At 50.6% G+C, this 139,951-nt stretch overlaps 9 protein-coding genes and 1 pseudogene across 12 annotated transcripts; 5 read left to right on the top strand and 5 right to left on the bottom strand.

The window, feature by feature from the left end:
• Positions 1 to 59,081: 59,081 nt before the first annotated feature.
• Positions 59,082 to 61,291, bottom strand: LOC309976408 (tigger transposable element-derived protein 1-like; the record flags this gene model as incomplete). The annotated part of the gene is made up of 2 exons (XM_082861972.1): positions 59,082 to 60,818; positions 61,283 to 61,291. The coding sequence occupies 2 exons, from the start codon at positions 61,289 to 61,291 to the stop codon at positions 59,082 to 59,084; spliced, it is 1,746 nt and encodes a 581-aa protein (XP_082718098.1).
• A 1,493-nt stretch (positions 61,292 to 62,784) lies between these two features.
• LOC309976407 (tigger transposable element-derived protein 1-like) lies at positions 62,785 to 70,534 on the bottom strand. The gene is made up of 4 exons (XM_082861971.1): positions 70,449 to 70,534; positions 68,157 to 68,614; positions 65,138 to 65,217; positions 62,785 to 64,708 (listed from the first exon to the last, which is right to left on the bottom strand). The coding sequence occupies exons 2-4, from the start codon at positions 68,554 to 68,556 to the stop codon at positions 62,891 to 62,893; spliced, it is 2,298 nt and encodes a 765-aa protein (XP_082718097.1). The 5' UTR covers positions 68,557 to 68,614; positions 70,449 to 70,534; the 3' UTR covers positions 62,785 to 62,890.
• Positions 70,535 to 72,777: 2,243 nt separating this feature from the next.
• LOC309976406 (tigger transposable element-derived protein 1-like) lies at positions 72,778 to 77,870 on the bottom strand (the record flags this gene model as incomplete). The annotated part of the gene is made up of 2 exons (XM_082861970.1): positions 77,275 to 77,870; positions 72,778 to 74,633 (listed from the first exon to the last, which is right to left on the bottom strand). The coding sequence occupies exon 2, from the start codon at positions 74,587 to 74,589 to the stop codon at positions 72,778 to 72,780; it is 1,812 nt and encodes a 603-aa protein (XP_082718096.1). The 5' UTR covers positions 74,590 to 74,633; positions 77,275 to 77,870.
• A 1,642-nt stretch (positions 77,871 to 79,512) lies between these two features.
• Positions 79,513 to 80,269, bottom strand: LOC309976405 (WW domain-binding protein 4-like; annotated as a pseudogene). Its single transcript has one exon. The product of its transcript is annotated as a WW domain-binding protein 4-like (transcript).
• A 1,771-nt stretch (positions 80,270 to 82,040) lies between these two features.
• MZF1 (myeloid zinc finger 1) lies at positions 82,041 to 85,256 on the top strand (the record flags this gene model as incomplete). Its single annotated transcript, XM_082861969.1, has 6 exons — positions 82,041 to 82,066; positions 83,226 to 83,757; positions 84,151 to 84,334; positions 84,835 to 84,905; positions 85,004 to 85,124; positions 85,240 to 85,256. The coding sequence occupies exons 2-6, from the start codon at positions 83,362 to 83,364 to the stop codon at positions 85,254 to 85,256; spliced, it is 789 nt and encodes a 262-aa protein (XP_082718095.1). The 5' UTR covers positions 82,041 to 82,066; positions 83,226 to 83,361.
• Positions 85,257 to 96,177: 10,921 nt separating this feature from the next.
• Positions 96,178 to 99,104, top strand: UBE2M (ubiquitin conjugating enzyme E2 M). The gene is made up of 6 exons (XM_082863094.1): positions 96,178 to 96,477; positions 97,665 to 97,759; positions 97,882 to 97,920; positions 98,033 to 98,136; positions 98,446 to 98,509; positions 98,595 to 99,104. Exons 1-6 carry the CDS (start codon positions 96,369 to 96,371, stop codon positions 98,733 to 98,735), a joined length of 552 nt encoding a protein of 183 aa, XP_082719220.1. The 5' UTR covers positions 96,178 to 96,368; the 3' UTR covers positions 98,736 to 99,104.
• A 654-nt stretch (positions 99,105 to 99,758) lies between these two features.
• Positions 99,759 to 102,613, top strand: CHMP2A (charged multivesicular body protein 2A). Of its 2 annotated transcripts, none has more exons than XM_082863093.1 (6): positions 99,759 to 99,905; positions 100,666 to 100,857; positions 101,743 to 101,922; positions 101,996 to 102,126; positions 102,215 to 102,276; positions 102,395 to 102,613. In XM_082863093.1, exons 2-6 carry the CDS (start codon positions 100,690 to 100,692, stop codon positions 102,520 to 102,522), a joined length of 669 nt encoding a protein of 222 aa, XP_082719219.1. In that variant the 5' UTR covers positions 99,759 to 99,905; positions 100,666 to 100,689; the 3' UTR covers positions 102,523 to 102,613. The 2 variants fall into 2 exon arrangements, with proteins under 2 accessions (XP_082719219.1, XP_082719218.1); XM_082863092.1 differs by having other exon boundaries at positions 100,644 to 100,857.
• Positions 102,614 to 103,286: 673 nt separating this feature from the next.
• TRIM28 (tripartite motif containing 28) lies at positions 103,287 to 109,659 on the bottom strand. Its single transcript, XM_082863086.1, has 17 exons — positions 109,046 to 109,659; positions 108,599 to 108,711; positions 108,240 to 108,372; positions 106,431 to 106,566; positions 106,237 to 106,353; positions 106,023 to 106,137; positions 105,718 to 105,864; positions 105,500 to 105,614; positions 105,308 to 105,414; positions 105,181 to 105,217; positions 105,051 to 105,096; positions 104,718 to 104,970; positions 104,311 to 104,630; positions 104,109 to 104,232; positions 103,939 to 104,025; positions 103,723 to 103,860; positions 103,287 to 103,628 (listed from the first exon to the last, which is right to left on the bottom strand). The coding sequence occupies exons 1-17, from the start codon at positions 109,392 to 109,394 to the stop codon at positions 103,452 to 103,454; spliced, it is 2,514 nt and encodes an 837-aa protein (XP_082719212.1). The 5' UTR covers positions 109,395 to 109,659; the 3' UTR covers positions 103,287 to 103,451.
• Positions 109,660 to 124,422: 14,763 nt separating this feature from the next.
• Positions 124,423 to 128,707, top strand: ZBTB45 (zinc finger and BTB domain containing 45; the record flags this gene model as incomplete). Of its 2 annotated transcripts, none has more annotated exons than XM_082863090.1 (3): positions 124,423 to 124,488; positions 126,542 to 127,826; positions 128,451 to 128,707. In XM_082863090.1, the coding sequence occupies exons 2-3, from the start codon at positions 126,542 to 126,544 to the stop codon at positions 128,705 to 128,707; spliced, it is 1,542 nt and encodes a 513-aa protein (XP_082719216.1). In that variant the 5' UTR covers positions 124,423 to 124,488. The 2 variants fall into 2 exon arrangements, with proteins under 2 accessions (XP_082719216.1, XP_082719217.1); XM_082863091.1 differs by lacking the exon at positions 124,423 to 124,488 and adding an exon at positions 125,187 to 125,210.
• A 1,828-nt stretch (positions 128,708 to 130,535) lies between these two features.
• SLC27A5 (solute carrier family 27 member 5) lies at positions 130,536 to 138,012 on the top strand. The gene is made up of 10 exons (XM_082863088.1): positions 130,536 to 131,316; positions 131,708 to 131,917; positions 132,318 to 132,476; positions 134,357 to 134,481; positions 135,391 to 135,585; positions 135,669 to 135,759; positions 136,783 to 136,981; positions 137,185 to 137,282; positions 137,433 to 137,563; positions 137,647 to 138,012. The coding sequence occupies exons 1-10, from the start codon at positions 130,629 to 130,631 to the stop codon at positions 137,821 to 137,823; spliced, it is 2,073 nt and encodes a 690-aa protein (XP_082719214.1). The 5' UTR covers positions 130,536 to 130,628; the 3' UTR covers positions 137,824 to 138,012.
• The last annotated feature ends 1,939 nt before the right edge of the window (positions 138,013 to 139,951 follow it).

The raw sequence follows: 139,951 nt of genomic DNA, 5'->3' as shown, positions 1-139,951 counted from the left end.
AAGGATGTCCCTTGCTCATGCAATAAGGCAAGAAAAGAAATAAAATACAGATTGGGTAGGAAAAAAACAAGAAAAGCAGCTCAGTTAAAAAGTGGACCAAAAAAAAAAGTGGACCAACACAATTTACAGCCACCTCGCCAGAGAATACAGACACTTTGCATGTAAGTATATGGAAGAATAATCCAGATTACATGCTGTCATTAAAATGCAAATAAAAAATACAATGATACACCACTGTGTAACTCTTAGACTGGCCAAAATGTGGAACAATGACAGCAACCAATGCTGTAGAGAATGTGGAGCAATAGGAACTCTCGTTCGTTGCTGGTGGAAATGAAAAATAATAGAGCTACTTTGGAAGACAGATTGACACTTTCTACAACATTGAACATACTCTTACTGTACAATCCAGAAAGTGTTCTCGTGGATGTATACTGAAAGGAGTTAAAAACATTTGTCCACAAGAATCTGCATATGGATATTTTTAGCACCTTGATTCAATATTGCCAAAATGTGAATGAAACCAAGGTGCCCTTTAGTAGATGAATGGAAAAATATATTCTAGTATATTCTGGGAATGCAATAATATTCAGCACTAAAGCAGTAAGCTATCAAGCCATAAAAATATATGGGAAATTGTTTTCTCTCTTTTGAAGTAGAAATGGTTTAAAATAATTTTAGTTTCTCTTGTACAGCATGCTGATTTTTTTTGCAGATTATATTCCATTATAGGTTATTATAAGATATTGAATAAAATTCCCTGTGCTATATAGTAAATCCTTATTGCTTATCTATGTTATGTATAATAGTTTGTATATGTTAATTCCATACGCTAATTTGTTCCTTTTCCCCTCCCTTTCCCCTTTGGTAACCATAAGTTTGTTTTCTCTGTTTGTGAGTGTCTTTCTGTTTTGTATAAAAATTTCTGTATTATTTTTTTAGATTCCACCTATAAGTGATCATACAGTATTTGTAATCCTCTGTCTTATTTCATTAAGCATAATGTTCTCTAGGTCCGTCCATGTTGCTTTAAATAGCATTATTTTATTCTTTTTATGGCTGAGTAATATTCCATTATACAGGTACACACACATCTTTTTTTTTTTTTTAACGTCTTTATTGGAGTATAATTGCTTTACAATGGTGTGTTACTTTCTGCTTTATAACAAAGTGAATCAGTTATACATATACATATATCCCCATGTCTCTTCCCTCTTGTGTCTCCCTCCCTCCCACCCTCCCTATCCCACCCCTCTAGGTGGTCACAAAGCACCGAGCTGATTTCCCTGTGCTATGCGGCTGCTTCCCACTAGCTATCTATTTTACGTTTGGTAGTGTATATATGTCCATGCCACTCTCTCACTTTGTCCCAGCTTATCCTTCCCCCTCCCCATATCCTCAAGTCCATTCTCTAGTAGGTCTGTGTCTTTATTCCCGTCTTGCCCTTAGGTTCTTCATGACCATTTTTTTAGATTCCATATATATGTGTTAGCATACAGTATTTGTTTTTCTCTTTTTGACTTACTTCACTCTGTATGACAGACTCTAGGTCCATCCACCTCACTACAAATAACTCAATTTCGTTTCGTTTTATGGCTGAGTAATATTCCATTGTATATATGTGCCACACCTTCTTTATCCATTCAACTGTTGATGGACACATAGGTTGCTTGCATGTCCTGGCTATTGTAAATAGAGCTCCAATGAATATTTTGGTACATGACTCTCTTTGAATTATGGTTTTCTCAGGGTATATGCCCAGTAGTGGGATTGCTGGGTCATATGGTAGTTCTATTTTTAGTTTTTTTAAGGAACCTCCATACTGTTCTCCATAGTGGCTGTGTCAATTTACATTCCCACCAACAGTGCAAGAGGGTTCCATTTTCTCCACACCCGCTCCAGCATTTATTGTTTGTAGATTTTTTGATGATTGCCATTCTGACCAGTGTGAGATGATATTTCATTGTAGCTTTGATTTGCATTTCTCTAATGATTAATGATGTTGAGCGTTCTTTCATGTATTGGCAATCTGTATATCTTCTTTGGAGAAATGTCTATTTAGGTCTTCTGCCCATTTTTGGATCGGGTTGTTTTTTTTTTTTGATATTGAGCTGCATTAGCTGCTTGTAAATTTTGGAGATTAATCCTTTGTCAATTGCCTCATTTGCAAATACTTTCTCCCATTCTGAGGGTTGTCTTTTCGTCTTGTTTATGGTTTCCTTTGCTGTGCAAAAGCTTTTAAGTTTCATTAGGTCCCATTTGTTTATTTTTGGTTTTATTTCCATTTCTCTAAGAGGTGGGTCCAAAAGGATCTTGCTGTGATTGATGTCATACAGTGTTCTGCCTATGTTTTCCTCTAAGAGTTTGATAGTGTCTGGCCTTACATTTAGGTCTTTAATCCATTTTGAGTTTATTTTGTGTATGGTGTTAGGGAGTTCCAATTTCATTCTTTTACATGTAGCTGTCCAGTTTTCCCAGCACCACTTATTGCAGAGGCTGTCTTTTCTGCACTGTATATTATTGCCTTGTTCATGAAAGATAAGGTGACCATATGTGTGTGGGCTTATCTCTGGGCTTTCTATCTTGTTCCATTGATCTATATTTCTGTTTTTGTGCCAGTACCATGCTGTCTTGATTACTGTAGCTTTGTAGTATAGTCTGAGGTCAGGGAGCCTGATTCCTCCAGCTTCGTTGTTTTTTGGGGTTTTTTTCTCAAGATTGCTTTGGCTATTCGGGGTCTTTTGTGTTCCCATACAAATTGTGAGATTTTTTGTTCTAGTTCTGTGAAAAGTTCCACTGGTAGATTGATAGGGATTGCATTGAATGTGTAGATTGCTTTGGGTAGTATAGTCATATTCACAGTGTTGATTCTTCCAATCCAAGAACATGTTATATCTCTCCATCTATTTGTATCATCTTTAATTTCTTTCATCAGTGTCTTATAATTTTCTGCATACAGGTCTTTTGTCCCCTTAGGTTTATTCCTAGATATTTTATTCTTTTTTTGCAATGGTAAATGGGAGTGTTTTCTTAATTTTACTTTCAGATTTTTCATCATTAGTGTATAGGAATGCCAGATATTTCTGTGCATTAATTTTGTATCCTGCTACTTTACCAAATTCATTGATTAGCTCTAGTAGTTTTCTGGTAGCATCTTTAGGATTCCCTGTATAGTATCATGTCATCTGCAAACAGTTACAGCTTTACTTCTTCTTTTCCAATTTGAATTCCTTTTATTTCTTTTTCTTCTCTGATTGCTGTGGCTAAAACTTTCAAAACTATGTAGAATAAGAGTGGTGAGAGTGGGCAACCTTGTCTTGTTTCTGATCTTAGTGGAAATGCTTTCAGTTTTTCACCATTGAGGATGATGCTGGCTGTGGGTTTGTCATTTATGGCCTTTATTATGTTGAGGAAAGTTCCCTCTATGCCTACTTTCTGGAGGGTTTTTATCATAAATGGGTGTTGAATTTTGCCAAAAGCTTTCTCAGCATCTATTGAGATGACCATATGGTTTTTCTCCTTCAATTTGTTAATATGGTATATCATGTTGATTGATTTGTGTATATTGAAGAATCCTTGCATTCCTGGAATAAACCTCACTTGATCATGGTGTATGATCCTTTTAATGTGCTGTTGCATTCTGTTTGCTAGTATTTTGTTGAGGATTTTTGCATCTGTGTTCATCAGTGATATTTTCTTTGTGACATCCTTGTCTGGTTTTGGTATCAGGGTGGTGGTGGCCTCGTAGAATGATTATGGGAGTGTTCCTCCGTTATATTTTTGAAGAGTTTGAGAAGGATAGGTGTTAGCTCTTCTCTAAATGTTTGATAGAATTCTCCTGTGAAGCCATCTGGTCCTGGGCTTTTGTTTGTTGGAAGATTTTTAATCACAGTTTCAATTTCAGTGCTTGTGATTGGTCTGTTCATATTTTCTATTTCTTCCTGATTCAGTCTTGGCAGGTTGTGCACTTCTACGAATTTGTCCATTTCTTCCAGGTTGTCCATTTTATTGGCATAGAGTTGCTTGTAGTAATCTCTCATGATCTTTTGTATTTCTGCAGTGTCAGTTGTTACTTCTCCTTTTTCATTTCTAATTCTATTGATTTGAGTCTTCTCCCTTTTTTTCTTGATGAGTGTGGCTAATGGTTTATCAATTTTGTTTATCTTCTCAAAGAACCAGTTTTTAGTTTTATTGATCTTTTCTATCATTTCCTTCAGTTCTTTTTCATTTATTTCTGATCTGATCTTTATGATTTCTTTCCTTCTGCTAACTTTGGGGTTTTTTCGTTCTTCTTTCTCTATTTGCTTTAGGTGCAAGGTTGGGTTGTTTATTCGAGATGTTTCCTGTTTCTTAAGGTAGGATTGTATTGCTATAAACTTCCCTCTTAGAATTGCCTTTTCTGCATCCCATAGGTTTTGGGTCGTCGTGTCTCCATTGTCATTTGTTTCTATGTATTTTTTGATTTCCTCTTTGATTTCTTCAGTGATCACTTCGTTATTGTAGTGTATTGTTTAGCCTCCATGTGTTTGTATTTTTTACAGATCTTTTCCTGTAATTGATATCTAGTCTCATAGCTTTGTGGTCGGAAAAGATACTTGATACAATTTCAATTTTCTTAAATTTACCAAGGCTTGATTTGTGACCCAAGATATGATCTATCCTGGAGAATGTTCCATGAGCACTTGAGAAAAGTGTGTATTCTGTTGTTTTTGGATGGAATGTCCTATAAATATCAATTAAGTCCATCTTGTTTAATGTATCATTTAAAGCTTGTGTTTCCTTATTTATTTTCATTTTGGATGATCTGTCCATTGGTGAAAGTGGGATGTTAAAGTCACCTACTATGAATGTGTTACTGTCGATTTCCCCTTTTATGGCTGTCAGTATTTGCCTTATGTATTGAGGTGCATAAATATTTAAAATTGTTATATCTTCTTCTTGGATCGATCCCTTGATCATTATGTAGTGTTCTTCTTTGTTTCTTGTAATAGTCTTTATTTTAAAGTCTATTTTGTGTGATATGAGAATTGCTACTCCAGCTTTCTTTTGGTTTCGATTTGCATGGAATATCATTTTCCATCCCCTTACTTTCAGTCTGTATGTGTCCCTAGGTCTGAAGTGGGTCTCTTGTAGACAGCATATATATGGGTCTTGTTTTTGTATCCATTCAGCCAGTCTCTGTCTTTTGGTGGGATCATTTAATCCATTTACATTTAAGGTAATTATCGATACGTATGTTCCTATTCCCATTTTCTTAATTGTTTTGGGTTCGTTATTGTAGGTCTTTTCCTTCTCTTGTGTTTCTTGCCTAGAGAAGTTCCTTTAGCATTTGTTGTAAAGCTGGTTTTGTGGTGCTGAACTCTCTCAGCTTTTCCTTGTCTGTAAAGGTTTTAATTTCTCCATCAAATCTGAATGAGATCCTTGCTGGGTAGAGTAATCTTGCTTGTAGGTTTTTCTCCTTCAGCGCTTTAAATATGTCCTGCCACTCCCTTCTGACTTACAGAGTTTCTGCTGAAAGATCAGCTGTTAACCTTATGGGGATTCCCTTGTGTGTTATTTGTTGTTTTTCCCTTGCTGCTTTTAATATGTTTTCTTTGTATTTAATTTTTAACAGTTTGATTAATATGTGTCTTGGTGTGTTTCTCCTTGGATTTATCCTGTATGGGACTCTCTGTGCTTCCTGGACTTGATTAACTATTTCCTTTCCCATATTAGGGAAGTTTTCAACTATAATCTCTTCAAATATTTTCTTGGTCCCCTTCTTTTTCTCTTCTTCTTCTGGAACCCCTATAATTTGAATGTTGGTGCATTTAATGTTGTCCCAGAGGTCTCTGAGACTGTCCTCAGTTCTTTTCATCCTTTTGTCTTTATTCTGCTCTGCAGTAGTTACTTCCACTACTTTATCTTCCAGGCCACTTATCCGTTCTCTTGCCTCAGTTATTCTGCTATTGGTCTCTTCTAGAGTATTATTAATTTCATTTATTGTGTTGTTCATCATTGCTTGTTTCCTCTTTAGTTCTTCTAGGTCCTTGTTAAACGTTTCTTGCACTTTCTCTATTCTATTTCCAAGATTTTGGATCATCTTTACTATCATTATTCTGAATCCTTTTTCAGGTAGACTGTCTATTTCCTCTTCATTTGTTAGGTCTGGTGGGGTTTTTTCTTGCTCCTTCATCTGCTGTCTGTTTTTCTGTCTTCTCATTTTGCTTATCTTACTGTGTTTGGGGTCTCCTTTTTGCAGGCTGCCAGTTCGTATTTCCCATTGTTTTTGGTGTCTGTCCCCAGTGGTTAAAGTTAGTTCAGTGGGTTGTGTAGGCTTCCTGGTGGAGGGGACTAGTGCCTGTGTTCTGGTGGATGAGGCTGGATCTTGTCTTTCTGGTGAGCAGGTCCACGTCTGGTGGTGTGTTTTGGGGTGTTTGTGGCCTTATTATGATTTTAGGCAGCCTCTCTGCTAATGGGTGGGGTTGTGTTCCTGTGTTGCTAGTTGTTTGGTATAGGGTGTCCAGCACTGTAGCTTGCTGGTCGTTGAGTGAAGCTGGGTGTTGGTGTTGAGATGGAGATCTCTGGGAGATTTTCACCATTTGATATTACATGGAGCTGGGAGGTCTCTTGTGGACCAGTGTCCTGAAGTTGGCTCTCCCACCTCAGAGGCATAGCACTGACTCCTGTCTGCAGCACCAAGAGCCTTTCATCCACACAGCTCAGAATAAAAGGGAGAGAGAGAGAGAGAGAGAGAGAGAGAGACAGAGAGAGAGAGAGAGAGAGAGAGAGAGAGAGAGAGAGAGAAAGAGAAAGAAAGAAGAGGGATAAAAGGAAATAAAATAAAGTAAGGTAAAATTTTTAAAAGTTATTAAAATAAAAACATAATTATTAAGAAAAATATTTTTAAGTTAAAAAAAAATAGGACAGATAGAACCCTAGGACAAATAGTGAAAGGAAAGCTATACAGACAAAATCGCACACAGAAGCATACACATACAGACTTACAAAAAGTGGTAAAGGGAAAAAAATAATAAATCTTGCTCTCAAAGTCCACCTCCTCAATTTGGGATGATTCGTTGTCTATTCAGGTATTCCACAGATGCAGGGTACAACAAGTTGATTGTGGAGATTTAATCCACTACTCCTGAGGCTTCTGGGAGAGATTTCCCTTTCTCTTCTTTGTTCACACAGCTCCCAGGGTTCAGCTTTGGATTTGGCCCTGCCTTTGCATATAGGTCACCGGAGGGCGTCTGTTCTTCGCTCAGACAGGACGGGGTTAAAGGAGCCGCTTATTCGGGGGCTCCAGCTCACTCAAGTTGGGGGGAGGGAGGGGTACAGAGTGTGGGGCAGGCCTGCAGTGGCAGAGACCGGCGTGACATTGCACCAGCCTGAGGCACACCCTGCGTTCTCCCAGGGAAGTTGTCCCTGGATCCCGGGACCCTGGCAGTGGCGGGCTGCACAGGCTCCCCGGAAGGGGGGTGTGGATAGTGACCTGTGCTCGCACACAGGCTTCTTGGGGGTGGCAGCAGCAGCCTTAGCGTCTCATGCCCGTCTCTGGGGTCTGCGCTGATAGCCGCGGCTCGGGCCCGTCTCTGGATCTCCTTTAAGCAGCGCTCTTAATCCCCTCTCCTCACGCACCAGGAAACAAAGAGGGAAGAAAAAGTCTCTTGTCTCTTCGGCAGGTCCAGACTTTTCCCCGGACTCCCTCCCGGCCAGCCGTGGCGCACTAACCCCCTGCAGGCTGTGTTCACGCCGCCAACCCCAATCCTCTCCCTGCGCTCCGACCGAAGCCCGAGCCTCAGCTCCCAGCCCCGCCCGCCCCGACGGGGGAGCATACAAGCCTCTCGGGCTGGTGAGTGCCGGTCAGCACCAATCCTCTGTGCGGGAATCTCCCCGCTTTGCCCTCTGCACCCCTGTGGCTGAGCTCTCCTCCACAGCTCCGAAGCTTTCCCCCTCCACCACCAGCAATCTCCGCCCGCGAAGGGGTTTCCTAATGTGTGGAAACCTTTCCTCCTTCACGGCTCCTTCCCACTGGTGCAGGTCCCATCCCTATTCTTTTGTCTCTGTTTATTCTTTTTTCTTTTGCCCTACCCAGGTACGTGGGGAGTTTCTTGTCTTTTGGGAGGTCTGAGGTCTTCTGCCAGCGTTCAGTAGGTGTTGTGTAGGAGTTGTTCCACGTGTAGATGTATTTCTGATGTATCTGTGGGGAGGAAGGTGATCTCCGCGTCTTACTCTTCCGCCATCTTCCCCCTATGTATGATCCCTCTTTACCTTAAATTTTTGGAGCTTTATAATATGTCTTCGTGTGAACCTGTTTGTCTTCATCTTGTTTGGGTCTCTGTGTTTCCTGGACCTGGATGTGTGTTTCCTTCCCCAAGTTAGGAAAGTTATCAGTTACTATATCCTCTAATAAGTTCTCTGCCCGTTTCTCTCTTCTCCTCGTTCTGGGACCCCTGTAATGCTCATGTTAATATTCTTGATGTTGTCTCAGAGGTCCCTGTACCTATAGTCTTAATTGTTTTTTCTTCATGCTATTCAGTTTGGGTGATTTTCACTACTCTGTTTTCCATTTCACTGTTCTGTTCTTCTGTATCATATAATATAATGTTGCTTCCCTCGTGTGTGTGTGTGTGTGTTTTAACCTCATTTACTGTATTGTTCACTGTTTGGTTCTTTTTGACATTGGGTAGAATGCTTAACCCTATTTTATTCAGTTCTTTTGCTGATGTCGTGTCTTGTTACTTCGTTTGTAACTTATTCCTCTATTTCCTTACGTATCCTAATTCTCTGCACATTTCTATTCATTAGGTTCATGTTGTTACATTCCTGGGTCTCAGAGAAGTGGCCTTATATAGGAGACGACTGATAGGTCCCAGCAGCACACTGTCCTCTGGCCAGCAGAGCCACATGCTCCAGGGGTGTCCCCTGTGTGGGCTGCATACACCTTTCTCTTATGGCAGAGCCAACTACCATGGACAAGCTGGCAGGCGGTATTGAACCCTGGCCTAAATGGCTGTAAGGCCCTGCAGTATGTGATTGCCATGGGTGTGCTGGTAGCCAAGGCAGCCCTCCATTATGGGTGGCTGTTTTGTGCTCCAGGTGCACAGGCGGACAAGGTAGGTCCCCAATGTGTCTGGTTGTGAGGCCTTGTGGTGCAGGAGTGCTATGGACATGGTGGTAAATGGGGCAGGCCCCTGATTCTAATCAGTTCCAGAGAAGACTCTAAAATGTTGCTTGCCAATGTCTCAGTTCCTAGCGGGAGTCCCAGCTGCGTCTTGCCTTTCCAAGAAGCTCTCCGAGAATAGCAAGTGGGTCTGACCCAGGTGTCTTTCACACTACTGGCTCTGCACAGGGACTGAGAACGTGTGAGATTTGTGTGTGTCCTATGAGAGCAAAGTCTCAGTTTTCTTTAGCCTCCAGCTTTCCTGAAAGTAAGCCCTGCATATTTCCAAATCCAGACCTGCTGTGTTTTTTTCTTCCCAGTGCAGGAACCCTGGGCTGAGCAGCCTGTTGCAGGGCTCAGACCCTTCCCTCCATGTGGAAGACCCATGCAATTGTGATATCTTCCAGCTGTGGGTCACTGTGCTCTAGGTGTGGGTTCCAAGTAGATTGTGTTTCCAGTCCTCCTACCTGCCTTGTGATTTCTCCTTCCTTATATCTTTAGTTGTGGAAAACGTTCCCTGCTAGTCTTCAGAGATAATTTCCATGTAAGTTGTTGTAATTTTGGTGTGTCCATGGCAGGAGGGGAGCTCAGTATCTTCCTACTCTATCATCTTGATACCCTCTCAAGAATTCTTTGAAAATATATGCATTTATTACTGTAAACATAACTCTTTGAATTGCAGTCTTGTTCCTGTATTCCATAAATTTAGGTACTTTGTGTTTCCAATTTTGTTTACTTTAAGATTTCTTTTAAATTTCCCTTTTGATTTATTCCTGTATGCATTGGCTATTCAGGAGCTTATTGTGCAATTTCTAAGTGTTCTTGAATTTTCAATTCTTTTTAATATTGAATTTCAATTTCATATCATTGTGGTTGGAAATGATCCTTGATATGATTTCAATATTATTGGAATTTTGAAGACTTGTTTTGTGGCTTAACATAGGATCTACCCTAGGAAATGTTCTATGTGTACTTAAGAAGAATGGAAATTTTGCTGCTGTTGAGTGGAATGTACTGTATATGTCTGTTAGGTTCATTTGATATCAAGTGTGTGTTCAAGTTCAGTGTTTCCTGATTGATATTCTGTCTGAATGATCTATACAGTGTTGAAAGTTGGGTATCGATGTTTCTTACCATTATTTTATTTCTGCACATTTTCCCCTTCATGTGGGTTAATATTTTCTGTATATATCGAGAGGCTCAAATGCTGGATACATACATATTTATAATTGTCATAATTCCTTAATGAATTAATCCCTTTATCATTATATGATAACATTCTTTCCTTTGAGAGGTTTGATTCAAGTCTTTTTGCCTGATAATAGACTAGTCAGGCAAGTATCATTTTCATGGAGTATCTTTTTTCCAGTCATTCAATTTTATGCTATATATGGATTTAAAGTTAACATGAATCTCTTGTACACAGTATATAATTGAACTTTCTTTAATCCATTCAGCCACCCTATGGATTAAATTGAAGCATCGTTGATTTACGGTATTACATTAGTCTCAGTGGTACAACATATGGATTTAATATTTTTATAGATCATGCTCCACTAAAGTGATTACAAAATAATGGCTATATTTCCCTGTGTTGTGCTATATATCCTTGTTTGTTTATTTCATACATAGGGGTATTGGATTTAGAGAAACAAACTACTGTCTTTCCCTGCCCCCTTCACTCGCCCCACTAGTAACCACTAATTTGTTCTCTGTGAGTCTATTTCTATTTTGTTATATACATTCCTTTCTTGCATTTAGATTCCACAGAGAAGTGAGAACATAGATTATTTGTCTTTCTCTAACTTATTTAAGTAGGTATAAATATTCTAGACCTATCCACGTTGTTGCAAGTGGCAGAACTTGATCCTTTTTAATGACTGAGTAATAGTCTATTGTGTATAGATACCACATCTTCTTTATCCACTCATCTGTTGATGAACATTTAGTTTGCTTCCATATGTTGGCAATTGTAAATAATGCTGCTATGAACATTGGGATGTATGTATCTTGTCAAATTGGTGTCTTCATTTTTTTTGGACATATACGAAGCAGTGGAATTGTTGGCTAATATGATAGTTCTATTTTTACCTTTTTTCAAGACCTCCATATTGTTTTCATAGTGGGTTTACCAGTTTACAATCCCACTAACAGTGTACTAGGATTCCCTTCTCTCCATTTCATGAACAACATTTCGTATTTGTAGACTTTGGAATAATAGCCATGTTGAGAGGTGTGATGTGACGTCTCATTGTGAGGTTTTTTTGTGGGTCATTCATTAAATTTAATTTACAAAAGAAGGTGATAAGCTGGATGTGATCTCCAGGTTGAGTTTGCTAATGCCTGGTATAGGTTAATTTGAAGAGAATTAATACCTTTACAATGTTATTTATTGCTTAATTTTTTCAGGTTGACATTTAATGATTGGTAACAGATTTTAAATTTTTTCTCTCTAAAAGATATCTGAAGTCTGTTGGTTTGTTTCTGTTTTATAAATTAGTTCATTTCTATCATTTTTTAGACTCCACTATAAGTGATATCATATGATATTTGTCTTTTTCTATCTGACTTACTTCACTTAGAATGAAATAACGCCATTTGCAGCAACAGGAATGGACCTAGAGATGGTCATGCTTTTTCATTTCTGAGTAACATTTGATTGTGTACATGGACCCCTTATTCATCATCCATTCATCTGTTGATGGACATTTTGGTTGCCTCCATGTCTTGGCTACTGTAAATAGTGCTGCAGTGCATGTTGGGGTTTGGGTGCATTTGTCTTTTCGGATTCTGCTTTTCTGCAGATGTACGCCCAGAAGCAGGACTTCTGGATGATAGGGTAGCTCTATTTTTAATTTTAAAGGCATCTCCATACTGTGCTTTATAGTGGCTGTTACCAGATTACATCCCACCAACAGCATAGGAGGGTTCCCTTTTCTCCATGTCCTCTCCAGCATTTATGTTTTGTAGACTTTTTGATGATGGCCATTCTAACTGTACGAGGTGATACCTTGTTGTAGTTTTGATTTGCATATGTCTCATAATTCGGGATGTTGAGCATCTTTGCATGTGTTTTTCTTAAATACTGTGAGAAAAAGTTACAGTTGACATTGGCTTTTTGAAAGTCTGACTCTTTTGAGTTTCTGTTCGATAACTACCACAGGACATTTGTAAAGGGCAGGTGTCATTTACACCCCGGCAGACCTTGTGACTATTAAGTGCCCGTAAGCATATGTTTTAAAGTTGCTGTTGTGGGAATGGGCACAAGCGGCAGGATTTCCTTCATGCCCCTCTCTGGTTACGGGGGTAACCAGAGCCACTGTGGAAGATGGGCTCCTGGATTGTAAGTTAGTGTGGACTTTGCCAGAACAGACACCCAAAATCTTGTGTTTTGTTACTTCTTGTTTTTTTAAAATTTAATTTTTCTTTTTTATTGGAGTAAAGTTGATTTAAAATATTTTGTGTTTGTGGTAGGCGTACAGAATCTTGTTCAGTTATGTATATTCGTATGCCTATTGATCTTCAGATTCTTTTCCCATATAGGTTATTAGAGTGTGTTGAGTAGACGTCCCTTTGTTATACAGTAGGTCCTTGTTGATTATCTATTTTACATGTATTAGTGTGTAAATGTTTTTCCCAACCTCTTGATTTACCCTTCCCCTCACCTTTCTCATTGGGTAATCATAAGTTTGTTTTCTAAGTCTGTGAGTCTGTTTCTCTCTCTTTTATTTTATTTTTTTGGCTGCACTGAAAGGCATGCGTGATATTAATTCTCCCAACACCAGGGATCAAACCCACGCCCCCTGCAGTTGAAGCTCGGATTCTTAACCATTGGACAACCAGGAAGGTTCTTGTTTCTCTCTTGTAAATTAGTTCATTGGTACCAAATTTTATTTTCGCCTATAAGTGGTATCATATAATATTTGACTTTCCCTTTCTGACTTACTTCACTTAGAATGTATCTCTAGGTCCATCTATGATGCTGCAAATGGCATTCTTTCATTCTTTTTCATTTGAGTAATATTTCACTGGGAACATGTACCACTTTTTTATCCATCCATCTGCCAATGGATATTTTGGTTGCTTCCATGTCTTAGACATTGTAAATTGTGCTGTGGTGCATATATGGGCGCATGTGTGTTTTCCAATTCTGTTTTCCTCTTGTTATACACCTGGGAGTGGGACTGCTGGATCATATGGTACCTCTAATTTTACCTTGTAAAGCCACCTCCATACTGTTATTCATAGTGGCTGTTACCACCTTAGATCCCAACAGCAGCATAGGAGGGGGGTTCCCTTTTTTCTACAACCTCTCAAGCATTTATTGTCTGTAGACTTTTCGATGATGGCTATTCTGACTCACGTGAAGTGATCCCTCCTTGTACTTTTGATTTCCATGCCACTAATAATACAGGAATTAGAGCATCTTTTCAAGTGCTTTCCTTTTAAACAGTGTAAAATTTACCTATGGAAATAGGATCTTAAAAGTCTGTTTATTTTGAATTTTTTTTTTGCTTACCTACCCCTGGACATTTCCTGATTGTGGGTGTCATTTACAGCCCTACAGTCCTTATGAATATTATCTACCCATAAGCATTGGTTTTGAAGTTGCCGTTGCAGGGAATGGCAACAAGGCAGTGGAGTTTCTTCATACTCAACCTGATTGATAGGGCAAAGAGAGCCTTAGTGGAACTCCTGTTCCTAGGTTGTAAATTAGAGTGTAAAGTGCCAGGACAAATACCCAAAAGCTTGTGTCGCATAACTTCTTGTTTAATTTAATTTTTATTTCTTATCAGAGTAAATTTGATTACAATGTTGTGTTTGTTCTAGGAGTACAGAATCTGGTTCATTCACACATATACATATATCTAATCAGGTTTACATTCTTTCCTATGTCGGTCATTACAGAGTAGACCTCCCTTGGCATGCAGTAGGTCCTTCTTCATCGTATATTTTTTATGGATTATTAAATGTATATTAACCCCAACATCCTAATTTTTCCATTCCTTTCACCTTTTTCTAAGTCTGTATGGGTCTTTCTCTGTGGAAATATGTTCATGGGTATCAGCTTTTAGAGAACACCGGTAAATGATACCATCGGATATTTGTCTTTCTCTTTCTGACTTACTTTACATAGTATGATTATCTCTAGGCTCATCTGTGGTGCTGCAAAAGACATTATTTCCTCTTTTCCATGGCTAATATTCCATTGTGTATGTGTACCACTTCTTTGTCCATTCATCCGTACATGGACATTTTGGTTGCATCCATGTCTGGCTATAGTAAATATCACTGCAGTGCACATTTGGGTGCCTGTGTCTTGCTGAATTCTGGTGTTCTCGGGTTATAGGCCCATTAGTGGTTTGGCAGAATCATATGGTAGCTCAATTTTTAACTTTTAAAGGCACCTTCATTCTGTTCTGATTAGTGGCTGTTACCAGTTTACATCCCAGCAGCAGCATAGGAGGGTACCCATTCTCGGAAGCGCATTCAGCATTTATTGTCCGCAGACATTTTTTTCTGATGGCCATTCAGACTAGTGTGAGGTGATACCTTTTTGTAAGTTAAATTTGCATGTCTCTAATAATTCTTGATGTTGAACATTTTTTCATGTCCTTCTGAAAAAATAACCAGTGTGAGCAAATTTACCTCTTGAAATGGTCTTCTCGAGAGTTTGCCGTGTTTTGCATATTAATGTCCATTCCTGACCGCAGGACATTTTTTGAGGGCAGGTGTCATTTAAAGCCCTGCAGTCCTTGTGAATATTAAGTGACCATTAGCACTGAGATTAAAGCTGCCTTTGCGGGAATTGGCCACAAGGTGGCAGCATTTCTCCATTCCCAAATCTTGTTACTAGGGCAGCACAGCCTTCCTGTAAGTCGTGTTCATAGGTTGCAAATTAGAGTGGAATGTTCCAGGACAAATCCCCAAAAGCTTATGTCTCCTTACTTATGTTTGCTTTTTAAATTTAATTTATATTTTTTATCAGAGTAAATTTGATGAGAGTGTTGTGATTGTCTGGGTGTACAGAATCTGGTCAATTATTCATACATATATCTGTTCATCTTCGGATCCTGTTACCATGTAGGTTATTGCAGTGTTGAGTACACCTCCCCTGGTATTTGGTAGGTGTTTGGTGATTATATATTTCATGTGTATTAGTGATTATATAGTTTATATATTTTATATGTTATATGTTTATATACAAATAAGATACATTAGTATGCTAACCCCATAATCCTAATTCATCCATCCTCCCACCTTTCATTTTGGTTAACCATTAGTTTGTTTTATAAGTCTGTGAGTGTCTTTTTCTGTGGAAATATGTTCATTGGTAGCAATCTTAGGATAACATTGATAAATGGTATCATAGTATATTTGTCATACCCTTTTGACTTACTTAACGTAATATGATCATTTCTGGGCTCACCTGTAGTCATGAAAACAGCATTGTTCATTTTTTTCCAAGGCTAATATTCCAGTAGGTACACTTCTTTGTCCATTTATCTGTTGACAGACATTTTGTTTCCTTCCATGTCTTGGCTATTGTAAATACGGCTACAGTGCATGTTTGCCTGGCTGTGTTTTTCCGATTCTGGCCTTCTTAGGTTATAGGCCCATTAGTGGATCAGCCAGATCATGAGGGCTCAATTTTTACCTTTTAAACGCAGCTTCATTCTGTTCTCATTATTAGCTGTTACCAGTTTATATCCAACCAACAGCATATAGTGGGTATGCATTTCTCCACAAATCCTTCAGCATTTATTGCTTGTAGACATTTGCTGATGGCATTTTGAATGCTGGGTGATGATGCCTTTCGGTAGTTTGGATTTGCATGCGACCAGTAATTCCTGATATTGAGCTTTTATCCATGTACTTTTATTTTAAAAAAGGAGAGTGAGTAAAACTTACGTCTTCAAATTATTTTCTTAAAAAATTTTTGCTGTTTTGAATTTTTCTGGCCATTACATACGCCAGGACATTTTTTGAGGGTAGGTGTCATTTACAAGCCATGCAACAATTATGAATATTAAGTGACCATCAGCACTGGGTTTAAAGCTGCTGTTGTGGGAAACGGCCACAAGGCAGCAGCATTTCTCCATTCCCAAATCTGGTTACTAGGGCAGCACAGCCTTTCTGGAAGTCATGTTCCTAGGTGGTAAATTAGAAATGAATGTGCCAGGAGAAACCTCCATAGGTTTATGTCTCATTACTTGTTGTCTGTTCTAATTTAATTTTTGTTGTTTTTTTGCGGTACGCGAGCCTCTCACTATTGTGGCCTCTCCCGTTGCGGAGCACAGGCCCTGGATGCGCAGGCTCAGTGGCCATGGCTCATGGGCCCAGCCACTCTGCGGCATGTGGGATCTTCCCGGACCAGGGCACGAACCTGCGTCCCCTGCATCGGCAGGCGGACTCTCAACCACTGCGCCACCAGGGAAGCCCTAATTTAATTTTTTTAAATCAGGGTAATGATTACAATATTGTCTGTTCTAGGTGTACACAATCTGGTTCATTTGTACATTATATATATCTATTCATGTACAGATCCTCTTCCCATATACATTGTTACAGAGTGTTCCACAAACCTCCCTTGGTATATGGTCGGTCTTTTTAATATATGTATTTAATATGTATTTGTATACGTATGGTAAACCTAATCTTAATTTATCCATTCCTCCCACCTTTACTTTTAGATAACCATAGTTTGTTTTCTAAGTCTGTCAGTGTCTTTCTCTGTGGAAATATGTTCATTTGTGTCGGCTGTTGGGTAACACCTATAAGTGATATCATAGGATATGTGTCTTTTCCTTTCTGACTTACCTCATGTTCTGTGATTATCTCTAGACTCATCTATGGTGCCTCAAAGAGCAGTGTTTCATTGTTTTCCATGGCTAATATTTCATTGTGTACATGAACCACTTCTTCTTTATCCATTCATCTGTTGATGGACATTTTAGTTGCTTCCATGTCTTGGCTATTGACAATATGGCTGCAGTGCAGCTGTTGCAGCCTGTGTCTTCTTGATTCTGGTCTTCTCAGGTGAGGGGCCCAGCGGTGGGCCTGCTGGATCGAATGGCAGCTCAATTTTTACTTTTAAACGCAGCTCCTTTCTGTTCTCATTATTGGCTCTTACCACTTTACATCTCACCAGCAGCGAGAGGGTACACAGTTCTCTAAAACCCCTTCAGCATTTATTGTTTGTAGAATTTTTGCTGATGGTAGTTGACTTGTGTGATTTGAAACCTTTTTGTAGGTTAGATTTGCATGAGTTTAATAATTCCTGGTGTTGAGCTTTTATGCATTTTCCTTTTCTTTTTTTTTTTTTAAGAGTGAGTAAAACTTACCCCTTCTTAGGATCTTCTTGAAAAATTTGCTGTGTGTTGAGATTTTTGGCTATTTCCTACCTCAGGACATTTTTTGAGGGCAGGTGTCCTTTACAGCCCTGAGTCCTTGTGAATGTTAAGTGACCGTCAGCTGTGGGTTTAAAGCCGCTCTTGCGGGAAACGGCCACAAGGCGGCAGCACTTCTACATTTCCAACGCTGGGTTTTTGGCCAACAGAGCTTTCCTGGAAATCGTGTTAGTAAGCTGCAAATTAGAGTGGAATGTGCCAGGGCAAACCCCCAAGAGCTTATATCTCCTTACTTCTTGTTTGTTTTTTAAATTTAATTTTTATTTATTATCAGGGCAAATTTGATTAAAATGTTGTGTGTGTTCTAGGTGTACAGAATGTGGTTCATTATATCTATGTATCGATCTAGTCTCTGTAGGTTATTACAGAGTGTTGAGTAGACCTCTCCTGGTATTCCATAGGTATTTTGTGATTATATATTTCATATGTATTAGTACATGTCTGTTAACCCCCATATCCTACTTCATACATTTCTTACACCTTTCCATTTTGTTAAACATAATTTGGTTTTCTGAATCCATGCGTGTCCTTCTCTTGGAAATAATTTCATAGGCATCTGTTTTTAGGTAACACCTATAAGTGATATCACAGGATATCTGTCTTTTGGTTTCTTACTTCAAGTTGGGTGATTATCTCTAGAACCTTCTATGGTGTTGCCAACAGCATGGTTTCATTCTTTTCCATGGCTAATATTCCATTGTGTACATGGACCACTTCTTGGTGCATTTTTCTGTTGATGGACATTTTGGCTTCTTCCAATTCTTGGCTATGGTACATGTGGCTGAAGTGCAGGATTGCCAACCTGTGTCTTTTTGATTCTGGTCTACTCAGGTGAGCGGTCCATCAGTGGGCCTACCAGATCACATGGTAGCTCAATTTTTACCTTTAAACGCACCTCCATTCTGTTCTCACTACTGGCTCTTACCAGGTTACATCCCTCCAGCAGCTAGAGGTACGCAGTTCTCTAAAACCCCTTCAGCATTTACACTTTGTAGACTATTTGCTGATGATCATTCTGACGGCTGTGAGGTGAACGTTTTTGTAGATTGGATTTGCATGTCTTTATTAATTCCTGATGCTGAGCATTTTTCCACGCCCTTTTTTTTAAACAACAAGGAAAAGGAGATGAAATGTGCTTAAACTATGCCTCGTGAAAATGTCTTCTTGAAATGTGACGTCTTTTGAATTTTCTGGTCGATTTACGACCCCAGAAGATTTTTCAGGGCAGGTGTCATTTACAGGCTGGCGATTATTTTGAATATTAAGTGACTATTAGCGCTAGGTTTAAAGCTGCTGTTGTGTGAAACGGCCACAAGGCGGCAGCAGTTCTCCTCTACCAAAACTGGTTACTAGGGCAACAGAGCCTTAGTGGAACTCGTGTTCTAGGTTGTAAATTAGAATGGAATGTGCCAGGAAAAAGACTCTTAATTTTTATTTATTTTATTTTTTTGCAGTACGTGGGCCTCTCACTGTTGTGGCCTCTCCCGTTGCGGAGCACAGGCGCCGGACGCGCAGGCTCAGCAGCTCCGCAGCATGTGGGATCCTCCCGTACCGGGGCACAAACCCGTGTCCCCTGCATCGGCAGGCGAACTCTCAACCACTGCGCCACCAGGGAAGCCTAATTTTATTTTTTATGACAGCAAATTTGATTACAGTGTTTTGTTTGTTCTAGGTGTGCAAGATGTGGTTCTTTTACAACATATACATATATCAATTCTTCTTCGGATCCTTTTCCCATGTAGGTTATGACAGGATGTTGAGTAGTCTTCTCTTGGTATTCCGTACGTGTTTGGTGATTATATATTTCACATGTGTTTGTATATCTCTGTTAACCCCAATATCCTAATGTATCCAATCCTCACACCTTTCCATTGGTGAACCATAACTTTGTTTAATGAATCTGTGATTGCCTTTCTCTGTGGAAATATCTTCACTGGTATCAATTTTTAGGTAACACCTATAAGTGATTTTATAGGATATGTGTCTTTCACTCTCTGACTTACTACCAGTTGCGTGATTACCTCTAGACTCATCTACGGTGCTGCAAGTGGCATTGTGTCATATTTTTCCTTGGCTAATATTCCATCTCTACATGTACCAGTTCTTCTTTGTCCACTCATGTGTTGATGGACTTTTTGGTTGCTTCCATGTCTTGGCTATTGTAATACTGCTGCCATGCAGATTTGCCTGCCTGTGTCTTTCCAACTCTGTCTTCTTAGGTTATAGGCCCAGGAGTGGGCCTGCTGGATCACATCGTAGCTCAATGTTTACCTTTTAAAGGCACCTCCATTCTGTTCTCATTAGTGTCTCTTACCAGATTACGTCTCACTTAAAATTGAGGGTATGCTCTTCTCCACAAGCGCTTCAGCATTTATTGTTAGTAGGTTTTTTGCTGATGTTTATTCTGACTGGTTTGAGCTGATACCTTTTTGTGGTTGGATTTGTATGAGTCTAATAAGTCTTTGAAATTGAGCTTTAAGGCATGTCCTTTTTTTTTTAAACTGTGAGTACATCTTACCTCTTCAAATTGTTTTCTTGAAGTATGTGCCACATTTTGAAATATTTTGGCCATTACCTCCCTCAAGACATTTTGGGGTCAGGTTTCATTTACAGCCCTCCAGTAGCTGTGACCATTAGCACAGGTTTTAAAGCTGCTGTTGCAGGTAACGGCCAGAGGGCATTAGCATTTTTACATTCCCCACTCTGGTAACTAGGGAAACAGACCTTCCTGCCAGTGGTGTTCCTTGGTTATAAATTAGAGTGGAATGTGTTCGGATAAACCCCCAAAAGCTGATGTCTCCTTACTTATGTTTGTTTTTTAAATTGAATTTATATTTTTATTGAAGTAATATTCCAGAGTACATGGACCACTTCTTCTTTGTGAATTCATCTGTTTATCGATATTTTCGTTGCTTCTAAGTGTTGCTATGGTAAATACTGCTGGAGTGCAGGACTGCCAGCCTGTGTCTGTTTGATTCTCATCTTCTCAGGTGACAGGCCCAGCAGTGGGTATGCTTGATTGAATGGTAGCTCAATGTTTATCTTTTCAAGGTACCTCCATCGTGTTTTCATTAGTGGCTCTTACCACGTCCCACTTTGAACCGAGGGTACGCATTTCTCCACAACCCCTTCAGCATTTATTGTTTTCAGAAATTTTGCTGATGGCCATTCTGACTGGTGTGAGCCGATAGGTTTTTGTAATTTAGATTTGCATGTCTTTAATAATTCCTAATGTTCAGCCTTTTCCCACGTCTTTTTCTTTTTTGTTAAAAAAACTGAGTAAAATATACCTCTTGAAATTGTCTTCTTGAGAGGTTGCTCTCTTTTAATTTTTTGGTCAATTTTCGACCCCAGGATTTTTTTTAGACGGCAGGTGTCTCTTATAGGCCTGCAATGAGTGTGAATATTTAGTGACCATTGCCACTGGGTTTTAAAGCTGCTGTTGTGGGAAATGGCCACAAGGCGGCAGCATTTATCCATTCCCAAATCCGATTACTAGGGCAGCAGGGCCTTTCTGGAAGTTGTGTTCGTAGGTTGTATATTAGAATGGAATGTGCCAGGAAAAACCCCCATAAGTTTATTCTCTTGAGTTCTTGTGCGTTGTTGTAATTTTTTAAAATGGGGTAATGATTACAGTATTGTTTGTTCTAGGTGTACACAATCTGGTTTTTTTTGTACATTATATATATTCATGTACAGATCCTCTTCCCATTTAAATTATTAGAGTGTTTAGTAGACCACACTTGCTAAATGGTCGATCTTTTTGATATATGTATTTGTATACGTATGGTAAACGTAATCTTTTTTTTTTTTTTTTTTTTTTTTTTGCAGTACTTGGGCCTCTCACTGCTGTGGCCTCCCTCGCTGCGGAGCACAGGCTCTAGACACGCAGACCCAGCGGCCATGGCCCACGGGCCCAAACGCTCCGCGGGACCCTCCCGACCGGGGCACGAACTCGTGTCCCCCGCATCGGCAGGCGGACCACCAAACACTGCGCCAACAGGGAAGCCCGGTAAACGTAATCTTAATTTAACCATTCCTTCCACCTTTCCTTTTAGATAACCATAGTATGTTTTCTAAGTCTATGAGTATCTTTCTCTTTGGAAATATGTTCACTGCAGCCGTATTACACTAGCTAAGACATGGAAGCAACCAAAATGTCCACCAACAGATGAACGGATAAAAAAGAAGTGGTCCATGTACACAATAGAATATTAGCCATGGAAAACAATGAAACGCTGCTCTTTGAGGAACCATAATGAGCCTAGAGATAATCACAGAACATGAGGTAAGTCGGAAAGCAAAACACATATACTATGATGTCCCTTATAGGCGTTATCTAACAACTGACACAAGTGAACATATTTCCACAGAGAAAGACACTCACAAACTTAGAAAACAAACTATGGTTATCTAAAAGGAAAGTTGGGGGGAATGGATAAATTAAGATTAGGGTTACCATACGTGTACAAATACATATATCAAAAACACCAACCATATAACAAGGGAGGTCTACAGAACACTCTGCAATAATTTACATGGGAAGAGGATATGTACATCAATATATAATGAACCAGATTGTGTACACCTAGGACAAACAATATTCTAATCATTACCCTGATTAATAAAATTAAAACAACGTACAAGAAGTAATGAGACGTAAACTTCAGGGGCTTTTTCCATTCTAATTTACAACCTGGGAACAGGACTTCCAGAAAGGCTGTGCTGCCCTAGTAACCAGATTTGGAAATGGAGAAATGCTGCCGCCTTGTGGCCGTTTCCCACAACAGCAGCTTTAAACCCAGTGCTAATGGTCACTAAATATTCACACTCATTGCAGGCCTGTAAATGACACCTGCCCTCAAAAAAAATCCTGGCTTCGAAAATCGACCAAAAAATTCAATAGAGGGCACCCTTCCAAGAAGACAATTTCAAGAGGTTTATTGTACTCACAGTTTCTTTCTGTTTTTGCTTAACAGAAATAAAAAAAAGGCGTGGAAAAATGCTGAACATTAGGAATTATTAAAGCCATGCAAGTCCAAATTACAAAAACCTATCAGCTCACAACAGTCAGAATGGCCATCAGCAAAAATTCTGCAAACAATAAATGCTGAAGGGGTTGTGGAGAAATGCGTACCCTCGGTTCTAAGTGGGACGTGGCAAGAGCCACTAATGAAAACACAGCAGAAGTGCCTTGAAAAGGTAAACATTGAGCTACCATTCAATCAAGCATACCCACTGCTGGGCCCTATCACCTGAGAGGATGAGAATCAAAAAAACACAGGCTGGCAATCCTGCACTCCAGCAATATTTTCCATAGCCAACACTTGCAAGCCATGAAAATGTCCATCAACAGGGGAATGCACAAAGAAGATGTGGTTCATGTACAGAATGGAATATTACTCCAATAAAAAATATAAATTCAATTTAAAAAACAAACATAAGTAAGGAGACATCAGCTTTTGGGGGTTTATCCGGACACATTCCACTCTAATTTAGAACCGAGGAACACCACTGGCAGGAAGATCTGTTTCCCTAGTTACCACAGTGGGGAACGCAGAAATGCTGCCACCCTCTGGCCGTTACCTGCAACAGCAGCTTTAAAACCTGTGCTAATGATCACTTCATATGCACAGCTACTGGAGGGCTGCAAATCAAACCTGCCCTCAAAATGTCTTGAGGGAGGTAATGGCCAAAATATTTCAAAATGTGCCACAGACTTCAAGAAAACAATGAGGAGGTAAGCTGTACTCACAGTTTGAAGAAGAAAAGGACATGCCTGAAAGCTCAATTTCAAGGGATTATGAGACGCATGTAAATCCAACCACAAAGAGGTATCAGCTCACACCACTCAGAATAACCATCAGCCACAAAACTACAGACAATAAATGCTGAAGCACTTGTGGAGAAGTGCATACCGTCAACTTTAAGTGGGACGTAACCTGGTAAGAGCCACTAATGGGAACAAAATGGAGGTGCCTTTACCAGGTAAACATTGAGCTACCATATGATCCAGCAGGCCCACTCCATGGCCTATAACCTAAGAAGACAGAATTGGAAAGACACAGGCAGGCAAATCTGCATGGCAGCAGTATTACAATAGCCAAGGCATGGAAGCAACCAAAAGTCCATCAACACATGAGTGGACAAAGAAGAACTGGTACATGTACAGATGGAATATTAGCCAAGGAAAAAAATGACACAATGCCACTTGCAGCACCATAGATGGGTCTAGAGGTAATCACGAAACTGGTAGTAAGTCAGAAAGCGAAAGACACGTATCCTATGATCTCACTTATAGGTGTTACCTAAAAATTGATACCAGTGAAGATATTTCCACAGAGAAAGACAATCACAGATTCATTAAACAAACTAATGGTTCACCAATGGAAAGGTGTGAGGATTGGATACATTAGGATATTGGGGTTAACAGAGATATACAAACACAGGTGAAATATATAATCACCAAAAACCTACAGAATACCAAGAGAAGACTACTCAACATCCTGTCATAACCTACATGGGAGAAGGATCTGAAGAATTGATATACGTATATGTTGTAAAAGAACCACATCTTGCACATGCAGAACAAGCAAAACACTGTAATCAAACTTCCTGTGATAAAAAATAAAAATTGAATTAAAAAAAGAACAAGAAGTAGTGAGACATAAACTTAAGGGGCTTTTTCCTGGCACATTCCATTCTAATTTACAACCTAGAACACGACTTCCTTTGAGGCTCTGTTGCCCTAGTAACCAGATTTGGTGAAGGAGAACTGCTGCTGCCTTGTGGCCGTCTCACACAACAGCAGCTTTAAACCCAGCGCTAGTGGTCAGTTGATATTCAAAACAATTATTGGCCTGTAAATGACACGTGTCCTGGAAACAAATCCTGGTGTCGTAAATCGACCAAAAAATTCAAAAGACGTCCACATTTCAAAACGACAATTTCAAGAGGCATATTTTGTCTTCTCTTTCTTTTTTGTTAAAAAAAAGGGCATGGAAAAATGGTCAACATCAGGAATTAATAAAGTCATGCAAATCCAATCTACAAAAACGTTCACCTCACAGCCGTCAGAATGATCATCAGCAAAAAAGTCTACAAAGAATAAGTGCTGAAGGGGTTTTAGAGAACTGCGTACCCTCTAGCTGCTGGTGGGATGTAACCTGGTAAGAGCCAGTAGTGAGAACAGAATGGAGGTGCGTTTAAAGGTAAAAATTGAGCTACCATGTGATCTGGTAGGCCCACTGATGGGCCTATCACCTGAGTAGACCAGAATCAAAAACACACAGGCTGGCAATCCTGCACTGCAGCCACATGTACCATAGCCAAGAATTGGAAGAAGCCAAAATGTCCATCAACAGAAAAATGCACCAAGAAGTGGTCCATGTACACAATGGAATATTAGCCATGGAAAAGAATGAAACCATGCTGTTGGCAACACCATAGAAGGATCTAGAGATAATCACCCAAATTGAAGTAAGAAAGAAACCGAAAGACAGATATCCTATGACATCACTTATAGGTGTTACCTAAACATGGATACCCATGAAATTATTTCCAAGAGAAGGACATGCGTGGATTCAGAAAACCAAATTATGTTTAACCAAATGGAAAGGTGTAAGGAATGTATGAATTAGGATATGGGGGTTAACAGACATGTACTAATACATATGAAATATATAATTACAAAATACCTATGAAATACCGATAGAGGTCTACTCAACACTCTGTACTAACCTACACGGGAAAGGGTCCAAAGTTGAATAGATCGATACATAGATATAATGAACCACATTCTGTACACCTAGAACACACACATTTTTATCAAATTTGCTCTGATAATAAATAAAAATTAAATTTAAAAAACAAACAAGAAGTAAGGAGATATAAGCTCTTGGGGGTTTGCCCTGGCACATTCCACTCTAATTTGCAGCCTACTAACACGATTTCCAGGAAAGCTCTGTTGGCCAAAAACCCAGAGTTGGAAATGTAGAAATGCTGCCGCCTTGTGGCCATTTCCCGCAAGAGCGGCTTTAAACCCACAGCTGACGGTCACTTAACATTCACAAGGACTCAGGGCTGTAAAGGACACCTGCCCTCAAAAAATCTCGTGAGCTGGTGAATGGCCAAAAAATTCAAAATAGGCAAATGTTTCAAGGAGATAGTATGAAGAGGTAAGTTTTACTCACTCTCTTTCAAAAAGATAGAAAATGGATAAAAGCTCAACATCAGGAATTATTAGACTCATGCAAATCTAGCTACAAAAAGGTTTCAACTCACGCAAGTCAACTACCATCAGCAAAAAGTGAACAAAGGATAAATGCCGAAGGGGTTTTAGAGAACTGTGTACCCTCTAGCTGCTGGTGAGATGTAAAGTGGTAACAGCCAATAATGAGAACAGAAAGGAGCTGCGTTGAAAAGTAAAAACTCAGACACCATTCCATTCAGCAGGCCCACCGCTGAGCCTCTCACCTGAGAAGACCAGAGTCGAGAAGACACAGGCTGCAACAGCTGCACTGCATCCATTTTCACAATAGCCAAGACACGGAAGGAACCAAAATGTCCATAACAGATGAATGGATAAAGAAGTGGTCCATGTACACAATGGAATATTAGCCATGGAAAACAATGAAACACTGCTCTTTGAGGCACCATAGATGAGCCTAGAGATAATCACAGAACATGAGGTAAGTCGGAAAGCAAAACACATATACTATAATATCACTTATAGGCATTATCTACAACTGACACAAATGAACGTATTTCCACAGAGAAAGACACTCACAGACTTAGAAAACAAACTGCTTATCTAAAGGTAAAGGTGGTGGCAATGGATAAATTAAGATTAGTGTTACCATACGTATACAAATACATATTAAATACATATATCAAAAAGACCAACCATATAGCAAGGGAGGTCTACGAAACACTCAGTAATAATGTACATGGGAAGAAGATATATACATGAATATATATATATAATGTACAAATCAACCAGATTGTGTACACCTAAGGCAAACAATATTCTAATCATTACCCCGATTAAAAAAATTAAAACAACGAACAAGAGGTAATGTGATATAAACTTATGGGGGGTTTTCCTGGCACATTCCATTCTAATTTACAATCTGGGAACAGGACTTCCAGAAAGGCTATGCTGCCCTAGTAACCAAATTTGGGAATGGAGAAATGCTGCCACCTTGTGGCCGTTTCCCACAACAGCAGCTTTAAACCCAGTGCTAATGGTCACTAAATATTCACACTCATTGCAGGCCTGTAAATGACACCTGCCCTCAAAAAAAATCCTGGGGTCCAAAATCGACCAAAAAATTCAAAAGAGGGCACCCTTCCAAGAGGACAATTTCAAGAGGTTTATTGTACTCACAGTTTTTTTTTCTTTATTTAACAGAAATTTTAAAAAGCATGGAAAAATACTGAACATTAAGAATTATTAAAGACATGCAAATTACAAAAACCTATCAACTCACACCAATCAGAATGGCCATCAGCAAAAATTCTGCAAACAACTAAATGCTGAAGGGGTTGTGGAGAAATGCATACCTTGGGACGTGGTAAGAGCCACTAATGAAAACAGAATGGAAGTATCTTGAAAAGGTAAACATTGAACTACCATTCATTCAAGCATACCCACTGCTGGGCCTGTCGCCTGAAAGGATGAGAATCAAAAAGACACAGGCTGGGGCTTCCCTGGTGGCGCAGTGATTGAGAGTCCGCCTGCCGATGCAGGGGACACGGGTTCGTGCCCCGTTCTGGGAGGATCCCACGTGCCCCGGAGCGGCTGGGCCCGTGAGCCATGGCCGCTGAGCCTGCGCGTCCGGAGCCTGTGCTCCGTGACGGGAGAGGCCACAGCAGTGAGAGGCCCGCATACAGCAAAAAAAAAAAAAAAAAAAAGACACAGGCTGGCAATCCTGCACTCCAGCAATATTTACCATAGCCAACACTTGCAAGCCATGAAAATGTCCATCAACAGAGGAATGCACAAAGAAGAAGTGGTCCATGTACACAATGGAATATTACTCCAATAAAAAATATAAATTCAATTTAAAAAACATAAGTAAGGAGACATCAGCTTTTGGGGGTTATCCGGACACATTCCACTCTAATTTATAACCGAGGAACACCACTGGCAGGAAGGTCTGTTTCCCTAGTTACCAGAGTGGGGAACGCAGAAATGCTGCCACCCTCTGGCCGTTACCTGCAACAGCAACTTTAAAACCTGTGCTAATGATCACTTCATATGCACAACTACTGGAGGGCTGTAAATGAAACCTGCCGTCAAAATGTCCTGAAGGAGATAATGGCCAAAATACTTCAAAATGTGGCACAGACTTCAAGAAAACAATTTGGAGACGTAAGCTGTACTCACTGTTTGGAAAAAAAAAAAATGCTTGAAAGCTCAATTTGAAGGGATTATGAGACGCATGCAAATCCAACCACAAAGAGGTATCAGCTCACACCAGTCAGAATAACCATCAGCAAAAAATTACAAACAATAAATGCTGAAGGGGTTGTGGAGAAGTGCATACCCTCAACTTTAAGTGGGACGCAACCTGGTAAGAGCCACTAATGGGAACAAAATGGAGGTGCCTTTACCAGGTAAACATTGAGCTACCATATGATCCAGCAGGCCCACTCCTGGGCCTATAACCTAAGAAGACAGAGTTGGAAAGACACAGGCAGGCAAATCTGCATGGCAGCAGTATTACAATAGCCAAGACATGGAAGCAACCAAAAAGTCCATCAACACATGAGTGGACAAAGAAGAACTGGCACATGTACAGATGGAATATTAGCCAAGGAAAAAAATGACACAATGTCATTTGCAGCACCATAGATGAGTCTAGAGGTAATCACGAAACTTACAGTAAGTCAGAAAGCGAAAGACCCGTATCCTATGATCTCACTTATAGGTGTTACCTAAAAATTGATACCAGTGAAGATATTTCCACAGAGAAAGGCAATCACAAGATTCATTAAACAAACTAATGGTTCACCAATGGAAAGGTGTGAGGATTGGATACATTAGGATATTGGGGTTAACAGAGATATACAAACACAGATGAAATATATAATCACCAAACACGTACGGAATACCAAGAGAAGACTACTCAACATTGTGTCATAACCTACATGGGAAAAGGATCCGAAGAAAAATAGATATATGTATATGTGTAAAAGAACCACATCGTACACACAAGGAACAAAGAAACCATTGTAATCAAACTTCCTGTGATAAAAAATAAAAATTAAATTAAAAACGAACAAGAATCAGTGAGACATAAACTTAAGGAGCTTTTTCCTGGCACATTCCATTCTAATTTACAACCTAGGACACGACTTCCACTAAGGCTCTGTTGCCCTAGTAACCAGATTTGGTGAAGGAGAACTGCTGCCGCCTTGTGGCCGTCTCACAACAGCAGCTTTAATCCCAGCGCTAATAGTCACTTAATATTCAAAATAATTGCAGGCCTGTAAATGACACCTGCCCTCAAAACAAATCCTGAGGTTGTAAATCGACCAAGAAATTCAAAAGACGTCCACATTTCAAGAATACAATATCAAGAGGCATATTTTAAGCACAGTTTGTCTTTTCCTTCTTCATTTTTTTTTAAAAAGAGGGTATGAAGAAATGCTGAACATCAGGAATTAATAAAGCCATGCAAATCCTATCTACAGAAACGTTCACCTCACAGCCCTCAGAATGATCATCAGCAAAAAGTTTACAAAGGACAGGGCTTCCCTGGTGGCGCAGTGGTTGAGAGTCCGCCTGCCGATGCTGGGGACATGGGTTCGTGCCCCGGTCTGGGAAGATCCCACATGCCGTGGAGCGGCTGGGCCTGTGAGCCATTGCCACTGAGCCTGCACGTCCGGAGCCTGTGCTCCGCAACGGGAGAGGCCACAACAGTGAGAGGCCCGCATATCGCACACACACAAAAAAAGTCTACAAAGAATAAATGCTGAAGGGGTTTTAGAGAACTGTGTACCCTCTAGCTTCTGGAGGGGTATAAACTGGTAACAGCCAGTAGTGAGAACATAATGGAGGTGGGTTTAATGGTAAAAAATTGAGCTACCTTGTGATCTGGTAGGCCCTTTAATGCGCCTATCACCTGAGCAGACCAGAATCAAAAAGACACAGGCTGGCAATCCTGCACTGCAGCAACATTTAACATAGCTAAGACTTGGAAGAAACCAAAATATCCATCAGCAGAAAAATGCACAACGAATAAGTTGTCCATGTACACATGGAATATTAGCTATGGAAAAGAATGAAACAGTACCGTTTGCACCACCATAGAAGGACCTACAGATAAACACCAAATTTGAAGTAAGGAAGAAACCGAAAAACAGATATCCTATGATATCACTTATAGGTGTTACCTAAAAGTTGATACCCATGAAATTATTTCCAAGAGAAGGACACGCATGGATTCAGAAAACCAAATTATATTTAACTAAATGGAAAAGTGTAAGGTATGGGTGAATTAGGATATGGGGGTTAACAGACATGTACTAATACATATGAAATACATAATCACAAAATACCTATGGAATATCGAGAGAGGTCTACTCAACACTCTGTAATAACCTACACAGGAAAGGATCCAAAGATGGATAGATTGATACATAGATATAATGAATCAGATTCTGTACACCTAAAACAAACATTTTAATCAAATTTGCTCTGATAATAAATTGTAAAAACAAACAAGAAGTAAGGAGATATAAGCTCTTGGGGGTTTGCCCTGGCACATTCCACTCTAACTAGCAGCCTACTAACACGATTTCCAGGAAGGCTCTGTTGCCCAAAAACCCAGAGTTGGAAATGTAGAAATGCTGCCGCCTTGTGGCGGCTTTAAACCCACAGCGAACGGTCACTTAACATTCACAAGGACTCAGGGCTGTAAAGCACATCTGCCCTCAAAAAACTGTCCTGAGAGAGAGGGGAAAGATGGCGAAAGAGTAAGACGCAGAGATCACCTTCCTCCCCACAGATACATCAGAAATACATCTACACGTGGAACAACTCCTACAGAACACCCACTGAACGCTGGCAGAAGACCTCAGACTTCCCAAACGGCAAGAAACCCCCCACGTACCTGGGTAGGGCAAAAGAAAAAAGAATAAACAGAGACAAAAGAATAGGGAGAGGACCTGCACCAGTGGAAGGGAGCTGTGAAGGAGGAAAGGTCTCCACAGAGTAGAAGCCCCTTTGCGGGCGGAGATTGCAGGTGGCGGAGGGGGGAGCTTCGGAGCTGTGGAGGAGAGCACAGCCACAGGGGTGTGGAGGGCAAAGCGGAGAGATTCCCGCACAGAGGATCGGTGCCCTCACCAGCCCGAGAGGCTTGTCTGCTCCCCCGCCGGGGCGGGCGGGGCTGCGAGCAGAGGCTCGGGCTTCGGTCGGAGCGCAGGGAGAGGACTGGGGTTGGCGGCCTGAACACAGCCTGCAGGGGATTAGTGCACCACGGCTGGCCGGGAGGGAGTCCGGGGAAAAGTCTGGAGCTGCCGAAGAGGCAAGAGACTTTTTCTTCCCTCTTTGTTTCCTGGTGCGCGAGGAGAGGGGATTCAGAGCGCCGCTTAAAGGAGCTCCAGAGACGGGCGCGAGCCGCGGCTAACAGCGCGGACCCCAGAGACGGGCAGGAGACGCTAAGGCTGCTGCTGCCGCCACCAAGAAGCCTGTGTGCGAGCACAGGTCACTATCCACACCCCATTTCCGGGGAGCCTGTGCAGCCCGCCACCGCCAGGGTCCCGGGATCCAGGGACAACTCTCCCGGGAGAACGCACGGCGCGCCTCAGGCTGGTGCAACGTCACGCCGGCCTCTGCCGCGCAGGCCCGCCCCGCACTCCGTGCCCCTCCCTCCCCCTGGCCTGAGTGCACCAGAGCCCCCGAATCAGCTGCTCCTTTAACCCCGTCCTGTCTCAGCGAAAAACAGACGCCCTCCGGCGACCTACACGCACAGGCGGGGCCAAATCCAAAGCTGAGCCCCTGGGAACTGTGAGAACAAAGAAGAGAAAGGGATATCTCTCCCAGCAGCCTCAGAAGCAGCGGATTAAAGCTCCACAGTCAACTTGATGTACCTGCATCGGTGGAATACCTGAATAGACAACGAACCATCCCAAATTAAGGAGGTGGACTTGAGAGCAAGATTTATTATTTTTTCCCCTTTTCCTCTTTTTGTGAGGGTGTACGTGTATGCTTCTGTGTGCGATTTTGTCTGTATAGCTTTGCTTTCACCATTTGTCCTAGGGTTCTGTCCATCCGTTTTTTTTTTTTCCTTTAAAAAATAACTTTTTCTTCATAATTATTCTGTATTTTTTATTTTAATAACTTTATTTTATCTTACTTTATTTTATTTTATCCTCTTTCTTTCTTTCTACTTTTTCTCCCTTTTATTCTGAGCCATGTGGATGAAAGGCTCTTGGTGCTGCAGACAGGAGTCAGTGCTGTACCTCTGAGGTGGGAGAGCCAACTTCAGGACACTGGTCCACAAGAGACCTCCCAGCTCCACGTAATATCAAATGATGAAGATCTCCCAGAGATCTCCATCTCAACACCAACACCCAGCTTCACTCAACGACCAGCAAGCTACAGTGCTGGACACCCTATACCAAACCACTAGCAACACAGGAACACAACTCCACCCATTAGCAGAGAGGCTGCCTAAAATCATAATAAGGCCACAGACACCCCAAAACTCACCACCAGACGTGGGCGTGCCCACCAGAAAGACAAGATCCAGCCTCATCCACCAGAACACAGGCACTAGTCCCCTCCACCACGATGCCTACACAATCCACTGAACCAACTTTAGCCACTGGGGACAGACACCAGAAACAATGGGAACAACTAACCTGCAGCCTGCAAAAAGGAGACCCCAAACACAGTAAGGTAAGCAAAATGAGAAGACAGGAAAACACACAGCAGATGAAGGAGCAAGGTAAAAACCCAACAGACCTAACAAATGAAGAGGAAATAGGCAGCCTACCTGAAAGAGAATTCAGAATAATGATAGTAAGGATGATCCAAAATCTTGGAAACAGAATAGAGAAAATGCAAGAAACATTTAACAAGGACCTAGAAGACCTAAAGAGGAAACAAGCAACGATGAGCAGCACAATAAATGAAATTAAAAATACTCTAGAAGGGATCAATAGCAGAATAACGGATAGAGGCAGAAGAACGAATAAGTGACCTGGAAGATAAAACAGTGGAAATAACTACTGCAGAGCAGAATAAAGAAAAAAAGAATGAAAAGAACTGAGGACAGTCTCAGAGATCTCTGGACAATATTAAACGCACCAACATTCAAATTATAGGGGTCCCAGAAGAAGAAGAGAAAAAGAAAAGGACTGAGAAAATATTTGAAGAGATTATAGTTGAAAATTTCCCTACTATGGGAAAGGAAATAGTTAATCAAGTCCAGGAAGCACAGAGAGTCCCATACAGGATAAAACCAAGGAGAAGCACACCAAGACACATATTAATCAAACTGCTAAAAATTAAATACAAAGAAAACATATTAAAAGCAGCAAGGGAAAAACAACAAATAACACACAAGGGAATCCCCATAAGGTTAACAGCTGATCTTTCAGCAGAAATTCTGCAAGCCAGAAGGGAGTGGCAGGACATATTTAAAGTGCTGAAGGAGAAAAACCTACAAGCAAGATTACTCTACCCAGCAAGGATCTCATTCAGATTTGATGGAGAAATTAAAACCTTTACAGACAAGCTAAAGCTGAGAGAGTTCAGCACCACCAAACCAGCTTTACAACAAATGCTAAAGGAGCTTCCCTAGGCAAGAAACACAAGAGAAGGAAAAGACCTACAATAACGAACCCAAAACAATTAAGAAAATGGGAATAGGAACATACATATCGATAATTACCTTAAATGTAAATGGATTAAATGATCCCACCAAAAAACACAGACTGGCTGAATGGATACAAAAACAAGACCCATATATATGCTGTCTACAAGAGACCCACTTCAGACCTAGGGACACATACAGACTGAAAGTAAGGGAATGGAAAATGATATTCCATGCAAATGGAAACCAAAAGAAAGCTGGAGTAGCAATTCTCATATCATACAGAATAGACTTTAAAATAAAGACTATTACAAGAAACAAAGAAGGACACTACATAACGATCAAGGGATCGATCCAAGAAGAAGATATAACAATTTTAAATATTTATGCACCCAACATAGGAGCACCTCAATACATAAGGCAAATACTAACAGCCATAAAAGGGGAAATCGACAGTAACACATTCATAGTAGGGGACTTTGCCATCCCACTTTCACCAATGGACAGATCATCCAAAATGAAAATAAATAAGGAAACACAAGCTTTAAATGATACATTAAACAAGATGGACTTAATTGATATTTATAGGACATTCCATCCAAAAACAACAGAATACACACTTTTCTCAAGTGCTCATGGAACATTCTCCAGGATAGATCATATCTTGGGTCACAAATCAAGCCTTGGTAAATTTAAGAAAATTGAAATCGTATCAAGTATCTTTTCCGACCACAAAGCTATGAGACTAGATATCAATTACAGGAAAAGATCTGTAAAAAATACAAACACATGGAGGCTAAACAATACACTACAATAACGAAGTGATCACTGAAGAAATCAAAGAGGAAATCAAAAAATACATAGAAACAAATGACAATGGAGACACGACGACCCAAAACCTATGGGATGCAGAAAAGGCAATTCTAAGAGGGAAGTTTATAGCAATACAATCCTACCTTAAGAAACAGGAAACATCTCAAATAAACAACCTAACCTTGCACCTAAAGCAAATAGAGAAAGAAGAACGAAAAAACCCCAAAGTTAGCAGAAGGAAAGAAATCATAAAGATCAGATCAGAAATAAATGAAAAGGAACTGAAGGAAACGATAGCAAAGATCAATAAAACTAAAAGCTGGTTCTTTGAGAAAATAAACAAAATTGATAAACCATTAGCCAGACTCATCGAGAAAAAAAGGGAGAAGACTCAAATCAACAGAATTAGAAATGAAAAAAGGGAAGTAACAACTGACACTGCAGAAATACAAAAGATCATGAGAGATTACTACAAGCAACTCTATGCCAATAAAATGGACAACCTGGAAGAAATGGACAAATTCGTAGAAGTGCACAACCTGCCAAGACTGAATCAGGAAGAAATAGAAAATATGAACAGACCAATCACAAGCACTGAAATTGAAACTGTGATTAAAAATCTTCCAACAAACAAAAGCCCAGGACCAGATGGCTTCACAGGTGAATTCTATCAAACATTTAGAGAAGAGCTAACACCTATCCTTCTCAAACTCTTCCAAAGTATAGCAGAGGGAGGAACACTCCCATAATCATTCTACGAGGCCACCATCACCCTGACACCAAAACCAGACAAGTATGTCACAAAGAAAACTACAGGCCAATATCACCGATGAACATAGATGCAAAAATCCTCAACAAAATACTAGCAAACAGAATCCAACAGCACATTAAAAAGGTCATACACCATAATCAAGTGGGGTTTATTCCAGGAATGCAAGGATTCTTCAATATACACAAATCAATCAACGTGATACACCATATTAACAAATTGAAGGAGAAAAACCATATGGTTATCTCAATAGATGTAGAGAAAGCTTTCGACAAAATTCAACACCCATTTATGATAAAAACCCTCCAGAAAGTAGGCATAGAGGGAACTTTCCTCAACATAATAAAGGCCATAAATGACAAACCCACAGCCAACATCGTCCTCAATGGTGAAAAACTGAAAGCATTTCCACTAAGATCAGGAACAAGACAAGGTTGCCCACTTTCACCACTCTTATTCAACATAGTTTTGGAATTTTAGCCACAGCAATCAGAGAAGAAAATGAAATAAAAGGAATCCAAATCAGAAAAGAAGAAGTAAAGCTGTCACTGTTTGCAGATGACATGATACTATACATAGAGAATCGTAAAGATGCCACCAGAAAACTACTAGAGCTAATCAATGCATTTGGTAAAGTAGCAGGATACAAAATTAATGCACAGAAATCTCTGGCATTCCTATACACTAATGATGAAAAATCTGAAAGTAAAATTAAGAAAACACTCCCGTTTACCATTGCAACAAAAAGAATAAAATGTCTAGGAATAAACCTACCTAAGGAGAAAAATGACCTGTAAGCCCAGAAAAAGACCTGTAAGGCCAGAAACTATCAAACTCTTAGAGGAAAATATAGGCAGAACGCTCTATGACATAAATCACAGCAAGATCCTTTTTGACCCACCTCCTAGAGAAATGGAAATAAAACCAAAAATAAACAAATGGGACCTAATGAAACTTAAAATCTTTTGCACAGCATAGGAAAACATAAACAAGACGAAAAGACAACCCTCAGAATGGGAGAAAATATTTGCAAATGAAGCAGCTGACAAAGGATTAATCTCCAAAATTTACAAGCAGCTGATGCAGCTCAATAACAAAAAACCAAACAACCCAAAGCAGAAATGGGCAGAAGACCTAAATAGACATTTCTCCAAAGAAGATATACAGATTGCCAACAAACACATGAAAGGATGCTCAACATCATTAATCATTAGAGAAATGCAAATCAAAACTACAGTGAGGTATCATCTCACACGGGTCAGAATGGCCATCATCAAAAAATCTAGAAACAATAAGTGCTGGAGAGGGTGTGGAGAAAAGGGAATACTCTTGCACTGCTGGTGGGAATGTGAATTGGTACAGCCACTATGGAGAACAGTATGGAGGTTCCTTAAAAAGCTACAAATAAAACTACCATATGACCCAGCAATCCCACTACTGGGCATATACCCTGAGAAAACCATAATTCAAAAAGAGTCATGTACCAAAATGTTCATTGCACCTCTATTTGCAATAGCCAGGAGATGGAAACAACCTAAGTGTCCATCATCAGATGAATGGATAAAGAAGATGTGGCACATATATACAATGGAATATTACTCAGCCATAAAAAGAAACGAAATTGAGTTATTTGTAGTGAGGTGGATGGACCTAGAGTCTGTCATAGAGAGTGAAGTAAGTCAGAAAGAGAAAGAAAAATACCATATGCTAACACATATATATGGAATCTAAGAAAGAAAAATGTCATGAAGAACCTAGGGGTAAGACGGGAATAAAAGCACAGACCTACTAGAGAATGGACTTGAGGCTATGAGGAGGGGGAAGGGTAAGCTGTGACAAAGTGAGACAGTGGCATGGACATATATACACTACCAAAGGTAAAATAGATAGCTAGGGCTTCCCTAGTGGCGCAGTGGTTGAGAGTCAGCCTGCCGGTGGAGGGGACATGGGTTTGTGCCCTGGTCCGGAAGGACACCACATGCCGCGGAGCGGCTGGGCCCGTGAGCCATGGCCGCTGAGCCTGCATGTCCGGAGCCTGTGCTCCGCAACGGGAGAGGCCACAACAGTGAGAGGCCTGCATACTGAAGAAGAAAAAGAAAAAGAGCTAGTGGGAAGCAGCCGCATAGCACAGGGAGATCAGGTCGGTGCTTTGTGACCACTTAGAGGGGTGGGATAGGGAGGGTGGGAGGGAGGGAGATGCAAGAGGGAAGAGATATGGGAATATATGTATATGTATAACTGATTCACATTGTTATAAAGCAAAAACTAACACACCATTGTAAAGCAATTATACTCCAATAAAGATGTAAAAAAAATGTCCTGAGGTAGGGAATGGCCAAAAAAATTCACAACTGGCAAATTTTTCAAGGAGATAATATGAAGAGGTAAGTTTTACACACTCTTTTTTTAAAAAAAGGGAAATGGATAAAAGCTCAACATCAGGAATTATTAGACTCATGCAAATCTAATCTACGAAAAGGTTTCAACTCACATCAGTCGAATGGCCATCAGCAAAATGTCTACAAACAATAAATGCTGAAGGGGTTTTAGAGAACTGTGTACCCTCTAGATGCTGGTGAGATGTAAAGTGGTAAGAGCCAGTAATGAGAACAGAAAGGAGCTGCATTTAAAAGTAAAAATTGAGATGCCATTCGATCCAGCATGCCCACCGCTGGGCCTATCACCTAAGAGCCGAATCGAGGAGACACAGGCTGACAAATCTGTACTGCAGCAATATTCAAGATAGCCAAGATATGGAAGCAGCCAAAATGTAAGTCAACAGATGAATGGACAAAGAAGAAGTGGTCCATGTACCTAATGGAAGATTAGCTTTCGAAACAAATGAACAATGCTGTTTTCATGACTACAGGTGAGTCTAGAAATAATCATATTACGTTAAGTAAGTCAAAAATGTATGATATAGGGCTTCCCTGGTGGCGCAGTGGTTGGGCGTTCGCCTGCCGATGCAGGGGACGCGGGTTCGTGTCCCGGTCCGGGAGGATCCCACATGCCGCGGAGCGGCTGCGCCCGTGAGCCACGGCCGCTGAGTCTGCGCGTCCGGAGCCTGTGCTCCGCAACGGGAGAGGCCACAACAGTGAGAGGCCCGCGTAACAAAAAAAAAAAAAAAAAAAAAAAATGTATGATATATATCCTATGATATAAGTTATAGATGTTATCTTAAGATTCCTACCAATGAACATATTTCCAAAAGAAAAGACAGAGACGTATAAAACAAACTAATGGTTAACCAAAATGAAAGGTGGGAGGATGGATAAATTAGGATTATGGGGTTAACATACATACACTAATGTATGTTATATATATATAAACATATAACATATAAAATATATAAATTATATAATCACTAATACATATAAATTATATAATCACCAAACACCTACCAAACACCAAGGGAGGTCTACTCAACACTCTGTAATAACCTACATGGTAACAGGATCCAAAGATGAACAGATATATGTATGAAAAATTGCTCAGAATCGGTACACCCAGAGAATCACAACACTCTAATAAAATTTTATCCGATAAAAATCATAAAATAAATTTAAAAAACAAACATAAGTAGGAGACATAAGCTTTTGGGAGTTTGTCCTGGAACACTCCACTACAATTTGCAACCTAGGAACACAACTTCCAGGAAGGCTCTCCTGCCCTTCTAACCAAAGCTGGGAATGTAGAAATCTGCTGCCTTGCGGCCAATTCCCGCAACAGCAGCTTTAATCCCAGTGCTATTGGTCACTTAATATTCACAAGGACTGCAGGGCTTTAAATGCCACCTGCCCTCAAAAAATATCCTGCGGTCAGGAATGGACATTAATATGCAAAACGTAGAAAATCTGGAGAAGACAATTTCAAGAGATGTTTCCACAGTGTTTTTTTTTTTTTTTAAGAACACGAAAAAATGTTCAACATCAAGAACTATTAGGGACATGCAAATTTAAACTACAGAAAGGTATCACCTCACAATAGTCTGAATGGCCATCAGAAAAAAGTGTCTGCAAACAATAAATGCTGAATGGGTTTCCGAGAATGGATACCCTCCTATGCTGTTGCTGGGATGTAAACTGGTAACAGCCACTAATCAGAACAGACTGAAGATGCCTTTAAAAGGTAACAGTTGGGGCTTCCCTGGTGGCGCAGTGGTTGAGAGTCCACCTGCCGATGCAGGGGACACGGGTTCGTGCCCCGGTCCGGGAAGATCCCACATGCCGCGGAGCGGCTAGGCCCATAAGCCATGGCCGCTAAGCCAGCACGTCCGGAGCCTGTGCTCCGCAACGAGAGAGGCCACGACAGTGAGAGGCCCACATAACGCAAAAAAAAAAAAAAAAAAAAAAAAGGTAACAATTGAGCTACTATGTGATCCTGCCAAACAACTAATGGGCCTGTATCCCGAGAACACCAGAATTCAGAAAGACACAGGTACCCAAAAGTGCTCTTCAACGATACTTACAATAGGCAGACATGGATGCAAGCAAAATGTCCATGTACAGATGAAAGGGCAAAGAAGAAGTGGTACATGTACACGATCGAATATTAGCCGTGGAAAAGATGAAACAATGCCATTTGCAGCACCACTGATGAACCTAGGGGTAATCATACTATGTAAAGTAAGTCACAAAAAGAAAGACAAGTATCCGATGATATCATTTACTAGTGTTATCTAAAAACTGATACCCATGAACATATTTCCACTGAGAAAGGCCCATACAGACTTTGAAAAAGGTGAAAGAATGGAAAAATTAGGATGTTGGGGTTAACATGTATTTAATAATTCATATAAAATGTATAATCAAGAAGGACCTACTGGATGCCAAAGGCGGTTTACACAACTCTCTCTAATGACCAACATGGGAAAGAATCTAAACCTGATTAGATATATGTATATGTATGAATGAACCAGATTCTGTACACCTAGAACAAACACAACATTGTAATCAAGTTTACTCTGATAAGAAATAAAAATTAAATTAAACAAGAAGTTATGTGACACAAGATTTTGGGTATTTGTCCTGGCACTTTACACTCTAATTTACAACCTAGGAACAGGAGTTCCAGTAAGCCTCTGTTTTCCCTAGCAATCAAGTTGAATATGAATAAATTCCGCTGCCTTGTTGCCCTTTCCTGAAACTGCAACTTTAAAAACAATGCTTATGGGTAGATAATATTCACAAGGACTGTTGGGCTGTAACTGACACCCACAATCAGGAAATATCCAGGGGTAGGTAAGCAAAATAAATTCTAAAGGAACAGACTCTCAAGATCCTATTTCAATAGGTAAATTTTACACTGTTTAAAAGGAAAGCACTTGAAAAGATGCTCTAATTCCTGTATTATTAGTGGCATGGAAATCAAAAGTACAAGGAGGGATCACTTCACGTGAGTCAGAATAGCCATCATCGAAATGTCTACAGACAATAAATGCTTGAGAGGTTGTAGAAAAAAGGGAACCCTCCTATGCTGCTGTTGTTGGGATCTAAGGTGGTAACAGCCACTATGAATAACAGTATGGAGGTGGCTTTACAAGGTAAAATTAGAGGTACCATATGATCCAGGAGTCCCACTCCCAGGCATATAACAGGAGAAAACCAGAATTGGAAAACACACATGCACACATATGTGTACCGCAGCACAATTTACAATGTCTAAGTCATGGAAGCAACCAAAGTACGCATCAGCAGATGGATGAAGATGTGGTACATGTTCCCAGTGAAATATTACTCAGAAATGAAAAAGAATGAAGGAATGCCATTTGCAGCATCATGGATAGAATTAGAGATAATCATACTAAGTGAAGTAAGTCAGAAAAAGAAAGTCAAATATCATATGATACTACTTATACCTGAAATTTAAAAATTGATACCAATGAACTACTTTACAAGAGACAAACAGGGACTTTCCAGGCGGTCCCATGGTTAAGAATCCAAGCTTCCACTTCAGGGGGCATGGGTTCGATCCCTGGTGTTGGGAGAACTAATATCACGCGTGTTTTGCAGTAGAGCAAAAAAAATGAAATAAAAGAGAGATAAACAGACTCACAGACTTAGAAAACAAACTTATGGTTACCCAATGAGAAACGTGAGTGAAAAGAATAAATCAGGAGGCTGGGAAAAATACTTACACACTAATACATATAAAATAGATTATCAACAGGGACCTACTGTATAACAAAGGGAAGTCTACTCAACACTCTCTAATAACCTCTATGGGAAAAGTTCCTAAAGATGAATAGACATATGAATATACATAACTGAACAAGGTTCTGTACGCCTACCACAAACAGAATATTTTAAATCAACTTTACTCCAATAAAAAAGAAAAATTAAATTAAGACAAAAACAAGAAGTGACAAAACAGAAGATTCTTGGTGTTTGTTATGCCACAGCCCACACTAATTTACAGTTCAGGAGCCCATCTTCCACAGTGGCTCTGGTTACCCAAGTAACCAGAGAGGGGCATGAAGGAAATCCTACCACCTGTGCCCATTTCCACAACAGCAACTTTAAAACATGTGCTTATGGGCACTTAATATTCACAAGGACTGCCAGGGTGTAAATGACACCTGCTCTTAACAAACGTCCTGTGGTAGTTATTGAACAAAAATTCAAAATAGTTAGACTTTCAAAAACCCAATGTTAACTGTAACTTTTTCTCACAGTGTTGAAAAAAAACACATGCAAAGATGCTCAACATCTCGAATTATTAGACACATGCAAATCAAAACTACAACAAGGTATCACCTTGCACAGTCAAAATGTCCATCATCAAAAAGTTTACAAACCATAAATGCTGGAGAGGACATGGAGAAAAGGGGACCCTCCTATGCTGTTGGCGAGATGTAAGCTGGTAACAGCCACTATAAAGCACAGTATGGAGATGCCTTTAAAAAGTAAAAAGAGAGCTACCATATCATCCAGCAATCCTACTTCTGGGCGTACATCTGCAGAAAGCCAGAATTCAAAAAGACAAATGCACCCAAACCCCAACATGCACTGCAGCACTATTTACAGTAGCCAAGACATGGAGGCAACCAAAATGTCCATCAACAGATGAATGGATGATGAATAAGGGGTCCATGTACACAATCAAATATTACTCAGAAATTAAAAAGCATGATCATCTCTAGGTCCATTCCTGTTGCTGCAAATGGCGTTATTTCATTCTAAGTGAAGTAAGTCAGATAGAAAAAGACAAATATCATATGATATCACTTATAGTGGAGTCTAAAAAATGATAGAAATGAACAACTTTATAAAACAGAAACAAACCAACAGACTTCAGATATCCTTCAGGGAGAAAAATTTTTAAATCTGTTACCAATCATTAAATGTCAACCTGAAAAATTTAAGCAATAAATAACATTGTAAAGGTATTAATTCTCCCCAAATTAACCTATACCAGGCACTAGCAAACTCAACCTGGAGATCACATCCAGCCTATCACCTTCTTTTGTAAATTAAATTTAACGAATGACCCACAAGAAAACCCATAATGAGATGTCACGTCACACCTCTCAACATGGCTATTATTCCAAAGTCTACAAATACGAAATGTTGTTCATGACATGGAGAAGGGAATCCTAGTACACTGTTGGTGGGATTATAAATTGGTACACCCACTATGAAAAGAATATTGAGGTCATGAAAAAAGCTAAAAGTAGAACTATCATATTAGCCAACAATTCCACTGCTTGGTATATGTCGAAAGAAAATGAAGACACCAATTTGAGAAGATACATGCATCCCGATGTTCATAGCTGCATTATTTACAATTGCCAACATATGGAAGCAAACTAAATGTCTATCAACAGATGAGTGGATAAAGAAGATGTGGTATCAAAAAAAAAGAAGAAGAAGATGTGGTATGTATACACAATAGACTATTACTCAGCCATTAAAAAGGATCAAATTCTGCCACTTGCAACAACGTGGATAAGCCTAGAATATTTACACCTCCTTAAAAATGTTAGAGAAAGACAAATACTCTATGTTCTCACTTCTCTGTAGAATCTAAAAATGAAAGAAAGGAGTGTATATAACGAAACAGAAATAGACTCACAGAGAACAAATTAGTGGTTACTGGTGGGGCGAGTGAAGGGGGGAGGGAAAGACAGTAGTTTGTTTCTCTAAATCCAATACCCCTATGTATGAAATAAACAAACAAGGATATATAGTACAACACAGGGAAATATAGCCATTATTTTGTAATCACTTTAGTGGAGCATGATCTATAAAAATATTCAATCCATATGTTGTAGCCCTGAGACTAATGTAATATTGTAAATCAATGATACTTCAATTTAAATAATCCATAGGGTGGCTGAATGGATTAAAGAAAGTTCAATTATACTGTGTGCAAGAGATTCATGTTAACTTCTAATCCATATATAGCATAAAATTAATAAGTGGGAAAAAATACTCCATGAAAATGATACTTGCATAAGTAGTCTATTATCAGGCAAAAAAGACTTGAAGTCAAACCTTCAAAGGAAATAAGTTTATCATATAATGATAAATGGATTAATTCATCAAGAAATCATGACAATTATAAATATGTATGTATCCAGCTTTGGAGCCTCTCAACATATAAAGAATATATTAACCCACGAGAAGGGGGAAATGTGCAGAAATAAAATAAAGGTAAGAAACGTCGATACCCAACTTTCAACACTGTATAGATCATCCAGACAGAATATCAATCAGGAAACACTGAACTTGAACACACACTTGATATCAAATGAACCTAACAGACATATACAGTATATTCCACTCAACAGTAGCAAACTTTCTATTCTTCTTAAGTACACGTAGAATATTGCCTAGGGTAGATCCTATGTTAAGCCACAAAACGAGTCTTCAAAAATCCAAGAATATTGAAATCATATCAAGGATCATTTCCAACCACAATGGTATGAAATTGAAATTCAATATTAAAAAGAATTGAAAATTCAAGAACACTTAGAAATTGCACAATAAACTCCTGAATAGCCAATGCATACAGGAATAAATCAAAAGGGAAATTTTTTTAAAAGTCTTAAAGTAAACAAAATTGGAAACACAAAGTACCTAAATTTATGGAATACAGGAAAAACAATGTAATTCAAAGACTTATGTTTACAGTAATAAATGCATATATTTAAAAAACATTCTTGAGGGGATCAAGATGATAGAGTAGGAAGATACTGAGCTCCCCTCCTGCCATGGACACACCCAAATTACAACAACTTCCACGGAAATTATCTCTGAGAATGACCTGGAGATTAACAGGGAAGTTTTTCCACAACTAAAGATATAAGGAAGGAGAAACCACAAGGCAGGTAGGAGGACTGGAAACACAATCTACTTGGAACCCACACCTAGAGCACAGTGACCCACAGCTGGAAGATATCACAATTGCATGGGTCTTCCACATGGAGGGAAGGGTCTGAGCCCTGCAACAGGCTGCTCAGCCCAGGGTTCCTGCACTGGAAGAAAAGAACACAGCAGGTCTGGATTTGAAAACCTGCAGGGCTTACTTTCAGGAAAGCTGGAGGCTAAAGAAAACTGACACTTTGCTCTCATAGGACACACACAAATCTCACACGTTCTCAGTACCTGTGCAGGGCCAGTAGTGTGAAAGACACCTGGGTCAGACCCACTTGCTAATCTCGGAGAGCTTATTGAAAAGGCAAGAGGCAGCTGGGACTCCCGCTAGGAGCTGAGACATTGGCAAGCAACATTTTAGAGTCTTCCCTGGAACTGATTAGAATCAGGGTCCTGCCCCATTTACCACCATGTCCATAGCACTCCTGCACCAGAAGGCCTCACAACCAGACACAATGGGGGCCTACCTTGTCTGCCTGTGCACCTGGAGCACCACACAGCCACCCATAACGGAGGGCTGCCTTGGTTATCAGCACACCCACGGCAATCACATACAGGAGTTCACAGCCATTTAGGCCAGGGTCCAACACCGCCTACCAGCTTGTCTACAGCAGTTGGCCCTGCTGTAAGAGAAAGGTTTGTGCAGCCCACACAGGGGACATCCCTGGAGCATGTGACTCTGCTGGTCAGAGGACAATGAGCTGCTGGGCCCTATCAGTCATCTCCTATATAAGGCCACTTCTCTGACACCCGGGAATGTAACAACCTGAACCTAATGAATAGAAATGCACAGAGAATTAGGAAACATAACGAAATAGAGGAATATGTTACAAATGAAGTAACAAGACACGACATCAGAAAAAGAGCTGAATAAAACAGGGATAAGCATTCTACCCAATAAAAAAAAGTGTTCACAGTAATGATTATAAAGATGCTCACCCAAGTCAGGAGAAGAATACATGGACATAGTGAGAATTTCAACAAAGAGTAATAACATGTCAAAAAGAACCAAACAGTGAACAATACAATAAAAGAGGTTAAACACACACACACACACACACACACGAGAGAAGCCACATTATATGATACAGAAGAACAGATCAGTGAAATGGAAAACAGAGTAGTGAAAATCACCCAAACTGAATAGCATGAAGAAAAAACAATTAAGACTATAGGTACAGGGACCTCTGAGACAACATCAAGAATATTAACATGAGCATTACAGGGGTCCCAGAACGAGGAGAAGAAAGAAACGGGCAGAGAACTTATTAGAGGATATAGTAACTGATAACTTTCCTAACCTGGGGAAGGAAACACACATCCAGGTCCAGGAAATACAGAGACCCAAACAAGATGAAGACAAACAGGTCCACACGAAGACATATTATAAAGCACCAAAAATTTAAAAATGTAAAGAGGGATCACAGAAGCAGTGAAATAAAAGGGTCTAGTTATGTTCAACGTATTCCCATAAGACTGTCAGATGACTTCTCAGCAGAATTTGCAGACTAGGAAGGAATGATAGGATATAGTCAATGGGCTAAAAAGAAAAAGTCTACAACAGGAATACCCTACCAGCAAGATTATGATTCAGAATTGAAGGAGAGGGTTTTCCTGGTGGCACAGTGGTTGAGAATCTGCCTGCCAATGCAGGGGACAAGGGTTCGAGCCCTGATCCAGGAAGATCCCACATGCCACAGAGCAACTAAGCCTGTGTGCCACAACTACTGATCCTGTGCTCTAGAGCCCATGAGCCACAACTACTGAGCCCGCAAGCCACAACTACTGAAGCCTGAGCACCTAGAGCCCATGTTCTGCAACAAGAGGAGCCACTGCAATGAGAAGCCCGCACACCACAACGAAGAGTAGCCTCCACTTGCCACAACTAGAGAAAAGTCCACACACTGCAATGAAGACCTAACGCAGCCAAAAGTAAATAAATAAATAAATTTATGGGGGAAAAAAGAATTGAAGGAGAGATCAAGAGTCTCCCAGACTAGCAAAAGCTAAAACAGTTCATCACTACTAAACCAGCCTTATATGCAATGTTGAAGGAATTTACTTAAGCTTAAAAGTCTCACTAATTATTGATAGTAACAAGAAAACAAACAAAAGTAAAAGTCTCACTGCAAAAAGTATAAATAGAGTAAGGGTAGTAGATCAAACATTTATTAAGCTTCTGTAAAGAATAAAATAGTAGTATGTTTCTTTAAAAAGAGAGGGCCCAAATAAATCAGAAATGAAAGCGGTGATGTTACAACAGACACCACAGAAATACAAAGTATCCTAAGATACACACAGGGTAACTCAGGGCTCAGACTGGACAGAGCCCACTCTCCATTCCTCTGTACATGACTTACAGGAGCCTCAGGAACTGAGGAGGGGGTCCCTGAGGGGAAGCACAAGATAGAAGATGCTAGGCATTAACATGGCTGCATTCACGTTAAACCTGCCTGAACTACATTCACACGAGATGGTTTTGTTCTGTATGTACATCGGCACCTTCAGTCTGAACTGAAGATCTCTGGCTTCACCACCTCCACTGAGAGCATTAGCTTCGCCTGCTGTGGACCGTCTCTTATAGGATTTCCAGAACCACAAAGCATCGAAGCTTCACAGGACCCAGAGTCTGTGCGACTCCACTCAGAGTCTCAACTGTACTCAGAGACTCAGAGTCACAACAGAGACTCTACTCTTGGAGGGCACACAAGAGTAGTGTGCACATCAGGACCCAAGGGAAGGAGCAGTGACCCCATAGAAGACTGAGCAGACCTACCTGCTAGTTTTAGAGGGTCTCCTGCAGAGGCAGGGGGTGGCTGTGGTTCACCGTGGGGACAAGGACACTGGCAGCAGAAGTTCTGGGAAGTCCTCCTTGGCGTGAGCCCTCCCAGAGTCCGCCATTAGCCCCACAAAAGAGCCAGGTAGGCTCCAGTGCTGGGTCGCCTCAGGCCAAACAACCAAGAGAGAGAGAACTCAGCCCCATGCATCAGCAGACAAGCGGATTAAAGTTTTACTGAGCTCTGCGCACCAGAGCAACACCCAGCTCTACCCACCACCAGTCTGTCACATCAGGAATTTTGCACAAGCCTCTAAGATGGACTCATCCACCAGAGGGCAGACAGCAGAAGCAAGAAGTACTACAATTCTGCAGCCTGTGGAAGGAAAACCACGTTCACAGAAAGATAGACAAAATGAAAAGGCAGAGGACTTTGTACCAGACGAAGGAACAAGATAAAACCCCAGAAAAAAACTAAATGAGGTGGAGATAGGCAACCTTCCAGAAAAAGAATTCAGAATAATGACAGTGAAGATGATCCAGGACCTTGGAAAAAGAACAGAGGCAAAGATCGAGAAGATGCAAGAAATGCTTAACGAAGACCTAGAAGAATTAAAGAACAAACAAACAGAGATGAACAATACAGTAACTGAAATGAAAAATACACTAGAAGGAATCAATAGCAGAATAACTGAGGCAGAAGAACGGATAAGTGGCCTGGAAGACAGAAAGGTGGAATTCACTGCTGTGGAACAGAATAAAGAAAAAAGAACGAAAAGAAATGAAGACAGCCTAAGAGACCTCTGGGATAACATTAAACGCAACAACATTCGCATTATAGGGGTCCCAGAAGGAGAAGAGAGAGAGAGAAAGGATCTGAGAAAATATCTGAAGAGATTATAGTCGAAAACTTCCCTAGCATGGGAAAGGAAGTAGCCACCCAAGTCCAGGAAGCACAGAGAGTCCCAGGCAAGATAAACCCAAGGAGAAAAATGCTGAGACACATAGTAAGCAAATTGACAAAAATTAAAGACAAAGAAAAATCATTGAAAGCAACAAGGGAAAAATGACAAATAACATACAAGGGAACTCCCATAAGGTTAACAACTGATTTCTCAGCAGAAACTCTACAAGCCAGAAGGGAGTGGCATGATATACTTAAAGTGATGAAAGGGAAGAACCTACAACCAAGAGAACTCTACTCAGCAAAGATCTCATTCAGATTCGATGGGGAAATCAAAAGCTTTACAGACAAGCAAAAGCTAAGAGAACTCAGCACCACCAAACCAGCTCTACAAAAAATGCTAAAGGAACTTCTCTAAGTGGGAAACACATGAGAAGAAAAGGATCTACAAAAACAAACCCATAAAAATTAAGAAAACAGTAATAGGAACATACATATCGATATTTACCTTAAATGTGAATGGATTAAATGCTCCAACCAAAAGACACAGGCTTGCTGAATGGATACAGAAACAAGATCCATATATATGCTGTCTATAAGAGACCCATTTCAGACCTAGGGACACATACAGACTGAAAGTGAGGGGATGAAAAAGGATATTCCATGAAAATGAAAATCAAAAGAAAGCTGGAGTAGCAATACACATATCAGATAAAATAGACTTTAAAATAAAGAATGTTACAAGAGACAAGGAAGGACACTACATAATGATCAAGGGACCAATCCAAGAAGAAGATATAATAATTATAAATATATATGTACCCAACATAGGAGAATCTCAATACATAAGGCAACTGCTAACAGCTGTAAAAGAGGAAATCGACAGTAACACAATTATAGCAGGGAACTTTAACACTTTACTTACACCAATGGAGATCATCCAGACAGAAAATTAATAAGGAAACACAAGCTTTAAATAACACAATAGACCAAATAGATTTAATTGATATTTATAGGACATTCCATCCAAAAACAGCAGATTACACATTCCTCTCAACTGCACACAGAACATCCTCCAGGATAGATCACATCTTGGATCACAAATAAAGCCTCAGTAAGTTTAAGAAAACTGAAATCATATCAAGCATCTGTTCCGAACACAAGGCTATGAGATTAGAAATCAATTACAGGGGGAGAAAAATGTAAAAAACACACACATGGAGGCTAAACAATACATTAATAAATAACCAAGAGATCACTGAAGAAATCAAAGAGGAAATCAAAAACTACCTAGAGACAAATGACAACAAAAACACGATGATCCAAAACCTATGGGATGCAGCAAAAGCAGTTCTAAGAGGGAAGTTTATAGCAATACAAGCCTACCTCAAGAAACAAGAAAAATCTCAAATAAACAATCTAAACTTACACCTAAAGGAACTAGAGAACGAAGAACAAAACCCAAAGTTAGTAGAAGGAAAGAAATCATAAAGATCAGAGCAGAAATAAATGAAATAGAAACAAAGAAAACAATATCAAAGATCAATAAAACTAAAAGCTGGTTCTTTGAGAAGATAAACAAAAATGATAAACCTTTAGCCAGACTCAAGAAAAAGAGGGAGAGGACTCAAATCAATAAAATTAGAAATGAAAAAGGAAAAGTTGCAACAGACACCACAGAAATACAAAGCATCCTAAGAGACTACTACAACCAACTCTATGCCAATAAAATGGACAATCTGGAAGAAATGGACAAATTCTTAGAACCGTATAACCTTCATCAGGAAGAAATAGAGAATATGAACAGACCAATCACAAGTAATGAAATTGAAACTGTGATTCAAAATCTTTCAACAGGGCTTCCCTGGTGGCGCAGTGGTTGAGAATCTGCCTGCTAATGCAGGGGATACGGGTTCGAGCCCTGGTATGGGGGGATCCCACATGCCATGGAGCAACTAGGCCCGTGAGCCCCAACTACTGAGCCTGCGTGTCTGGAGCCTGTGCTCCACAACAAGAGAGGCCGCAATAGTGAGAGGCCCATGCGATGAAGAGTGGCCCCTGCTTGCCACAACTAGAGAAAACCCTCACACAGAAACGAAGACCCAACACAGCAAAAATAAACAAATAAGTTAATAAACTCCTATTCCCAACATCTAAAAAATAAAAAATCTTCCAACAAACAAAAGTCCAGAACCAGATGGCATCAGAGGTGAATTCTATCAAACATTTAGACAAGAGCTAACACCCAACCTTCTCAAACTCTTCAGAAATTTGCAGGGGAAGGAACACTCCCAAACTCATTATATGAGGCCACCATCACCCTGATACCAAAACCAGACAAAGATACTACAGAAAAAGAAAATTAGAGACCAATATCACTGATGAATATAGATGTAAAAATCCTCAACAAAATACTAGCAAACAAAATTGAACAACACCTTAAAAGGATCATACACCATGATCAGGTGGGGTTTATCCCAGGGATGCAAGGCTTCTTCAATACACAAAAATCAATCAATGTGATACACCATATTATAAAATTGTAGAATAAAAATATGATCATCTCAATAAATGCACGAAAAGCTTTTGACAAAATTCAACACCGATTTATGATATAAAAAGAGCTCTCCAGAAAGTGGGCACAGAGAGAACCTACCTCAACATAATAAAGGCCATATATGACAAACCCACAGCAAACATCATTCTCAATGGTGAAAAACTAAAAGCATTTCCTCTAAGATCAGGAACAAGACAAGGATGTCCACTCTCACCACTATTACTCAACATAGTTTTGGAAGTCCTAGCCATGGCAATCAGAGAAGAAAAAGAGATAAAAGGAATACAAATTGTAAAAAAAACAAGTAAAATTGTCACTGTTTACAAGTGGCACGGTACTCTACATAGTGAATCCTAAAGATGCCACCAGAAAACTACTAGAGCTAATCAATGAATTTGGTAAAGTTGCAGGATACAAAATTAATGCACAGAAATCTCTTGCATTCCTATACACTAACAATGAAAGATCAGAAAGAGAAATTAAGGAAACAATCCCATTCACCATTGCAACAAAAAGAATAAAATACCTAGGAATAAACCTACCTAGGGAGACAAAAGACCTGTATGCAGAAAACCATAAGACACTGCTGAAAGAAATCAAAGATGTCACAAACAGATGGAGAGATGTACCATGTTCTTGGATTGGAAGAATCAACATTGTGAAAATGACTATACTACCCAAAGCAATCTACAGATTCAATGCAATCCCTGTCAAATTACCAGTGGCATTTTCTACAGAACTAGAACAAAAAAATCTTAAAACTTGTATGGGGACACAAAGACCCCGGATAGCCAAAGCAGTCTTGAGGGAGATTAAAAGAGCTGGAGGAATCAGACTTCCTGACTTCAGACTATACTACAAAGCTACATTAATCAAGACTATATGGTACTGGCACAAAAACAGAAATATAGATCAACTCAACAGGATAGAAGGCCCAGAGATAAACCTACGTATCTATGGCTAACTCATCTATGACAAAGGAGGCAAGGATATACAGTGGAGAAAAGACAGTCTCTTCAGTAAGTGGTGCTGGGAAAACTGGACAGCTACACGTAAAAGAATGAAATTAGAACACTCCATAATACGATACACAAAAATAAACTCAAAATGGATTAGAGACCTAAATGTAAGACCAGACACTATAAAACTCTTAGAGGAAAACATAGACAGAACACTCTATGACATAAATCACAGCAAGATCCTTTTTTGACCCACCTCCTAGAGAAATGGAAATAAAACCAAAAATAAACAAATGGGACCTAATGAAACTTCAAAGCTTTTGCACAGCAAAGGAAAACATAAACAAGACGAAAAGACAACCCTCAGAATGGGAGAAAATATTTGCAAATGAAGCAAATGACAAAGGATTAATCTCCAAATTTTACAAGCAGCTCATGTAGCTCAATATCACAAAAACAAACAACCCAATCCAAAAATGGACAGAAGACCTAAATAGACATTTCTCCAAAGAAGATATACAGATTGCCAACAAACACATGAAAGGATGCTGAAGATCACTAATCATTAGAGAAATGCAAATCAAAACTACAGTGAAGTATCACCTCCCAGCAGTCAGAATGGCAATCATCCAAAAATCTACAAACAATAAATGCTGGAGAGGCATTTACTGCAGAAAAGGGAACACTCTTGCACTGTTGGTGGGAACGTAAATTGTTATAGCCACTTTGGAGAACAGTATGGAGGTTCCTTAAAAAACTAAAAATAGAAGTACCATACGACCCAGCAATCCAACTACTGGGCATTTACCCTGAGAAAACCATAATTCAAAAAGAGTCATGTACAACAATGTTCATTGCAGCTCTATTTACAATAGCCAGGACATGGAAGCAACCTAAGTGTCCATCGACAGATGAATGGATAAAGAATATCTGGCACATATATACAATGGAATATTACTCAGCCAGAAAAAGAAAAAAAACTGAGTTATTTGTAGTGAGGTGGATGGACTTAGAGTCTGTCCTACACAGTGAAGTAAGTCAGAAAGAGAAAAATAAATACCATATGCTAACAGAGATATATGGAATCTAAAGAAAAAAAGTTTATGAAGAACCTAGGGGCAGGACAGGATTAAGGACACAGACGTAGAGAAAGGACTTGAGGACACAGGGAGGAGGAAGGGTAAGCTGGGACAAAGTGAGAGAGTGGCATGGACATATATACACTACCTAATGTAACATCAATAGCTACTGGGAACAGCCACATAGCACAGGGAGATCAGCTCGGTGCTTTGTGACCACCTTAAGGGGTGGGATACGGAGGGTGGGAGGGAGATGCAAGAGGGAGGGGATATGGTGATATATGTATAGGTATAGCTGATTCATTTTGTTATACAGCAGAAACTAACACACCATTGTAAAGCAATTATACTCCAATAAAGGTGTAAAAGGAAAAAAAGAAAGAAAGAAAGAAAGCCCAGAGATAAACCTACACACCTATGGTCTATGACAAAGGAGGCAAGACTATACAATGGAGAAAAGACAGTCTCTTCAATCAGTGGTGTTGGGAAAAATGGACACTTACACGTAAAAGAATGAAATTAGAACACCCCCTAACACCATACAGAAAAATAAATTCAAAATGGATTACGGACCTTAATGTAAGACCGGACAGTATAAAACTCTTAGAGGAAAACATAGGAAGAATACTCTGACATAAATCACAGCAAGATCATTTTTGATCCGCCTCCTAGAATAATGCCATAAAAAGGAAAACTAAACAAATGGGACCTAATGAAATATAAAAGCTTTTGCAAAGCAAACTACAAACAAGACGAAAAGACAACCCTCAGAATGGGAGAAAATATTTGCAAACGAATCAATGGACAAAGGATTAATCTCCAATATATATAAACAGCTCATGCAGCTCAATATTAAAAAAACAAACAACCCAATACAAAAATGGGCAGAAGATCTAAATAGACATTTCTTCCAAGAAGACGTAGAGATGGTCAAAAAGCACATGAAAAGCTGCTCTACATCACTAATTATTAGAGAAATGCAAATCAAAACTACAATGAGGTATCGCCTCACACCTGTTAGAATGGGCATCATCAGAAAATCTACAAACAACAAATGCTGGAGAGGGTGTGGAGAAAAGGGAACCCTCTTCCACGATTGGTGGTAATGTAAATTGATACAGTCACTATGGAGAACAGTATGGAGGTTCCTTAAAAAACTAAAAATAGAATTACCATATGATCCAGCAATCCCATTACTGGGCATATACCCAGAGAAAACCATAAATCAAAAAGACACATTCACCACAATGTTCATTGCAGCACTATTTACAATAGCCAGGTAATGGAAGCAACCTAAATGCCCACAGACAGACGAATGGATAAAGACGTGGTACATATATACAACGGACTATTAGCCATAAGAAGGAATGAAATTGGGTCATTTGTAGAGAAGTCAATGGATCTAGAGACTGTCATACAGAGTGAAGTAAGTCAGAAAGAGGAAAACAAATATTATATATTAATGCATATATGTGGAACCTAGAAAAATGGTACAGATGAACCGGTTTGCAGAGCAGAAATAGAGACACAGATGTAGAGAACAAACGTATGGACACCAAGGGGGTAACGCCATGGCAGGGGGTCGGGGGGATAAATTGGGAGACTGGGATTGACATGTATACACTTATATGTATAAAATAGATAACAAATAAGAACCTGCTGTATAAAAAAAATAAAATTTAAAAATTTTTTTAAATATATAAAATTTTAAAAATAAAACAGAAAATAAAGTTCTTCCCTTCCCATAGATGTATTTATATGAATGAATTATTTCCATGCTTATATCTATAAGTACAAAAAAGAGGACTAAAACCTACCTTGAACCAAAAAAGAAAAAAAACACAGAACCCACCAGTTATACAGATGAAAACCCTATCAGGGCACTTGCTCCAGTGGTAGACAATTCTGAAGTTGGTCAGAGGTGGGGAATCGTCTCGCATGCAGCCAGCAGCCCCCCACCCCGCAAGGAGCGTCCTCATTGCAAAGCTGGGGGACCGTGCCGAGGCATCTCTGAGTAAACGTGAGCTGAGCCCCAGGCCAGCTGCTGCTGAACTGTTCCCACCCTTCCCAGGTAAAACACCCGAATGTGTGCAAGGACTTGAAAGCCTACAGGAAGGGCCGTGGAGCCACACCAGCGACAGCACGCCGGCCGACTTGGTGCCTGCAGGCCAGCCAGGATGGTCCTGGCCACGGGCGCTCTTCTGGAAGCTTTCCATTTCCCTGCCTGAGGTAACCCTCCTGTCCCGGCCCCCACTGCTTTTTTCTTTCCTCACCTCTGCCCGGGGAGAAATTCCAGCGGCAGGTATGGGTGACACATCCTCTTCTTTAGCAGGTGGCAGCCCGGCAACTCCTGCAGAAAGTCCAGCAGAGCCCCACTCACACCGGGCCACCCACAAAGCCGTGGCCCCTCACTCCCTCCCAGCAGCCCAGCCCCGAGACTGCTGACGGGGCAGAGAATATGGCGTCAGGCACAGCTGCAGGGGCTCTTGCTGCCTGAAGCGGTATTTATATTGACCTCAGCCCACGCACACCTGGGGAGGGTTCACCGGCACGGTCAGGCTGCCCAGGTCAGCCAATCCTCGCCCCTCAGGGGCTCATAGCTGCAGAAAATGGGCCTTGATGCACCGGCCAGGTCCAAGGAACAGGTGTGGGCTCCTAAGTCAGGATAGACAAGGGGCTGCAGCTCTGGCTTGTTTTCTAATCTTTTTTTTTTTTTTTTTTTTTTTGCGGTACGTGGGCCTCTCACTGCTGTGGCCTCTCCCATTGCGGAGCACAGGCTCCGGACGTGCAGGCTCAGCGGCCATGGCTCACGGGCCCAGCCACTCCGCGGCATGTGGGATCCTCCCGGACCGGGGCACGAACCCGTGTACCCTGCATCGGCAGGCGGATTCTCAACCACTGCGCCACCAGGGAAGTCCTGTTTTCTAATCATTTTATCTGGTCCATGAGTGGGAGACAACTTTAAGAAGACCCTCTCGTAATGAGAGGAACCCAGGAGTCAGGGAGAGGAGGGGTGGTGGGTGGAGACAGAGGCCTGGTGTCCCAGCGGCACTGGAAGCCTCTGGAAGACGCGGTGGAGGGAGGCCACACAGAGTGAAGCCCAGGGTCACAGACCTGTCCAGGAGCTGCTGTTTGTTAGTTCAGGTCCTGCTCTGAGGTGCTCAGGGTCAGCTCTGACCAACAGGTGAGTTGGGGGTGCTCTGCAATGAGGGCTATGTGCACGGTTCCTGCGTGCACAGCCCTGCCGGGTGCCTGCCCAGGCGAGCTCTGTATCCTGGGAGGGGCCTGACCACGAGAGCCCCATGGGCTGTTGGGTACCTGCTCAGGTGAGTTCCATATCCTAGGAGGGGCCTGTCCACGAGAGCCCCGTGGGCTGCTGGGTGCCTGTCCAGGTGAGCTCCATATCCTGGGAGGGGGCTGTCCACGAGAGCCCCGTGGGCTGCTGGGTGCCTGTCCAGGTGAGCTCCATATCCTGGGAGGGGGCTGTCCACGAGAGCCCCGTGGGCTGCTGGGTACCTGCTCAGGTGAGCTCCATATCCTGGGAGGGGGCTGTCCACGAGAGCCCCGTGGGCTGCTGGGTACCTGCTCAGGTGAGCTCCATATCCTGGGAGGGGCCTGTCCACGAGAGCCCCGTGCACTGGGAGGGGGGTATGAACAAGCTCCCTCTCTTTGCCGCTGGCACAGAGTTGCTTAGCATGTAGATTAAAATCAGCCGAGGGCAGAGGTCAGGAGCAGCATCGGGGGTCCCTTGGGTGTGGCCACCCAGGGAAGCCCTCCTGAATCCTGAGGTGCAGGGTTTTTTGGGGTCGGTCATGTCGACATGAGGACCACCATGTGCCCGACCTCGGCCTCCAGCCCCCGGGGAAGGAAGCCCCACCGTGTATCACGCCGTCAGCACAGACCAGCCTGGAGCGAGGCCCATGGAGCACGGACACTCCCGTCAGCCTCAAGGTGACCTCTGGAGCCAGGACAGAGGCCCGGCCTCTCTGTGGGCAGGTGAACCTGCACCACACAGGCCCTGGTGCAATGCCCGTTCCGTGGGGTCAGCATGGGTGCACGCGGGTCAGCCAGTGTCCCTGTGCCTCAGCCTGTGACAGCTGACCACACTGTCCTGCTCTGCTCACAAGAGCGAGGCCAATGGAGGGACAACGGGGGTGGGAACAAAGCCGGGTCGCAGTCAGGAGAGAAAGGGTCCAGGGAGCGAGAACCCGGCTGCTCTTGCCTGGTGCGCCCTGTAGTCAGTCAGTCGTCTCCCCATATCCTGAGATAGGGCTGCCTTTCCTGCACCCTGGGACAGGGTCATGCCTGTGTATACAGCAGGACACACAGCGGTACCTGCTGCAAGCCCGATGCCTGCCCTCGCCATGTAGTGGGGGCTTGGTGACAGGGGACATCCCGACAGGACATGGGGCCGACCCCCGGGGAGGATGTTGGGGTGAAGCGTTTGGGAGCGTCTGGAGGGAACACTCACCTGTCAGCACAGGAGGGCTGAGGACACCGACCAAGGGGGGCAGGCGGGGAGCCCAGGGAGGGTCCTGGGTCATCCCCGAGGCTGGAGAAGGGGTGGTAGCTGCGGAGATGGCGGCTGGGACGAAGAGCTTACCACCCGACAGGAGACAGGCCAGCCGGGGCAGCAGGGGGAGGTGAACACTGTGCCCGACAGAAGGACGGAGAGACCAGCAGGCCCAGCCGTGGGCGTGGGTATCCGGGCTGCTCTTTGTTGGCCCGAACCCGAAGGGCCCCCAGCGGCCCGGAGCCCGGCTCCGCCCCCAGCGCCCGGGGCCCGGCTCCGCGCCCGGAGCCCGGCTCCGCCCCCAGCGCCCGGGGCCCGGCTCCGCCCCCAGCGCCCGGGGACTGGGTCCCGCTCCGGCCTCAGCGCCCGGGGCCCGGTTCCGCGCCCAGCACCCCTGGAAAACACCCCGTGTCCAGCCAGACCCCAGCCAGGAAGAGAAGACCCGTGTACAGCCTTAACGTGATTAATATGCCCAGAAGTGTCCTTTAAAGTCAGTGTCTCCTCTGGCTCTGATTCTACACCGAACGGTGCAGATAGCCAAGCAGGAGCAGACCAGCATCCCTGGTCAGGTACACCCACAGTGGCCACCCCCAGGACAGCCTAGAGCTACGGGTACCCACGATGGCCCAAGAGTTGGGGCGGATGCAAGAGGTCCAGCCAGCAGGGAGTGCTTGCTTTGTGCATGGGATCAGAGGTCGGCTCTGGGCATACCTCAGTCAGGTGTACACTGGGGTGTATGGACAGCAGATGGGAGATGTGAGGGCACCTGGGCTCCCCAGCAAAACCTTCAGGCCAAATTTAGCCCCCAACCAATCTCCCGGGCTAGCCCGCCCGCCCCCCTGCCCCCCACCTCCTGCAGAAGGAAGGCAGGCTCAGGGAAGGCTTCCTCTAACAGGGCCCCTTGGCTGGAGACAGGGACCACTCACCTGAGGACCCGTGCGTCCTGCAGTAAGGCCAACCCTACCCCAAAACCCACATCCTTACCCCTCCTTCTGTGGGGCATCGTGTGCCTCCCAGTCTTCCCACATGGCATCCGGGGCCTTGTCTCCAAATGCCACCACTGCCTGGAATGAGCCCGTGTCCACGGGAAGAAGAGTCAAAGGGGCATGGCAGGAGTCAAACGGAAACTGGTGGAGAGAGGGAGCAGCAGAGGAGAGAGACAAGAAGAGAGGGAGAGTTAGCAGCAGGCCTGCAGCCGGGCCTGCAGCCGTGAGGACGCCCGCGCCGGGGCCGGGGAGCCTGGCGAATGTGCTGCCTCACCAGCTCACCCACAACGGGCTGTAGTCTCTCCTCCCGCCCCCCCTGCCCCCCGGCCAGTCAGCAGGGGCACAGCATCATTTCAGAGGACAGAATAAGATGACAAGACGCATCCAGTGTCCCGGGAGAACAGAGATGGGAGGTGTGTGGCCGGACACTCCTCCCACCCAGGCCCACTCTCTGGATCCCTGAGTCTCTTTGGGTGCTCATCCGGGGTCAGCCTTTGCCGCCTGCAGGTCCTGAAGCCCAGCTGAAGGGTGAGCGGGCCATAAAACAAGCAGAACCCCTCTCTGAACCCCTCTCAGCTCCGTGAGCCCCAGCTCTGAATACAGGAAGAGCTCAGCGCAGTGAGCAAGGTGGCAGGAATGCCGCGCCAGGGGTGCTACCCGGTGATTCCGGCTTCCTCATGGGCTTCCACTAGGAAACCGAGGATGCACTGCTCCAAAAGGGCCCAGGATGCAATAAAGTCACTTGAGAATTCATCAAGGCTTCTAAAACCATATATTTGAGAAGTTCACTTGAGACACTAAATTATCTGCTGACAGAAAAACATTTGAGGGATTAATATAATGAAATGGAAACATGCAGACCAGTGTCACTTCCATGTGAAAGATGGGGAGGGAGGACACCCTCTCCCCAACAAAGTCCGGAGGCCTCAGAACTCCCAACACCCCCTCCCCCTCAGCACACACTATTTGGGGCCTCTCTTCTCCTTGAAGAGCTCCCGATAGCAGCTGATCACGTTGTTCACGCCCCGGCAGACGCGGAGGCTGCGCTCCAGGTTGGGATCATTGTCCCTGACGATCTGCAGGCCAGCATCGAAATGTGCTAGGGCCTTGGCCAGGTGCCTGGCCGTGAGCTGGCGGGAAGCCGTCGAGCTGTCCTCACCCTCCTCCCCGGCTGCCGGCCCCTGCTCCAGCCCCACCAGCTCCTCGTTGGACAGGTCTGTGCCCTGGCTCTGCAGCAGCTCAGCCACATCCGCCTCCGCCACCTCCCCGAAACCCAAGCCGTGCGCCAGCGCCACGACGTCCTTCCTGATCTGCGGGAGGGCCTCCCCGGGTCGGGGGCTGGCGTCGTGCTGGAGGCACTCGGGCCACAGCTTCCTCCAACCCCGGTTCAACGTCGCGGGCGGAACCTCCTCCCAGGACTCGAAGATGTTGTGCACAGCGTCCAGGATGCTATAGTCCCGCCAGAAGTCCGAGGCCGCTGACCGCTCGCCAGCGCCTCCCGCCCTCGCCGCCAAGAGGCGGAAGACCCTCCGCAGGTAGCAGGCCTTGAACGTGGCGACCACGTCCTGGGTCATGGGCTGGATGAGGGCCGTGGTGTCCTTGGGCAGGTACTCCACGCGCACGTGGTCGGAGAGGTCGTCCAGGTTCCCTGGGCGGCCGGGAGTGCTGTCCAGGACGAGCAGAGCTTTATACGGGAGCCCGTGCCGGGCGCAGTACCTCTCCACAGCGGGGCAGAAGAAGTGCACGAACCACTCCTGGAAGAGGCTCACAGTGACCCAGGCCTTCCTGTGCGAGCGCCACAGCACGGGCAGGTTGGGCTTGGAGAAGCCCCGGAGGGCGCGCGGGTTCTCTGAGGGGTACACCAGCAGCGGCTTCAGCTTGAAGTCGCCGGCGGCGTTGCTGCCGAGCAGCAGGGTCAGGAGATCTTGGGCGGCTGTGAACCCGGGGCCTGGCTTCTCCGCCATGGAAGGGCCCGTCCTGCCCGGCAGCCGCCTCCAGAAGAGCCGGGTCTCGTCCACGTTGAACACCTGCCGGGCCGTGTAGCCGCCCTGCCGGATCACCCTCCGCAGCAGCGCCGGATACCTGCGCGCAGCCTCTGCGTCTGCGCGCGCCGCCTCGCCTCCGGCCCCGAGGCTGCGCAGCCCGTGCCGCGCCTTGAAGCGCGCGAACCAGCCGCGGCTGGCGCCGAAAGTCTCCGCCTCGGAGCCCTCACCCTGCGCCCGCTTGAGCTCCTCAAACAGGCTGCGGGCCTTCTCCTGGACGAGCACCACGCTGACCGGCACGTCACGCCGGTTCTGGTCCTCGATCCACACGCTCAGCAGCCGCTCCATGTTCTCCATCACCAGGCTGCGGCTGCGCGTCAGCTTACCGGCCGCGTGCGGGGTGGCCGCCTGGGAACTCGCTCGGATCTTGTCCTTGTTGTCACGAATGGTGGCCACAGTGGAGGTGGAGAGACCCAGTGCCCTCCCGATTCGGCTGAGCTTCTCTCCGGCTTCGAAGCGCCGCAGTACCTCCAGCTTCACCTGCAGGTTGACGGCCTTTCGGTCCCGCTTGGCACTTGGGCGCTGGCCCGCCCTCGGCGGCCTCTTCAGGGGGGGCTTCGGGCCCGCATCACTCTCTCCGGACACCACAACAGAATATTTATGTTCCCGCCCTGAGCCCGCTGATTTCAGGGCCGCTGCCGCCCCAGCCCTGACCCGCTGTAAAATGGGGAGACAACGTTTACCGGTGGGAAGTGCTGACGGGCCTGGGGAAAACCCTTAGAGGTCCCCGACTAGTCTCTCTTTAGGTGGGAGATTCGGGGCCACATCCGGCCACTCGATGAGTTCTGGCCCCGTGGACTAAATAAACTCCACCCCCAGGATTGCAGCAAGCCTCTGAAAACCCTCTACCACTTTCCTTCCACTCTTCCACTTTTTTCTGAAAACCCTCTACCACTTTTCCCCGCTGACACCACCATCCCCGGTCACCTACTCGCCGGCCTCCTGAAGCATCCAGGGTGGCGTAATACACCACAAACTGATGTCAGACCAAATACAGAACCCAGAAATTACCAGCACGTCATAGCCGGGCCCAGGCACGGGCAGCCAGAGTGTATAAACCTCAGCTCAGAGCTTGGTGGCAACCCGGGAAAGCAGAGGAGCGAGCTGTCCATGGAGCCAACACGCTTCATGGCCCCGAGCTCGCAAGACCTTGAGCAATGTCATTAATTAAGGGTGTCAGGACTCAAGGTTTTTGTTTTGTGTGTTGTTTTGATTTTTCGGTTGGTTTGGCCAAGCCGCGCGGCATGGGGGATCTTAGTTCTCCAGCCAGGGATCGGACCAGTGCCCCCTGCCGTGGAAGAGCGGAGTCCTAACCACTGGACCACCAGGGGAGTCCCTGTTTTTGGTTTTTTTAATGAAGGAAATACTTGTGCAGGGTTCAATTACCCAGACGGGCTCCTGGAGAACCCGGCGAGGGGCAGGCCTGCCTCCAGCCTTGGGGCCCCGAGGTGGCCAAGGAGACCCACTTCCCAGTGTCCTTCCACCGGGGGCTGGGCCAAGCACCTTGTTTCTTCCAGGAGCAGCATCTCTCAGAGCCCAGCTCTACACTCTCGACTGGTGATGGGAGTTTGACGGTAAAGCAGCCCTGGGTGTTCTCTGAGAGTTGCCGGCAGGACACCGGCTGAGCCAGACTTGGGCAGATCTAGGCAGCGCCACCGCAGGCGTTCCCAGGCCTCGCAGTGTCTCAGGAAGACCCGGAATGGCAGTCAAGGGCGGGAAAGGCCAGGGTGTGGCCCACTCTGCCCCTCACCTGCAGGAGACCCCAGCCACGCTCCTTGGCTGGTCTGCCCTCCTTCCCACGTGTGAGCAAGCCCCTCTGTCCTCCTGGGGAAGCCCCTGGGTTGCCCACCCCCTGGGTTGCCCACCAGGATCAAAGACACGCAGGCACCCCGTGACACAGAGATAAGCTTTGGCCCCTGTGTCTTGAGGCCACCCAGAGGACAGGCAGGCCCAGGGGCAGAGGAGCCAGAGGGGCAGCAGCCAAGATGAGGGTGTGTGTTCTGGGACGAGAAACCAACAGCGGCCCACATTCCCTAGCGGGGCTGGGCACATGACTCCAAGAGAGCCACTAAAAAGAAAGGCGGAGCTGCCTGTGCCACTGGAAGGGACCTCAACACAAGACGAAGTGAAATCAGTGAGGTGCAGAGCGTTAATGGGCTTCCTTTGGAAATGTCTGTGTGCCCCGTTCATACACACGGCCATGTGTGTGAATTGCACGTGTGTACAGGAAAGAGGAAGGGTGTACGATGGGTGGCAGTGGCCATCCCCAGAGAGGAAGACTGGCTGTGGGGTTTCAACGTTATGTGCTTCTCTTAAGGTTTGAATTACTTTATAATGCATATACGTGTTTTATATACATTTAAAATTTTTCTTTAAAATGGGAGGATAAATAACGACCGCTGTATTTCTACCTCTGTGCAAGAGAGACTACAACTACAGTAAGTCCCCTACGTATGAACGAGTTCCGTTCTGAGAGCACGTTTGTAAGTCCAATGTGTTCGTAAGTCCAACGACGTTAGCCTAGGTACCCAACTTACACAATCGGCTATACAGTACTGTACTGGAATAGGTTTATAATACTTTTCACACGAATAATACATAAATAACAAACAAACACAAAAAATAAAGAAAACATTTTTAATCTTACAGTACAGTACCTTGAAAAGTACCGTAGTACAGTACAACAGCTGGCATCCAGGGGCTGGCATCAAGGGAACAGGCAGGAAGAGTTACTGACTGGAGGAGGAAGAGGAGGTGGGAGATGGTAGGGCTGAAGGATCGTCAGCAGTAGGAGACGGAGGGCAAGCTGCAATTTCACTCACGCCTGACGTGGATGGCACAGGCTCTGGTTCCTTGCTGGATTTAATTCTATCCACCCTCTTGTAAAAACGATCCAGTGATGTCTGCGTAGTAGCTCTTTTTTTCTCGTCATAGATGACACGGTAGCACTGGATTGCATTCTGAACGGCTGCTGCAACCTTCGTGTACCGTTCTACATTCGGGTCCTGTGCCTCAAACACCAACAGCGCCTCCTCAAATAAAGAAAACCCCCTTGCCATTTCCTGCGTCGTGAATCTCTTCGGTTCTTCAGTTACTTCTTCTTCCTCCTGTCCCTCTTCATCCTTTCTCTGGGCCTCCAATTCCATCAGGTCTTCATTAGTGAGCTCCTCATGTTGCACAGCAAGGAGTTCAATGAAGTCGTCCTCTTGCAGATCTAGCTCCAGCTTTTCGCTGAGGGTCACTAAGTTGCTGAAGACCTCTTTGGACTCCTCATCCACCTTCTCAAATCCACGAAAATCGTGAACAAACTTCGGGCAAAGGTTCTTCCAAACCCCATTCATGGTGACGGCCGTAACCTCACTCCAGGCAAAGTCAATGTTTTTTATGGCCTTGTAGATGTTATAGTCCTTCCAAAATTGTCGCAAGGTTGTTCCTGATTCGTCACTCGCCTTTACTGCCTGACGAAAAGTGTGACGTAAGTAATATTTCTTGAAAGTCGCTATAACTCCCTGGTCCATAGGTTGGATGAGCGCCGTAGTATTCAGTGGCAGATGCACTACTTTGACGTTGGGATGAAAGTCGTCCATGAATGGGGGGTGGCCCGGAGCATTGTCGAGCAGCAAAAGAATGTTGAATGGGACGTCCTTCTCCAAGCAATATTTCTCTACCTCCGGGATAAAGTGGTGGAAAAACCAGTCCTGGAAAATGGCCTGTGTAACCCAGGCTTTGGGGTTACTCTTCCACACAACAGGAAGAGAGCCCTTGGCTATGTTTTTAAGGGCTCTTGGGTTCTCTGAGTGATAAACTAACAGAGGCTTCAGCTTCATATCACCAGAAGCATTGCCACCAAACAACAGCGTGAGCCTATCCTTTGATGCTTTATAGCCCGGCATCAACTTTTCCTCCTTACTGATGTAACTTCGGTCCGGCATCCTCTTCCAGTACAGTCCTGTCTCGTCCACATTAAACACCTGCTCAGGTAAATACGCGCCTTCATCGATAATTTCTCGAAGCGTTTCAGGAAATTCCCGGGCAGCTATTGTATCTGTACTCGCTGCCTTGTCACTCACTTTTACATTGTGAAGTTTGGCTCTAGCCTTGAACCGGTGAACCCAGCTACGGCTGGCATTAAAAGATTTGCCCTCTGATTCTTCGCCGTGTTTCTTCTTCAAGTCTTCATAAAGGCTCTTGGCTTTCTCTTGAATCAGCATTAAGCTGAGTGGGACTCGACGCTGACGCTGATCCTGCATCCACACACTGAGAAGTTTCTCCATCTCCTCCATCACTTTTCCACGCTTCTTTGTTATTATTGTGGACGTCATCGGCATAGCAGACTTCACATGTTCCATGATCTTGTCCTTGTTCTTCACGATTGAGCCGATGGTTGAACGATTCAGGTTATAAGAATGAGCGACGTCTACCATCTTTTCGCCTCGCTCCACTCTCTCAATTATTTTCACTTTTGTTTCCATCGTTATCGCGTGGCGCTTCTTAGCAGTACCAGCTACATCACCGCTGCTTTTACGCTTGCTTCCGGACATCCTGGGCTTGAAATAAAGATACTGTACTACTGTACTCTATACAGTACTGTAAAGCACACAAAAGCACAACCACTCGTAGAGGATGCACGCACATGACAATGTACGCCAGACACGTGAACTAACTTACGTGATTGGACATGCGAACGCATGTTCGCATCTTTGAAAGTTCGTAACTTGGAGGTTTGTGTGTAGGGGACTTACTGTACTCTGTATTCAAATGGTGTGAGCCTGGGGAGGCCCCATCCTCAGACCCAGGAGCTGGGAGAGGGTGATGGGCAGGTCCTGAGCCCAGCCTGAGGGCGAGGGGTGGTGGGGGTGGGGGCTGGGCACAGTTGCTGAATGTGACCCTCCACGGCCTGGGGTGAAGGGGGGGTGGGAGGCAGGCTGGGTCCCGCAGGATGTGGCATCTCTGACTTTGGAGGACTCACAGCTCACCTGAGCTCCATCCGTGAAGGGCTTGGCCGGCTCTGCCAGGTCTCCAAACCGTTGGTCCTCGGGAGGGGCCTGGGCCAGGGCTGAGGGGAAAGAGCAGTGTTAGTGTCTGCAGGCCCACCCTGGGGACAAAGGGGTGAGGCACCCAAGCCCATTAATCAATCAACATGTCCTACTGGCCAGACACTCTGAGCCAGATGACACACCGCTTGCCCTCTGATTCACAGAGAACACCGTACCCTGGCTGACAGGCAGCCCCTTCCGATGCACACACACATACGTACCTCAAGAACACACCCAAGGCCCCTGAAACCCAAGTCACTGAAACACCAAGGAGATAGTCATTAGAAGCTTCCTTCAGCTGCAGCTGGGTGGTCAGTAAAGGGCTGACTCAGCAGGCCTGAGCTGTCCAAACCCTCCACACTCCAAACCAAAGTCTGGCCCTTGACCTGCTCCTGGGAGGAGACCTCTAAGCCCTTGGAAGATTCTGCCTGATAAGAACATCTTTGTTTACCTAAGTTCTTGGGTCACACAGATAGTTCATGCTAACAATGTGACATGGTAGTAACCCTGGGCCACACTGTACAGGTCTGACCTCTGGCGGGAGTTCAGGCTGAGTAACTAAGGTCAGTCATGTTCCATAACTCGGTGACTGACCCCCAGTAAAAATGCTGGACGTCACTGCAGGCGAGCCCCCCAGTGGCAGCATCCTGTGCGTGTCGTCGCACATCACTGCTGTGGGAATTAAGCACGACCCACACGACTCCCACAGGAAAGGACACCCGGAATCTCGTGCCTGGTATCTCCCAGACTAGGCACCTTTTTCCACCGCTGACTTTAATCTGTATCCTTTCACTGTAATAAACTACAACCACGAATATAATAGCCTTGTTGAATTCTGTGACTCCTAGCAAATCACTTGAGGCTAAGGGGGGTCTTTGGGACCCCCGAACACACAGCAACAGTGACAGCCAAGGAAGAGCTTGGGACATCATTCTGGTCTCCCTGATAGCATCAGAGCAGTCATCTCCAAAACCACCCAGAGAAAGCCAGGGCCAGGCCCTACCCTCTCCCATGTGGGGACATCGAAGCGGCCAGCAACAGGCTGAGAGCAGGTAAGGGTACGGAGCGAAGGCAGGAGTTTCCGTGTAAACATGAGACCATGTGGCTTCAGGGCTGAGTGGACATAACCATGCATGCCCCAGAGGATCCTCGAGAGCACCAGGCCTAAGTCCGTTCAGTGCCAGCAGGCTGCTTTGCCAACGTCCACACTCTTACGATGCAAAATCTCTTTTAACAGTGTGCATCACCTAAGCATCCGTTCCATGGGAAGCTGGGAACTGGTACAGTTCCCTAAGAACAGTCCCCTAAGACGACAAACGCTGCCCATGGCTCAGAGAGCAGCCCAGCACGACAGCCAGACACCCTGGGAGGACTGTGGACCCATGCGTACAAGGTGTCTCACCTGCACCTCACATTCATGCCTGGGTGAAAACCAGTCGTGCATTATCAAGGGTTTCTTTAGCAGCAGCTAGATCCAGTTTGCAGTTTTTCCAACATGTGCAGAACCAGCTGCATGCTGTCCCCCTGGGAGACCCCAGCACCATCCAGCAGCAGCCCCACCTCCCAGCCCCTCCTTTGAGTCTCTAACTGTCATAATTCCGACCTCTTCCCGGAGCAGACACAGTTCCCTGCAGTTCCTACCGCCATGACACCTTAGAGTTCTTTCTGTACTTTTTCACTCCTTCAATGCCTAGGTTACACTCTCTACATTAAGTCCCCTCTCTTAAAACAAGTGGTGTGTTAGCAGTTCCTCAAAAGGCCAGAGTTACCGTGTGATCCAGCAATTCCACTCCTAGGTATATAACCAAGAGAATAAAGTATACGTAAGTTCACGTCAGCATTAATCGTAACAGCCAAAAGGTACAAACAACCCAAATAACCGTAACAGATAAATGAATAAACAGAATGTGGTATAACCACACAACGGAATATGACTAGGCATAAAGATGAGTGACGTACTACACTGTGGATGAACGCTGGAAACATGACACTTGATGAAAGCAGCCCATCATAAAAAGCCATGTATGACTCCAGCAAATGTATGATACCATTCAATAAAACGTCCAGAATAAGGAAGTGTACAGAGACACAAAGCAGGTTGCTGGCTGCCAAGGCACTAGGAAAGGGAAGAATGGGGAGTAGCTGCTGGCGGGTACGGAGTTTATTTGAAGGTGATGACATTAGACGTGGGTGATGGTTGTACAAACCTGTGACTATACTAAAACCCACTAAGTGTACAATTTTTTGATTATGTGGGTTAGAGCCTAATAAAGCTGGGGTTTTGTTTGCTTGTTTAAGTGTTATGGTTTCCACCCCTCGATACAAGGGGCCAAGCAGGCAAAAGGAACTGCACAAATACACGAGTAAATAAGTAAACACACGCCAGGGTGGACTGAGGTGGTAACCAACCATCTCTCCTCCCTGCTGCACAGCTGTCACCTCCTCACAGGTGCGGAAGCACACGTCCAAGGTGAAGACACCACACAGCACGAACTGCAAAGCCACCCCTGGCCGGGCCGACCTCTGTGCCCACCTCCTCTTGCCTCCACCCCCTCTAGAGAAAGAAAGACACCCTACTTGTGATTGGAGGTCTCACTGTCCCAACTCTCAAACCAGACTGGGCTCCAACAGGCCAAGGACCTTGCCTCTCTCCCTTCCCTGCTGGACCCACAGGGCCTGCCACATGGCACGCACTCCGTGACTTTGTCAGGAAGGAGAAAATGAAGAGAAAGAAGGCCAGTGCACCTGAGCAGGGGAAATGCTACGCCAACCCCAGGCTCACGCCTCTGGGAGGCTAAGAGTCTAGAAAAGTCTCCAAACATGTCACAGCTTCTGAGTCTTCTTCCCAGAGATGAGGACACAGGGCCTGGGCAGAGCGGGCAGGCACTCAGGACCCGGCGTCATGAGTTGTGTCCCCCTGCACTTTCCCTGCCCCCAAGCCCAGTCCCCCGTGGCTCACCAGTCTCCTGCAACATCTGAGCGAGGTCCTCCACGAGTGCCACAGCCTCCTCGCCACTCTCGGGGCACTGGGACTCCACCCAGACCCGGGTGTCAGGTGGCAGCACGCCCAGGAACTGCTCCAGCACCAGCAGCTCCAGCATCTGCTCCTTGGAGTGCACCTCGGGCCGCAGCCACTGGCGGCACAGCTCCCGGAGCCGGGCCAGCGCCTCGCGGGGCCCTGCTGCCTCCTCATAGCGGAAGCTCCGGAAGCACTGCCGGGGGTCCCTACCAAGCCCAGGCAACAGGGTTTGGGGCTGAGGCTTGAAGAACGGTTCAGGATCCCACAGGGCGGCCTCATCCTCCTCCATCTTGATGATCACGAGCTCTTCCTGACCGATGGGTGCTGGGTCGGCTGCCATGGCGAAACCTGGGGAAGCTGGCCTCTCTGCCTTCACTCAGGCCACACACACCGTCTTCCTGGGACACACACCCAACCAATCAGGGCCATGGGCCACCCACACCCCTCCACCGACTCATAGCCTGCAAGGTCACTTGCTGTGGCGGAAACTGTCCCCACACCTGGCCAGCTGACAACCTGGCAGGGGGACACCTCCAGCTTCGACCTCCCTATCTGTGCCCTCAAGAGGATGCCTCACACTGGGAATTTGGTCAGGACAGTGAGGGAGCGCTTCCTGCAGGGAAGCCTTCAGGAGTTCAGGCCAGACTGGGCCAGTAGGAGGGCTGCTCCTGGGGATGGGGCGTGGACGTGTCCAGTGTCTCAGGGGTGGAGAGAAACCCATCAGCAGCCAAGCAGAGGTGCTGGCGGGAACTAGCAGAGACTCAGTGCCCAGGGAGGGTCCGTGCAAGTGAAGGATGCAGTCTGTGGGGCACTAGAAAGAGTGATGTGGGGGACAGGCTGGAAGGCCAAGATGGTAGTGGGGACGGCTGCAGTGCAGCCGCACAGGGAGAACAAGAGCTGGTTCCTACACTGGAAGGACTTCCTTCCCTCATGGCACAATCCTATGGGGCCTGAGAGGCTCGGCCCAACTCAACTAGGCAAGGTCAACAATGGACAGTGAGAGAGACGTCCACGCTACAGTGCTAAACAAGAAAGTAAGCTGTGGTCCTCCTCAATTGACTAATGTTAAATTTCCCACTAATGTTAAAATTTCAAAACAAAAAACAGGAGCTACTGCTACAAGTGTTCAGAAAAGGATCCTGAAAACCAGCAACGCCTCAGCTGGCAATTCTGGAGAAAGGAACTAGGGGAGGACATCTGCTTTTTCTTTTGTAATGTCTGCAGAGCACCTGAATTTTTCTGCCAACGGCCATTTGCTACCACTGTAACTTCAGAAAAGACCACAGATTGGGACTTCTTCCCTGATGGTCCAGTGGTTAAGAATCTGCCTTCCAATGCAAGGGGTGTGGGTTCAATGCCCCGTCCGGGAACTAAGAACCCACATGCCGCGGGACAAGTAAGCCTGCGCGCCACAACTACTGAGCATGCGAGCCGCAACTAGAGAGAAGCCCGCGCGCAACGAGAAGCCCACGCGCCGCAATGAAGATCCCGCGTGCCGCAACTGAGACCCGACACAGCCAAAAAGAAAAATAAACAAATAAGTATTTAAGAAAAAAGAACACAGATCATTTTCAATGCCAATGCACGTCTTTAAAGCATTGGTCAGGGCTCCCCTGAACCAGGCCGCTCCATCCAACAGCCCCCAACCCCCGGCTCTCACCCCCAAGTACCCTGAGATGACAGCTAAAGTGGAGGACGGTCTACGTAGCGGAATCAGCAAATGCGAAGGCTGTGTGGCCTGGGCGAACTTGCACAGCCTTCGGCCAGGGAAGGATCTGGATTTAATCCCCCTGTGCGGGGAGCGTCCCCCCACCCCGCCCGCACTCTCACTTTATAGAGGGACGCACGCAGGTGCAGCAGGAGCAAAGAGGTGGTCTGAGCTGCAGAAATCCAGGAAGACTTTCCAGGGGAGGTGAGTTTAGGGGGAGCTGGGTGGAAAGGTGGACAGAAGCCCAGGAATTCCGCCGAGAAAGGGACTAGCGCGGGTGCACGTGCACGACCCCCGAGGCGTGGCGAGAGCCCAGCTCGGCCCAGAATCACTTCCGGTGCAGGCCCAGCCCCGCCGGACTCCATGTCCCAGCAGCCCACGCGCCGCCCTTCCCCGTGGACTCGCCGGAGTCCTCGGAAAGCAGCTGGTGTTCCCCCGCCCCCCTTCTCCTGCCGCCCTCTGGCCAGCTGCACACCCTACCCCGGGCTTTTCCGAAGCCTCCACCGCGTCGCGCCCAGACTCACCGCCCCAGGAAGCCACGCGGACGGCGTCAAACGACACCGTGCTGGAACAAAGACCAACCACCCTGGGGCCCCAGGACCACGAGCTTCCGCCCGTCCCAAGGACTACTTCCGGTGCCTTGTGCCCACCCCGCCCCTTCCCTCCCTTCCCTAGCAACCACCCACCTCCCCACGACAGGCCAGCGCACGGAGGTGAAGGGGAGGTAACAGTATACTTTTGCAACTCTTTGGCGACGTCCGGCGCCCGGAAGTGGAACGTGCGCAAGCCCGGCCCTGTCCGCGAAGCCCTCTGGGAAATGTAGTCCTTGGCCCGCCACAGTAACAGCCCGGGTGACCTATAGACACTACATTTCCCAGAAGGCAGCGAGCACCAGCGCTCGGCGCCGCCGGGAAATGGAGTTCTTCAGGGGCCTGCAAGGGGGCGCCAGTGGTGCGACTGGCGGTGTCCCGGGTTCCGAGGTAAAGAGTTATGGAGCCAGATGGGCCCGTCCGCGCGTTGTCTCCGCCACGCCCTGTCCGCGCGACCTCAGATCCCCTCGCTATCCGTCCGCTCGACTGTGCCAGGTTGCCCCTCAGCTGCCTCTCTACTCCCGCCCGGCGGATGTGGCATTTCCTCCTACCTGGTCACCTGCCTCTTTCAGCTGCTGTGCCGCACTCCGCCTCCATCGAGGCTGCTCCTGCTTCCCCGTCCTCAGGGCTTCACCAGCCAAACCGTGCTGGGCCGTCTAAAACAGGCCCCTCTGTGATGCCTGGCATTTTGAAATGACCGGTTTCCAAAAGCTGGGGCAGCACCTCCCCAAAAAGCCTTCCCTATCATGTCCTCTCCTCTGACCCCAGCTAGGTTTAGGTCCCTCACAAGTCGCCCGTCATAGCCGTCGTCACACAGAATGTCACAGCCTTTGGACCGGCAGCTCCTGAAGCCAGTCTCTCCCACCCTGGTCTCCCCAACACCTAGCACATTACAAGTGCTTATAATTTGTGCAGTTTATTAATCCAGTCAGTCACCAGGCTCCTAAGAAAAGCTCTTCTACTTCTCCTTGCCATCCCTTTTGCCACTCTCCCCAAGAAAGCAAACAAGGGGCCTCATCTGACCTTCCTCCCAGGAAGGCTGGACCCTGGAACCCCTCCCTGGCCTCCGGCCCCTTTTACGTATTGACAGCAGGCCCAGCACTTCAAGTGTTAGCTGGGACAGAGGTAGAAGGAATCCTTTCTCCCAACTTTACTCTTGGCATGCGCGTGTGTGTGTCGCGCGCACACGTTCACGGACACATGCAGGTACCTGTGTCGAAAGGAGTCCAGGAGGCCAGGCAGCCCTGTCTCACCGCCTGTGGCTCACCTAGCTGGAGTACAAGAACTCCTTCCCTTGATGACTCTTGGGTTTTGGTGGCCCATATGGTATGTCTACAGAGTCAAGTGGATACCCCAGTGTGCTTGCTGTTACAATCTAGGGGGACAGGAGAACAAGCTGGAATGACGGAGATAACAAGACCGTCCAAGGAGCCAATCCATTGGAATTGGAGCCATGTTTCTAACCTTGGGGAGAGGCTGGGCTGCAGCCAATGTGCTGGGAGCTGACCCTGAGGTAGCCACTGAGCCCTCAAAAATGGCTGAGATTTTCCAAAGAGCTCTAGATCTGGGAGACCATCGAAGTGTCAGAAGGCTCAGCCTCAGAGGCTGGAGGGAAGCCAAGACAACCACGGCACAGAAACCCAGGGAAGAAAACATCTCCAAACCAAGGAAAGCCACACACGCCCATAGGCTCGGGCACAGGGAAGGTACCAGAAACCTCAGACAACACAAACCGTGGAAGCCAGAAAGAGTGAGGATGGCACGGAAGGTGAGCAAGGAGAGGAGGAAACCCCCACCTAGAGTTGGCTACGAAGAGTAACAACGGTGCACGGACAGGTCAGGGCTGGCAAATAGGAGAGGCTTGTCTCAACCCTGGCCCCTCACCACAAGGACTGCTACCCTGGTGGGCTGTGCTTGGCAACCGCTGTCCTACAGGGTGTGTCTCTGACACGGATGGGCACTCCTGGGTCCCGCAGCTCATCTGCCAATCAGAGAACACCACCCTCTGGTTCCCCAAGCCTGACACTCTGGGTGCCACTGTACAAAGATAGCAGTGCATGAGGTATGAGAACCATGGGTGAGAAGTGGCAGTGTCTACCCTCCAGAAACAAAGCTCATCTGAGGTCAGGCCCAAGCCCTAAATCACACAGGACAGCCAAAGAGGTCTGTCCTTCAGGGTCTGTGCCCTTGGCCACTTGCCCACCCTCTGTGGGCCCCACCTGGGGTGAGTGCAGGCTTTCTGCCAACTCCTTTGTTGCCACCATCATGGGGCCCCTTGAGGCCCCGCAACTGCCCGAGCCTGTCGCCTCCTTTCCCGCTGCAGCTCTCGGAGGTGGGCGAGGGCACAGTGGACACCCCGGGACACCCGCAGGCTGCGTTCCCGGTTGGGATCGTTCTCTATGAGGACTCGCAGGCCAGCAGCAAAGTGGGACAGTGCCTGGGCCAGGTGCTCAGGGCGCAGTGCACCCACACTTACTTCCTCAGTCTCCACACCCACCATGGCCTCCATGAGATCTGACTCTGGTCTTCTGGAGGCCAAGCCTTTCCCCGCCTCACAGGGCAGCCCAGAGTCACTGACACCCCCAACCTCCACCTCCTGGGGGATGCTGCGGGGCGAGGGCTCCCCATGGGCCTGCAGCAGGTGGGCAACATCGGCCTCAGCCACATCCCCGAGGCCTGCGTGGCTGGCTAGTGTCACAACGCTGTGACGGAGCTGGGGGAGGGCGTTGGGCTCGGGGGCACCAGCGGGCACGCACTCGGGCCACAGCTTCCTCCAGGCACTGTTCATGGTGGCAGGCTGCAGCTCTGCCCAGGCCTTAGCAATGTTGTCTACAGCGGTCATGACAGTATAGCTGCGCCAGAACTCCCGCACGGAGGGCCGGTCTGTACCCGCCGTCTCCTGGACCAGCTGGCTGAGCGTGCGGCGCAGATAATGGGCCTTGAAGGCGGCAATGACACCCTGGTTCATGGGCTGGATCAGGGCTGACGTGTTCTTGGGCAGGAACTCAACACGCACATGGGCTGAGAGGCCACCCAAGTGGACAGGGTGGCAGGGTGCGCTGTCCAGCAGCAGCAGAGCGCGGTGTGGGAGGCCATGGCTGGCACAGTAGCTTTCCACAGCTGGGCAGAAGCAGCCAGTAAACCACTCCTGGAAGATGCTAGGTGTCAACCAATCATTGCGGTTGGAGCGCCAGACCACAGGCAGGCTGGCCTTGGAGCAGCCCCTGAGGGCACGCGGGTTCTCCGAGGGGTACACCAGCAGGGGCTTCAGCTTGAAGTCACCAGCCGCATTGCCACCAAGCAGCAGGGTCAGGTGGTCCTTAGAGGCCTTGGGCCCAGGCCCAGCTGTCCCCTCCAGTGCCAGAAGCATGCGCTCAGGCAGCCGCTTCCAGAACAGGCCCGTCTCGTCCACGTTGAAGACCTGCCGTGGTGAGTAGCAGCCCTCCTCCAGAATGGCGCGCAGCACCATGGGGTAGCATGCGGCAGCCTGGGCATCGGCCACAGCCGGCTCATCCGTCAACAGCACGTTGTGGCGAACCTTGAAACGGGCAAACCAGCCATTGCTGGCCCCGAACGTCTCGGCCTGGGCGCCGCTGCCCTGCTCGTGCTGCAGCTGGGCAAAGAGCCGGCGCGCCTTGTCCTGGATAAGCAGCGTGCTGACAGGCAGGTTCTGCCGCTTCTGCTCCTCAATCCACAGGCTTAGGAGGCGTTCCATGCGGCCCATCAGCACACCCCGGCAGCGGGTCAGCTGGGTGGTGCTGACGGGCATGGCTGCCTGGGAATTGGCCCGGATCTTATCCTTGTTCACGCGGATCGAGGCAACCGTGGAGGTGGCCAGTCCCAGGGCCCGGGCGATCTGCGTCAGCTTCTCACCTTCCTCAAACCTCCGAAGCACCTCCAACTTCACATGCAGGGTGATGGACTTCCGGTCCCGCTTGGCACTGTGGCGGAGGCCAATCCCAAGGGGCGCCTTCCCCAGCACCTGCGGGTGGGGAGTTGTCTTCATGCCGCTTCCCCGAGCCATGCACCTCAACAAGCTCTCTCCCCACTGCCCGTCCACGGTAGCTGCTGCCATGCCCACGATGGCCTCTGGGCCTCTCCTGCTACGCCCGCCTCTGCCTGAAGAGGAGAACACATGGGCGTTAATATGTGAGTACATGAGAGTCTGGACCACTGCCTGGCCTTCCCATGCTCTGACCTAAGGCCCCCAGCCCTGCTGAGCACTGCCTCAGAGGCAGGCCCAGTCCCTTCTCTCCCTAACGCTAAAGACACTGCATACACACTTCCGAGCATACTTTGCGTGTAGATGAGCATTTCATTTAGTTTTAGCTTATGAGACCAAAAAAAGTGCTGTGGGGAGACTTTGTTCTTCCCCCAGAAAACCTCTTGCAACCACAAGGAGATGCAAAGAGAGTCTAGAAATCCTGACCCATCTCTCAGACACTGATGAGCAGAAGCATCTCCATGCTATTCAGAGACATGGAACATCAGTGTGGGAGACTGAATAATGGCTCCTAACCACACCCACATCCACATCCCAATCCCAGGAACCTATGAGTAAGTTTACCTTTCAGGGCAAAAGGGACACTGCAGGTGTGATTAAGTTAATAATCTTGAGAGGCGGAGATTATCCTGGATTATCCCAGCGGGCCCTAAACGTAATCAGAGGGATACTTGTAAGAGGACACAGAAGATTTCACTCACTCAGAAGGCAATGTGACCACTGAAGCCTAGAGCTTCCAGAAGGAACCAGCCCTGCCAATACCTTGATTTTAGCCCAGGAGCCCCATTTCAGATTTCAGACCTCCAAGACTCTAAGATAATAAATTTGTGTTGTTTTAAACCACTAAGTCGGGACTTCCCTGGTGGCGCAGTGGTTGAGAATCCGCCTGCCAACGCAGGGGACACTGGTTCGAGCCCTGTTCCGGGAAGATCCCACATGCCACGGAGCAACTAAGCCCACGCGCCACAACTACTGAGCCTGCGCTCTAGAGCCCGCGAGCCACAACTACTGAGCCCGCGCGCCTAGAGCCCGTGCTACGCAACAAGAGAAGTCACCGCAATGAGAAGTCCGCACACCGAAACGAAGGGTAGCCCCCGCTTGCCACAAGAGAAAGCCCGCATGCAGCAACGAAGACCCAACGCAGCCGAAAATAAACTAATTAATTAATTAATTTAAAAATAAATAAACCACTAAAGCTTGTAGTAATATGGTAAAGCAATCACAGGAAACTAACACAGAAGGTAACCTCCTTAACTCTTGCCACCACCGTGGAGTACCTGGGGATAGAGGAGGAAGGTGGTTCTCCACACAGCAGTCGGAATGATTCTCTAAGAACCAAGTCAGGGGGAATTCCCTGGCGGTCCAGCGGTTAGGACTCCGGTCTTCCACTGTAGGGGACACAGGTTCAATCCCTGGTCAGGGAACTAAGATCCCAGCAAGCCGCACGGCGCGGCAAAGAAAAAAAAGCAAACAAACAAAACAGTGGCTCCTCTGCTCAGAGCCCTCCCAGGCCTCCCACCTCTCTGAGTCAAAGCCACAATCATCACCAGCTTTGTCAAGGGCCTCCTTTGTCCTTTGTGTACTCCTGACCACATCCTCAGGGCACACTAAGGGCACTCCCGACCCAGGGGCCTTAGCTACTGTGGCTCTTTGGCCCACTGGGGGCCCTTCCCTGTAATCTGCATGGCTTATTCCCTCTTCTGCAGGTCTCTGCTCAAATGTAACCTAATCAGAGAGGCCCTCCCCACCTATATTTTATTATGCATCCATCACACGTTGCCTGAGGGCAGGAGCTGTACCTACTGAGCACTCTGTTGGGTCTCCAGGCCCAGGAAGAGAGCCTGGCACTTTGGAGGCATCCAACAGTCACTTGCTGACTGAATTATTTAATGAAGTATAGTGATGGAGGCAGGCTTCTCGCTTTGTCCCTTTTGCATTTCAAACCATGTGAAAGTAGCAGCACCTGATCAAAACAGTCAAAGTTTTTTTTTGAAGGAATGCGTGTGAAAAACAAGGACAGTACCTGACAGGTCTTTGTATTTTGGGAGTGTCTATGGCACCGAGGAAGAGTACCTTCAGGGATCCATGGGCTGCACCTGGCTTAAAGGGGAGGTGGGCATGGGGAAGGCTTCCTGCCTGGAAGGAGGCCCCAAATTCCGAACCACTCATGCGCCCATCCCTCCGTCTCCACATGCCTGCCTTCGCCTGCTCACCCACAATTTTTTTTTAATAGATTTATTTATTTATATATTTTTGGCAGCGTTGGGTCTTCGTAACTGTGCACGGCACGCGCTTTCTCTAGTTGCAGCCAGTGGGGTCTCCTCTTCGTTGAGGTGCGCGGGCTTCTCACTGCGGTGGCTTCTCTTTGTTGACGAGCATGGGCTCTAGGCGCGCGGGCTTCAGTAGTTGTGGCACGCGGGCTCAGTAGTTGTGGCACACGGGCTTAGCTGCTCCGCGGCATGTGGGATCTTCCCCGACCAGGGTTCGATTCCCAACCACTGCACCACCAGGTAAGTCCCTCACCCACAATTTTAAATTAAATTCATTCATTTTCACCCTTCCGCTCTAGAAAGTCCCCAAGCCCGCCCACGGGGAAGGCTCGAGACTACATTTCCCAGAAGGCCGCGGGGCCGCCGGAGGCCCCCGATTGGCCCCCTCGCGCGCGTCCGTTCCCTTCCCCCCACGGGAACCAAGGGTATAGGCGCCTCGGCCCCTTCCCCCCGGAGCCCGGGCTCCCGCGCGCCCGACCGCTCTCACCTCCGGACCGCGACGTAGGCCGGCTTCCTCAAGTGGGCCGACTGAGCTGCGGCCCCTCCCCATCTCCGGCTTCAGGCGCCGCTTCCCGGCGGCAGCCGAATCCAGCCTCCATCTTGTCGGCGGAGGCGGAGGTTGCCGGGTGACGGCTGGGATTGGAGGAGGCAGCGTGGGCCCCGCCCCCGACGGCGCTCTAGGTGCTGCGTCCAGTCACCCAGGGCCTACCGGGAAACGTAGTTCAGCGACGAGGCCGCCGAGCACAGAGTCCAGGCGGGGTCGCCCAAGGCCGCCTCTGCCCAAGGCCGGATTTCTCGCCTATTAAATTCTCTCTCCTGTCTTTCCTGCCATCTACTTTCGGTCTCTTTCTTTTCTTTCTTTTTTTTTTCTTCTTTCATAAAGTTTTTAATAACCTATAATTTTCTTACATGTACACTAGTAACCTTAAAAAGACAAATATTTACTACCAAATGTTAACTACTGTACAGTTTACAAAAACATATAATTTTAAGAATTTGGAATAATAAAGGGAAGGTACCTACTTCAAATGGATTAAATAAGAAAATTCCACTTTTTAAGAAATTTAACCAGGAAATGGGAACTTTCCAATTTCTCTAAAGGAACACCAAAACATTTTACTGAAGTCAGAGAACTTACTATTTTTGTTCAAGACTTCATCTCCATAGTTTTAAATAAACCCTAAAGAATATTTTCCAGTATATGTAAGGCCTCTACACAGAGCGCACGACTAGGGAAAAAAGGACTCCGTCAGAATGAGAAGCCATGAAGAACAGAGATATGTCTTGCTCACCTTTACATCTCCAGTTCCTACCACAGTGCCTGGCTCAAGGTGAAAATGCTTAAGCAATGGTTGCCGCTTCACACTGAACCAGGCAGATACATCTTTGGTCCAGTTTTCATTCCATATTAAGCATGACCTGAGCTGCAGTCCCAGTTCTTGGCCCTTGACCTTAAATTGAGTAAGGTAAGCCAATATACATACACTTCCTACATCAGCCTTCTGATAGGCTCCTCAGAACTGAATTATCACAGGTTGTGAATCTTCTCTTACGTGGTCTAATTCTCATTTCTTGAATAACATCAGTGTGCAAAAGTAATGCATTTTCGGGACTTCCCTGGTAGCGCAGTGGATAAGACTCCATGCTCCCAATGCAGGGGGCCTGTGTTCGATTCCTGGTCAGGGAACTAGATCCCACATGCATGCTGCAACTAAGAGCTCGCATGCCACAACTAAGGAGCCTGCCTGCCGCAACTAAGACCTGGTGAGACCAAATAAATAAATATTTTTTTTAAAAAGTAATGCATTTTCAGTGCAGTACAAGTATATTCATACGAGTAAGAATTGAATAAAGGCCTTACTTTTCCATGTTTTAAATAACAGATACATAGCATCTTATATTATGAGGTAATTAGCAATTTTTAGACACTGAACATAATACACTGTATTACAATGCAATGTGGTAGGCTTCCATTTTAGGAACAAAAATCAATTTCACACGAAAAAAGAGTTATTTTAAATTCACATAAAATACATTCAGAATAAGTCTAAAATGTTAGCATTAAGTAATGTAAAACAAACACAGAGGAGCTTTCTTTATTATTATTACTTTTATTTTGGCTATGGCAGGTCTTAGTTTTGGCATAGGGGATCTAGTTCCCTGGGATAGAACCTGGACTCCCTGCATTGGGAGCACGGAGTCTTAACCACTGTACTACCAGGGAAGTCCTTCCATATGGGTCTGATTTTTTATGAGCTTTGGATTTTTCTTCATTTGGACCTGATGAATAACCTTGGGCATTTTTTTCTTTCTGTGTTTCCGATTCAGTTCCTTTATCACTATTTTTTTTCTTTAAACTTTACTTCTACCTTTTGCATTTCTGTAGAGACCTCTCCTTCCCCCCCCCCCTTTTTCTTCGATTTATTTATTTTTGGCTGCGTTGGGTCTTCGTTGCTGCGCGCGCTTTCTCTAGTTGCGGCGAGCGGGGTCTGCTCTTCATTGCTGTGCGCGGGCTTCTCATTGCGGTGGCTTCTCTTGTTGCGGAGCACGGGCTCTAGGCGCGCGGGCTTCAGTAGTTGCGGCACGCGGGCTCAGTAGTTGTGGTTCGCGGGCTCTAGAGTGCAGGCTCAGTAGTTGTGGCGCATGGGCTTGGTTGCTACGCAGCATGTGGGATCTTCCCGGACCAGGACTCGAACCCGTGTCCCCTGCATCGGCAGGCGGACTCTTAACCACCGCGCCACCAGGGAAGTCCCCCTGTCCCCCCCCCCCCTTTTTCTGCTTGGTGTTCCACATCAGAATCACAACGTGAATCTGATGATTTGGACTCTTCTTGGGTACCAAGTGACTTTACTAGAAAGCAGATCGCCAGAGTGTGGAATGAAATCATCAGGTTTTCCCCATCCGGATTCCCCTGTTTCTGAATTATAATAATAGGTATAACCATCTTCACTTAAACCTTCTACCCAAACAGTCTTCACTGCCGTCTTTTTTTAATTTCCTTGAAACCCTTCAGGTTTCTCCCACTGAGATTCTCCTGTGATAAGATCATAATGGTAATGGTAACCCTCAGAGGTTATGCCTTCTACCAATCTGCCCTTTGAAGGGTCTTTTTTTTTCTTTTGCTGATTTGATGCAGAGGCGGATGGGATAGTGCTGGTTACTGGTGATATGCTTGGCTCTGAAGTTTCTGACTCTAAGCCAAGGCTTTTCAAATCCCCTGGGTATTCTTTCAGGGCAGCTGCCTCCATTGCAGCAAACTCCTTTGATGCCTTCTCTTCTTCCTTTGCCCTATCCAGCCTTTTCGGTTTAATCTCACTGATCCTCTTTGCCACATTTTCCTTATGATTCTTTCCTCTTTCACGAACTTCAACACTAGACCTATTGTCCGCAATCCAGCACCTGCAATAATCAGAGAATTTCTTTGGTTGTGACCTCCAGTAGTCTGCCATGACTGGACCAGCCGCCCCGAGGGTCACCCTCATGCCCGGCTGAGGCTCGCGTTCCCCACGCGGGATGAGTCAGGGCCCAGCTCACTGCGAGGCCCACCGGAGCCTCCGCACCTGGACCTGGTCTCTTTCTTTCCCACCATCCTCGCTACCTCCTTTCCTTTCCTGGGTCTGTCTCACTGTTTTCTCTTTCTCCCTGTCTGTCCCCCATTCCGGAGAAATGGTTCCCTTTAGACTGTCAAGATATAATTTTCGAAACAGATAAAAACAAACTCCGTGAGCACACGTCAAATATCTATTTACCTCCGGTGGCAACTAGCAGGATGACATAGGTGGTTCCGGGAAGATGAGAGAGAAGGAACAACAGAAAGGGTGAAAGAACGAACAGTGAAATAAAAGCTCCAAGTCGGATCGGTAGTGCACCATGGGGCAGTGGGCAGGCATCTTAGTGTCCTGCTTAGTGTCCTACTGGGTGACAAAAAACTTGGGGTACTCTTCTCTACTGGACAGAAAGCATTTACAACCTATCAACCTTTTACTCGTTAGCATCTAACTTCACAGTATCTGGACTCTGATCAAAAGCAGTTAACTTAAAAAAAAGTTGCTTCACTTAGGGAATCAGATGACCTGAAGCAGGCTTGGTAGAGACGGTGCTAGTTCTTCCAGTCATCTTTTTTTCTCTTAATGGCAAGTTTTGGATAAGTTTTCTTAACATGTGTCCCTCCCGCTCCGTCTTTCTCTCTTCTTGCTGTCACCCTCCTCTGAGTCTTTAAAAACTCTCGATCCACTTTACTGTATCTCTAATGTCTGTCCCTTTCTCCCCTCTTGCCTCTGTACTCCTGATCCTTGTCTGTCCCTTGAATCTCGAGCTGCACGTCTTGTCGCTGTAAATCTTTGTCTCTCCTTTCCTCTCCATCCCGCCCTGATCGCTCTCCCTCTTGTTAACTGTTCTGACACACATGTCTGCCCAGCCCTGACTCTCTGACCACAGGTGTCTTTCTGTCCTGCCCGTGTCTCTGTCCCTGTGTCTGTTCACTTACTTTCACTGTCTCTCCTCACAACTCTCCCCGCCCCCGAGTCTGTGTCTGTCTGTCCTGTCTCTCTCGCTCCGCATCTCTACCCTCAGCCTACCTCTTCCATCCTCTTTCAGACGCCGGCCGGTACCCAGGGTTGCCCTGGAAACCGCCTGCACGGCCCACTGGTTACCATGAAGACGCCCGGGCCCGCCTACCGCCCACGAGCGCAAAAAAAAAAAAACAAAAACTGTCATCGCGCCGCGCACGCGCGCGGAGGACTGGCTGACCTCCTCCCGGACAGGAGCCGGCCGAGCCTCTCTCCAAGGCGAAAGTGGGAGAGGCTCGCTTGCGGTCCTGAGGGCGGTGGAAGGGGTGGCCGGGTCTCCACAGGGGGTTGCCATGGAGACAGGGGCTGACGGCGTCCTAGCGAGGGCCGTGATTGGTGCAGAGCCCTGCTAATCCCCGGAAGCCCCGTAGAGAATTCAGGGAGACTTGGTGGCGGCATGCGCGGTTGGGAAGGCGGTGCGGCCGCCCGTTACCCCCTGAGAAGCTTGCTCGCGTCGACGGGCGCCTGGACGCCTGGATTTGAGGCTGGGAGCGCGGGAAGACGCGGCCCGGAGTGTGACCCGATCGTTGCGAACAACGCTGCCCCGGGGCACAGCGGGAGGAGGGTGGAAACTGAGGCGAGGGTGGGGGACGGGCAAGGCGGCGCTTCCGGCTGGTGCGTGGAGCGTTCTGGGAGACATAGTCCGGCCGGGGAGGGAAGGTCGGCGAGTGCGCATGCTCAGGAGCGCGGAGCGGCCCGCTGAGCGCGGAGGTGAGGGCGGGGGCCCCTCAACCGGGAAGGTTCGGGCGGGGACGGGGGCGGCGGCCCAGCGGGATCGGGAGCGTAGGACAGGGGCCTGGGTGCCCCCCGTGGCCGGGCCCAGCGCTGTCGCGCGCGGCTTGTCAATCACTGCGCGTTGCCACGGCGACAGGATCTGGAGTCCCCGCCCCCAGTTGCCATGGCGGCACCCGGACCTGTCCCGGCTCCCTAAAGCAGAAGGTGCCCGCCCAGGCTTCTGGTAAATGTAGTTCAGGGAGCTCCGCAGGGCCGGCCAGATTACGGAGGCCCAGCTGTCTCCTGGGGTTTCAGGTTGACTTGGAACCTTGAGGAGCGAAGGTTAGACCCACGGGATCAGGCGGCCCTCGAAATCGAATCCACTTCCTTAATAAACTCAGATCTCTCTACAAAGGTTGCACTGTACCTCCAGTTGCATAAGGAGCAGCGCGAGTGTGGTGGGGGTGGGGGAAACGGAGGTTCACAGTGGCACAGCGACAAGCCGAGGTTACGTGGCAAATAGGCTGGGCAGAATCTCCGACTTTCCTTGCAGGCTCCGAGTCCAGTGGTCTTGGCTCCTTTGTAGCTCCCCTCTGAAAACTCCCCTGTTACCTCCTAGTCCCACCTAAATCAGGAAACGGAGGAGATAGTGGGGCATTGCGTGTTGTGATAAGTCGGGCTCAGAGAACGGGGCTGAATGGCGGGAGAATGGTGTCTGGGTGCTGGGCCATACAGGTGACCTTGCACAGGTGTGGGGTGGGGCAGGTGCAGTCAGGCTGCGCTGTGAAGCCGCGCTGGGAGGGGAGTGGTCTGAGAGACAAGGCGGGAGAGTGGACGCTGCAGTGATAGACTGGCGTTGGTGGGGGAGGGGTGGTAGTGGTGTAGATGCCCAGGCAGTGGATGTTGTAGGTGGCATTCACCTGGTAGAGAGAGGGATGCAGAGCAGGGGTTAGGTGGTGCATGCAGAAGAAGCGTGGGCTTTGGGGGAGAGACGAGGTGCCTTCTGGGCCTAAGAAGCAGCCCAGGAACAGGGGGCTACCAGAGACTCTGCACAGGCCCAGCTAGAGAGGCTCACCGAGGGCTCACCAGCCCCACAGCTCCTCGGTACGGGACTGCCTCTGTGCCTCAGTTTCCTCATCCTCCTTCCATTTGGCAGGTCTCGGGATTCAACAGCACAGCATCCAGTAGGCTCTCAATAAGCATTTGTCACCACTGTCCTCATCGCAGCAGCCTCATCCCATTCCTCCCCCAGGGAGAGACACTGGCCTCAGAACTCCAGCCTGGTCTTTCCAATGAGGCCCACAGCTCTGGGCTCCCCGGGCCACGCACCCCCAGAAGATGAGGGGCCCATCACGGTGAAGCTGGAGGAGTCTGAGGAGGAGGGTGAAGCCGCCCCATGGGATCCCGGCCCAGAGGCTGCACGACAGCGTTTCCGGCACTTCCACTATGAGGAGGCAGTGGGTCCCCGCGAGGCGCTGGCCCGGCTCCGTGAACTCTGCCGCCAGTGGCTGCGGCCCGAGGTGCACTCCAAGGAGCAGATGCTGGAGCTGCTGGTGCTGGAGCAGTTCCTGGGCGCGCTGCCCCCCGAGATCCAGGCCCGCGTGCGGGGACAGCAGCCAGGCAGCCCTGAGGAGGCCGCTGCCCTGGTCGAGGGCCTGCGCCGGGAGCCGGGAGGGCCCCGGAGATGGGTGAGTCAGTGGCCCTGGCGGTCGGGGCTGGAACAGTATGCATCTCCGCCTCTTCCTGGGAGGTGCTGTGCTCAGCCAGACACTGGCCCCTTGTGGTTTGGAGGTGGTCACCTGCAGCAGACCCTGTGTGAGGGCCGACGGGGTCCCAGGGCCAGCATCACTGGCCCATCCCTCCATCCCCTAGCGGCATGGACAAGGGACGCAGGGTGGGGAGAGAGGGTGGGCGTCAGCAGCAGGAGAGCAACTGCAGGTGGTCCCTTTGCTCCTTGCTCAGTCCCTGGTGGACATGGGTCCTTAGAGCACCTAGTCAGTCAGGGCCCCTGGGGCCCCAAGAGAGGGCGGATGCCCATGAACTCCCACCTGAGCTCCTGATGGTGGGGGGCGCCTCCCCAGGTCACAGTCCAGGTGCAAGGCCAGGAGGTGCTATCAGAGAAGATGGAGCCCTCCGACTTCCAGCCCCTCCCTCAAACCACACCTCGGACTCCAGAACCTGGACTTGAGATGCCCTGTGGGGCCACACAGGAGTCGTCACTGGGCCTATGGGTGAAAGAGGAGCCTGGGGTTACAGAGGATCCAGGTGAGGGTAGGTAACGTGCCCGTGCATTGGCGGTCCCCACATCCCGCCCAGCCAGTGGCCATCATTATCCCTCGCGTGCCAAGCCCGACTGTCACCACTGTGGTTCCTTCCATGTTCTCAGCTGGCATGGAGCTGGCTATTGGGGTTTCCTGGTGTGGGAGGCATGTGGGGTTCACTCCCTGAGGAGATCCATTGGGGGACATTAGCCGATTGCTCGAGAGCAGACAGAAGGCTGGAGTATGGGTGGGCACAGCGGAGGGAGGACCCCAAAGTGCTGGGGAGCATTCCCTTCTCTCATCCGCCTCCCAGACAAGTGCCAGACATGCCCACCCACACTCTCTGCCATTCCTGTGTGGACACTTAGAGCCCCCCTGACATGCCCAGCCCCAAGTCTACACCCGGCTCTCGCCCCACCTGGACCCCAGCACCTGGCACACCACTGAAGAGGGCAGCAGGGTGGGGAGCCCCTGGAGCTGCCTGACCCCACCCTTCCTCTCCAGAGCTTCTGGACTCTGGGCCTCTAACCAACCCCCAGGAGGCCACTTCCACTGTCCTACCTGAGGAGGCCCAGGTGAGCCCCTGCTCTGGGAGCCTCAGCGGGTGGGGGTTGGGTAGGTCCCTCCCTGGGCCTAGCCAGACACAGGCGAGCAGTGACCACTGTGGTTTCAGGGCTGTGGCGTGGCGCTGGACCAGGCCTCTCCCCATAGTGAGACTGGGCCTGAGGGGTCCTCATGGACGGAGCACCCTGAGGCCCTGTGGCAGGAGGAAGCTGGGAGCATCTTCTCCCCGGGTGAGTTATATGGGGCCCTCCACACGGGCAGCACCACCCCTGACCATCCCACTCCTGGCCCTGCTCAGATGGGCCCCTTACTCCGGCATTCCCCGAGCTCCTCCATCGCCTGCAGCGTTCAACCTGCTTTAGCATCTCCTGCCCGCGAGAGCCAAGCCCCCCACTAACCTCATGGCTCCTCCAGCTGCTGCTCCCCGCCCCCAGTAAAACCTCCTGAGAGCAGGACTTGTGCTCCCCACGTCCGCTCCCAGCCCCGGCACCCTGGATGGCCCCCGGGTTCTGGGCTTGCATCCCACTGATTGGGGGGCAGGGCAGAGAGGGACAGCAGTTAGTACACAGGGTAGGCAGACAGGGGGGACCTTGACACAGGGTGGGGCCTGGGCAAGACAGAGCGGTTCCCTGCTCTCAGGCCAGATGCCCTGTGCTGTCCACCTCAGCCACGCAGCCTACAATGGTCTGCCGTCGGCCAGGCTCCCTGTTCCCTGGACCCCTTCTCTACGTTGGTTTACTCCCTCGTTATTTATTTTATTTTTTTGGCTGCGTTGGGTCTTCATTCCTGCGCGCAGGCTTTCTCTAGTTGCGGCAAGAGGGGGCTGCTCTTTGTTGCTGTGGGCGGGCTTCTCATTGCAGAGGCTTCTCTTGTTGCGGAGCACGGGCTCTAGGCACATGGGCTTCAGTAGTTGTAGCACGCGGGCTCAGTAGTTGTGGTTCGCGGGCTCTAGAGCGCAGGCTGAGTAGTTGTGGCACACGGGCATCGTTGCTCCGTAGCATGTGCATCTTCCCAGACCAGGGATCAAACCCGTGTCCCCTGCATTGGCAAGCGGATTCTTAACCACTGTGCCACCCGGGAAGTCCCACCCCCTTGTTCTGGTGAACCTTCCTGTGAACTCTGGTGTGGGAAGTAAAGTTCTGAGCTATGGTCCATATCTGAAACACATTTGTATTACACTGAATTTTGGCTGAAGAATTTTTATTAACTCTCTCTCAAAACATTTTTTTTTAATTGCTGTAAAACCGGGTCAAAACATTTTTTATCACCACTGTTGGTGAGCCCTTAAAGTTTGAAATTCACATTTCTCAGTTGTGGGAAACTGGCTTGCATTGTTTCTTTGATTTCCTTCCCCTCCATTGTTCTGTTCTCTTGTTTCTGGAATGCCTGTTACTTGGTTATTGGACTCTAGGACAGATCCTCCAATGTTCTCTTCACTGCGATTTCCCCATCCCTTTCTTTCTGCTCTAGTTTCCAGAAAATGTCTTCAGTTATAGCCTCCAGACCCTCCTTTGAGATTTGCCTACCTGCTAGCAGAGTTTTAATTTCCAGGAGTGCCTTCTTTCCGGGAACGTTCATTTTTTAGCCACTTTCTGTTATTCTTACAGTTGTAACATCTTTCCTTATTTCTCTGAGGATAACGATAACTTGTTTTTTAAGCTTTCTTCTCCCAGTCTGGTCTCTGGTCCCTCTGGCAGCTCTGAGCAGATGGGTGAGGGTCTTATCGGCCAGGACAACAAATCAGGGCTGGGAGGGGAGGTGAGGGGTTCACTCCCCAAGGAGACTCACTTCTTGGGAAACGTGAGTGGGTGGGTGGAGCATGAGTGGATGCCACTGAAGCAGTCGTAGGGCAGTCTGGCTGGGCTGCTTGAAGGTACCCCTGCTGTGAGGATCTTCAGTCCTCTCCTCTGAGTGTTCTAAGAAGGCACTCCTAGCCTCTCGCCAGCATCCCGGGAGAGAGGCTAGCGTCGCGGTGCCCAGTGTGACTTCCCTTAACTCCCTTGACTCCCTCAGGGTCCTCTCCAGCCCTCAACCCAGCCCTTTGCCAGGAAGCGAGAGGAGGTCCAAAAGTCACAGCTACAGCACTGCCCACCGCTTCCTCAGAATTCTGTGCAGACAGACCCAGGGCTGTTCCCTGCAGTAGCCCTGCCCAGCTTCAGCTTCAGCTTCTGAAACAGCTTCCCCAGCCCGCCTGCTGCCCCTGCCCCTTCACCTGCGTGGCCAGAGGTACCTGGTACCTCCAGCTCCTGAACTTTTCAACGTCTGCGGTAAAACGGGTTGATTTCTTTCAGTCTTCCCCACTGCTGACTTACTATTCGCCTTCTCCAGTCTGCTGTACAGTTACCATTTGCCCATTTTGCTTTCCAGAGTAGAAAATGTCAGGGATTTGTTTGTTTCCTCTCTTCTTCTCTTCATCCCTGTGGATTTTATGCCTTGAAAGAACAAAACAAAACCTTTATGGTGGTTTTTAATGTTGTTGCACAATGAAACAAATTTAAATAGATACCATTATTCCCCAGAAGTCCCCATTTGCTGTTTTTTATCAACAAGGATCCAAACTCATTCTTTTTTCATAGTGTCCCTGTTTTGTGGATACTGATCCATCCTTTGAGAATTTGCAAGTACCTTATGTTATTTCCGGCCTTGTTAGTTAGCTCGGTTTCCTTGGGTGTGAATGCTCCCACTGGCTGCACTGTGGACAGCCTGCCCTGCTCAGCTCTGGGGGCTTCTTGTTTGTCCCTGCCCTAAGCATCATCCTGGGTGAGGGACTGCCACAGGGTCCATCATAACTCAACTGGAAGGCTCATCTGGGCCCCTAGCCATTCAGTGGAGATACCTCTGCAGCCTCACTGAAAGCAAAAGGTCCATGGATGGACTGGGCTCACCCAGGCTATGTCCTCAACCCCCAACTTCATGACAGAGCCTGGCTCTCATCCTCAGTCTCCACAGCCTTGGCACTGTAGAGCACCATGCACCAGGCTCTGGATTCCTGAATCTCACCGTCCTTTCTTGCTTTGGAGCTGCCCCACGTATTTTGAAAGCTCTTTTCTTATGTTCTGTCTGTCAGTTGCGCATGTTGAAGCTGAGAGAGTAGCATGTGATACATGCCCCTTCTGCTGTTTCAGTCTTCAGCTGGCTGGCCAGGCTTGCCTCATGCTGTGTAGCTGACACTCCAGCCTGGACCTGCTTCTCTCAGCCCACAGCCCCACAGTCTCTCTGCTCTCTCCAGCCACACCGGCAGTTCCACCCCAGGCTCCTCGGCGGGTTCTTTCTCTGCGGCCCCATTCTTTCCTCAGGCTGCACTCTTCCCCAGACAACCACAGCTCACCTCAGCCACCTTGGCCTCCCCATAAGGTCTCCTGGCTGCTCCCCTTGCCCTCAACCGAACATCTTCTGTGCAGCCAGTGCTTTTATCAGGAGAACAGTTTGAATTGCTAGGACATTCACGTGTTAGAAAATTCAGAAAGCACAAGGGAGTATACAGTGGAATGCCCCTCTTCTGCCTGTATCACATGGTCCTGCACCCCAACAGCCAGCATCACCGGTTTTTTGTGCGTACTTCCAGAAAGATTCTCTGCATAGAACAAACACAAATTCAGGTGCATACTCATTTCCCGTTTTTAAAACACATGTGGATGCTTAATCTTCACACTGTTCCACGCCTGACATTTTTCGTGCATCTTCCCACTTGAACACACAGCAGCGAGCGCCCTCCTCTTTGGACAGCTGCATAGAGCCCACTGGGGCTCACCGTGGACACACTTGTTTATCCATCCAGGCCCCTACTGACATTCCTTTGGGTTACTTTTCAGTGAGAACTGAGAAACCTCCTACACCGATCATTTCACACAGGGGGAACACAACTGGTGGAGAAGTACCTAGACGTGGAACTGTTGGATCAGAGGGTGGGAAATTGGACATTCTGATGCACTTTGCCACACTGGCTTCTGTTTATGCTGGCGAGCGGTGCACACGAATGCTTGGGTTCCTGGAGTTAGGCTGTGGAAACGGTAACGAGTACGGCCCTAATACGCACTTTGCTTCCTAGGAGGGGACTGAGCATATTTTACGGAATTTAAGCATCCGTGACATTTCCTTTCTTTTCCTGCCCTTTCCCCACGTTTGTCAGGTTGTCCATCCTTCTTGTTGATTGACCGGCGCACCTTACTCTGGTTACTTAGTCCCTTGCCTCTGGAGAGTTCGCAGTTTGTCATTCGTCTTTTGACTCGGAGGGTTTTTGCTGTGCACAGATGATTTCCTTTGACACAGTGTAATTTTTCGGAGTTTTCTTTGGCATCTGATAGGTCTTCTGTCACCTACTGAAGCCCTTGCTAGTCTCCCAGTCTCCTGCTTTAACTTCCTTCTTCTCCGTTGCCTGTGCTCACATCGCCTCCCTTCCCCAGCATCTAATGATGGAGTGCTCACAGCGTGGCTGGAACCTGCTCCTTTTATCCGCAGACACCCACCAGTGTCTGATCACATGCAGGCCCAGGACTCCATAGGCCATGTACACACCACGGCACCCGTGTTCACCTTTCCCGGCAGACTGGGCCCGACTCCTGTGCCCCACAGCCTGCGCGTGCCCTCTGTCCCTCGGGAGTCCCGTGGCATCTCAAGGAAGGCACGGCAGACAAAAGTCCTGGTTGCCTGCATTCCCTGCCTCTGTCCCCTGCCCTATTCCCTTCCTGTTGGCTCCACTTCCAGCCTCCCTCAGACCCACCCACAGCTCTGCATTTGTGGAAACCATCATCACCCACCCGGACACCTGCCCCACCTTTGCCCTACAGCCCTTCCAGAAAGGCGGTTTTTACAAACTTAAGTCAGACCTGGAAAGCCTGTCCCCAGCTTTTCAGTCTTCCACCTCCTGCAAGGGTCTGTCCCATTGTCACCTCCTTAGGGAAGCCTGCACAGATACAACCCCTGCCCCTGCCCACGTCACTTCTGTCTGCCTCCTTGGTCAGTTTCAGGTCGCTCTAGTTCGCACCGTTTCTGCAGGGCTGGAGTGGCTCTGGGCACAAGTGGGTTCTCTGTCATGAATGAGTGGATCCCCTTCTGCAATGCAGGGTTTACACTCCAGATGGACAGCATCTCTGCTGGCCCAGACACTGTGAGCCCCCACATCCACCTCCCCTGGGACCTCGGCGTGGCCAGCCTCACGGGCCGACTCGAGTCACCCTCCCTCGAAGGTGGCTTCTCACACGCGCTGGTGCTCTCCAGCGACCCGGGAGGTGAGCAGGACCCCACGTACGATCCCCGCCAGGGCGTGGGCCCCGGGCTGGCCGCCGCTCGCTGGCGTGCCCCCAGGGGCCGGAGCCGGGGTCGAGGTCGCCCCAGCACAGGCGCCGGAGCCGTGCGAGGTGGCCGCTGCGACGTGTGCGGGAAGGTGTTCAGCCAACGCAGCAACCTGCTGAGGCACCAGAAGATACACACGGGAGAGCGGCCGTTCGTGTGCGGCGAATGCGGCCGCAGCTTCAGCCGCAGCTCGCACCTGCTGCGCCACCAGCTCACGCACACCGAGGAGCGGCCGTTCGTGTGCGGCGACTGCGGCCAAGGCTTCGTACGCAGCGCGCGCCTGGAGGAGCACCGGCGCGTTCACACGGGCGAGCAGCCCTTCCGCTGCGCCGAGTGCGGCCAGAGCTTCCGGCAGCGCTCCAACCTGCTGCAGCACCAGCGTATCCACGGCGACCCCCCGGGCCCCGGCGCGGCACCCCCGGCGCCTCCTGGCGCGCCGGAGCCCCCAGGCCCCTTCCCGTGCAGCGAGTGCCGCGAGAGCTTCGCACGGCGCGCCGTGCTGCTGGAGCACCAGGCGGTGCACACAGGCGACAAGTCTTTCGGCTGCGTGGAGTGCGGCGAGCGCTTCGGCCGCCGTTCGGTGTTGCTGCAGCACCGGCGCGTGCACAGCGGCGAGCGGCCCTTCGCCTGCGCTGAGTGCGGCCAGAGCTTCCGGCAGCGCTCCAACCTCACGCAGCACCGGCGCATCCACACGGGCGAGCGGCCCTTCGCCTGCGCGGAGTGCGGCAAGGCCTTCCGCCAGCGGCCGACGCTCACGCAGCACCTGCGCGTGCACACGGGGGAAAAGCCCTTCGCCTGCCCTGAGTGCGGCCAGCGCTTCAGCCAGCGTCTGAAGCTCACTCGCCATCAGCGGACGCACACCGGCGAGAAGCCCTACCACTGCAGCGAGTGTGGCCTGGGCTTCACGCAAGTCTCGCGGCTCACCGAGCACCAGCGCATCCACACAGGCGAGCGGCCCTTCGCCTGCCCGGAGTGCGGCCAGAGCTTCCGGCAGCACGCCAACCTCACGCAGCACCGGCGCATCCACACGGGCGAGCGGCCGTACGCATGCCCCGAGTGCGGCAAAGCCTTCCGCCAGCGGCCCACGCTCACGCAGCATCTGCGCACCCACCGGCGCGAGAAGCCCTTTGCCTGCCAGGACTGTGGCCGCTGCTTCCACCAGAGCACCAAGCTCATCCAGCATCAGCGCGTCCACAGTGCAGAGTAGCCAGTGCGCGCTGCACCCCCTCTCCGCCCTCACCTCGTTCCTCCGTGCGGGGGGGGGGGGTCAGGGGGGGGCTGCAGAACACCTACCTCGCGGGGATGCTGTGAGGCCTGTGATCACGTGGGTACAAGCCAGCCCTCTTAGGGCCCGGTGCCCAGTAGGTGCTCAATAAACAGTACACGGAACCTGCGTCTGGGTCTGCACCAATTCAGTTCCTCCCCACTTGCCTGGGTCCCTCTCTGCCCACCCCACAGGTCCACCACTTTCTTTGCAACCACATGATTCCTGTAAGAGCCAGAGCCCCCTGCAGATGTGGCCCCTAGCAGAGCCTGGCCACATCTGTGGGGTGCCCTCCTTGCACCACGGCTCCTGTACTATTTGCCCATGTTCCCTTCGACCCACACGTCTGCCGGCCAAGCCAACTGCCACATGAGGACGTGGACTGGCAGCCAGTATCATCAGGCGCTGAAGTAGCAAACTGGTGTCCAGCATGCCAGAGCCGGCCTGAGGATATGTGTTTATGAAACTTTAAACCTAGGGAGCCATTTCTTAGGTGTAAAAGCTACAGGGCTTTACCTGGGAATCCATATTCTTTCAAGGCTTTCCTCTGTTCCCCGCAGACTCCAGCCAGTCCGAGACCCGCAGGTGGCTGCAAGCCCCAGGCCAGTTCCCCAGCCCTCTGGTGATCGTTGCCATCATGCGCCATTCTCCTCCCTCCCTGGCCCCACGCACAGCCCCTAAGGGCTCCCGCACAGTGGGAGGTATCTATCGTGTGTTCAGTAACTAGTCACAGGAAGCACAGCTGGCAGCGGCTTTCATGAAGATGGACAGATACTGCCAGTTCCAGTTCAGTGTCCTGCAGACTTGAGGGCCGGTGTCTCTGGAACCCTCCAACCTCTTCCTGTGCCACTGCTTCTTTTGCCCTATCTTCCCCTTCCATCCTATTGTTCAGGCCTTGACACAGTCCCCCATTCCACCCATGGGTGCTGTAAGTGCCAGAGACAATGGAGAAAGGCAGTTCCAAAGAGGGCATCTTCATGCAGCAGGGTCTGGCTTGGGACTTAAACCCCACTCTCGGAGGGTGTCAGCCTGCCCTTGGCCTAGAGGTTCCAGAACAGCCCTTCTAGGCCTGTATGTCCAAGCTTCTTCCAGAAGTGCAGCTGGACTCGCCCCTGCCACTTTGAGTGACCCTGATCCCCTCAAGACTTGGGCCCTGGTATCAGGGAAAGACAAGCCAGCCCGGGCCAGAGGCTTCCTACAGACATGCTAGAGAAGGCATGCTCCCTGCCTCAGCCCCCCTTCCTCCCCTCCCCCATTCCTCTCTTTTCCCCACCTCCCCGCTAGTCTAGCCCTAGCCAAGACCAGAGCCACTCTGGCATCTACTACGTCTGGCAAAGTCAGCAGCCCCCCCATGCAGGGGCACTCCTGTGTGGCACAGTCAGGGGTGGGGCGTCCCCGGACCCTCTGACAGCACTCACGGTTCTCTCTGATCACAAAGGGGATTCTAGGAAACCTGGTCTAGAATCTGTAGAATCAGAGGGGAGAGGAAGGCAGGGAGGGGCTGGGAGAATCAGATCAGGGAAGGCACATGAATGAACACTGAGGTAGCCAGTGGTCTCAGGTTGGAGGAATGTTGCCGGAACTTTATAAATCCTGTAACATGGCTTATTTTTTTTTTTTTTACAATTTGTATGACTTTTATAATCTGAAACAAAGAAAACAAGAAAGCTCTCATCTTTGATCATCTTCGTGTTAATCATGAAGGGAAATCTATGCAGACACAACTACATAAAAACATGAAATTCCACACAGGAAAAATTACAGCAAACATGAAAAGCATGGAGACATCCGGCCAGGGCCCCACACCCGAAGCCTTGAGAAGTCCATGGACCCACCTGCCAAAACAACCCTCTGAGAAGAAGTCAACATGAACAGCTATGTGAGGGCCACCCATGAAAGGTCATTTCTGCAGCTGGCCAACCACACCTCTGCAATCCAGTCATGTGGCTGCAGGTCGAGAACCCAAGTGTTACCATACTATATCATCAAGGGCTGAGGGCTTGGACAGAATGACCACTTCGCCCCACTTGGCCAGAGCCATATGAGGAACCCAGGAGACGAATACCTAAGTACTGGTCATCTAAGAAAGCTACAACAGTGCCCAGCCAGCCTGCCCCTGGACTGTCTGTACCTGAGCCCATATTGTTCACTCCCAAGCCCAGCCTCCCCATGCCACGTCCATCCAATTATTCTCACCAGAAGCCCAGCCTCCCGAATCTATCCACTTCTCTCCACCCCCCAGCACTGTTCTGATCCCAGCCGTCCATCTCCAGCCTGGAGGCCCACAGCACCCAGCCTCTCTTCCCTGCCTACTCCTGCTCCCTCGTTCCCCAAACAGACCCTTTCTTCCCAGTGTCAGCTCCCAGAGGCTACGCTAACAACCCTATGTGCACTTCCACCCTCACAACTCACCCGCCACGTTCTGCCCAGTCCCTCCAAGGCACTGGCCCCAGCTTCCCTCAGGACCTCTGCATGCGCTAAGCCCTAGGTTGCATCCTAAGAGGCTGCAGGCCCAAGGGCCACAGGCACCTTTGCCACCAAAACAACCTGTGCCTCTCTGCCACTTGAGTGGGGGCCACGAAGGTGACAAGGAATATACAGCCTAGCTGCACCACTTCCAACCCAGCCCCCTGGGTTGAGGGGATGAGGGGGATGAGGCCATCCCCTCCTCCCTGGTCCAGAAACCATGGCCCCCTTTGCCTAGCATTCTGTTGCATGGTCCAGTCCTCCCCCACTGGACGGTGGGGAAGCCACAAGATCAGAGATCATGTGAGTCGAGCTTTGGCTAGTCCTCTCCAGGGAACTAATTCCCCATCCCCAGATGGGACCTTAGCGGAAGGGCCTCAGCAACTGGCCTGGGGATGGGCACATGAACCAGGCTGGCCAATAGAAACCACCCCTGAGACTTTGGCTGGAAACCACAGTACGGTCATCAACCCTCACGTCCTGTACAAAAATAAATAATCAGCAAGCAGAGCGGATGAGAAGAACGGAGAGGGAGAGGGAAATTGAGTCTGGAAGAGCCCTCTGGGTCCCAGGACCAGCCATGTCTGAAGCCTGAGAACCCTGGGATGGTTGCAATGTTGTCAGCCCCAAATCTGAGCCGTTTGCAGCTTCTGATCTCCCATCCTCACTCCGGCGCCTCTCCAGCACTCAGCTCTCAGGGGAGTCAACGAAGCTGGGAGTGTGAAGCTAGGACAACTACAGGGCTGAAGAGGGGCGTGTGGGATGGTGGAAAGAGAATGGAAAGGGGCAAAAGGGGGAGCGGCTGCACAGACACCACTGGGATCAGTCCACGGAGCCCAAAGACGCCGAGGATACCTGGGCAGGGCCTCTGAGGAGGCTGGGGCCGGGATGGACGCCAAATCAAGACCCGAAGGGGTAGAGCCGACTCCCTGGGGTGAGGATGGGGCCGGGGTCGTTCGCCAAGAGGAGGCCATGGACTGAGCCTGCCCACCCCCAGCGCGGGCCCAACTGGGCCGCCGCGACTACTTCTCCCTTGGTGGTCCGTATGATGGCGGCACGTCGCCTCAGCGACTGGATGTGACGTGCGGCAGGAGCCTCATTCGGACGCGGGCAGGCTGAGAGACAGAGCCCCCGCCGCCCCCACGGGCCCGGCCCCCCGCCCCAACCAGCCCTCGCGGCACCGCTCACCGCCTGACGGTTCCCTTGGTGACAGCCTGAAATCGCAGAACCGCTCCGCGCCGCTTCCTCCCGCCCCGCCGAGGCACGCTGAGCCGTGATTGGAGGGGGGATTGGCCCCGCCCACATCTCACGCGCAGCCGGCGGAAGGTCGTAGGGCACCTCCGCTGGAACTGTAGACCCGCGCAGAGCGCGGCCCTCCCCACTTTCCGCTTCCGAAGTGTGTCAGCCTGTGTAAACCTCCACAGTGCTTCCTACTCTCTGACACAATACACGTTTTATTTGTTAGTTTACCTCAACCAGACTCTCTGCGAGAGGGTTCTTTGGGTTTGCGATGGGACACCGAAAGTGCTGGACCACGCATCCTCTAGGCAACGCCCCTGCCTTGCTCAGGCTCTGACCTGACCCAGCCTCAGTCTGTGACCCCCGGGGCCAAGTACTTCGTTTGGCCCGCCTACGCCGCCGTCTGCACAAGTGCAAGTGGGAATGGTTGGACCGCAAGCGAAGCTGCCCGCATCTGCCCCACTTAAAGATGGCGGCAACACCGCCCCACTCCCTGGACCCGCGGGCGTCCCCGGAAGTGACCGGCCGGCCCGGCCTGCGCGAACGGAAATACTCGAGCCTAGCCGAAGGAGCCCGATCCCCAAGTCCCATCGCGGAGCAACGCGGGGCGGTGGCGTCGGCGGCTGCGCAGGCGCACAGCGCAGGCCGGGCGGAAAGAGCCGAAGCGGGCAGGCGGCGGAAATATCCGAAGCGGTGGGGCGCCCGAGGCCGTTGCGGACCTCCGCGCCGAAGCCGTTGCTGCCGCGGAAGCCGACCCTCCTCCAGTACACGGCCGTCGCCACCGCAGCCCCCGCCTCCCTCTTCCGACCCGAGCCGCAACCCCCTCGGGAAGGGAGCGAGTGAACGGGCCAGTGGCGCGGCCTGAGGACCCCGCGTCCGCAGCCGCCGCTGGGCCTGAGGACACCGGGGCGGGCGAGGGGGAGGAGGGAGCGGCGGGTGGGGGCGGGGCCGAGCGGACACGAGAACAGCCGAGTGGGCCCGAGTGCTGCCGAGCGAGCCCGAGGCGCCGGGCCAGGCCGGAGCCGACTACGGGAGCCGACGCGGGCCGCGCGGTGGGCGCGGAGCGGCGCGGCAGGCCGGGCGGGCGGCGGCAGCAGCCGAAGAGGCCGCGGCGGCGGGTCCGAGTGGCGGAGGCGGCAAGGGCGGCGGCGGCGGGGGGCCGGGTGGCCGGGGTCCCGGGCCCCGCAGGGGCGGCAGCGGCGGCGGCGGCAGGATGATCAAGCTGTTCTCGCTGAAGCAGCAGAAGAAGGAGGAGGAGTCGGCGGGCGGCACCAAGGGCAGCAGCAAGAAGGCGTCGGCGGCGCAGCTGCGGATCCAGAAGGGTAAGGAGTCGGGATGGGGTGGAGGTCGGAGGTCAGGGCCTGGCTTGGGGTAATGCGGTCGCCAGGGGTCAGAGGTGTCAGAAATGGGGGGGCCGCGGATGTGGGGATCGGAGATCAGGGCCTGGGGATTGAGGGATCAGGGGTGGAGTAATAGTCACTGAAGTGGTCAGAGATGCGGGGCCGAGGATGGGGCACTGAAGGTACTTGGAAAGCCAGATGTCTGATATTAGGGACTGAGAATCTGAGGGTGGCAGTGTAGTGGGGGGACCGGGAACTCGAGAGTCTGCGGGGTCAGACGGGAACCTGGGTGAAAGGCAGAGGAGATATGGATAGTGGGGGCCGAGGATTGAGGATCCGAGTGGGAGATTTAGTGTCTTATGCTGGGGTCAGTGGGAATCAGAGTCAGGCGTGGTGAAGTACGTTCTGGGGCCTGGGTTTCGTGGGTCTGGGGGGGGGCGTCACATGGCAATTTGGGGTTTAGGGTGACAGGAGGAGGAGGGAGGGACAGTGGGTGCCAGAGATTAGAGATAGGAGTAGAGGTGGGTTTAGACCATGGTGCTGGAGATGCTGGAAATCTTATAGTCAGAACAGTGTAAGGCAGGAGGGCTGGGAACTAACAGATCTGGGGGTCAGATGGGAACCTGGGTTTGGGATGATAGGCAGAAAGAGGAGTATATGGATCTTGGGGACCAGGGATTGGTGGGGGGATGATTTAGGGTATGGAGGGGGAAAAAGGTCTTTGAGTTTGGGCAGATAATTGGGGACTCCTCTAGAAGGTGGGGGTTATGGCCAGGGATCTTGGGTGTGGGGTAGTCAGAGGCTCTTGGAGGGCACATGGGAGTGGGGGCATTTAGGAGCTGGGTTGCGGGGGGACCCAGCTGTTGGGTGCTGGGACTTAGGGCTGTGGATTCAGAAGAGTTGGAACTTACCCTGGGCCAGGAGCTCAAGCACAGTCACAATTGAACATGTGTGTTTGTGGTGTTCTGTAGATCCAGAAGAGCCTGCCTGGAGACTGGGGAGCAGAAAGAGCAGGGAGAGGGTTGGGGATGTGTCCCACTGCCCAGGACAAAGCTGGGGTCCTGGAGGAGGCTGTGGAGGCTCTGCTGGCACCTGCACCTGCTCTGAACACCCTCCTCTCTCTCCCTCTTCTTTTCTCTCTGTTTCCCTTTTCTGCTGTGAAAATCTAGACATAAACGAGCTGAATCTGCCCAAGACGTGCGACATCAGCTTCTCAGATCCAGACGACCTCCTCAACTTCAAGCTGGTTATCTGTCCTGATGAGGTGAGGGCACACTCAGCTGGACTCCCAGGCACGGCGGGTGGCCCCACCTCAAGTAGGGATACCTGGTTCACCTGCCAGGCCTTGCTGGATGGGATCCCAGCTCCTCTTTTCTTCCTTCACAGGGCTTCTACAAGAGCGGGAAGTTTGTGTTCAGTTTTAAGGTGAGTCTCGGTGGGCCGGGGTGGCTCCCTGGGCTGAGGAAGCAACAGCTGAGGCCCCGGCCAGGCACTGCTGGGGCACCTATCCACCTCCCCTCTCTTTTCCTGGAGCCAGGTGGGCCAGGGTTACCCGCATGACCCCCCCAAGGTGAAGTGTGAGACGATGGTTTATCACCCCAACATTGACCTCGAGGGCAACGTCTGCCTCAACATTCTCAGGTGAGGGCACTAGCCCTCCACAGCTCTCCCCAGCCCTGCCTGCCAGGCACCCTTCATGGCCTTGCACTACACCAGTCTCTGTCCATTCCTTACCCCTTGTGGTGCGTGTTCCTCTGTCTCTTCATCTCCACGTTTTCTTCCTCGTGGCTTGACCTTGGCTTTCTCCATGGTCTGTCCTTCTCTGCACCCTCCTGCTAGCTTCTCCCATCCACACTGTCCCGTGCCCTGGGCCTGATCTGTCCGGTCCCAGCAGGGCCTCTGGCGGCTTCCCACTCACCAGCCCCTGATCATGATGTTCTCTGCCCACAGAGAGGACTGGAAGCCAGTCCTTACGATAAACTCCATAATTTATGGCCTGCAGTATCTCTTCTTGGTGAGTAGGGGCGGGGGCGCTGGGGCTGGGGGAGGTTGGACTTCTGCCCCTTGGGCTCGTTGACCCCCACCCATACCGGCCACAGGAGCCCAACCCTGAAGACCCACTGAACAAGGAAGCCGCCGAGGTCCTGCAGAACAACCGGAGGCTGTTTGAGCAGAACGTGCAGCGCTCCATGCGGGGTGGCTATATTGGCTCCACCTACTTCGAGCGCTGCCTGAAATAGGGTTGGCGCATACCCACCCCTGCCAGGGCCACCAGCCCCGGCGTCCCCTGCAAATATTTATTGGGGGCCACAGGTGGGGGGGGGGCATGGGGCAGCCGGTGGGGGAATCCCATGCCCTGACCTGCCACCCCTCCCTGCCACCCGCTCCTAGTTTTTTTTTTTTTTTTAAACCACCATGTGATTGAGGTCGGCGCTGCCTCCCCCGACCCGCTCAGCGATGGGAAATGAATTGGCTTGTCTAGCCCCACGCTGGGTGCTGTCCAGCCCCCCTAATCTGGGCTCTGGGGTGGGAGGCCAAGGGTGGCTGGGCACCCGGCACCCCACCCCTGCACCACTGGAGGTCCCGCCAGGCTATTAAAGGGGAATGTTACTGCATGGCCTCTGCCTCTTCCTTTTGTGGGGTGGGAGGGGCAGGTGATGTCCACCAGGGCTCCTGCAGCAAGCGCGGTGGGAGTTGTGTGATCACAGGTGGCGTTAGGGGGCCCCCCCCGCCCCCGCGTCAGCAGGCTGCCCAGTGCCTGGGGCAGCCCTGGGAGTCGTGAGGGGACCAAGCCCCAGGCCTCGGGCAGGGTGGGATGAATCCCACTCCGGAACAAAGGAGGGGCAGGATCCAGTAACCACAGGCTTCCTGGCCAGTAAGCCAACATACAAGAAAGTCCGCACCATCTCCTGTTCTGCCCCCTTCTGCCATGGGAGGGCCTGACGAGGAGAATGCTGTCTGGTGCCACCGGGTTCCTGAGGTCCAGAAACGTCAGCGAGAGTTCTGGGTCCCTGAGATGAGCTGGGCCTACAGTGGGTAACGTGGTGGGGTGAAGGGCCTCCGGGTGGCTGCCCGGAAGGGCGCCAACCCCACAAGGACCAGGACTCCGGCCGTGGCTCGGCTCCCTCAGGCTGGACTTGAACCTGTGGAACACCGAGTCTGCGGCAGGGACACGGAAGCTGGTGCGCATGCGCTTGGGGCCGGCCTGGTCCCCGGCGCGTGCGCACGCGCGCTGTTGTCCCCGCCCAGCATTCCGGGCGCCGGCGGGGCGTGTGACGTCAGGTGGTTTAATCCGGAAACGGCGGCGACCGCCGACGCGACAGAACCGAGGGTCTGTTGGTGGGCGCTCCGGGGCTCCCAGCGAGAAGAGCGTGACCCGGAAACGGAAGCGAGTCCCTGTCGCAACTCCGGTGAGTGGCCCCTACTGGGGCGCGGGCCCTGGGTGGACGCGTGGGTGGCGGCGTACGAGGGCCTCGCCCCTCTCTGGGACCCGGCCTTATCATCAGAGGACCCCATGCTGTCTTGCCTTCAGTGGTCAACACCCCTAATGGCCCCCCAGGCTTTCCTGCGTGAACAAGGCACCCCAACACTTAGCATCCCTCCCTCTGTACAGGAGTCCGCAACGCCCCCCAACCTTATTCTCCACGCCCAGATTCCCTCAGCATTTAGGACCCCCGCCCCAAACCGAATTCCATGCATACGCTGTCAGCTTCAGGGCCGCCCCCATCCACCCTGTTTCTAGCACTCGCAGCCTCCACCTCCTCCTGTCAGGGACCCTCTCAAGTGCCCTGTCCTTGGCGCTCAGGGTTCCAAGTGCCCCCTACCCCCGTCAGCCCACACACGGCCATCTCCAGTCTCAGTCCACCGAACACGCTAGGGCCTCATCGCAGGGTCTGCAGGACGAGGTGGAAGCCTTGAACCTCTGTGGGGGCACTGTGATGGAGGAGGGGTTGGGGTGGGCACGTTGTCCCCACTCATGTCCCTGGGGCTACCCAAGTTCCAGACTCCACTCTTTTGGCCTTCCATTCACGCCTTTTCTCCCTGCTCAGCCCTTTCCATTTTGGGAGCCCCCATCTGTCCCTGCCCATACACAGTGTGACCCCAGCTCTGCCTCATGCCCTCGTTTTGGGCCTCACACCACTCTGCAGTAAGGCTTCACACTTGCCCCAGTCCTACCGGTGGGCTCCTGCGGCCATGGACCTGCTATTTGGGCGCCGGAAGACGCCGGAGGAGCTGCTGCGGCAGAACCAGCGCGCCCTGAACCGCGCCATGCGAGAGCTGGACCGTGAGCGACAGAAGCTAGAGACCCAGGAGAAGAAAATCATTGCAGACATCAAGAAAATGGCCAAGCAGGGCCAGATGGTAAGCTCGATTGGGCACAGCCTGGGACACAGGCCAGTGCTGTTGCTTGTTCAGACACTGGGGCTGCAGCAAACTGGACATGCTGAGCACCAACAGGGAGGTGCTTCTAGGGAAATGAAGGGTTGAGTGGGGCTTTCCCTAGTTTCAGGGTCCAAAAGGCTGCCTCTGTGGAGGTGGTAACAGAGCCAAACGTTGAGTAAGGAAGAGAGTGAGCCCGTGAAGATCCAAGTGGCAAGTGTGTCAGATAGAACAGCAGATGCTCCATGAGAGAGTGATGGGTGAGCTCAGAGGAGTGGATGTGGGCCAGACCACTTGGAATCGTGGGCCACAGTGGGAGCCCACGTGGCATGGGATGCACTGGCCCTGGGGGCCAGTGAGCAGAGAGATGGGCACAGCCTGAACCGCTGGGGAGCAGCACCTTTGATGGGCGACAGAGTTTTGGCCTGAGCAGCTGGGTTGAGGCGCCATTTCCTGGGATGGGCAAAGCAAGGAAGAGCTCTGGGGAGGAAGTGAAAAGGTGAGGTTTGGAAGTGCTCGTGTGTGAATCAGGATCCTGTACTTGAGGTGAGGGCCTGTGTGAGGTGGACGGAGACACACATTCTTTGGCCAGGAGAGAAATTCGGGAATGGGTGTTGACTCTATAGACGTGGAGAGAAAAGGACCCCTCAAGGGTGGCCCCACCTTTCTTCCTCTCATTTCTGGAGCAGAGATGAGAAGCCCGCGGAGGAGTCTGTGCAGTGGTGACCCAAGAGGCATGAGGGCGAGAGGGAACAGTGGCCAGTGGGAGCAGGCACACAGGAGCCCCTGAAAGCCTCAGTGGGCATGGTGGAGTGGCAGTGAGCACACTCCCAAGGCTGGCTCCCTGCCACCTCTGTCCCCTCGCAGGACGCTGTGCGTATCATGGCAAGAGACCTGGTGCGCACAAGGCGGTACGTGCGAAAGTTTGTGTTGATGCGGGCCAACATCCAAGCTGTGTCCCTCAAGATCCAGACACTCAAGTCTAACAACTCAATGGCACAAGCCATGAAGGGCGTCACCAAGGCCATGGGCACCATGAACAGACAGGTGCGCCTCTCCCGATCCCCCTCCCTACCCCTGCTAACCTCAGGGGCCAGACTCACCCTCCTCCCACTTCCAGCTGAAGTTGCCCCAGATCCAGAAGATCATGATGGAGTTCGAGCGGCAGGCGGAGATTATGGACATGAAGGAGGAGATGATGAACGATGCCATTGACGATGCCATGGGTGACGAGGACGATGAAGAGGAGAGGTTTGGAGACAGGAGGCAGGAGGGTGGGGACAGAGGGGATGCCTGGCCCTCCGGGTGCCTGGCCCTCATAGTTTTTTTTTTAACCTAGTGACGCTGTTGTAGCCCAGGTCCTGGACGAGCTGGGGTTGAGCCTGACCGATGAGCTGTCGAGTGAGTGTCCAGACCCTGGGCCCTGTCCTGCGCGCAGCTCAGCCATCGCGCAGACCCTCCCTCTCCCAGCATTACTCTTTCCAGCAGGGGCTCTCTTCCTAACCTCCCTTCTCTGCAGACCTCCCCTCCACTGGAGGCTCCCTCAGTGTGGCTGCCAGTGGGAAGAAAGCAGAGGCTGCAGCCTCCGCCCTAGTCGATGCAGACGCAGACCTGGAGGAGCGGCTCAAGAACCTTCGAAGGGACTGACTGCACACACAACACACCCCTGTGCCACCCTAGGGAGCCAGCGGAGGGCCCAGCATTTTCATTGTACCTTCTGCAATAAAAGAAGTTGGCCACTAGTCTTGGGCCTGTGTGAGTGGCCTGATGTGAGCCAGGCTGGGAGTCTGGTGACAGGGCTGACAGGAGTTGCTCAGGCAGGGCTTGGTCATGTGTGCCACATTAGCTGGGGTATAAGACAGAGGGCTGGAGGTTTTCTCGTTTTGGCGGGAGTGGACAGACCAAGCCCACCCGTCTTCAGGGCTTGGGATGTGAAAATGAGCAGCAGACACTGGCCCAGCACCCCCAAGAAGGCAGGCTCCCCAGACATCCTGGTAGCATCCCAGGAGTGCAGGCCTGTCCCCCAGGGATACACTGCCCAACTCCGCTTAGCCCAGCCCACCCAGCTCACTTTGATGAGCTGGTTGCGAGAAACAGTTCCAAGCCAGTCCAGGAAGCTCTCGGGGAGAATGAGCTGCCGTGCAGCACCTACCTGGGGATTCACCCTGCCTGCCCACAGCTTAGCCTGGGTCTGCCTACCTACCGGGTGACCCTCCTACCCACCAGACACTCCCCAGATCGCAAAGGGCCCAGGAGGGATGCTGCTCCCCACTCCCTGGACACCCAGGTGGCCGGAGACAAGTGCCCCACCCCCATCTGGCCCAACAGGGTTTGGTGAGGGATCGGTAACAGCCAGAGACCAGGCCCCCAGGACCACTGCCCCCACCAACCAAGGCCTGAGTAACGGGTGAAGTTTTTATTAAATCCACAGAAGTAAAAACCATATTGTGAGGGGCTGGGGTATGGGCCACCAAGGAGTGGGAACCAGGCCACCGGAGGAAGGAGAAGAGGAGAGAGAAGAAGGGGTGACAGGACAGAACAGAGCCAGGTTGGAGCGGCTCGGGGGCTGCCCAGCCTCAGGGGCCATCACCAGGGCCACTGGACAGGTCCTGGGCGCTCAGGCCAGCACCAGGCAGGCTCAGCGGCGGGGGCTCCACCAGAACAGCGGAGAACTTGGTGTCACCAAAGGCTTCGTTCATGCGAGTCTCAAAGAAGCGCTGCAGGCCAATGATGGACTGCACATCGGCCTTGTCCTGCCGGGCAAATTACAGTGGATGGGTCCTAGGTCGCCCACCTCTCTGCCCCCAGCCTCCCCTCCCCAACCCATCCCCACCCCAACAGGCTCACCTCTGTCAGCTTGTTGAACTGCTTGAACATGCGGCCCACATCCTGGGCAAACTCCTGGGGGGAGCTGTAGGGGGGTGACAACTTCTCCTGGAGACGGGCTCGAATCAGCGTCAAGTCCAGGGTGCCGCCGGGCTGATCCTTCGAGCAGAGGCCACAGGCTGAAGGTGAGGCCAAACAGCCCCTGCGCCTCCCACCCTCCCAAGTCCCAGAACTCACCAGGGAGAAGGTGGAGTCAGTAGCCAGCTGGTGCAGGGGCCGGCAGGGCTCATGGCAGAAGAGGGCCAGCAGGACGCGCTCACACTTCTGCAGGCGTTACATGAACATCAGAGTCATAGGGGACTTGGGGTGCTGCTGGCCAAACCAAGGGAGTGGGCCCCCACCCTCACCTGCTGGTTGGCTGGCGAGAGCTTGGCCACCACACCAGTGCTGTCACCCCCATCCAGGTTTAGGCTGCCATCCTCCTCCTTCAGGTCGGGTAGCACGTGGCAGAGAGAGCAGCTCCACTCCTCCCTAGAGGAAACAGACCGTGAGGGGCTGCACGGGACCTGGCCCAGCCCTCCGCCCTACAGACCCCGCACAGCCTCGCACCCTGGCACATCCTGCAGGGCAGGCAGGTGGCAGTCCAGGTGGAAGCAGAACTCGCACTGGTTGCACATGACCAGGTCGCCTGGCTTCTGGCAGACACGGCAGATGGTGGCACTGTCATCCAGGGCACCTGGGCCACCAGCTGGGGCTGAGGTGCCCTCAGGGGCCACCACCTCCAGGCCTGAGCTGGTGCTGCCACTGGGTGAAGCCAGGCGGGGGCCCTCGGCGCCGGGGCCCTCGGCCAGGGCCATCAACACAGGTTTGGTCTCGGGGCCCTCAGTGGCGGCAGGCGGGGCCCCAATGGCAGCCTCTGTTTCTTCCTCCTGTGAGGAGGTGAGGGGTGTTCAGTGGGGTGCCGGCCTGGGCAGTAGATCCTCATCTCCCAGCCACAGTCACTTGGGCAGGCTCACCTTGACGATGGCCATGCCAGGCAGGGGCGGAGCGCCAGGGGCCCCTGGGGGCGCAGTCCCAGGCTGTCCAGCTGCAACAGCTGCAGCACCTCGCTCAATGACGATGAGGTTGTAATCCTCAGTGGTGCTGCCTGGGAAGACCTTGAAGACTGGTGGCTGGCTGTCAGCCGTGAGATCCAAGTCCAGGCGTTCGAGGCTCACCCGTGGCACCTTACGCATGAGGCCACTCACCTCACCATCACTTGAGCGGGACCTGTGGGCGTGGCTTGGTGTGAGCGCCCCACCCCTATGGCCACCCTGTCCCTATAACCACCAAAGGGCAGCCACACTCACCGCTTCACCCCTGACACGTGGGGCTCTGCACTCGAGTAAGGGTCATCTGCTCGGAACACAGAAAACAGGTTGGGGTGGACATAGGGCACTGCAGCTCTCCCACCTACTGGGGGGGGGCAGAATCACTCACCTGACCCGAAGCCATAGCCTTCCTGCACCTCCATAGGCTGTGGGCAGAGCAAGCGGACCTCAGTGGACGGGTATCCCACAGGACCCCGTGCGTCTTTCCTCCCACTATGGTCCCCTCCCTGGCTCACCTGGCTGCTGCCAGAGCCCTGCTTGCTCAAAGGCCCTGGAGCCCGAGGAGGGGCCATGGGTACAGGGCCTGTGGAGTTGGTGCCAGGACGTTCTGCCACGATCTTGCCTGCAGTAAAGAAGTAAAACAGTGTAAGAAAGTGAGTGCAGTGCCTGGGATGGCAGGGTGCAGCAAGAGAAAGACAACAACCCACCAAAGGCCTCTGCACTCTTGGTCCAGGCATTGAGGTCCCACTGGAACTTCATCTCACCGTGTGGCTCCACAGGGTCCACGATCATCTTGAGGGCCCGGTGCAGCTGGAAGTAGATCTGGGGGTGGGCAGTACATGAGCACACGGGCAGTGAACAGGGCTCCAGGGTCTTGGGAGGTGCCTACCTGGAACCCACCACCTGGGTGCCCACCAGCACACACCAGCTTCTTGGAGAGTAGCAGAGCAGTGTTGTTGTCACTTTCCAGAGCCCATGAGGCAAAGCGCAGGATGTGTTCCTGGTGCTTCTGGATCTTGGTCATGGTCCAGTGCTGGCGCTCCAGGCGCTCCTGCTGCCCCTCAGTCACCTTCTGCAGGTGGAGAGCAGATGGGGTCAGGGAGGACAAAGCACCAGAACCTCTCCCCACCCAAGGAGGGCATCGGCAGCCAGCAGAGGGCGCCAAACCCCAGGACGATTCCACCTGAGGTAGAGTGAGCTGCCAACAGAGGAGGACCACGCAGCAGGTACCTGGGCGTCGTTAACCAGCACCCGGCCCCGCTTGTTCAGTTCCTTCATGATCTGCAGGATGGCCATCTTAACGTCCACCTGCACGCGCTTCTGTACGTCAGACACTTGGCGGATCCTGGGTAGCAGAGTGGGTGAGGTCAGGGCCACTCAGGCAGGTGCTCACCCAGAGCCACCCCACCCCCCGCCCCAGCACAGCACAGGCACCCACACTTACGAGCTGCGAACCTCCTTGGTGTTCTTCTGCAATGTCGCATGCTTGTCCCCGAGGCGCTTCACCAGTGAGGCCAGGAGCTTGCGCTGGTTCCTCACAGCATCCTCCAGGAACTGGTACCTGAGGGCAGATAGAGGTGGGCCCGGGCGCCCAGCACAGGAACAGGCAGCACCCACCCACCAAGCCTCAGGACTCACTGGTGGTCCTTGTGGGCGTTGAGCTGGCAGTCCCGGCAGGTGAGGGTGTCGCAACTCTCGCAAAACAGCACAAGGGGCTCGTGCTTGTGCACGTTGCAATACACCGTGCGCTCACCGTCCCTCGACTTGGCTGGTCCTGGGGAATGGGATCTATGAAGCGGGAGCTCATCCTCACCACCTCCAGCTCGAGGAGCGGACAGAGATCAGGGCCTCACTTCCTGTCCTGCAACCCTGGGCTATCTGCCGGAAGGACCCAGAGGGCCTACAGCAGTGGACAGGGAGGAGCAGAGATCCTTGCTCTCAAAACCCTCTGCCCTCAGCCTGACCGAGAGGGTCACACCCCTCTCCTTTCAGCTTCTGGAGGTGACAGCTTGACGTAGACTGACGGCCTCTGCCAGGAGAGACCTCCCCGCTGTTCCCTCTGCTGAAACCTCCTCCAGGTGGACACTCAAGAAAGCTCCTCCACCTCTGAAGCCCTGCCCCAATCCGCCACTGGGCTCCCTTTCTCCTCCGCTCACAGAAGATTCTGTCCAGCAGGGGAGGGGATTCTGGCTACTGTGGCATCCCAGCACACACAACATTTCCTTTCTGGCTCAGACAAAAAGCAAATCAGGGCTTAAAGAGACCGTCAGATACATTTTCCTCATAAGCCATGCCTGGTGACCTCCCCTCTCTTCTCTGCTAAAAGGAGACCACACCATCTTAACGACCCACGGGGGAACCTGCAAAGCCTTCTCAGGCTGGAGAGATACGATATCAGACCAGGACCCTCAGAGAGGCGTCAGGCCCCTGTGCTGGGACAAAGGTCCTACGGCTCAGAGCAACACTCCCCAGAGACTGATACACCACGTTGACCCCCCAGCCCTCCCCAGAGGCTGTTGCCACTAGAAAACCGAGAACATCCATCCTTCTTTCCTCCCCAATCCCTATCATGTCTCGTTACTACACCAACCCAGCGTGAGACATAGGAACGTTTCGATACAAATAAATCGAGCCTCAGCTCCTCTAAATATTGCCCACTCTTGCACTCTGACCCTTGCCTGGAACCCAGGACCCCCTGGAGACCCCTGCCCTTCTCTCCTGGCTCCTCATGCCCCACAGGAACCATCTCTACCCAAGTTTTCCCATCAAAACTGTCCTCTGGGCTGGCGCAGCCACAGTGACTACCAAAACGCCACTCATGGGGAGTCCTGGGCCAAAAACCAAGCGCAAGCCCCTCTCCATAGCACTTCCAACACACTCACAGAAAAATCTGGAAATACCAAGCTAGGCTGTGAAATACCTGTGACCCAATGATAAGAACACTTCCAGCACTCACTGGTCAGTGATAGTCTGATGACTCTACCAGCTTGTTAAGACACAAGGCCCAAAGATCTCACTTTCCCCTACAGAGGCTTATAACAGGTGCCAGGGAACCTCTGGTCCAGGAGGTCCCTCACTTCATTCCCCCAACACCCTGCATTTCCCTATCCATACATGCGGATCTCTCTACCATTGGAGGCCTATCCCCTGCCTAGGGGGGTTCCCTGATGAGCTTCCTCGAGCTCTCTATACACCCCCTGCGGCACCATGAGATCCCCTGTGAACTCCCCCCACTCCCTGCCTGTGGCTTTTCCCCTGCCACTGGACCTGCAGAGAGTGCCCACCAGAGCCCCAGCCTCCCCCTTTTTGAGTTCTGCCCTCAGGCCCTTCAGTTGGTACCCCGCAGAGAAACTCCCTGAGATCCTTCCACCATCTGCAACTACCATCATAAGCAACTGAAGGCATAGAGAGGAGAACAGCAAGGGCAGCCCCCTGCACGTTGCGTACCAGTGGAACGCACAGTGTGGTCCTTGGTGTACTTCACCCGCTGGTGTGCCTCCACACACGTCTCACACAGCGGCTCAGAGCACTCCACACAGTAACTGGTGGCCGGGGCATTATCCTCACAGCTAGTGCAGCACTGCTGAGCAAAGGCAGAGTCAGAAGAGACAGAACCACCAAAGAAATCTGCATTTAGAACCAAGAAATACAACATGAAGAAAGGTGGGGGCCTTACTTAGCCTAGACAACCTGCCCTAAGCTTTCTACTACGGGGACAGTAAAGCCTGGAGCTGGTACCACGCTCTGGTCTAGTGACCCCTACTCATGGCCAGAGACCTCCTGGGGGTTGCTTGGGCGAGACATACCTGATTCGCATCCTGGGAATCGGTGGCAGCCTTGCTGCCACTGTCGCGCATGAAGTAATTCTCCACAATATCTTTGGAGAAACACTGCTGCTTACATACTGGACAGTCCACCACTACGAAAAACACGAAGAAACAAAACCATCGCAGGGTGAGCGCATCCCCCCACTGGGCCCCAAACTCCATCCCCTGCCGAGCCGAGACTACCCTCCCCTCCCGGAGGAAGAACCAAACCCTTCTTTTACCGAACTTTAAACAGTCGCCCCATCTCAGTACCCGGGACACAGCCCACTGCCCACACACGTTCCGGCCACTCTTCGGGTCCCCATCCTCTCGCCCAGGCGACTCCCGCCATCGTCACGCTGGGAACCGACCCCCAGTCCCCGAGCCTCAAAGGGATCAAAGGCTGCGGGGTGGGGGAGGGGCCGCCCCCGGCCCCACCGCACTCACCAGCGCCGTCGCCCGCCGCACCTCCGTCCCCTGAGCTGTTGGCGGCGGCAGGCGCCGCGGGCCCGAGGCAGGCGCTGCAGGCCGAGTGCAGGCAGGGTAACAGGCGCGGTTCCCTCTCGGGCCGCAGGCGCTCCCGGCACACGCCGCAGTGCTCCAGCAGTTCCAGCGCCTCGCCGCCGCCCCCCGCGGGCGACGATGCCGATGCGGACGCCGCCGCCGAGGCAGAAGCCGAGGCCGTGGCCGAGGAGGCGGCGACGCGCTTCTCGGCGCCCGCCGAGCCCTCTCCCGGGCCCGGGCTGCCTGAGGCAGCCGCTGCCGCCGCCGAGGCCGCCGCCGCCGAGGCCGCCATTCACACGCCGCCGGGGGCGCCCAGGGGGGGAGGAGGGGCGCGGGGCCCGCCGCGCAGGCGCAGACGCGCTCGCCGCCAACGGCTGGGCCGCTGCCGCCGCGAGGCCTAGCGCCGCCACGCGCCGCCTAGGTCGCCGCCCGCTGCGCGCGGGGCGCTGCCGAGGCCCGGCCGGCCGCTGCCCGCTCTCCTGCCTCCGCCGCCGCCCGCGCTTCCTTCTCAGCGGCCACCGAAACCAGCGCCACGCGGCACGCGCACAACCGCTCGACCGCGCGCCCGCTCGCAGAAAGAGCCGCGGCTGGGGGGCGGGACAGAAATAACTGGCGCCGACGCCGTCGCGCACGCGCACTGGGCGCCTCTCGCCCGGGGGCGGGGCCGGGGCGGGCCGGGGCGGGGGAGGCCATGAGTACGCACGCGCCTGAGCGGGCTCCTCCCACCCCCGCCTCCACCACCCGCAGCGCCGCTCGTGCGGCAGGGGCGGGGCACCTGCGTCGTCGCCGCCGCAGCCTGGTCCACCGGCCGGGCTCGCGTCCGTTATTGTAGTCCCTGCTCCAGGCCGTTTACTCCGCACACGCGCCGTCAGTCCGTTCTTCCACCTCGATCCCCGCCCCTTTGCCCGCCTGGGGAGGTCTCCAGTTGCTGCGTTGACTAGCGTTCCCTAGAGGGGGCGGGGCCGAAAGCTAGGGAAGATGCTGGGCCCAGGGAGAGGGGCGAAGGGTCCCCATCCCGTGGAGGAAGTACTGTTCTAAACCGGGACTTAGACTTTGGGGTTTTAACCTTTTTATTGTTTAACATGAGCAACACTGATCCCACGGGGCTCAGAACACCGAGACTGAAATCCCGCCTGGCCCTGCAAGCGCCCCTTGCCATATTTTAGCCCGCCACTGCGCTGGCCTTGATGCTCTTCAAGCGGGCGGACTGAACCGCAACAGTGGGGAAATTCTGAGAGGGAAGCAGGGTCTGCGTGGGGCGATCCATCTGTGGGCGGAGGCAGGATCTGTAGGGAGGGGAAGCCTGCCTCAGTGGGGAGCAGGATCTGCGTGCGGGGAGGGTGTTCCCGTCTGAGGAAGGACGTAGAGTGTCTGGTGAGAATTCTGTCAGATGGGGGAAGCTAGGCCTGGAGGAGGAATCCTATTCGAGAGAAACGGGGGTGGGGCAGGGTCCGTGGGGAGAGAGGAGTCCTGTCTGAGCTGAGAAGGAGGGAAGCAGGGCCTAAGGCTGGAGCTGGCGGAGGAGGGGTCCTGACGGAGAGGAAAGCAAGATCAGTGGGAGGGGATCCCGTCGGAGGTGGGAGTGGGGCCTGTGAGAAGGGATCCTCTCTGAAGTCACTAGGCACGGAGAATACTTGAGGCAAGGGTGCCTTGGAGCCTCTGCCTGGGGTGGGCCTTCGTCCCTGTGCAGGGCTCAGTCCTGCGGTTGGCAGTCCAGGGGGAGGCTTGGGCGGCAGCTCTGAGACGATGCAGAGAATCTGGAGGGCCGGCACGTCCAGCCCCCAGGCCCTACTCCGCCTCCCGCGGGCTTGACCGCGCAAAAGCTTCAGGGGAGCGGGGCGCAGCCTCCCCCACCCCAGCTCCCCTAGGCGCCCACACGCCGTGTAGGTGGCGGTGGTGGAAGTGCGTCCGGCGCTGCTCTTGTTGCCGCAGGGCCTGGGGGGAACTCGGGCCTATTGTCTCCGCGCCTGCCTTTGTTCCAGCTCGAGTGCGGCCCCAAAATCCGGGCCCCGCCCCGCCCCGCCCCGCCCCTTCAGCCGCCGGAGCGCCCACCGCCCGGTCCGCGCGAGGCCCCTCCCCCCCACTGACTAGCCCGCCCCGGCTCAGCCCCTCCCCCCGAGGCCTGGGCTGCAGACCCTCGCCTCCTTCCTCCGACAATTGGGAAGGAAAGTTGGTGGCTGGCAGCGCCCAAGTTGAGGTGCGGAATCCTTTAGTGATATTTGTTGAGTACTTTCCATGCCCCCTCCCGCTCTCTGCGCTGGGCCCCAAAATCACCGGGTTGTGTCGGGTAGAGATGATCCATACCTACCCTGGCCGCCCACCCCCGCCCGGGCAGATGCGGGGCTGTCGAGGGCCAGACAGTCACAATAAGTAGGTGATGGTAAAGAGTGTAGGAGTGGACTTGCCTCGGGGCTGCCCCCAAACACCTGGGGGAAGAACCGTTCAGGGGAGAAACAAGTGCAAAGGCCCGGAGGCAGACAGGCACACCCGGAGGAGTGACAGGAAGAGTGGTGGGAGATGCCTAGAGGTTGCTGGACAGCTTGCTGGGGATGGGTTGAGCCCTCCGGTTGCCCCTGGTATGGTCCCTTCACTAGACCTTGGCAACTGTTTCAGAACAGCATCCGTGCGGGCAGGTTCACCTGGAAATCAGGCTCGGGCAAACTCAGGGAAGCGCACGGGAGCATCCTGGGACTGGCCGAGACAGAGTGGGCATACAGGAGGGCAAGGCCAGGCCAGAAGCCTTCCTCAGAGGCCCTCTCCGAGGAGCCAGCCTGTCCAGAGGTGAGTGGCAGAACATGGGCACATCTTGACTCTGCCTCCCAGTGGGCCAGTGTCATCGTATACTCTCATCCCCTGTGTGCCTTGTCCACCCTTCACAGGCATCTCACCCTTTCCAACCCTGGACCACTGGAAACTGCCTGTATCCTGGCTTTGCAGACAGGGCTCAAGGGGTGAAGCAATGTGTAGGAGGTGTCAGCCAGACCACCACCCCTTGCAGGCACCTGCCTGCAGACAGCCATCCTTACTGCCTCTTCACTTCCCAAACTCTGCGCTTGCTCCCGATTCTCCCTCTGACCTTCAGGTGTCACCCCCAAAGCCACTTCCTGGGGAAGCCTTGTAGCTGCATCGCTCTGATCTCTTTCTCCACCTTCACAGGTTTCATTTGGGAACTGGGCGATTGTGGTAGTTGCACAACATCATGAATGTACTTAATGCCACTGAATTGTATGCTTACAAAGCGTTGAAATGGCAATTTTTTTAGATTTCTTTTTTGGCTGCGTTGGCTCTTTGTTGCTGCGCGCGGACTTTCTCTAGTTGCGGCGAGCGGGTTTCTCATTGCGGTGGCTTCTCTTATTGCGGAGCACGAGCTCTAGGCGCATGGGCTTCAGTAGTTGTGGCTCGCTGGTTCTAGAGCGCAGGGTCAGGAGTTGTGGCGCACGGGCTTAGTTGCTCCGAGGCATGTGGGATCTTCCTGGGCCAGGGCTCGAACCCGTGTCCCCTGCATTGGCAGGAGGATTCTTAACCACTGCGCCACCAGGGAAGTCCCTGAAGTGGCAATTTTATGTGTATTTTAGCACACACATAAAAATCAGATTTTGGTGAGTCTGTCCCTTCTGACCTCTGACCTCACCGCTTGGCTCCAGCCATACAGGCTGACCTGTTGTTCCCACCTCACAGCCTTTGCACTTGCCGTTCCTTCTAGCCAGAATGTTCTTCCCACCTCCCCTTCTGGCTGGCTCCTTCTCTTCCTTCACATTTCAACTAGTGAGAATCACAAGGAAGTGAGCTCCAAACCGTTTACGTCACTGCTGCGTCTGCCATGTCTTGCTTGGGGCCTGCTCCACAGTGGGCACTCAGTCAGTGAGTGAAAGGACAAACAAATGCATGAAGATAATGACTGTCTCTACCCGGCCAGTTTTGTAGGCTACAAGATAAGGTTTGAGTTCTATTACTTTTTAAGCTTTCTTTTTAAATTGTGTTAAAACTCACATAATATCAAATCCATCAATTTAGCTATTTTGAAGTGTAAGTTCAGTGTTATTTCATACATTCACAATGTTGTGCAACCACCAGTTCATCTAATTCCAGAACGTTTTCATCACCCCAAAAGGAAACCCAGTATCCATCAGCACTTACCCCCCATTCCCGCTTCCACCGGCCCCCAGCAGTGACTACTCTGCTTTCTGTCTCTATGGACTTTTAAACCTTTTGATGGCGGCTTATGATATATAGAGAAAAGCCTACACAGTGTACGTACAGTGAGCACCCTTGGTAACCAGCTCTGATAGCAAAACACAGAATGTCTCTGGCTCTCAGAAGCCTTCCACGCCCCTGGCAGCTGCCACCATCCTGACTTCTCCCACCCGGGACAGGCTTTCCTGGTATACATACGGAAGCACACACAGTTTGCATGTCCACACCATGTGTTCACACGCCTTCTTCCCCGCGTTCACATTCACTTCACATTCACGTGGCTGTGTGTGGCCTTGATTCCCTCTGTGCCCACAAATATCCTACAGTTTGTTTACATGTTCTCCTCTTGGCGGCGCTTGGGTCTCTGTCCTGCTTGTGCTGCAAGCACAGTAGGGCTGCAGCAGCACCATAAGTGGCTTTTTTTTTTTTTTCTCGTCGCCAGGCGGCTTGCAGGGTCAACCAGAGACTGAACCTGGGCCACAGCAGTGAAACCAGGGAACTCCCAGTTCATGGCTTTTGGCTGGGCTTTTATTTCACTGTAAGGAGCTAACAGAAGGGTTTAGAATATGGCAGGATCGGACGCCCATTTTAAGTGTTCTAGGTAGGGAATGGATGGTAGGAGCTGGAAAGCAGAAGATAAGCGTCCATGCCGGCCAGGCAGAGAAGGCACTAGTTCCCCTAAAATCACGCTTTAACGTAACTATGGTTCAGGAGTTCCCTGGTGGTCCAGTGGTTAGGACTCTGCACTTCCACTGCAGGGGGCACGGGTTTGATCCCTGGTTGATCCCGCAAGACGCCTGGCGTGGTCAAAAATAAATAAATAAAATTAATTAATTAATTAATTTAATTTAACAACTATGGTTCCTCCATTAGTTTCCTGTGGCCACTGTAACACATTACCACAAACTTGGTACCGTAAAACAAAACTTTAGGGACTTTGCTGGTGGTGCAGTGGTTGAGAATCCGTGTGCCAACACAGGGGACACGGGTTCGAACCCAGGTCCGGGAAGATCCCACATGCCATGGAGCAACTAAGTGCGTGAGCCACAACTACTGAGCCTGCGGGTCGCAACTACTAAAGCCCGCGCACCTAGAGCCTGTGCTCCTCAACAAAGAGAAGCCACCACAATGAGATGCCCTCACACCACGACAAAGAGTAGCCCCTGCTTGCTGCAACTAGAGAAAGCCCATGCGCAGCAACAAAGACCCAATGTAGCCAAAAATAAATAAATTTATATTTAAAAAAATTTAATTCACAGTTCTGGAGGCCAAAATTATGAAATCTAAATGTTAGGGCCACACTTCCTCTGAAGCCTCTAGGGGTGAATCCTTCCTCACCTCTTCCAGTTTCTGGTGGCTCCAGGGGTACCTAGGCTTGTGGCTGCATCACATCAGTCTTCAAGGTCCACATCTTCAAATCACTCTCTGTTCCAACTTCATACTGACTTTTCCTCTGTTTGTACTTCTATGGACAGAAGTGTGTCCACCCCAAAATATAATGTGATAGTATTTGGTCATGGGGCCTTTGGGAAGTAATTAGGGTTAGATGATGTCATGAGAGAGGAGCTCTGATAATGGGATTAGTGTCCTATTAAGAAGAGGCACCAGGGGGTTCCCTGGTGTCCTAGTGGTTAGGATTCCGGGCTTCCACTGCCGTGGCCAGGGTTCAACTCCTGGTCGGAGGGACTGAGATCCTGCAAGCCGCATGGTGCAGCCAAAAATAAATAAAGTTTTTTAAAAAGAGGGGGAGACACCAGAGAGTTTGCTGTGGTCACAAAGAAGAGGTCACGTGAGCGTACAGCAATACAGCAGGCTTCTCCAAGCCAAGAGAAGGGGCTTCAGAATGAAACATACCTTGCCGGCACTTTGATCTTGGACTTCCCAGCCTCCAGAATTGTGAGAAGTAAATTTCTGTCCTTTGAGTCACCTAGTCTATAGTATTTTGTTATGGCAGCCAAGCCCAACTAAGACAGTTGACAAATTTCCCTCTGCCGCTCTTGCAAGGATGCATGTGAATTTACGTTTAGAGCCCACCCAAATAACACAGAATGATTTCCCCGTTTCCAGATCCTTAATCACAATTGCCAAGATTCTCTTTCCTGATAAGGTAACACTTCCGGGTTCTGAGGATTAGGATGTGTATATCTTTGGAGCCACCTTTCTGCCTATTGCAGCCCACATTTCACGGATGGGAAAACTGGTCCCCAGAGAGTAGAAGGTGTCATCCAGGGCCGCACAGCCTGCATGAGTTCAACCCAGTTCTGGGGAATCTCTGGCCCCCAGGGAGGGCAGGGAGGGAAAGGACAGGACACCACCAGAGCCCAGAGTTTCAGCCCTTTCCCTGCAGTTAGGAACCAGGGCTCCTGGGAGAAAGCATTCCAGGGAGAGCCCCAGGTGAGCCCCAGGAGCACGAAAGAAACCTGTTAAAAGGACACAGAAGCCATACATGATGATATGACTCAAGCATCAGAAAAACAATGACTGTCATTGACTGACACACAATGAATCCACCCTATCCATGAGTTAAGGGTTCTCAAAAGGAAGAGTCGAAAAATAAGCCCATCTGTCACCAAATGGTACTGCTTTTTTTTTCTCTTTTTTAGTATATTTATTTATTTTTGGCTGTGTTGGGTCTTTGCTGCTGCACACGGGCTTTCTCTAGTTGCCGCGGGCGGGGGCTGCTCTTTGTTGCAGTGTGCAGGCTTCTCATTGCGGTGGCTTCTCTTGTTGCAGAGCGCGGGCTCTAGGCGTGCGGACTTCAGTAGTGGTGGCACGCGGGCCTAGCAGTTGTGGCGCACGGGCTTAGTTGCTCCGCAGCATGTGGGATCCTCCCGGACCAGGGCTTGAACCCATGTCCCCTGCCTTAGCAGGCAGATTCTTAACCACTGTACCACCAGGGAAGTCCCCATGGTGCTGCTTTTAAGGCAGCTCCTCACTCTGAGAATTCAGCACCGATTCTGCCTCCCCAAAGGAACCTGTATTTCAGGGAACACATGGCCCCAGTCCTTGATGAGATAATTAAATGCTAGAGTTTGGAAAACATCACTTCCCAAGCGGTAATGAGATTCCTGAGCAGGCTAGGATTATCTGGTGTACATGCTATGAGGTGAATGGAGGGTGGGGTGTCAATGTGGACATCTGGGGGTGGGGACACACGAGTGAGCAGAGTCAGGCTGTTACTGCCCTCTTGTTAGGGTCAGCAGCACCGAGGTCCTGCATGGGATGCAATGGTGCCCATCTAACACCCCCTGTGAGGGGTTCTAGCCAACAATATTTGGCCCAAAGCCCAGCGAGTCTTTAGATCTAATTTTCCATCCGTGGGCGCTAAAGGGGATGTTGGGGGGAGGGAGAGAGGCCATCTGGATGGGGCGTGTCCTGCTAGAAGCCAGGGTCCACTGTGCCCGCCCAGTCCTCACTGAGGGGCTGTGTCTCTAGCCAGACGTTGGAGCAGTTGCTGCTGGGACTGGAGCAGAAATGGACACAGACCACACAAAGGAAGTTTTAAGGTAGAGGGAAATGCTCTAAAACTGAATAGTGGCGATGGCTGCACGATATGAATACTAATCTACTACAAGTCTTTGAAGGGTACCTGCTGTGGGTGTACGTTATGGCATATAAATTTCACTTCAATACAACTGTTGAAAAAGGAGGGCAGGTCCAAAGAAGATATACAAATGGCCCGGACAATAAGCACATGAAAAGACATTCCGCATCATTAGTCATTAGGGAAATGCAAACCAAACCACAGTGAAGTACTGATTCACACCCACGTAGGATGGCTTCAAAAAAAAAATGAAAAAAACAAGTGTCGGCAGGGATGTGGCGAAATTGGAACCCTCCTACATTGCTGGTGGGAACGTAAAATAGTGCAGCCATCCTGGAAAAAAGTTTGGCAGTTCATCAAATGGCTAAACATAGAGTTAACTTTTTGATCTAGCAATGAATTCCTAGGTATGTATCCAAAGGAATTGAAAAAGGTGTTCAAACAAATCCTGGTACAGGACTGTTCACAGCAGCACTATTCACAATAGCCAAAGGTGGAAACAACCCAAATGTCCACCAATTGATGAATGCAAAAATAAATGTGGTATTTCCATACAATGGAGTCTTAGCCATAAAAAAGAACAAAGTACTGGTATGTGCTACAACATACATGAACCTTGAAAACGTTATGCTAAGTGAAAAACTCAGACACAAAGGACCACATATTGTATGATTCTATTTTTATGAAATATCCAGAATATGCAAATTCATAGAGACATAGAGATTATTCATTGCCAGGGGCTGGAGGGAGGGGAAAATGAGGAGCTACTGGAGTGAGGAAAATGTTTTGGAACTAAATGGAGGTGGTAGTTACACCACTTGCAACTATACTAAAATCCACAGAGGACTTCCCTGGCGGTCCAGCAGTTAGGACTCCATGCTTCCAATGCAGGGGGCACCGGATTGATCCCTGGTTGGGGAAGTTTGCAGGCCACGTGGCACAGCCAAAAAAAAAAAAAAAATACAAACAAACAAAAAATAAAATCCATTGAATTGTTCACTTTAAAATGGTTAACTTTTGTGTTATGTGAATCACCTTAATTTTAAAAGCAGAGGTGAGGCTTCCAGATCAATAGGGAGCAAAGGAGTTGAGCCATCCTGAATGGGTCCTGGGCAGGGACAAACCAGCCATCAGGGCCTGTTTGTGGACAGTTGGTGACGTGGGGATGTGGATTAGACATGCTAAGGAGTCAAGGAAGCTTCCAGAGACAGGCAACTAGGCAACCTCCTTGTTTTTAAAAGATGAATCCGGAGGTTAAAAGAATTAACCAAAGAAGACATAAGGATGGCCAACAGCCACATGAAAAGATGCTCAACATCGCTAGTGATTAGAGAACTGCAAATGAAAACTACAGTGAGGTACCACCTCACACTCGTCAGAGTGGCCATCATTAAAAAGGCTACAAATAATAAATGCTGGAGAGGGTGTGGAGAAAAGTGAATGCTCCTACACTGTTGGTGAGAATGTAAATTGATACAGTCACTATGGAAAACAGTATGGGGGTTCCTTAGAAAACTAAAAATAGAGTTGCCATATGATCCAGCAATCTCACTCCTGGGCATATATCTGGATAAAACTATAATTCAGGGCTTCCCTGGTGGCGCAGTGGATGAGAATCCGCCTGCCAATGCCGGGGACACGGGTTCGATCCCTGGTCCGGGAAGATCCCACATGCCATGGAGCAACTAAGCCCATGCGTCACAACTACTGAGCCTGCGTGCCTAGAGCCCATGCTCCGCAACAAGAGAAGCCGCTGCAATGAGAAGCCTGCGCACTGTAACGAAGAGTAGCCCCAGCCACAACTAGAGAAAGCCCGTCCACAGCAACGAAGACCCAACGCAGCCAAAAAAAAAAACCAAAAAAAAACCTATAATTCAAAAAGATACACGCAGGGACTTCCCTGGCAGTCCAGTGGTTAAGACTCCGCTTTCCAATGCAGGGGACACAGGTTCAATCCCTGGTCGGGGAACTAAGATCCCACATGCCTCACAGCACGGCCAAAAAAAGAAAAAAAAAGATACATGCATCCCAGTGTTCACAGCAGCGCTATTTACAATAGCCAAGACATGGAAACAACCTAAATGTCCATCAACAGATGAATGGATAAAGAAGATGTGGTACAGGGACTTCCCTGGCGGTCCGGTGGGCAAGACTCTACTCTCCCAATGCAGCGGTCCCAGGTTCGATCCCTGGTCAGGGAACTAGATCCCACATGCGTGCCACAACTAAGAAGTCCACATGACGCAACTAAGACCCAGCACAGTCAAAATAAATAAATAAATAAAATTTTAAAAAACTAAAGTAAAAATAAAATTAAAAAGATGTGGTACATATATACAATGGAATAATACTCAGTCCTAAAAAATAATGAAATAATGTCATTTGCAGCAACATGTATGGACCTAGAGATTATCATACTAATTGAACTAAGCCAGACAGAGAAAGACAAGTACCGTATGATTTCACTTATATGTGGAATCTAAAATATGACACAAATGAACCTATCTACGGAACAGAAACAGACTCACAGACATAGAGAACAGACTTGCAGTTGCCAAGGGGAAGGGAGGGTGGGGGAGGAATGGATTGGGAGTTTGGGATTAGCAGATGCACACTAGTATATATTGGATGGATAAGAAACAAGGTCCTACTGTATAGCACAGGGAACTATATTCAATGTCCTGTGGTAAACGGTAATGGAAAAGAATATGAAAAACAATTGTATATACATATATATATATATATGTATAACTGAATCACTGTGCTGAACAGCAGAAATTAACACAACACTGTAAATCAACTATACTTCAAGAAAAATAAAATAAAATAAAAAGAGTTAGGACTTCCCAGGTCATCCAGTGGGTAGGACTCCACGCTCCCGCTGCAGGGGGCTGGGGTTTGATCCCTGGTCGAGGCACTAGATCCTGCACGCATGCCACAACTAAGAAGTCCGCATGCTGCAACTAAGACCTGGTGCAGCCAAAATATATAAATTAAAAGAAAAAACAGAAGAGTTGATCAGTGTCTTAAACACAAAGAGGGCAGAGTGGAGGGAACCAGGTCTGGGTGGGCCTCAGCCACCATGGACCCAGCAGGAACACAGCCTGGAAGAGCAGGCCTGGGAGGTTTCTGCATTAGTCACCCACCTCGGCAGGGAAGTGCTTTTCAGACCTGAAGCCAAGGGCACACAGCTCCTGAATGGAAAACAAGGAACAATCCAACCAGACGAAATTCACATCTGGGTGGCTGGCACACCAGCCTGAGGCAAAGTGATGGAGACCTCATATTGTGCCGTTTCATTGCTATGAAATGTCCAGCACAGGCAAATCTATAGAGACATTAGATTTGCAGCTGCCTGAGACAGGGTGGGAACAGAGACTCGCAGTAGATGGGCAGAGGATTTCATTGGGAATGACAGAAATGTTCTAAAACAGGAGGATGCTAAGTGTTACAGAAAATGGTAAATTTACTAAAAATGACTGGATCATATGTGCACTTGAGATGGGAGAATTCTATCAGAGAGTTTGGTGTTCAGAAGTAGGAAAGGTGGACTTCCCTGGTGGCACAGTGGATAAGAATCCGCCTGCCAATGCAGGGGACACGGGTTTGAGCCCTGCTCCGGGAAGATCCCACATGCCACGGAGCAACTAAGCCCATGCGCCACAACTACTGAGCCTGCGAGCCACAACTACTGAGCCTGTGTGCCACAGCTACTGAAGCCCGCGCACCTAGAGCCTGTGCACAACAAAGAGAAGCCACCGCAATGAGAAGCCCGCAGACTGCAACAAAGAGCAGCCCCTTCTCGAGGCAACTAGAGAAAAGCCCGCGCACAGCAACGAAGACCCAACACAGCCAAAAAATAAGTAATTTTTTTTAAAAAGTAGTTTAAGAAAAAAAAAAAAAGAAGTAGGAAAGGCTGTACTGGGCCCCTGTGCCAGGGTGCCAGGAACTCCCAGCCCCAGGGCACCGAGGAGCAATGATGGATGGGAGGGGAAGGGATTAGAACATTGATTAAAACAAACATTTTAATCTGGCCTCAGGGGATGCATTAAACCGGGATGGAACAAGAGGCCATAAGGACAGAATTGCCTAGGTGTGCCACCTCCAGGGGCTTTCCCCTTCACCTACAAGCTTTACTTAAAAAAAAAAAAAAGGTTTTTACTTGAAAAAAATATTTTTAGTGTACTAAAAACAGGAGGAAAAAAAAGGACAAAACAAGAATATTTGCTAATTTGAGAGTGTGAGTGCTCCGGTGTGTGCTCTACTGTTTTCTGTTTCTTGGGGGGTTTTTTTGGTTTGGTTTTGTTTTTGAATTTCTGAATTTTATTTTATTTATTTTTTAGACAACAGGTTCTTATTAGTTATCTGTTTTATACATATTAGTGTATATATGTCAATCCCAATCTCCCAGTTCATCCCACCACCCCCCCCCCCGCCACTTTCCCCCCTTGGTGTCCATACGTTTGTTCTCTACATCTGTGTCTCTATTTCTGCCCTGCAAACCGGTTCATCTGTACCACTTTTCTAGGTTCCACATATTTGGGTTTTTTAACTTTTGAAAATTAATCCAAGGGCCCGGTACTTGACCTAGGTGCAGGGACCCTGGAGAAGCGACATCAGTAGTTGTGCAGTTAAGATTGTTATTTCAGTTTAGGTCTCCTCCTCCCCACAGTTTCCTCAGGCCACAGGGCTAGTAGGAGGTTCGTTGTCTTTCAAATATAAAAGCAAATTGAAGTAGCAATTATTCCCCCCCCCCCCCCCCCCCGCCACCTCTACCCCCTCAGTGACAGTCCTTGATGTCTGTCTGGATGTTTCTTTCCTTCTAGGGCCTTTCTGGTGTATTAGGGATCCTGCCACTGCCCCTCCCCCAGCCCAAAGGGCTCTCCATTTCCTCTCAGCACGTCTGGAGGGCTAAACCCTCCACTGCTGGTACCTGCCTTGCCAGGGACCTCCCTCGGTCTCCACCCTGTTTCCTGGGGATGTCCTTGGTGTCTAACCCCGGGCTGGCCGAGGGAAGCTCCTGGCAGACTGAGGTGTGTGCCTGAGTCTTGGGCCCTGCATCCCACACCTGGCACAGTCCAGACCCACTAGGATAGGGCTGGGCTTGGAGACCTGAACACTGGGCTTCCCCCGTGGACAGTGGCTGGCACGGCAGGAGGTTGGAGAGAGGCTGGGGACCCTGGTTGAGCTGGGAGGAGGGGCTGAGCCTCCTGACTGCTGACATAAACTGTAGGGGCTTCCCTGGCTGTACTGTGGTGAGGATTCCATGCTCTCAGTTGCGGGGGGTGGGGCACGTGTTTGATCCCAGGTCGGGGAACTGGGATCCCTCAAGCTGTGCAGTGCGGCCAAAAAATAAGCAAATAAATAAAACGAAAACTCTGTGTGTGTGTGTGTTGGGTGGCTGGGGGTGGGGGCCTGCCTCCCCGCTCAGGAGGCCCAGTCATGTGGGAGCTCAATTTCCTCTGCTCCTTTCATGTGTCTGTGATTGCCCTGAGCTCTCGGCTTCTTCCCTTCAGTGTGGCCTTCTCATCCCCACCGCCTCCAAGACTCTCAGACCTGGTCGGGAGCTTGCCATATTGGCAGGCCACATGGGCCCACCCCTGGCATCTTAAACCTGCGTCCTCAGCCACACTATTTATTCTTCGAGATGCTCCCACAATCACAGGCCAAGGTCTTTGGAGAGAAAAGCAAAATAGACATTTTCTGGGCCTCCCTGGTGGTGCAGTAGTTGGGAGTCCGCCTGCCGATGCAGGGGGTGCGGTTTCGTGCCCCGGTCTGGGAGGGTCCCGCGTGCCACGGAGCGGCTGGGCCCGTGAGCTGTGGCCGCTGAGCCTGCGCATCCGGAGCCTGTGCTCCGCGACGGGAGAGGCCGCGACAGTGAGAGGCCCGCGTACCGCAAAAAAAAAAAAAAAAAAAGACATTTTCTGAAGGCTTGTATCGCTGGAGGCCACTGCTCCCATCTCCTTTGCAGCCTGAGGGGGGTCGGGGCTTGGGTGTTTCCTCTTGTCTCTCACACTCCTTCAGGGCCAGGTCCTCCATCGCACCCTCATATGCTGAGAACGTTTCTGAAGCTGCCCGTGTCCTCTCCTTCCTACCCTGACTCTGCCCGCACCTGGCCTCCCCTGCTGAGGTCTGAGCCGCCACTGCTGCCTTCGGGACCTCTTATGTGTGCTGCCCCACTAGGTCCACTGTCCTCCCGTTTGGGTCGTAGTGGCAATAGTTGTCTGTCAAGGTGAAGGACACAGATGAACCCCTAGCCTCACAGGTCGAGGTGGGCACAGCAAGGGGCCTGTGAAGCCAGAGAGGAATGAACAGTGATAGGAACTGGGTAGAGGAGGTTCGATGGAAGAAGACCCAGTGAGCCGGGCAGGCCATCGTGAAGGACTTAGATTCTGAACAGCGACAATGAGGACAATGAGGCCACGGGACTGGGATTTAATGTTCCTCGGGGCATGGGCCATGGAATGCTTCCCACCTGGCACATCCCCTCCCTTCCCTGCCTGGAACATGTCTACAACACATCTAGAACACGTCTACAACACAGCTGCTCGCTCAGCAGCTGCCTGAGGCAGGAGGCTGGCATGCTGACCTTGTCCTCATACTGGCAGCAGAGAAGTCAGCCCCTCCACTCTGGACTCCACACCTGCTGCAGAAAGCATGGGGTCCACTGAGGTCTAGGCACCGCTCCCCCCCGACTCCCCGCCTTCCTTCAGCCCCCATGAGTAGGGAACAAGGCCCAGCCAGCCCACAACTGCAGCCTCACCATCTAGTGGGCCTGGTTCACGGATGTCCTGGACAACCAGCCCCACCTCAAGGCCCTTGCGGATCACGGCTGTTCCTCTGCCCAGACAGCTCTTCCCACAGATTCTGTCCCCTAAAGTGTCTTCTGGGCTTTGAAGTCTGGCTGTTCACCACCCTCCCGGCAGACGTAGGACCCAGCTCACACACACACACACACACACACACACACACACACACACACACACACACCCCACTCCCCTTCTTTTCTCAGCTTCGGCCCAGAGTGTGGCATGCAGCGGGCACTAAGTGAACACTACTCGCCCTGGGGCAGGTGGGCCTGGTGTAGGGGCATCGAGTCTGGCTGCCTCCATTTTCTACCTGGGATCCAGGCTCAGGGCCGGCCCGAGTTGGCGTCCGCTCCCACATCCCACTTGCAGCCCCCAGGCCCCACTCGGGCTGGAGTCCCGCACCAGGGGCGAGCCCTTCTGCTGCTCCATCCATATGGGTGGAAGGCTGGGGTGCAGAGGGGTTTAAACCTGCCGGGACCCGCCGGGGTCTTCGGAGCCGACCGCCCTCCCACCCTCTTTCCCTCTCACCTTCTTCCGCCCCGCAGCACAGGCGAGTGGGTGCGGCCCACAGATTGACGGCACAGGTTCCGCCCCCGCCCCGTCTCTAGGGCGACACTGCCTGGTTGTCCCAGCCCCTGTGACTTTGGTCGGAAGTGCGACCTTGCAGCGGCGACTAGTCTCCATGGAGACACCGGAAACTTGCTCTGACCTAGCAGTTCGCCGCGCCGCTGCAGCGGCGGACTTTGGTTCCGCCGGCGTTGCGGCCCGGAAGTGCGGCCTTGAAAGTGGTGAGCTGGAGGCGGCCACCGCCCGGCCTGGTGCCTGAGGAGGAGCCGGAGGTGGGGTCAGGCGGGCATCCCCCCTGCCGCAGGGCCGGCGGGGAGGCCGGGGCGTGCCAGGGGAGGGGCGCCCGCGCTAGGCTTGGAGCGCGCGCCGCAGACGTGAGGGGGCGCTGCAGGACGGGGGCACTTCGCGGGCAAGAGCGCGGAGGCGGGAAACCTAGTCGGCTAGGGCTGGGGCGGGCGCAGCCGGGGCAGATCAGAGAAGGGGGTGCTGGACTCAGGGTGAGGCGCGGGCAATGGCGCAGAGAACGGGAGAGGGTGCTCGGAGCAAAGTGCATGGCGTGGGCAAAAGCGTGGTGGCGAGGACGCCTGGGTGCAGCGTCTCAAGGTGGGCCTTTGTTCCGAGGCGCCCAGAGGCTCTGCTGCACCTGCACTATAGTTGGAGCCTGCTGGGGAGCACGGCGGGGGTGGATAGGAAGAGGAAGGGTTCAGTCCCTACGGATTGAGGCGCAGGTTTCTGCCCCCGTTGCTCGGGCACGGATTTGAAATCCTTTAGGTGCTGGGTGAAAAAAGACGGTGAAGGGTGCTTGTGGCAGAGGTAACGGTACGTGCGGAGTTGGCCTGTTTGAGGAATTGACTGGAGAGCTCTGAGCTAAGGAGGGTCCCGAACTGTTAGGTCTGAACAGGCTCCCTCTGGCTGTCGCGTCGGGAATAGACCGGGAGGTGGGGGGACGCGAGGAGGTTACTGGGGCAGTGGAGGTGTGCAGAGTGGTCTGAGGGGTCAGATATGGATCGTGAATGGCCCCAGCAAAGGAAAGGCTGTTTGGGCTTAAGGCGCCCGAGGGGGTGAGTCTGAGACCGAAGTAGACCCCGAGGAGTTAAGAGAGGCCTCACCTGAGCCAGGCTGGTGCAGAGTGGGTGGGTCTCAGGGTGTGTCTTTTGTCCTGACTGATGCTTCTCCCCTAGACTGGAGGTGTGTGTGGCCTGGGTGTGGGGTGAGCCAGGTATCTAAGATAGAGGGGAAACTGAGGCCAAGCAAGCATGTTGCCTGTTTGTTGGTGAAGTAGCTGAGCTTCTCAGATTCCCATTGTTCCCAGGGGGGTGGTACCCCTTTCCCTTTCCAGTGCCTGAGGCTGGGCAGTGCTGGGATTTCGAGGCCACAGTTTAACAAGAAGTGTCCATATTGCTCAGCCATGCTGATCTTGAGGCCTCTGCCGCTCCACCTGCACCCAACCAATCACACACCCCTGCACAGTCCACAAGCCCCCTCTCTATGCCTCACCCACACCCTGCGCCCCACAGGCCCAATCAAGATTCCAGGAAGCATGAGGCTGCAGGAGGCGTCTCCCGCTCGCTGTGCTGGAGCGGGCCAGAGACCATGTATTTTCCTCCCGCAGGGCACCTGCTAGGCTAATGCCCAATCTAGTCTCAACTGTGTGACTATGCACACCCCGAATCGCTTAGCCCCGGAGGCAGTTCATGCCAGCCACTCCCCTGCGAAGACTTCCATATACACTAGTTAAAGTAGCCAGGTTCTGAGGCAGCAGACCTCGGTCTGCACAGGGCCTTGGATGTTCCAAGGTTGCGGGCTGTATCAAGGGAGATCAAAAAGAAGCCACTCATGGTGGGAATCGCAGCCAGCAGGGTGGGAAGTGGGTGAGACGTGGAAGCCTGTTCTAGATAGGGGTCCCCGCCCTCTCCTCCACAGGGTGTCCTGTCAGAGGAGGATGTGGGGAAGGCTATGGATACCAGAGTTCCGGGAAGGGTGGGTGGGGCAAAATAGGGGAAGCGAGCCCTGGAGCTCCCCACGCTGGCAGTAAGCAAGACCGGAGGGCAGCAAACCTTTGGTATCCCCAGCCCTCTCACAGCGGTGTGCTGGGGCCTTCAGAGGTAGAGGAGGCTGCAGAAGTCCTGGGGCGGGGGCAGGGAGTCCTGCTGTGTTGGGAACCAGGACTTCGAGGGGCCAGGGGCATTGGAGAAGTTTGGGGTTCCTGAAGCCTGGGGGTGTGGTTCACCCTTGGGCCCTGTCCCGCTGAAGGGATGGGAACGCTGGGGCAGAGGGGGGTCCCTGGCTGACTTCCTCTTGCCCACACCCGCTGGTCCGGTGCAGATGGCGGCAGCGGAGGCGGTGCACCACATTCACCTGCAGAACTTCTCCCGATCCCTGCTTGAGACCCTCAACGGGCAGCGGCTGGGTGGGCACTTCTGTGACGTGACTGTGCGCATCCGCGAGGCTTCACTACGTGCACACCGCTGCGTGTTGGCCGCCGGCTCGCCCTTCTTCCAGGACAAATTGCTGCTCGGCCACTCTGAGATCCGCGTGCCGCCTGTGGTGCCCGCGCAGACGGTGCGCCAGCTCGTCGAGTTCCTCTACAGCGGCTCGCTCGTGGTGGCGCAGGGTGAAGCGCTGCAGGTGCTCACGGCCGCGTCGGTGCTGCGCATCCAGACGGTCATAGACGAATGCACGCAAATCATAGCCCGCGCCCGCGCCCCTGCCCCGGGCCCCCCCGCGCCCGCGCCCCTGCCCACGCCCGTGCCCCCGCCGCTCGCGCCCGCGCAGCTGCGCCACCGCCTGCGCCACTTGCTGGCCGCGCGACCCCCGGGCCACCCCGGTGCCGCGCACACACGCAAGCAGCGCCAGCCCGCGCGCCTGCAGCTGCCCGCGCCCCCCGCGCCTGCCAAGGCGGAGGGATCGGATGCCGACCCTGCCCTGACCGCTGCGCCAGACGACGGCGCGGACGACGACGACGACGAGACCGATGAGGAGACCGACGGCGAGGATGGCGAAGGCGGCGGCCCGGGTGAGGGCCAGGCGCCCCCTTCTTTCCCCGACTGCGCCGCCGGCTTCCTACCCGCGGCCGCGGACGGCGCGCGCGAGGAGCCGCCTGCGCCCGCCGGCCTCTCCGATTACGGCGGCGCCGGGCGGGACTTCCTCCGGGGGACTTCGGCTGCCGAGGACGTGTTCCCCGACAGCTACGTCTCCGCTTGGCAAGACGGAGATCAAACCGCCCCTGAAGGCTGTCCCGCCGAGACCCCTGCCCCGCCCGACTGTGTCCTATCCGGACCCCGCCCACCTGGCGTGAAGAACCCCGGGCCGCCCGTCGCGCTTTTCCCCTTTCATCTGGGCGCTCCCGGGCCGCCAGCGCAACCCCCTGCCGCGCCCTCGGGGCCGGCCCCTGCGCCCCCACCCGCCTTCTACCCAGCGCTCCAGCCGGACGCAGCTCCCAGCGCGCCTCTAGGGGAGGCCCCGGCCCCACCGGCCGCTCCCAGCGCAGCCCCGTCGACCACCCCTGCGCGCGCCCCGGGTGCTGAGCCGCCCGCCTATGAGTGCAGTCACTGCCACAAGACGTTCAGCTCCCGGAAGAACTACACCAAGCACATGTTCATCCACTCGGGTGAGCCGGGCTGGGTCTCTGAGCCCCTTGATCGTTGGAGATAGGCTTTTTGTTAATACTTGATGACCCTAGGGGTCAAACACAGCCTGTCTCCCCCTGTCTGATTCAGGGGGAGGGGGGCAGCCTACTCTGTCACCCCTGGAACATGATAGCAGCCAGAAGGGAGGGGGTAGGTATGCCGGGGTCTTTCCCAGTGTAAGGGTGCTGGGCCTTGCTAGACTGTCCCCAGAATGGTGGCCAGCGACCAGACAGTCCAGAACGCTCTGTGAGCGTGGCAGGGATGGGGGAGGGGTAGCCCGCGGCCCTGTGCCAGGCACGGTGCGGTTTGGGGGCGGGAAGGTCCCTGGAGGTGGGGGTAGACCTGAGTGGTCAGCCTCGGTGGGCAACGATGTCCCAAACCTGCGGGGTTCCCCGCTGGGAGGCTACCTGTTGGAGTTGTGGGTCACAGACAGGCAGTGACATCCCGGTATGACCCTAAGGGTCGGGGAGAGGGGCGTCGCTGCCGGGCGGGGGGATTCCGGATGGATGGCTGGTCCGGTTGGGGAGGGGAGTCCCTGCCGGCAAAGGCGCCCCGGGGCCCTTCCCCACCTGACCTGAGTTTGCTGCCCGCCCTGTCGCCCGCAGGGGAGAAGCCCCACCAGTGCGCCGTGTGCTGGCGATCCTTCTCGCTGCGCGACTACCTGCTCAAGCACATGGTCACGCACACGGGCGTGCGCGCCTTCCAGTGCGCCGTCTGCGCCAAGCGCTTCACGCAGAAGAGCTCGCTCAACGTGCACATGCGCACCCACCGGCCGGAGCGCGCGCCGTGCCCCGCCTGCGGCAAGGTCTTCTCGCACCGCGCGCTGCTGGAGCGCCACCTGGCCGCGCACCCTGCGCCCTGATCCGGGCATGGGGCCTGGCCACGCCCACCGAGGGATCGGTCAAGCCCCACCCGCTGTCATGCCTGCCGCGGCCACTTGACCACGTTCCCGCCACCAGCCCACGCTTTCTCCTGAGATCAGGCCCTTCTCCTGCTTCCACCCTTCTCTCCAGCCCAGCCCGCCTTATTCCTCTCCTCCTACGTACTCGGCCCTCCGGGTGGGGGCTGGCTGGGGATGGTCAGGGACCCGACCACCTCTGAGAACTGGATCATCTCCAACCTGAACTAGGGCTCAACCATGGTGCAGGGCCCAGGATTCATGGCTCCGACTCTGGTTCACGCCTCTCCCCTCCCGTGAGTGGGGTGGGGTCTGCTCCCCTGCCCCTGTGTCAAGCCGGGAAATGTCCCCAGCTCCCCGACCCGAGCTAATCCTCCCTCATCTGGCGCCTGGGGCGTCTCAGGTGGGCCCATCATGGACGGAGGCCTGGTCTTGGGACCCCTGCTCTGTAATAAAGGACTGTGGGCCGTGGGGCCGAAAGCTGGAAGCATGTGCTCCCTGACCCGTGTGTTCCTCTTCCTCACAGACCGACTGTGGGTGTTGGGCCTCAGTGCCCCTGTCCCTGGCAGCATCCCTGCTGCTCCCTGGGCTCCTTTGGGCTGCGAGCGGATGATCCACTTTGCCATCTCGTGTCTCTGTTCTCTGGGTGGGAGTGGGGTGCACGTATGACTGGCGCTTGACTCTCCCAGAGCCCTCGGTCCTGTGGGGAGGGGTACAGGCGGGTCTCGGAGAGGGAGGCCACGTGTGGGAAATTCGCAGCCACAATCCCAGCTGCTGCCGCCCAAGATAAAGATTTCGAGGCCCCTCCCCCCATATCTTCCAGACAGAATCTCTAGCCTTCAGACTTCTCCTCCGGTTGAGCACCGCACTTTTGGGGGTCCAGGGGGCCTTTGGGGCCAGGCTGCCACTAGGGGGTCCGAGCCCCAGGATAGCTGTCCTGGCCGGCAAGGCCGGAAGTGCCAGGCAGGGCTGGGGTGGGGGCAGGGCAGAAAGCGGCAGCCGGGACCCTTGGGCTGCCCACTGGGCTGCGGAAGATGGCCAACCAGTGTCAGTTCGAGGCTACTGTCCGCGTGCCCCATCACACTGTCGGCACGTGGCCTGGGCACCCCGGTCCAAAGTATCTGGAGCCGGTGAGGGGGGTGCGGCCTGTAGGGCGCTCCAGTAACCCAGCTTGCTGTGATCCTAGGCCAATGGCAACGCTTCTCTGCGCTACCCCCTGTGACTGCCTCCCGGAGGAGGGGGGCTAAGGCTTTCCTGGTCCAACCGTGCATAGACTGCCAGACCCACATTCCAGGCAGAGTTCAGCCTCCTGAACCCTGAGCATGGTCCCCACTGATGACAGGGGTAAGGCAGAGAGTCAGAGTGGACCACATGGGTTGGGGGTCAGAGCTGGGTTTGAATTCGGGCACTGCAGGTGTCCGAGGGCTTACTGAGCACCTGCTGTGTACCTGGCAGGAGGCTGGGGGCTCATTCCAGCCAGGCCCCATCTCCCGGAAGATTCAGATTAAGTAGTTGCCACAGGAGAACTTCCTGGTGAGGTTTGCAGATGGGAAGGCAGTGCTTACAACCAGAGCTGCCCTGCTATCCTGCTGAATTTGCATTTGGCATGGCTGGAAGTTCAGTTTCCTGAGAGAGGGATTTCTGCCTATTTCCCAAGTGCCTGGGGCACAGCGTGGGGGACAGAGGCAGAGGGGCTGGAGCCACGCGGAAGACCAGGCAGAGTGAAACAAACAGTTGGGGTTAAGAAGGGCTGGAGGCAGAGTCCTGGAACCACCGCCATGGCCAGCAGCCTCTGGGTCACCGCCAGGGGGTGGGGCTGACGGGTTATCAGCCCGGGCAAGAGGTGGGCATTCCTGGATGTGTCCCTGAGGCAGGAGCAGGTACGATGGGCATCTGGGGACGACTGGCCTTCTTGCTGTTGCTGCTGTTGCTGCTGCGAGGCCTGGGGCAGTCCTCGTGGCCTGCAGCAGTGGCCCTGGCTCTGCGCTGGCTCCTGGGAGACTCTGCCTGCTGTGGGCTGCTGGTCCTGGCTGTGCTGGCGTGGCCCTGGCTCGGGCCCTGGATGCCCCACTGGCTGAGCCTGGCGGCCGCGGCCCTCACACTGGCTCTGCTGCCCACGCAGCCGCCCCCAGGGCTGCGCTGGCTGCCTGCAGACCTGGCCTACATCTTCAAGGTTCTCCGCCTGGGCCTGAACATCCAGGCGCGCTTGAGCCGGCAGCCACCTGACACCTTCGTAGATTCCTTCGAGCGGCGGGTGCGAGCGCAGCCAGGGAGAGCGATCCTGGTGTGGACGGGGCCGGGGAGCCGCTCGGTCACCTTCGGGGAGCTGGACGCCAGGGCCTGCCGGGCGGCGTGGGTCATGAAGGCCGAGCTGGGCGACGCCACGGGACCCCGCGCTCAGGAGCCCACCGCCCTCCTCGTGCTGCCCTCGCAGACCATTCCTGCCCTGGGCCTGTGGCTCGGGCTGGCCAAGCTGGGCTGTCCGGTGGCCTGGATTAATCCACACGGCCGGGGGGCGCCCCTGGTGCACTCGGTGCTGAGCTCTGGGGCTCGGGTGCTGGTGGTGGACCCAGGTGAGGACCTCAGAGACCAGCGGAGGTCGGATGTGGTGGGGACAGGGGCAGGAGACAGACGTGGAGGATTGCTGTTCAGAGGGTCCTGGTGGGGGCTGGGCAAGAGCTCCACGCCCCTCACCCACCCCCAGGCAATTAGGGCCAAAACTTAGTTGCTGGGAAGTAATTCTGAGGGCACCAGGGCTTTGCTTTGTGTTTTCTTCAACATGGCTATTTCAACTTTTTTTGCCCCCCAGTACTAATTACGGGGTTCTTTACAGATAAGGCAGATGCTCTTCTCTGCTGGCTGCTTCCTCCATGGCTGGCAGTGGGCTCCTCTCCCACATCTTGGGTCCCCCCCCACCTCAAAGGTGGGCCTCCTCTAAATTCCTCCTCTGACCCATTCCCACAGACCTCCGCGAGAACCTGGAGGAGGTCCTTCCCAAGCTGCAGGCAGAGAACATCCGCTGCTTCTACCTCAGCCACTCCTCCCCCACGCCGGGGGTGAGGGCTCTGGGGGCTGCCCTTGATGCTGCACCCTCAGACCCCGTGCCCGCTGACCTTCGAGCTGAGATCAAGCTGAGAAGCCCAGCCCTGTTCATCTACACCTCGGGGACCACCGGTGAGGGCGCCCAGCAGTCCTAGCCCAACCTCTGAACCCTTCTGCTGACATGACTCCAAGCCTGACCTGTGCCTCAAACTTGACCTCTGAAACCCACCCTGCCCTTTGATTTTGACACCTGGCCGAACTCTGACCCCCAGTGTTATTTGAATGGTCAGTGCCAGAATCCTGCCTCTGCCCAGTAAAGAGCCACTGAAACCCTGAACTTTGGAATTCAGCCTCTGAACTCCAGTCCAACGTGTCCTCCCTAAACCTGCCCACAGGTCCCATACTTGACCACCTTTCGAGAGCCTCAAACCCCTGACTGTGCAGACCTGATCCTGGAGACCCACTCCTGCGTGCGGGTCCCTCTAGTGCTGTCCGTGCACCACCCCACTCTTCCCATTGCTTCTTCCCCCAGGGCTCCCGAAGCCAGCCATCCTCACGTACGAGCGGGCGCTGCAGATAAGCGGGATGCTGACCCTGTGTGGGGTCACAGCTGATGACGTGGTCTACACGGTCTTGCCTCTGTACCACACGATGGGGCTGGTCCTTGGGGTCCTTAGCTGCCTGGAGCTTGGTAAGCCCTTCGCTGAGGACCACCCCCCCAATCCACAGGACTGCCAGACTTGATGTCAAGGCCCCATAGGTTACCCAGCACCCCAGGTTCTTACCTTCGACAAGGGACAGTGAGCCCCAGGGCTACCTGGACAGAGGGCTGGACACCCAGACAGTCCTTAATGGCTGTGCTGTAGTCGGGAGGTGAAAGAGCTGATGTGAGTGTTGGTCACTCATATCTATCACCGTCACAGGCGGAGCCAGTGAGGGAACACTCACCAAACATTCCATCCGGTTGTCGTCTCCCTAGACACCTGACCATGAATTCTGTCAACAGACTGAGCTGGTCTGTTTTTTTTTTGTTGTTGTTGTTGTTTTTTCCCTGAAATTTTAACATGGAAAATTTTGAAATATAAAAATTTCTAAAATTCTCTACATGTATCGTCAAGTACTCACCACCCAGCTTCAGCCACCATCAGCATTCTGCTCTTCTGTGTTTCGTTTATCGCCTCCCCCTTATTCCCACTTGTCTTTTTACTCATATTTTATTTAAAAAAAATTTAAAATCATGGACAATTTCAAACATACACTAAAGCAGAGCAGTCAGTTTGATGATGCTTCCCATATCCTCACCCAGCCTCAACAATTGTTAACATGTTGCCAATTTTATTTCATATGTACTCCCTTCCTTCTTTCTGGATTATTTTGGAGCAAATCCTAGACACTATCTTTTTGTTGGTAAATATTGCAGTATGTATCTCTAACAGGTAAGGCCTTAAAAAACTGTAACCAGAGTGATCATCACTCCTGAAAAAATTAACAGTAACTCTTTGATATTATCTGATGTGCACTTCATGTTAAAAATCTCCCCAACTGTCTTACTGCCTTTTTGCAGTTAAACTGTTCTCATTGTACTTGCTTGCTTGGTCTCTGCTCCTCTCCCTCCCACACTTCCTGGTAGACTAGATGTTCCCTCTAGAGATGTTTTCAGATTCAGTCCAATTATTCTTGTCAAGAACCTTGGTGGGGTGCAAAGTGCCTCCTAATTTGTCACGTTGGAGGCTGCTCAAAACTGGGATCCTACCTTAGGCTAAGAAGAATTGGGAAGCTTTCATTGGAAAAATCCTTATCAACCTCCCCCCTGGCTTTAGCAGCTCTTGAAGACCTTTCCAGAATCCAGGCATTTCACTAAGGGTTGCTAACAAAGCTATCGGTTTCAAGGACCCAGCATCCATTTTCACAGAGAGGGCATTCTATTTCACCTCTGTCAAGATACAGCCTCGAAGAAGACACATGCTTGCTACCTCACCAAGCACACGAGCCATCGTCCCTTTGGGTGCAGGGATGATATTTAGCTTTCGGGGTTTTGTTGAGGATTAGGGTTGAGGTAAGGAGAGTGCCATCCACAGAGCCAGCTGCAGAGGAGGGGATCAGAAAAGGAGGGAGCAATTTCCTGGAGTGCATGTAGTGGCCCCTAAGATGTATTAATCCATGTGTCCATCCTTCAGAACATCCATATATCCATCCACCAACCCACCCACCCATCACCCATCCACCCTTCCACCCACCTTTCCATCCACCTACCCATTCGTCCATCTATCCCTTTGCCGAGCTAGACATTCCTAAGACAGTTATCACAATCAAGAGTGATTCCTACCCACAGCCCTTATTCGGCAGTGCTCACTTTGTACCAGGCACCGAGCTTTCCACACATACTGGAGACGGGATTCAAACTCAGGCTAGGCTGTGCTCTTCTCATGGGAATAGTTTTGGCTGGGCCAGCAACACAGAGATGAGCCTGATGTCATCTTGGGTTTCAGGGGCCACAGCCAGGTGATCAAAGCAGCTTCTCACAGTGGTTTGGAAGCATGACCTGAATCCCTTTCCTCTCCTCCCTCCAAGGAGTGACCTGTGTCCTGGCTCCCAAGTTCTCTGCCTCCTGCTTCTGGGACGACTGTCGGCAGCACGGCGTGACTGTGATCCAGTATGTGGGCGAGGTCCTGCGGTACCTGTGCAACACTCCCCAGGTGAGGTGCTAAGATTAGGGCTCCAAGGTGAACACCCCAGGAATCACCCCAGGTAAAGATCTCAGGTAGATTCAGTCCAGGACTCAAGCAAGGTCCCTCAGGTATCAATAAAACACCCCAGACAAGAGGCACGGACAGTGAGTCCCACACAAGGTTTCCAATCATGGCTGCTCTGATGAACAGCGGTGCTATCTCGGGCAGGTGACTTCACGTCTCTCAGCCTCAGTGTCCTCTTTGGGAAATCAGGAATAATACCTCAAGGGGGTATTGTGAGAATTAAACACATAAAGTGCCTAGAACAGGGTGTGGCTCGGGATAAACTCACTAGATGCGAGCTGGCCTCATGCTGTGTATCAATGATGTATGGACCCTGGGTAACTGTCTCTAAGCAAGATCTCCAGGTATCCTTCCAAATATAGTCTCTAGGTCACCCCTCAGGGAAAGGTTCCTGGTAACTACCCCCAAGTAAGGCTCCCAGATAACTCCCCAAGATAAAGCTTCAAGTCACTCCCCCAGGTTACCTTCAGGTAAAGGCCCCCAAGTAACCCCTCCTGGTAAGGCCTCCAGCTAACCCCGCCCCCCCCAGGTAAAAGCTTCAGGTAACTACCCCTATATAAGACCCCAGATGCTTCCCCTAGGTAAGACCCCAGATGAGGCCTCCCATCGCCCCTAGATATCTCTCCAGGTAAGGTTCCCAGGTAACATCTGCAGGTAACCCCTGCAAGTAACTCTCCAGGTACAGACTCCAGGTAACTGCTCAAGTAAGAACTCAGGTAGATCACCTAGGTAAAGACCCCCCATCACCTCCCAGGTAGCTGCTCAGGTCAGGACCCAAGATAGCCCTCCCGGGTAAGGGTTCCTGGGCACACCCGAGGGCACCTCCTCACCCTTCTTGGGATGTCCCTGCAGCGGCCAGAGGACCGAACACATAAAGTCCGCCTGGCGATTGGCAGTGGACTCCGGGCAGAAGTGTGGGAGACCTTCCAGCAGCGCTTTGGCCCCATTCGGATCTGGGAAGTCTACGGCTCCACGGAAGGCAACGGTGGCTTTGTCAACTATCCAGGGCGCTGTGGGGCCCAGGGCAAGACGAGCTGCTTCCTTCGAGTGAGTGTGTTGGGCGTAACAGTGGCCCTGATTGAGGCTGAGCCCACAGGACCTCTGCTGACACCTCCCCACCCTCCACTCAGATGCTGTCCCCCTTCGAGCTTGTACAGTACAACATGGAGACAGAGGAGCCTGTGAGGGACAACTGGGGCCTCTGCATCCCTGCGAGGCCAGGTATGGGGGCTGGGGGACCTTCCCTGGGTGTGGGGAGGGTGGAGACCCTAGGTCTCCTCCGTGGCTGGAACAAGCCACCCAAAGCCTTGAGGTTGATGTCCAGTGGTGGTGTCTGCAGTCCTCACCTGGACCCCGAGTCCCAGGCCTGTCTGACAGCGGTCCGGGGCCCTCTCCCTCTCAGCTTGTCAGCTCTGCCCAGCTCTTCTGCCTCAACCTCTTGTCCATTTGAGTTGTTCTCTTGAGCTTTCTGTGGAAGTCACATCCTCCCAGGCATCAGTCTCTTGTCCTGAACCTTCTCCTAGGATCTTCTCTCCGGGGGCATTGCAAGGTCCTGGCGGAATCTCTCTCTTCCCACCACCATTTGCCTCTCTCCCTCGTCCATCCTTGTTAGCCTTTCCCTATTTCTTTTCTTTTCTTTTTTTTTTTTTAAACACTTAGATAACATTTACTATGTGGCAGGTATTGTGCTATACATACAATTATTGAATATCTACCCCCAGCATATTGTCTGGCCCACGGCCAGCGGTCAGTTTGTTGAGCGAATGAACCCAGCCCCTATGTGCACACGTGCAAAGTTGCTGACTACCCCCTGGAACAGCCCATCACACTGACAGATAACTGGTGATTGGAAGGATCTTCTTTATATTGACCCCAGCTGCCTCCCTGCAATTTCCACCCTCTGATTCTATTTCTGCCCCTGTGGGGCCACACAGTACGAGCCTTAACTGTCCTTCCGCAAGCTCGACTTCGCAGCATCTGAAGACTCATCCGTCCCCCTAGCTTCTCCCTTCCCGACACTCCCTGCAGAGACTCCTCCGGGCTCCTTTCCGCGGCGGTGGTCCCCCTATTTCTAATGGACCCCCTGACGCCACCTTCCCTCTCCTTCTGCCTCTCATTTTCTGTCTCTGGATCTGTTTCTGGGTCTCTCTCTGTCTCTTCTCTGGCAGAGTCCCGGCCGCGGCCTGGTGGGCTCCTGATGTCCTCGTCCACGGCTAATGCTGGACTCCCACTCCTACCCCCCAGGGGAGGCAGGGCTCCTGCTGACCCAGGTGCTGCGTCACCAACCTTTCCTGGGCTACCGTGGGCCCCGGGAGCACACAGAAAGGAAGTTGGTGAAGAACGTGCGGCGCCCGAACGACCTTTACTACAACACCGGGGACGTGCTGGCCCTGGACGACGAAGGCTTCCTCTACTTCCGCGACCGCCTCGGGGACACCTTCCGGTCCCGCGGGGTTTCTCAGGGCGGGGCTTGTGGATTCTGGAGGGGGCGGAGCTTCGTGGACAGGAGGCGGAGCCTCTCCTTTCCAGGGGCGGGACTTCTGAATTCCAGAGGGGATGGGGCCTAGTCGCCAGGAGGCGGGGCTTGGTCAGGGGCGGGGCCTCCTTTCCTGGGCCCTGGTCCCAGCACCCCCTCCAACCCCGCAGGTGGAAGGGTGAGAACGTGTCCACGCGGGAAGTGGAGGGCGTGCTGTCACTCGTGGACTTCCTGCAGGAGGTGAACGTCTACGGTGTGCCTGTGCCAGGTGCGGAGGGTTCACCTCATTCTAACCCCCCAACTGCTTTGTGGGTGGTGCCGGAGCTTTGTTACAGGTGGGGGGCTGCTGGGACCCAGGGGAGAGAGCCAGTCGCGGGCACTGTGAGGTGGGTCCGCCGAGGATGCATGTGCTCCACAGGATGTGAGGGCAAGGTGGGCATGGCTGCCGTGCAGCTGGCCCCCGGCCAGGCGTTTGATGGGCAGAGGCTGTACCAGCACGTGCGCACTTGGCTCCCCGCCTACGCTGCCCCTCATTTCATTCGTATTCAGGTGAGCTCACCGTGGCTGGAGTAGGTGGGTGGGAGGTCTCGGCGGGACAGTCACAGTCGGGGTTACAGTCCCTGCCCCTGCAGGACGCCTTGGAGATCACAAGCACGTTCAAACTGGTGAAGTCGCGGTTGGTGCGCGAGGGCTTCAACGTGGGCATTGTTGCTGACCCCCTGTACCTGCTGGACAACCAGGCCCGAGCCTTCCGGCCCCTGACTCCAGACATATACCGGGCAGTATGTGAGGGAGCCTGGAGACTCTAACCATCGGGTCAGCCCACAGGACATCCGAAGGCACTAGGCCCAACGCTGATCACCACCCCCTCTTGTATTGTCACCCACACCCCAGACCTGCACGGCGTCGTCAGGAATCCCAGCCTCTCCTTATCCCCAGCTGCACAGTGTGGGATGACCCTGGCCCCGCAGCAGAGCGAGAATAAACTTGGATGTGTACACAGATGTCTGTGTGGATGGGGAAACAAGCAAGGAGTGCAGGGGCCGGTGCCCTCACTTGCCTCAGGGTCCCCCCCTCCCACTTGAGGAGTGGTCAAGGCCAGGGGTGTGGGAGGAGCCCGCAGCCCCACAGCCACCCCAGGTGGAGAGACAATTCTATCTGTGGGTCATTTGTGGCCTCTGATGCAGCTGAGGCTTGGCTAGGCCAGTGGATGTGGGCGTGGTCTGGAGGATGTGGGGAGAAGTGCCATGATGGGCAGTCTCACAAAGGCCAGAGGGCATTGGACTGAGGCAAGAAGGGTGTGACTGGGGGAGGAGTGTGTCTGGCAGAGTGCATGTGCAAAGGCCCTGTGGCAAGTCCCTCTGGGGGAAGCAGAGGCAGAGCCTTCTGGAGAACAGAGTACACAGTGTCTTAGGGTCCGCTGTGGGAGCAGTGGGCAGGGGGATGTTAGCAGGAGCAGTTGTTGCTGGGTGACTTCCCCGAGGCAGTATCGTGGTCCCACGGGCCCCTGGGCACTTTAAGGTGGGTTTGCTATGAGTATCTTCTGGTCAGCGGCGGCAGCCGGGCGCTGTGTGCGGCCTAAGCAAGCAGACCAGGCACTGCGGGCCACCCCTGTGGTTATCTTCCGGGATGTGGCAATTCCTGTTGTCACTGACTGTTTCTCTGCCCTTGGGGCCAAGGGAGCCCCGTCTGTCCCCCACAGAACCACAGCCCCTTCTTGGCACTGGTGCACACAGCTGGACTCAATCTGGGCCCACTGTGGTCCAGCCCGCCTCCCTGCACACACGAGGTCATCAGGTTTGTTCACACGCCTGTTCCCTCCATGAGAGACCCTGGCTAGGAAGGGAGCTGGGGCTGTGTGAACATAGCAGCAGAGGCCCCGGCTGGCCACCCCTGCTTTGGCCCAGGCCTACTTCCTCCTGGAGCACACAGTAGGTCCAGTATCGTTTGATAGCTGGCACATAGCAGCAGAGACTGGGCTGGTCCAGGTTGAGGCGCAGTGTCCTGCCCTTAAGGCCCTTGTACCCTCCGGGACCAGAAACCAGCTTGGAAGAGAGCTTGGAGTGTATGGATGAAGCAGTAGAGGCTGCCACTGGCCACCCCACTGCGATCAAGTGCTCCTGCCATGACTGGTCACTGTCCCTTAAGATCTGCTGGGCACTGCTCTACAGGTTCTCCAGGCTTCCTTGGAGAAGGAAAAGCTGCCCACCGCCTGTGCCAGCATGAGCCGATACGTCCGCTTCTCTTGCATGTACCATGCTGCGAGTGGGGTGAAGTTGTGGCCATCACCCCCGATGAGGAACACTGCATTCCTGCACCCAGGTCAAGGGGCCCTGACTGGTGAGGCCGTGTCACTGCATTTCCTCTTGACAGAAGAGGCTAGCATCTGGGATGTGAGCCAAAGAGACCCACCCAGTCAACAGAAGAACATGTGCTGGGATGCCTGGAGAGTGGCGCGGGGGGACGTGTGCTGGACGCGAACCTGGGTCTGTGGATCCCGGAGGTTTCAGTGTGGATTGAGAGCGGGCCGCTTACAGCCTGGATGGCCTGGGGCAATGCCTAGAACCCCTTACCTCCCGAGCACTGTCTTTCTTCATTGTAAAATGGGACTGGTGATCGTGTCCACCTCAACAGATGTTTATGGGGATTAAGCAAGATAGAAGTGCAGGGAGAGTTCCCCACAAGGGCTACCTGTCGGCCCTGACATTGGCATCCTGGCTCGGCTCTCACTGAGGGCCTGTTTCTTCATCAGCAGCGTCACTGGGAGGGATCATTGTCAGCAACAACAGGATCAAACTGTACCTAAGAACCCTCAAGATTGCCCTTGTAGCCGGGCTAATGCGGGTACGTCTCAGTCAACAGTCTGTGTCACCCTCATCCCATCTCACAGGGTGGGTGTAGCGTTATTCCCACTTTACCGTCAAGGAAGCTCCGCCT

The sequence above is a fragment of the Leucopleurus acutus genome, assembly GCF_964270905.1.
Source record: "Leucopleurus acutus genome assembly, chromosome: 20".
Lineage (NCBI taxonomy): Eukaryota > Metazoa > Chordata > Mammalia > Artiodactyla > Delphinidae > Leucopleurus > Leucopleurus acutus.
The sequence above is the reverse complement of the archived record's forward strand: the minus strand, read 5'-3'. Positions and strand labels throughout refer to the sequence as shown.

Excerpts from the sequence above, each read along its gene's own strand:
- LOC309976407 (XM_082861971.1), bottom strand. The coding sequence starts at position 68,556 with ATGGCAGCCGACCCAGCACCCATCGGTCAGGAAGAGCTCGTGATCATC. Across the intron at positions 65,218-68,156 it reads TCAGATGTTGCAGGAGACTG|CCCTGGCCCAGGCCCCTCCC; the intron begins GTGAGCCACGGG and ends CTTTCCCCTCAG. Across the intron at positions 64,709-65,137 it reads CCTTCACGGATGGAGCTCAG|CCCAGGATGTCCGGAAGCAA; the intron begins GTGAGCTGTGAG and ends CTTTATTTCAAG.
- TRIM28 (XM_082863086.1), bottom strand. The coding sequence starts at position 109,394 with ATGGCGGCCTCGGCGGCGGCGGCCTCGGCGGCGGCAGCGGCTGCCTCA. Across the intron at positions 105,218-105,307 it reads AGGGCTCTGGCAGCAGCCAG|CCTATGGAGGTGCAGGAAGG; the intron begins GTGAGCCAGGGA and ends CTCTGCCCACAG. Across the intron at positions 104,971-105,050 it reads CACGTGTCAGGGGTGAAGCG|GTCCCGCTCAAGTGATGGTG; the intron begins GTGAGTGTGGCT and ends CCACGCCCACAG.
- UBE2M (XM_082863094.1), top strand. The coding sequence starts at position 96,369 with ATGATCAAGCTGTTCTCGCTGAAGCAGCAGAAGAAGGAGGAGGAGTCG. Across the intron at positions 97,921-98,032 it reads AGTTTGTGTTCAGTTTTAAG|GTGGGCCAGGGTTACCCGCA; the intron begins GTGAGTCTCGGT and ends TCCTGGAGCCAG. Across the intron at positions 98,510-98,594 it reads GCCTGCAGTATCTCTTCTTG|GAGCCCAACCCTGAAGACCC; the intron begins GTGAGTAGGGGC and ends TACCGGCCACAG.
- CHMP2A (XM_082863093.1), top strand. The coding sequence starts at position 100,690 with ATGGACCTGCTATTTGGGCGCCGGAAGACGCCGGAGGAGCTGCTGCGG. Across the intron at positions 102,127-102,214 it reads GAGGACGATGAAGAGGAGAG|TGACGCTGTTGTAGCCCAGG; the intron begins GTTTGGAGACAG and ends TTTTTAACCTAG. Across the intron at positions 102,277-102,394 it reads CCTGACCGATGAGCTGTCGA|ACCTCCCCTCCACTGGAGGC; the intron begins GTGAGTGTCCAG and ends CCTTCTCTGCAG.
- SLC27A5 (XM_082863088.1), top strand. The coding sequence starts at position 130,629 with ATGGGCATCTGGGGACGACTGGCCTTCTTGCTGTTGCTGCTGTTGCTG. Across the intron at positions 135,586-135,668 it reads AGACGAGCTGCTTCCTTCGA|ATGCTGTCCCCCTTCGAGCT; the intron begins GTGAGTGTGTTG and ends CCCTCCACTCAG. Across the intron at positions 135,760-136,782 it reads CTGCATCCCTGCGAGGCCAG|GGGAGGCAGGGCTCCTGCTG; the intron begins GTATGGGGGCTG and ends CCTACCCCCCAG.